The sequence below is a fragment of the Fringilla coelebs genome, assembly GCF_963513975.1.
Source record: "Fringilla coelebs genome assembly, chromosome: 14".
Taxonomy (NCBI): domain Eukaryota; kingdom Metazoa; phylum Chordata; class Aves; order Passeriformes; family Fringillidae; genus Fringilla; species Fringilla coelebs.
Window position 1 is genome coordinate 18,133,914 of NC_140040.1, and position 144,179 is coordinate 18,278,092.

A 144,179-nucleotide genomic window follows, 5' to 3' on the forward strand; every position below is an offset into this window, starting at 1 on the left:
GACTGATGGGAGAAGTAAGGCAGTTTTGCAAGTGTTCTTTGACCTCTTTGAAAAATGTCTTTTCATTAGCTTGTGCTTGGCTCATGTGCAGAATTTTGTCTTTGTGCAGGTGTGTTCATTCTTATATTTTAAATGTCTATTTGCCCATCTTGGCAAACTGTGCTTGCATTTTTTAAGATGGTGAAGCCATTACACTTCAGTTTATTTTCAGCTTTCTGATCTACTTTTGTTCCAACAGGGAAGTAGTCTGAAGTCCAGTGTACACAACTCATGCAGCATATAGTTTCTATACAGTCTCTATGGAGTGCACCACTGCCATATGCCAACTCACTGGCAGTGATGGTGTGCACAGAAAGAGAACCAGCAGTAGGTAATTTGGTTGCCCACCTCCAGTGAGATGAAGAAAGTTTCTCTTCCCCATGGGCCTGCATCTCAGCTGTGGAAACTTGTCCAAGTATGTCCAGCAATTTAAAGAAGTGTCCCATGCCCTGCCAGTACAGACCAGTCCCTGGTACAGGCAGCAAGCACTGCCCTGCTCGAGAGAGAGGGGTGTCTCAGTTTAGAGACAAATTTTAGGCAAAATTAAGAATAAAATTAGATGAAATTTTCTTAAATTTTAGGAGAAAACGCCCTAGAATGAGCGTTTCTTCTAAAGAGCAGGGCTCCAATAATCCCTTTTTGCCAACAAGAGGAATGAATACCCATGGATGAAAGCGAGAAAAAAGTAAAACCGTTTATTAACAAAGCAAGATACCCACAAATCACAGTGAAAAAAATAAATTATTAAACCTTACAGTCCCCCCCCACCTTGCTGCGTGGCGGGGAGGCAAAGATGGCGGCTGCCCCTTGTGTGAGGGGACGGGGGGAGCGGGAGCTCCCGGAGCCGCTCGGGCAGAGCGGATGGAACTGTCCTGCTGTTTGTCTGTCCCTCGCAGCAGGCAGAGCTGACTGCTGGGCTTTACTGTGCTTCCTCCTGCTGGGTCAGCTGCTCTGAGATTGAGGGCGACCCTCCATCGGCTCCCCGCATGGGCCGAAAGGAAAAGCAAGGCAAGCTGAAACAGTTCAAGGGGAAAAACAAGCCCAAAACAAAAAAAAAAAAGCCTCTGAGAGGATTCCCAGTACAGCCTACAGGCTGGGGAAGGAAAGGAAAAAAACTTCGTGCTTCAAGCTAGCAAAAAATCTAACCCGAGCAAAGGAAGGATGCAGTGTCCCGGCCCGCGCCGCCGGAGCGCACGGAGTGAGCGGGTTCGCGCAGAGCCGGCCCGGGGCTCTCGGGCTCCGCTCCCGTACCCCGGTTCATCCTAAAGGTACAGCACAGCTCCCCTGGCACCCCGGGCCAGGACTGGCTGGATGTTCAGAGGAGTCCCTTCCACACATCCTGGCCCTGATCCCCTGTGCAGTAAGTGGATGGCTCTGATCACACCTTGAATAGGAAAGCCCAATTGCCCAGGGATCTTGAAGGTTACCAGGAACTGGCCTGAAGGTGAAAATTTCAGGTCACCATCATCACAGGAGGAGAAGGTGACGTGCTGAGGAGGCCCCACCATGTAATCAGCTCCCAGAAAAGGAAAAGCCATGTGCTCTCTGCACTGCTGTGCCACAGAGATTACTGAAAATGGAAAGCTGCTGCAGGGAGTCCTACACAGTGAGTCACAAAAGCTCCTGAGGGACGAGGTGGATCAAGGCAGGTTGCAGAGCTGGAAGCCTCCAGCTGGCCGTGGATATCACTGAAAGAGAGAAATGGCCAGCACTACCTCTACACTGGCTCGTGGGTGGTGGCAAATGCCCGGTGGGGGTGGCTGGACTGGTGGGAGAAGAGCAGTTGGCAGCACAGAGGGGAAACCCATCAGGGCTGCTGAGCTGGGGCAGAACATCAGTGCCTGGGTAGAGACCATGGCTGTCACAGTCCTTCCTGCAGGGCTGCCAAAGGGCATCACAACAGCAGGCGGGTGGATGGGGCTGCCAGATTCAAGGGGCTCAGGTGGATCTGGACTGGCAAGGCTGAGTTATTTCTGGCTTGGTGGGCCCATGACACCTCAGGTCATCAGGGAAAAGATGCAACATCCAGATGGGTTTGTGATGGAGGGGTGGCTTTAACCACAGACTCCATCTCCCAGGTTATCCATGACTGAAACTGCACTGCAGCCGAGCAGGGCCAAAGGGGTAAAGCCTGTGTGGTGTAATGGACAATAGGGGAAATATAAATAAGGGGAGGCCTGGCAAATTGGTGACATCGTGCTCCTGCCAGACCCACCAAGGCAAGCACTACTTGCTGACAGTGGTGGGAACAACCACTGGATGGCTGGAGATGAATCCTTTGCCTCACACCACTGCCTGAGGCACAGTCGTGGAAAACAAGTCCTGTGGAGACATGGCACCCCAGAAAGAGCTGAGTCAGGCAGTGGGACTCATTTCTGAAATGGACTCAAGGACACCTTGGCCAGAGAGCCCAGCACTGGGTGGGTGTTTCATACTCCCTGTCACAGACCTGCCTCTGGGAAAGTCAAACGCTGCAGTGGACTGTTCAAAACCACACTGAAAGCAGTGGGTGGTAGGACCTTTGGGCATTGGGATCCACATTTAGCAGAGGCCACCTTGGTAGTTTTCACTAGGGCTCTGCCAATGGAGCTGTCCCTCCTCAGTCAGAAGCTCCAGGTACCTTAGCAGGGGATAAAGTCCCCATGATGCATGTGAGAAATGTGTCAGGGAAGGCAATATGGATTTGTCCTGCCTCAGGCAAAGGCAAACCCATGAGTGGGACTGATTCTGCTCAAGGACCTTGTGCACTTGGTGGGTGATGAAGAGGGATTTGATTTTTGGGTGAGAACAGTTTGTAATGTTGAATTGTATAATATTGGTTGAATGACACTGTCACTGTTTGCCATTGCTACCATGACAGTGAGTATGGATTGCTCAGATACCACTTGTGAGCTCCTGGTACAGCTTGTGACCACTGGAGAGCACGTATCCCTCTCTTCCTCCCTCTCTCTTTCCCCCCACATCCATGTGCATATAAGTGTTTAACTGCACACACACACACAGTTGGAAGGTGTAGCATCTGGGCATGATGTAGGTGCTGCAGAAAATGTCCTGGTTCCAGTCAGCATGGCTTAACTTCTGCAGCAGCCAGGAGGGGCATGGCCAGGACCCTGGGGTTATCCAGTACCACCTCACACCACCTGCAGTGGTGTTGTGTCTCTCTGGTTTTCAGGAGTGTGTGGTTGGGTGGCAGGGTTCCACATGGTGACTGCATGTCATTAGTTCATTGTTTTGAACGTGCTCTTATTGGTGTTCTTGTCACTGTTCATTTTCTCATTTCATTGCTCTTCCTAGTAAATAGACCTTATCTCAACTCATGATTTTTCTGTGCCTGCAATTCTCTCTGTCCCACTACATAGGGAGGGAGAAGTGAGGGAGTGGCATGTGGTCTGGGGTGTTTCATGGGGAACACTGAATCATTCCTAAACATGACATAGGGCCTCCTACAGGTAGCATTCCATTTCAATCCACAAATGAGTTTAAATTTAGTATATTTTGAAGGCATTTATTAATGGCTGTGGTCTCTCTGCAGTCTCTGTGCATCTCTTTCATTATGATAAAGGTCAAGAGGTGCAGACAGGCTTGTGGAACCTGCAGCACAACTCTTGCATGTTCAAGGCTTTCTTCTCATCCTGGAGATGTGAGATTGCACAGGTTGCATACAGGTGGGAGGGTTGTGGGAAGCTCTGTTTCACATCCTGTAAGGCATGCATGCATGTTTCCATGCATTCAGCAAGAAAGCCAACAGCTTCTCTCTTTTACATCATTTGAAAGATGACACCAGGGGGAAGCATCTGTGGTGTTTTTGCAACAGGACTTCTTTCTTTCAGAAAACTGTAGTTAAGCTATGATTAAGGTTTAAATATATAAGGTTATTTTTAATATTATTTGGAGAGGTAGTCAAGCAGTGACCTCACTTGACGTTGATGGCACAACTCCCACTGACTGTGCCATAGTGAGGTTTTCATTCAATACAAAGGCAATAAACAATCTGATTCATAATGAAGGGAGGAAAAAATGAATCAGTTCAGGCTGTGTGGGCAGATTCTTTCCTGTGCTGTTAACTGTGCAATGCAATCATAACAACAAGGTCTGTCCTTATCTCCTGTAGTATTTATGGTTATTCTTTACTTACAAATGACTAAACACAATAGCCCTTATAATTAGCTGTTTGTTGTCTATGGAAACTGTTGAATGATGGCTTTTTCTGAAAAAACCCTTGTTAATACTTTAACATGAGAAATATTTTGAAATTTTTAAAAATAATGTAAGGGTTGACCAAGTGTTGTTTGTAGACTTTTTTAAAACAATGTGTATGTATACTATATAGTATGTATATATATTAGTATGTATGCTATATCCATCAGAAATCTTTTTTTCCAGTGGTAAAATAATAGTTTAAAATATTGTAAGAGTTATAACTATCATAAGAGCAAATAATATGACCATTTATACATATTATTTTATTTGACATGTCTTGCTGAATAAACATGCTAGAGGGTCATAGCTCAGAAATAATTTATTATAGTGTCCCTAATTACTATGAGTATGGCTTAATATTTGAAAAAATTACTGATATAAACTATTCCATTAACTCTGCATGTTTATTTCTGATTAATTATACTATATATAGTGCTTCTCTATTAAAATAAATACTTACTCTCAGTAACAAAAATTGTCAAACAATATGCTAACTCAGGTCTGTTTGGCCAGCCCTGAGTGGCTATTTTTTCAGTACTAGACTTACATTCTTTTTAATTAACATTTTAATTTGCATGTCATTTTCAGGCAGAACAGAATCACTTTTTTTTTTCTTCTTATGGGTTATGCTCTTTTATTATGTGCTTCTCAAGGTAATTTGAGTTATCTTTATGTAATAAATATGTATTGATGCACACTATCTTAACTGATCAGGGTACCAATATCCTATTATTTTCCTACCCTTAAAGCAAACCAAACCCAATCCTTATTCCGTATTATCTATACTGGCTGAGTTTTAAAGTTTGCATATTGAATAAAAAAAACCCTCAAGACATTTACTTCTCAACTCTAACCAGCTGAAAAGATATGCAGGTCTCTGCCTGCAGTTCTTTGACTACTGTCTTTGAAAGCTAAAGCATGGGGTGAACAGTTAATTTGGGACACCTGGTCAAAAGGAATAAACTGCCTTGGTTGCCATGGCCAGAACCTGCTGCCCTTCTAAGAACTGGGTGAACTTCATGTGCTCTTTAATATTGATTCCCATGATGTCAGTTTTGATTTCTTCTGGCATTCTCTCTGGCTGTGGTCTGTGGGAACAAACCCAGAAGATTAAGGGAGAATTAATGAATTAGTAGTTGGAAACACAAATTTGGAATTCTTAGAGGCCAAGGCTGTTATGAGAGAGCACATCTCTCAAAAAAGGTGCTAAAACCTAAGGCATCACTTGGACACATAACACTGTAGTTTAGTATTGTGGTCCAAATTCAGTGTCACATGACTGTAAGAGAAGGATTTAGTCACTTCTTTTGATGCTATCTTGTTGAATCTCTGACTTAATAGTTTCCAAATGTTTTCACATAAACTGATTATGCAGCTGCTGCTGGTTTCTGTGTTTCAGCAGCTCTAAATGTGGGGCCCTTAGGAGAGCATAAAAATAGATTTGGGGCTGCCTTGGCACTATTGGTTTTAGGCCTGCCTGGCAGTGATCACAGCTAATGCAGCTGCAGAGCTCTTGGTTGGTCCTGTACAATTTGAAATTGATTCACATATTTGCTCTGCATCTGCTCTTCCCTCTGAAGAACTTCAGGAAGAATATTAGTAATGACCATGGCAGTGAAAATTGCCCATAAGGAAGAGGAGCATACATTACACAGTAAATACAAATATTTCTGAAACAGTTACATTGTGGGAATATTAAGATGGTGAATGCTTGCACATCAAGATTTACATATCACTGATGGGGTTTGTGTTAACTTTTTGTGCCCTTGAGAGGCTTTGCAGAAATCTGAGCCCTTCTGTGCTGGGATGCATCAAGTAAATTACCAGCAAAAGCAGTGAGATTGGTGCCAAGCTAAATGTGGGCACTGCAATGAATATTTGTGTTTCCAACTGGGATTAATGTACTTTTAGTAGATGTATAGACATAGGATGAAATATTTAAAATTGCTTGACATTAATTGACAGTTAAATATTTGCTAGTGTAGCTTGCTTTTGAGACGTAGGAAGCCCTTATGATTTTTCCTTTTGTGTCACTTTAATCAATGGACACTGCTTTGCCATTAAGTTCAGCAAATGTAGGATTGAGTACAAATTAACTCATCACTATACACCAGTTCTTTACAGTAGGGGAGGCAAGAAGAGTTGAATTTGTGATTGCTGCACCTCTGGTCATAGAAGAGGATCAATGCCATGTTGGCTAATGAAATAATGGTATTAAATATTATCTCTTTGAATCACTATCTTTGTTCAAGCTAGTACAATGCCATTTTTATGGACATAACTGCTACTATTTTTTTGTAGTTAGAGCAGAAGAGCATGGAATAAGTAAGATTAAAAAACAGCAATTATTGTAATTACTGTCATTTATGAAAGCTGGCAAATTACTATAGTAAAGGAATAGTTTAAAAGGAGTAGGTTTTCCTAAGTTACATGACAATTATATGTGAGCTGCCATACTTTTGGTAGTCAGCAAAACAAATGCATACACATATTTTTGTTCATTTGTTCCAAGAGGGTTTGTGAATAATGATAGATTCATAAAAGCTAATTACAGTTAACTCCCAAAACAACTGGTTGTGTGAGACAGTAACTGAAAAATCTATAAACATCTCAAAAGTCAGTAAGTGAGTCTGACAATGTGAATACAAATTTAAATATAAATGAATACTTGGGTATTTTATTCAAACAGGTTTTAAAACTGGTTTAATCTTTATAGCACCTCCCCTGATATGGGCAGAACGATCACTATGGGAAGAAGTGCCCTAATGAAGGGTATTTGAACACTGATCACTGTGGATGTGTACACCAATCTGGGGATCATGGGATCTTCTGTGCTCTGTATACTGTGTAACCCTGGAGTCCTCTCAAATCTCTACAAGATCAAAGAACTTTTCTCTTAGCTACTTTTAATTTAGAATTTGTGACCCCAGTGGTTCTATCAGCTTGATTGCTTCTTGTTTAAAAGAATTCATAAATGTGCAATATATAAAGCAACATGTGGAGCAACATATCTATAAAGTGATTTTATTATTGTTGCCTCCTGCAGGATTCTCCCCTATGCCCTCTGAAATATGATTGGTTCTGGGATTTCCCAGAGCGAGAACTCTGTACAGAAATTATTTATTTAGTAAAGTTGTAGTTACCTTCACTTAATTCTGATTTTAAGTAGGTACCCTTTTGCAACATTCCTGTTCATCTGCCACTACAGGCACTCATGGATACTATCCTAAGTGGTTTCACTGCCGATTTCTTTGATTTTATTTCCTAATTTTTATTAAAATAATATTTTTCATTGATTTAATTGGCTGCCCTCTCTGGCACCTTGATCTTCAGCTGAGGGAATAGCTGGAATGTTTGACAGCCACGTGGATATTGGGGAGGAGATGCCCTCTTGGGGACCTCTGCATGCAGCTATGCCACTGCTGCCCTGGGGGATAAATGAATGAATGCCAGCTCAGGGGAGCACCCTGTCAGAGGCTGATGTGTATGAAAAGGGATCTCAGATGACTCAACCTTCACTAACATGGAAGTGCAAGAGCAGAAATTTTCTTGATACCGTCTTCCAGTTTTTGACAAATATCTCACTGCCTCAGGCATCGTGTTCACAGATGATGTATCCTAACAATAGGTATGGTTAAAGCTTTGTGAAAAGAAGCACCAGTCCTCTCTTGGAACAATTTTGATCATCTAAATCACTGATTATCCTTATACTCACTGTCTTTTTTTTTTTCCTTCTCTCTAGTCATACTTACAGCCCATGTGTGTATGAATCCATAGGGCTGCCAGTCTTGTTCACTCATTGTTCAGTTCTTGAAATGATTTTCCCTTCTTGTTCTTCAACCCATTTATCACAGGCTCTCCTTTTACTTTCATGCTTTGGTTGGACAACCTACAACTAGGATCCACAGCTCTGCTGCACAGACTGTGTCATACTTAGAGGATATATTGGATTACAGGGTTTTCTGTATGCACAAGAAAATCTGACTTTTCATGGTTTTAAACTCCATTGAATGTTGAAGCAGCTTTGATTATTCTACAAATCTCTGAGAGTAGTTTTGTTCCATGGTTTATGATTATCCCTTTTTTTTTCCTCCTCTCTGTAATGTGATCAGAATTATCATGCTGATTTGTGAAAACATTACTGGGTTTTATATTCATCAGATTTCACTTGCACGCTTCGGATAGATTTTACTTTTTAGAAATTTTGTACAATGTGCAATAATAAAAACAGCCTAAGCAGCATGGAACAGAGATGGAAACATTACACCTTCAGGGCAGGTGTAATTTCCTATCCCCAGCTGCAAGCCCACCATCCTTGATGACATGCTATCAGTTTTTTACCACTCTAGCTGTTACTGTCAATAGCTGGCAGGATCACTGAGGATCCAGAAAGACAGTGTTTGTTGATCCAGTGGACAAACCAAAGAGAGCAGAGCATTTTGTGTCATGGAAATCCACCTCATGACTTAGTGTGATGGACTTGACACGTTCTGTGTCCTCTTCCTGGTAGGTGTTGGCTCAGCCTGGGTAAAGATCAGATATCCACACTTTAGCACAGGTTGGCATTTCTTCTTTCCTAGTGCTTTAAACTTATTTTATCTTTTAGTGAAATTAGCTAAACAGATGATTGTCCTGATACACTAATACATTGTCTTTCCTTTTATTTCCTATTTATTTCCTTATATTTCCATTTATATCCTTTTTCACTCTCTCTGTGGACCAGTTTCACTGAGGCACAGTTTAAATTCTTGCTGTGTTATCAGCCTACTGATTTTAAGAAAAGCTTTAGGAAATAAGATGTAATTTGCTTTTTTATGAACACCAAAACCACTGTGCTATGAATATGTATTGAGAACATCGAGAAGAAAATTTAGAATTGTCAGTAATAATTACTCTAGTTGATTCCAAGGAAACTTTCATACTGTAAAATCATTAGGACTTTTAAAACTATGTGGGATATTGCAGTGAATAAGAAGTGCAACCCTTCATGCAGAATGGGTGTAAGAGAAATTTATACTCCAAAATATACCACTGGAACTTGAAAAATATAATTATAGTAGACAAATGAGAGAAACAAAGCTGTACATAAGTCTTAGTGACAACCCCTGAGACAGGTGAAACACAAATTGCATTTTCTAGGCCCAAATAAAACCTTTAAGGAAGCATCTGGGCCAAATTTTAATGAAGACTAGCCAGAGACACTAAATTTTAGTTATTGGTAACACAAGTAGTAGGAAATAAAAAAAGAAAAAGTATTTAATTGTCGATGAAACAGGAGAAGCCTGGTTATCCTTACCCTCTACTGTGCTTTTCCTGTTGAACTGGTAATTTGGTGCAAGTAAAATGGCAGTCTAAAATAAGTATACTGTGTAGTCTGGAATTGCTGCAGTGTTTGTAGTCTGGTTCAGAACTGTTTTGCTGTGATTGTTAACCCAGAGCTGCTTGGTGAAATGGCAGAGCACCAGCTCTGAGTTACTTGCTGCACCTCTCCTCAGACAGCAGCCTGCTGAACAGTGTGCCCTGGCTAACTTGTCAGTCTTTGCACAAGTTTCCCAGCTGTAAGAATGGATGGAAGACAGGTCTACAAATTATTGGTGTTCCCAGCTAATGGGTAACATTACACCAGAGAGCATTTTCTGGGCTGGTAGGGGGAACACTACAGGGTGGTGTGACAGGGAGCTGCTCTGCAGCTTCTGCATCTGCACTGCAGTAGTTTACAACCCTTCTCCACAGTACTAAATCCAGTCACTGAACTGATCTGAAGTGTCTGTTCAGTCCTCATTATATGTTTTGCTTTTCTGTGCATGCTCCATTTTAGATAAGCCCGATTGTATGTAACACTTTAATTAATTTCTAATTTTTTTTCCTTTCTTTTTAACAGAATTGGAGGCTGGGAGCACATTGCTGAGCAACCTCAGGTGGCTATTTTCATCTGCTCTGATAACAATATTTATTCTGAGCAAAGATATTTGTTCTCTCCCTAGGAGATAGCTTTAATGTGCATTCATTCTGTGAGTTAGAGGAGCTTTCATGCTTCTAATTCCAATCTGTTTGATCTCCTACTTAAATTCTAAAATAAGTCTAGAAACTCATACAGCTAGTATATGTTGGCTAAGAATGTATTGATAGCTTTCCTTCTGTAGAAAAGAAGTAAAGTAATAAAGGCAACCTCAAGCCCCACTGAGCCTGTTATTTCTGTGAATTTTTGCAGGTGAAGGGGAATCTGAAAACACGTTAATTCACCTAAAATGTGATTCAGCCTTATTTTGGTACTGTTCTTCTGTAATTTACAAGCAGAAGACACTTACTTCTTGAGTTACTTTAGCCCTCATTTACCAAACATTTTGTATGTCAAGGAAAATAGTAAATCCTTTAAGACTCCAGCTATCAAAGAGAGTAATATAACCAAAGCACAAAATGATTTATCATAAACTAAACTAAATCATCCAAACTAATCTTATCAGTAGATATGAAGGAACTGGCAGAAGAGAGAAATGAGTTTAGCATCTTAGTAGATGTGGGGTCTCACTATTGTCTTGCAGTGCTTTCCTACTGAGTAGATAATAAGCCCCAGCATCACCACAGTTTAAATCAATCCAGATCCAGTTATTAAAAGACAAAGTCAGCAGGGAGGTGGGAGATGTGGTGTGATGTTGAAATAGCCTTTCAGTGTGGCATCACAAGTGAAATGCATGTGTAGGAACTCCCTGTCCTTGTGAAAACTGCAGAATGCTGTGCAGGGCACTGGGCAGGAGCTCAGAAGATTCCAGGGCACAGAGCTGAGAGTGCTGCAGGGAATGAATGTGGTGTGCTGGCCTATGATGGATGGCAGCCTCCTGAAACAGCTGGCACAATTCCTGACATAAGGCAGCAACTTACTTTAAAAACCCAATCACACTGAAAATATTTAAAGCAACAAAGGAGAGAGAAATAAAACATTGCTGGTTGTGGCCTGGCTTTTTCTTTCAGGTGTCTGGAATGACTTGTTGTCCAGTGAAGCTTATTGATAAAGTGCAGCGTAAAAAATGTGTTAAGGAACCCTGATAAACTTCCTCTAATTATTTCTGTAAGTATTTGAAATGCAGACAATTCTAATCCTCCTCTGTAATTATGCTGCATGTTTCAAAAATCTGATCTTAGTAACACAATTAAACACAAATGAGACATAATTTACTTAATGGAGAGGTTGTGTGGACCTTCAGTTTTTTTAAGAGAGCTAAGTTACAAGTATAAAAAAACCCTAATATGCAATTAATGCTGCCCTGATAGTCGTTACAAAGACAACTGAACCCTTTCAAGAGAGAATAATTTTATTTTGTTTTTCAAGCAATTACCCTAATGTAATTGCTGCTCATAATCTGGTCTGCTTGATAGAAGCTCAGAATTTCACAGAATGTTCAGAGTGTCATAGAAGAATATCACAGCTTTGCACTCTCTTTGGAAAAATGCCTATACATTGATGATGTTTTTACACTATTTCTCCATCAAACAATTTGTATTTGCCTTCCTGTGATACCAAATTGCTCATATTTATTCCCATCACATTTCATAAAATGAATGTGAATTATAACAGGGCTTTTTCAGCTCTATACAGAATTCATGAATAACAAATTCTTAGAGAAGAGGAAGGAAAATAGATCACTGTGAAGTTTAGTAATGATCTATAATGGATCAAGACAGAAATAAAGTGTTAAAGTTGGTGCAGCAAAGTACCCTTGAGAATTTCCTTCTCTTTTGGGGAGAGTGTTGTTGTCACTAAATGTAAACCTTATTAAATGCAGCTAGAGAGTGTTGTGCAGTGATGCAATAAACCCAGAGATGAACAGTGTGAGGCTGAGACAAATAATGTCTCACCACACCTAATGTTTTCTACCCAACTTTTCTTTAATGCCAGCTGTCAAAAGAGAATAGTGGTGATTATTATGGGATCACAATCTTGCTGATCTGCACAAATCTGTACATGCATTGAAAATGATGCTGAAAAGGAGATAAATGCATATAAATTACTTGTGGAACTGGTAAAATTATAGTCTTAGTTTAAAGAAATATCAACCAAATTAATCCATAGATAGAGCTGCTTGTAAAAGAAGCATAAGTTTTTACTAGTTACAAAAACTAGATGCAGGGGGAACTGATGTGAATAAAGTAATAAAATGACATGTAATCAGAATAAGACAGGTATTACACACATGGATAGGCTAAGGTTCCAAGTTATTTTCATGTTTTTGTACTAATATTGATGGAATCCATAATCTTTGTATTATTCTATATGTTCATTTTTCTACTGCATATTTTAAAAAATTGTAGTATCTTTTGATTACACTCAGTAAACCTTTATCAAAACTTTATTTTGGTGGTGTTATATGAGTTTTTTGTGATCCAGTTCTGTCAAAAGCATTAAAATGATGCTCCAGCATACATAATGTATAACATCTACTCCTAGAGCCATCTCTGTATCATGTTTTGAAATGGGATATGAAGGCTTGACACGTGGCTTGAGCAATGATTCATTTTGGCACAATTCTTTTAAAGGGATTTTAACTTAATCTGCAAATCACCCTGAAGTAGAGCACCTAGGATGGGTTCTGCTGGTTGTGTTTTCAAGGTGGATGTTGTGATGTGATAATTAATTCCCCATGGCCAGCAAACGCTGGAGCATACACATATGTACCTTCATATATAAGTTGTCTAAAATATACATATATTTATGTGAACACTAAAGTGTGTGACTGAAAATCAGATCTCAAAATTTCAAATTAGTCCTATGTGAACATCAAAGTATAACTCTAAACTGAGTGGATTTTATCTTAACAAGTTAGTGGCACGGACACAATCTGTTAAAAAAGGAGTTTGCATCCATCATTTTGCTTTCAATCCTATATAGTGTACTGTTTTGGTAAGATGCAAGGGTGTTATTTAATGGAAATGAGAGATATAATTTACTCATAATTATCACAAAAAGGGTTAATGCAGAATGTAGAAGTGACTGTATATGTTTTTCAAATTACAATAATAGAATCACCAAGGAAAAATTCTTTTATGAAACATTCCATTATTGCTTTTACAGACCCATAATTTGAGGATTACTGCTCAAAAACCCAGATGAAATGATTTTACAATCATGGGTCCATTAAAGGTTTAAGAATTGTCTGGTTAGATTACAAAGAATTTAGTTGTGAAAAAAATGTTTGATTTATTATGCTATTTAAAATTGCACAGACACATGTGAAATAGGCTGTATCTGCAGAACAGACAGATACTGCTGTGCTGAGTGTGGGGCCTTCTCACCTACAGGTAAACTTTGTTTGTACTGACCCACTTATTATTTGTGCATCTTTAGCCCAGTAGAAGTATTTATTATGACATCCTTTTCTTTCCTTCCAGGTACACCCGACATGATACTGTTGATCCTCAGGCCAATCATCCATTAGGCATTCATTAAGAGCCAGAGTGATAGGCAAATGCAAATTACAATTATAACAATTCCAACAAAGGAGTTGATAAGGAAAAGGTAAGGCACAGGTCTGTAGCTCAGCAAGAGTAAGGATCTCAACTCGATGCACTACTATAGCCACACTTTATATTGCTGAAATAAAAAGGCCTAAAGCACTGGTACTGGTTCTCAGTGTGATGTGAGCATCTGCAAATGGGAAAACAAGGAAAAGCTCAGCAAACATGTGAGGTACATACAGCTGGTTCACTGTAGCTGTTAGGACAACCTGGGCAGGGTTACCTGTCCCCTTGCACTGTTTTGCAATTCTCCTCATGAAGTTCCCAGTTAACTTCTGGCGTCTTGCTGCTTGCAAACACATTAAGCTTTGTCCATTTCCAGTGGGAGAGGATGGGTTTACGTCGTTTATAGTAATCCGAGTCGGCTGCCTGTGCTGTGGATACGTTACCTGTGTGATGACAGATGACTTGTTTCACGGTCGGCAGGGCCTGGAAGGGTTCGGGCCTGGGTCCCAGCGGTCGGTACGGCTGAAGGCACAGTGAGTTCCGAGGGCAGCCGGGCTCCTGGGGAGGCTTTTCTCCATGCGCCCATCACCGATCACAGCGTTCACTCTTGGGAGCTGCAGCGGGGCCAATTCAGCGTAGCTCCGGGGGAAACTGCCGGGAAAAGGCATCCGGCTGACCCGCTGGGCCGAGGCGGCTCCCGGCTGGGGGCCGGCGGCACTGGGCGCGGCCTCCCGGCATGGGCCCGCGGCTCCGCGCTCCCGCCCGGCACAGGGCCGGCCCCGCGGGGCGCAGCGCTGGGCCCGGCCCGGCCCGGCCCGGCCCGTGGGCTGCCTGCACCATGGCCGCGGGCGCAGGGGCGCGGCGGCAGCGGGGAGAGCCGTGCCTGACAGGAAGCGCGGCGGCCGGCGCTGCGCGGGCGGGCTCGGCCTTCGCCGTCCCTTCCGCCCCCGGCCGCTGGCGGCGGCCCCTCAGGTGTGCGCGGAGCGGAGCGGGGCGGCGCTGCGCTCCCCTCGCTGTCTGGCCCGGCCGCCGCAGCCGCTCGGCGGGCCTGTCACGTGGGGCAGCGGCGGCGGCGGCGCTGCGGTCTGTTCTCTGCCACCTGCCCCGGAGCGGCAGCGCGGGCCGGCCATGGGGCCGCCGCCGCGCCGGGCGCCCGCTCCACTCCCGGCTCCCCGGCGGGCGGGGGCACCGCGGGCCGGCGGCGCCGCCGACGACTCCTGCGGCTCGGCGTAGCGGCTCGGCGGGTGCGGAGCCGCCGCGGTTCCCTCCGCGCTGAAGGGCAGGCGACAGCGACCCGCCATGGAGAAGGCAGCGGCCGCGGAGCTCCGTCAGGGCGCGCTGGCGCCGCTCACTGCCATCTGCCTGGGTGAGTGCGGCCCGGCCGCTCCCTGGCGGCGGGGCACGTCCGGGCACGGCGGGGACCGGCTCTGGGGACTGCTGGGCCCCCTCCTTCCCTGCGGGAAGTGACCGCGGGCGGGGGGCGCGGGATGGGACGAGGCTGCACCGCACCGAATCGTGCCGGCGGAGCCCCCTCCCGTCACCCCGCTTCCGAACGGGCCGAGGGCCGGCGCGGCCACGGCTCGCTCAGGCACCGCTCGGGCTGCCATGCCCGGCCGCTGCCCGCCGGTGTGGGGCCGCGTAGAGCCCATCGCCTTGCCCTTGGCTCTGGAAGCGCTGCCATAACCTCGCACAGCCCTGAAAAAAAAAAAAAAAGTTTAGGGGGCATCAGCGGTTCTTCCGTGGGCCGTGAGCTTGTGCGGAGTGCGGTGCGGGCAGGGACTGCCCGGACCTTCTCTTGAGTGGCAGCGGGAAGAAACATTTCCTCTCCCTCCGTGTCTCTGCCATATTCTGCTCTCTTCCCTCCCTTCTGCTTGAAGCCGTTGCTTTCCGCTCTGCTTCTCAGCAGGTGTTAATTTATGGCAACGTGATGAAGCGTATTACTGCTTTCCAGTCTGTCAGCCCGTTCAGTCAGGGGATGGTTTTTGTTCGGCAGAAGCGTTGGCGCCTGGCTGTGACTAGAAGGAGCGAGCGACAGGCCCGCGTGTTTAACAGGAACACGTGAAGTTAGGAGCTGCTGGAGCTGACTGCTCCGCTCTGCCAGAGGATCCTGGTGGGGCAGCGCAGTCCGGAGCAGCGGAGCAGTGCTGGGGCTGCGCTGAGCCCTCCAGACGCTTACTTGGTAAACTGTCCCAGCTCCTTAATCCAGAATGCTTTCACCCACATCTCTTTGCTGATGAAGTGGATTAGAGTTAAATTTTAATAATCCCGAGTGACAGTTACTATTCGTTATGCAGACAATCAGAAAGGGATATCTTGTGGCCAGACTGCTTGTTCTGTAAAACAGTCTGCTTGTTTTTGTAAAAGTGCTTCCTTAACATCTGTGCTTACCTAGAAAAATGTAGGAAGTTGAAGTTTAAAGGTTGCTGTGGTTGTTTCAACTGTATCTATTTTAATTAATGGAAGTACAATGTAAAAAGCTAGCTAAACTATGAAACAGTTTGAACATCCAGGTCATACAACTCTTCTTTTTTGCCGAGTCTTAACAGGATTTCAGAGGTGTGCACAGTATGAGGATTATGTCTGCTGCACTGCTTATTTAAAGTTATAGAAAGATACATATAGACATATTTTCCCTGTATCAATGAATTTCTTATTGTTTTTTGGGGGGTGTTTTGGGTTACTTAAAATTTTGTTTAGGTTTTTTTTTTTTTTTGTGGCCCAGTCCGACCTTTGTTAAACCTGTTATTAGTTGACATAAATAGCATGGTTATTGTTAAAATGACTAATGAGATAATAAAAGGTTATGTAAACTCCAAAGCTGAAGTGAGAACACTTCTAGTGTTTAGGTGGGTGTTGTCAGGCTGAAAGTTTAGTAGATTTCTGCTTTCTATGACTTCTAGAATTTCACTGTCTGGCTCTTCTTTTCAGCTGGAATGTTTTATTCCTATTCCTTGCACAACTGACAGTAGTGGAAGTTGAGAAACATGAGAGGTGGGAAGCTTGTAAGGTATTTTGCTTCAGTGAACCCATAAGAACTTAATGCTGCTCCCTTAACTATTTTTGTGTTTTACTTCCTGCTTGTCTGTCCTTTCCTTTCATCCTTGTTTTTGGTTCTTGCTTCTTGCCCTTCTTTCCTTGTTTTCCCATGGCCTGTGTGTGGGTGTTTGGTGTCTGTATCAATGCACTGCCACTGACCATTGCTGTGTGACCTCATCTGTAAACTGCTGCTCCAAAGGCTGGAATTGGGTTTGTTTCAACTGTTCTTTTGTGAAGTCATTTTGTTTATCATTCTTGAGAAATTCTGGAGGACATAGAAAGTTACCAAATAAGAAGGAATCAGTGAAACTGATGTCTCTCCTTCTGGCGGTGAGGAAAGCCTGGTAGCCGTCATTTGGTTTGGAGGTGCCAAGATGTAAATTTCCCTTTTGATCCAAATAGTCACTCTCCAAGCTGAAAACTTCACCCTGAGAATTATTTAGCAATCCAGATGAATGGCACAGTAAGTTTCCTGCATGGAGTTCAAGCCTACTGAACCACTTCAGGGATTTTTTTCTGGCTTTCCCATAACTGCTCAACAGTTCAGAAAAAAGGCATCTAGGAAGCTTTCTAATACTCTCACCTGTTTTTATTTTGGCAAGAGACAAGAAGATCAGCAGGGAATGCTGTTTTTTCTTATGGGCCTCTGCCAGTTTCAAGAGCTGGGTGCTCGTTTAACAGTGCTCTTGTGGTTTGATTTGATGGTCTTGAGTAGCAAAATGGGTATTGGAAACTGTAAGCTTATTCAGTTGCTTGGGAAAATATCTGGTGTGAGACTTAGATTTTATTTTAAAGAGCTATTTTTGCTGACTTCTTGGTATAAAAGGGTTTGAAAATGAGAGTGAAGAACTTGCAACTGCAGCCAATAAAAGTTTTCTTCAGAGATAAATGAGTATTTTTGGGGATTCTCTTTCTTAGGTATCTGCCAGCTGTGGTGTGCAAGGCTGGCCATATGTATTTGTGGTAGTAAGCTAGGGCTCTCTGTTTAACAGTCCTCAGTAATGCAGCTCTGAGTTGGATAATTCCACTCTATTATGCCCCTTGATTTTATCCTGCTTATTTCCATTTAAAGGGAAATCCCCTTTTAAGCCATGGGAGGAAACCTTTGCTCCAGAGCTTGTTCCTCTTATGGCTGTTGGGAGCATTCAGGTAGGAAACATGAAGAAAGATTTACAATGGTAGTACAGACCCAGACTCTTCCATACATTGTGTCTTCAAATACTGCTTTCAGTTGTTATGCAGAGTATGTTCATGTACTTTCTTTGGAGCAAAACCAAGTATTTTACTTCTCATGAATATAAATTTGTGACATAATCATGGATTAATTTCATCTCAGTCTTTAGGACTATATTACTATGGTTACAGAAATAGTGGCACTTCAGTACTGGATGAGGAAATGTGGTGTTGCTGTTACTGGTGTGATCTTGAGTTTGTCACTAACGGATGTGCTGTTTGCCAGAGTTAGCAGGGTTGTGTTGTTTCCTGGTACAGGATAGTGTTTTTGCTCCTAGGTACTCTTACTCACCTAACAGAGCAGACTAGCACTGTGAAAGAAGAAATAATTACATGGCACGTTGTTATTGTCATATAACAAATATTACAGATGTTAGCTAATTATGTAATAAAACCAGTGTTGTTAGGGTCCCTTGAACATCATAATAATGCTTATTAACACAAGTCTATGGCTCAGGTGTGATTCTCCTCAAGCTGTAGCATTTCATACACTGCCATTTAGTTGCCCTCCTTGTTTTTTGTTTTGTGTGCTCCAAAAAGCCCAGTCCCAAGACTGTTTAGAAGGAGGGGGAGGTCACTGCCCTTGTCCCTGAGGTAGAGCCCTGAAGTCTGTGATGAGTGACCCCAGGAGCAGTATTTCTCTCCTTTTTGCAGGGTCTGGCCTCAGCCTGAGGTCTGTAGCATTCCTCCCAAAAGGAGAAAATCCAAACTCTGGATAGCCAGATAAAAGCCACGGAGGGACAGCTGTAGGCACCTGGGCTGCTGCAGTGTGGTGACTGAAAAATATGACTGGGCCTGAATTGGGAAGCTGAGGGATTGTTTTTTATTTCCACCCCTTTAGTACTTTTTGTACCTCTTGTGCTGTTTAAGTTATAACAGAAGGTAGTGAGGGCAAGGGTCATTGTTTTGGGATGTGTTTAGACAGTGTAAAAGACAATGGGGGCCCACACTGAGCCATAAATAGTGTTAATTGTCAGCTGCTTCCTAAGTGACTGTTGTGAGCAGGGACGGTTTCTCTTCCTCTCTTCTCCTATTGTTGTTTTTTAAATGATGTTTTAAACTAAATTCTTGCCAAGAGATTGCCTATTAAAAGATTTAAGACTTAACACATGCAAAATAAAGCTGAGTGAGTGCTTGGGCTGGGGTATTGTAAATTAAGTTTTTGGTAATGTGTTAAACCTTTCTAATTTTTTTTTAAGCATTTGTCATTTTACTAATAGGCTATCTTTGTAGATTACAGATTACTGCTGACATTACTGAGAGCAGTCAGTGGGACACGCTGTAATTTTTAAAGAACGTGTGGGGAAATTAATAGGGAACTACATGTTAATGCTGACTTCTGGAGCAACAATGACACAGGACAAATTTTCTTTGGCAATAACTACTCTTTCCAGATCACTTTAATGGTATACACTGTGAGAGGAGACTTGAGAAAGTGAAGAGTCTTTGGAACTTAATTTGCAAGTCAGATATGTATTGCAAGTACTGCCTCATCCTGTTTTGATTGTATTAGTGGACCTTGTTGAAAACTTCATTGCTTTTGCTTAGTCGAGGCAATCATGTTAGCTTTAGCAGCTGATTTTCAAGGTGACATTTACCTGGGGGGAGGAAACTTTGCTTTATTTAGAGAAGCATTTAAGGATAATAATCGTGTTTTAGTGTGATTGTTCTTCTGTGTTCCGCAATTAAAATTAATCCTATGGAAGATAATTTAAAATAGATTGGCAGTTGTTTCTTTTGGTAGCATGTTTCAGAGATACTAAACTTCCATTGCGTATTGACTTGTTTTAGCTACAGTGAAGGGTAATAGTTGATTACACGACTTGCCTGTGCAGATAAGCAAAGTTCTTGTTGGGAATCTGCAATGCATTTGTGCTAACACCCCGGCAAACACCTAGGAATGGTTAACTATTGACTGCCACCCTGTACTGCTAGAATTTGTCTGAACATTATTTTTCTGTCTTTACACAGTGAATCTCTTCCTGACTGGGAAAATAGAAAGTGCTGTTACCTCATTAGGTAAGACGTACTTCTTACCTCTATTTACTGTTTATTTGAGCTGTTACTGTTTCTTCCCCATGCAGAGAGATGTTCTAATGAAAGAGTGACTTTTTAAATGACATTTGCTTAAGACAGACTAACGATGACATCTTAGGAAGTTTAGGACTTTTAAGTCTTCCTGGGCTTTGTCGCAGTGTCCCAAAGGGTGAGGGGTCACTGTCCCCAAGGCCAGGGTGGCTGTCCCACTGTCCCCAAGGCTGGGGTGGCTGTCCTCAAGGGCAGGGTGGCTGTCCTGCTGTCCCTGTGCTGGGGCTGTCCTGTGTGTGCCCAGTGGGGACAAGGCCAAGGTGCCGTGCGGAGGCTGCGCCGCCATTCCGGTCACTCCTGGCCCTGGCCCTGTGTTCTGGTCACTCCTGTCCCTATCCCTGTGTTCTGGTCACTCCTGTCCCTATGCCTGTGTTCTGGTCACTCCTGTCCCTATGCCTGTGTTCTGGTCACTCCTGGCCCTGTGTTCTGGTCACTCCTGTCCCTATCCCTGTGTTCTGGTCACTCCTGTCCCTATGCCTGTGTTCTGGTCACTCCTGGCCCTGTGTTCCAGTCACTCCTGGCCCTGGCCCTGTGTTCTGGTCACTCCTGGCCCTGTCCCTGTGCTCTGGTTACTCCTGGCCCTGTCCCTCTGTTCTGGTCACTCCTGTCCCTGTCCCTGTGCTCTGGTTACTCCTGGCCCTGTCCCTCTGTTCTGGTCACTCCTGTCCCTGTCCCTGTGCTCTGGTTACTCCTGGCCCTGTCCCTCTGTTCTGGTCACTCCTGTCCCTGGCCCTGTGTTCTGGTCACTCCTGGCCCTGTGCTCCAGTCACTCCTGTCCCTGGCCCTGTGTTCTGGTCACTCCTGGCCCTGTGTTCCAGTCACTCCTGGCCCTGTCCCTGTGTTCTGGTCACTCCTGTCCCTGTCCCTCTGTTCTGGTCACTCCTGGCCCTGTCTTCTGGTCGCTCCTCGCCCTGTCCCTGTCAGGCTCTGAGCGCTTTGGCCATCGCCCTCTGTCACAGGCTGTTGTCATTGGTGGTGTCACTGTCACTGATGGTTTTCTCATCTGGTTGCTGTTAAATTGTAAATTGTTCCAGTAACAGTAAATTGTTATCTCAGCCCCTAATCTGCATTTCATCTCTCTCACCTGAGGGTTGAGGGATGGGAGTGGCTGCGTGGGGTTTATTTTCCAGTTGGGCTTAAACCACAACAGGATTATAGACTGCATCATTGTCAGTGATAGATAAAAATTGTGAGCTTGAGGCTAAGGTCGTAGTGCTGGGTATTTTTAGAGGAAAACTCTGTGTTTAGGAAGTGTGCCTCAGAGCACCAAGTCAGGGAGAGTGGCTCATTCCTGAAGAAGCTAAAACAAGAATATTAAAAATGTCTCATGAATGTCAGTGTGGAAATCTAACCAGAATCACAGCACTTAGTGTAATTTCCTTCTCTCTAGCAGTGCTGTGACTTACTGACATTATGAGAATATTGCAGTCAGGGTCTTCTTAGTGATAGCAACCTTCTGGTGACTGTCAATCCACCATCATATGTGTAGATGTACTTTATTCCCAAAGAGGCTGCAACTTATATTAAAACTGAAAATGGCAAATAAGGGAGATGGAAGGAAAGGATATTGGAAAACAGAAAAATAATTCTAGGACAGTAGATTGAACAGTGTGGGAACTTGAGTGTTCAAGTCAAAGTTGGGGTTTGAGAGAAGGTTTAAATCAGGAGAAGATAGAAATTTTATGATTAGATAACCTGTTTAAGTTAAGCTTAGAGGAAGTGTGGATAAACCATGCAGGACGTGCTGTTTGCAAGACAGTATTTTCCATTCTTTCACTGGAAAAAGTACAGAGTGTCATTTATGTCCTAGTATGTTCTGCCTGGATGGTTCTTTAGCTTTTGATGGAGTTTGGCATCTGTTTGGTGTATGATGCATGAGTTTACAGAATGTAAATTAAGTAATTACACAGTTGCTTACTTAGACTGGTGATACTGCCCCAGCCTAAAATACATAGAGTTTCTTCCAGTTGGCTCTGCTGCTTTTTAACACTTTTTTTTCCCCACTAGAAATAGAGTTGTAACATCCGGCTTTTATTCCGAAAGTATGCTGAAAACCTCAGAGTATTGTAGCCTTCATGGTTTTTTTGTCCTCATCCAGTTCTGAGTTACCTTGTCTCCTGATGGTGTAACTGGAGCTTGGGATGAAAATGCTCATCAAAGGTCATTGCAACAGAGGGATCCATCCACGTGTAGCTTCTCTTACCTGTGCTCACACAAGGCCAGGCGGGCCTGTCAATCGAGCAGCATGAGCTCAGGTTTTGTCACATCTGTAGGTGGAACCCTTGGACTCTGCCTTCACTGCCTCTGATCAGGGGCAGAAGCAGCCAGCTGGAGACTGGGCAAAGCAAAGGGGAGCTTGAAGTCTTCTTTTTCCACAGGCATAAGGGATCTGCATTAAAGCATGTGTGCAAGCCCTCCTTGAGGGAGCATTGTGAGAACTTGGGGAGAGTTTCCTGCTGACACTGAGAGAGCTACTTGAGGAAATGTGTATTGCCAAGCATTTGGGTTTGAGAGGACATTCCTTGTAGCAAGTGCAAAATAACTTTTATCCTGGAGCAGATGGTTGGGATGTGCTCCTTGTGACTGGTGCAGAAGAATGTGAAGCTGCAGGATTTATTTTTGTCTGGGATTGTCTGAAAATGTATTCCAGCACAGCATAGTACCCTCAGTTCTGTCCTTTGGTGAAGCTTAATGTATGTTTTATTGCAGTTACTCTTGTAAAAATAAGAGTAATATTATTAATGTAAAGGTTTTGGAAATGTCATTCCATGTATTTGTGGCATACTTAACTGGCAGAGGGAATCTACTGCTGTTTACAGTAGAAGAAATCCATTTGATTGTTACAGAAAACCTCATTAAGATTTATGCCCTCTTGACAGAAGCTCTCTGAGCTCAAATCTCTTCTGGTATCTCTTTAAAGTTTGGGGTTTCCTTTTTCTTTGCTTTTTTAGTTTTTGTTGTTGTTGTTGTTTAGGGCTTTTTTTAACTGTGGAAGATTCATTATTGTCTGTTTTCATAATTTATCTTTTCTTTAAAAGCACCATCTTAGTAAGATTTTTGGTGTGTTAATTGAACAATCCAGGAGTTGGTATTTTTATGTTTCTTCAGTAATGCTAAATGTGGGAAATTTAAGCAGTTTGGAGTTTTTAGTGAATTGGGATTTCACTTTTCTTCTAGGTTTGTGCAGAAAGGCTGTGGAAAGACACTGAATTGTTGAAAAAGTGTTATCACTATTCTTTTGTGTTGTAACTGATGATAAGGTCTTCAGAATCCAGGACTGTGCCTTTCTATTTAGGAACTTCCCTTTCCTTTAGATGTTTTGGCAATTTGAACAGGCTTTTGTTTGTTTTCCTTAAGGAATCACAGTGTCATGCTGAAACCCTAAGTACTTATTAACACAGTACTTAGGCATGTGTGTGATTTTGCAGACTTCATGGCCAGGAGCTGAGGAGGGAATTGGGACCCTTTTATTAATAATGAAGCCCCAACAGTATAAAATTCTGCCCTTGTGTGGTTTTACCGTTTTGTTGTCAGCACTGAAGGCTTTAGTAAAGGTATTTCTTTCAAGATTTATGTGTGTAGAAAAAGAGCTGCTGAAAGCTGTGCTGGGTACTTCACCTTTTCTTCCTTGCAGCAGTCAGTGCACCAGGAGTGGAGGGGCAGACGACTGCTTTAAGGAGGAGGTCGATTGATGTTTGCAAAGCCTGTAGTAATGAGTGTTGGTGGGAAAAGAGGCATCAGAAACAGGAGGCAATTAAGTGAGGTTCAGGTAAACACTACAGTCAGTAGTTTTGGGAGGTGTGTATGTGTGTGTCCCCAGTTTGCTCCAACAGGTTTAGGGGACTGTGGACATATAGTTGAAACAGTGTAATTAAGTTTTGGCAATACTGTCTTGGTGTCATTCGTAATGACAGTAATCATGTGTGCCCAAAAATCGTTCCTGTATCTCGGAGGTTCTCTGGCCAGGAGTGGTGTCTGTGAGTGTGGTGTGAGCGAGTTTGTGTCTGTGAGTGTGGTGTGTGTGAGTTTGTGTGTCTGTGAGTGATGTGTGTGTGTCTGTGAGTGGTGTGTGTGAGTTTGTGTCCCTGTGAGTGGTGTGTGTTGAGTTTGTGCCTGTGAGTGGTGTGTGTGTGCCTGTGAGTGGTGTGTGTTGAGTTTGTGCCTGTGAGTGGTGTGTGTGTATCTGTGAGTAGTGTCTGTGAGTTTGTGTATCTGTGAGTGGTGTGTGCGCGTTTGCTTTGGCGTGTGTCGTTCAAAAGCTGCCCGAGCGGCCTGGGAGATAAGGGAAGCTGCAGGGACGCCGTTTCTAGCCGCAGGCTCGGTGTCATCTCCTCCGGCCGTTCGAGAGGAAGCAGCAGCGATCAGCCATTTCCAGCGCTAGTGTCGGTCTGTCCCCACCCCGCGGTTTCGGGAGCCGCGGACCCCGGGAGAAAAGGGCGCTGCCGCCCGCTGCGGTTCCAGCCGCTCCCAGCCCCGAGCGTCCTGCCAGCCGCCCTCTGACTGCCCTGCCTCTAGCGAGACAAGTGCTCTCCGTGAGCTTGCAGCCCCCTGAACTCGCAGAACTTCGGGCAGGGCTCCAGCGACAGGAGATAAGCCAAGTGAGAGATAGCCGAACGGAGGGGGCGGTGGAGAAGAGATTGACACATTTCCCCTTTGTCCTTTGACCCGCATGCCCGAAATCCAGGGCACCACCCTGGGGGCTGTGCCTGCAATTTTTGTTTGGGGTCTTTTCTTGTTTTGGGGAGTCCACAGGCTTGAGCAGTTTTGTATTTAGTCGTTATTTGCTGTTGTTTCTTGTCATCGTTGGATTATGAGCTGTGAGAAGCAACGACATTGACTCGGAAACTCAGGAGGCATGAAGTGAAACTTTATTAGGAACTTCAGATACTTACAGACAGGATCGTTCACCCAAAACCTGACTGGTTCTCAAACAACACCCCTCACACAGTTGGTTTAATTAGGAACAGCACCTTCTTGTCCATAAACATCATGTACAACATTCCACATGTTCACAAACACCAAATGTACAGACTTGAGATAAGAATTGTTTTAATTCTTTTATTTGAGCTTCCCACAACTTCCCCAGTACAATGCCTGGGAAAGTTGTCTGTTTCTCTCTCTCTGACTAAACTGTTGCATCCACAGTCTCTGACTGTTGCTATTCTGCTTTTTAGTAAAGGGTTATTTTTTCACTTAATCTACTTATATTCATTACTTACTTGCGCCCCTGAGGGAGATAGCTAGACCCAGAGGCTTCTCCTTTAAATTGTCTTAAACCAAAACAGATATTCAGATTTGTGGTCCATTCAAATCAGGACCCTTTGCAAGAGCCAAGCAATTGTCCTTTTGATTTTGAGTAGGACAAGTCTGAAAAGCTTGATATGAGTCAGAGGGGATAAGGCCGTGGTAAAGTATTGGCAACAATAGCCATTGTCAGATGAACTGCCAGAAATGGCATGTAATGTCAGTGCAGCCCTTTCCTCGCTATGTCCTTAGATTTGCAGAGCTACAGTTCTTCTGTTGAAAGGAAGAATCTGTTTATTTTATCGCTTGTGTTTTTCTTGCCTCACATTTATATCAGATGTGCAATGTTAGTAAGAAAAAGCGTTTCTCACTGAAGACCTGAACTGTGATGTTACAGCAGATCCTCTACGTTAGGAACAACGTTATTCCAAAAAGAAAATATGCAGTGATATTACTTCAAAAAAGCTGGGATACTTAAGTAACTATTGCTCAGAGTCTTTGTAATTACTTCCTAAAACTGAGAAACAAGGGAGAATAATAGCTCCCCTAACTACCCTGATGGATGTGTGAATGGAAGTGCTCATGCAGAGCCGTCAGCCTATCAGTGGGACTTCCTCAGAATGGAAACAAAATAAGTTTTGTGTCATTTTAACTGTTTTATTGCAAGTACTATGAGTAATGGATATTAATCCAGAACATAATATGGTACAAGGGCAACAGAAATATTTGCTGTTACTAGAAGCTTCTCAATAGTGCTGTCTGCTTATATTTTTTCTTTCACTTTGTGGATTCGTTTCCTTCCCTTTTTGAAGTGTTATTAACCTGGCAGTTGGGAGATGCAGCCTTTCCAGCTCCTTTATGTGTTTGCTAGCTCTTGGTGCTCTTCTGCTACTGTGATATGTTGATGCAGTAATAAGTATGCAGAGGAACACAATTATAGACCTAAAGAAACTGAGAACTGCAGTTGAAAAGTCCTGTGGATCTTACATTTGCTTTTATGTTTCAGTAATTGCAACTGCATCTCAGTATTTGCCAGCATCTGGCATGGAGCTGCTCTGGTTTTAGAAATGTGATAACAAAAATCTTGTTCTTGTTTTTGTAACTTCATTACTGCAAAATATTTGTTTGGAAATACATGTTTTCATGTATTTATGTATTCTGCATGTTTTTGTGGCCTTTGAAACTAGTAGGAGTTATATACTTGTATTTCAGTGGAATGCTCTACCTGGAGAGTAAAAATAATAGCATTTTTATGTTTTGCCTCAGGTAAGTTACTCAGCTGATGCTTTTTGTATTCCTGTGGCTCCCACTTCAAAAGTGCTTAGTGTGAACACACAGAATAGTGCCAGGCCTAGGTTTCCTGGTGGGGATGTGCTGCAGCCCAGCCCCAAGCAGGAGCTCTGCAGGCAGCCCTGGCACCTGACCTGACTGCAGCCAAGCAGCTTTGTTGGTACTCCTTCCTTCCCTCCCTCCAGTGCAGCTAAATCTGATCCCAGCTGGGAATTGAAAGTGGTGTATTTGTGTGGCTGGATTTCAAGCAATACTGTAAATCTCTCATTTATAATGCAGTGTATTTGGATGTGTATATATTTGAGGTGACAAGGTATAGGCAACCTTTTTTTCCCCTTTCCTACATTTTTCAGCTACAAGAATGTAAGCTTCTTTCAAAAACTGAAATATTCAGCTGCAGTCCACAAGTCATGCTCTAGATAGTAATTTGTTTTAAAAATAGTTTAAATAGTATTTTTGGAGAATGTTCTGAATAGCTGTTGCATTGCTGAGAATTTTCCCTCTTGTAGTCTGCTTGGAGTATGTTTTCTTATCAGAACAGCTTTTCAACTTGTCCTCAGAACATTTAATTTTCATTTTTGAATTGCTTAATTAAAAATTATAAGTATTTGATACAGCCTGCTGTTTTCCATAGGAAGAACTAAATGTGCTTTGAAAATGCTGAGCTTTATTTGGCCTTGTTTGCTCCTTTCCCTGTCTTGAAATTTTTTCCCATCTATGTGGGTTCAGAAGGAATTTAGAGTACTTTAGTAATGTTCAGTGAAAACATTTAACATTGGACTGCAGTTTACTTTTCTGTGGGAGGGGTAGGGGTGTGGTGGGTGGTGGTATTTTTTTAACCCTTACAAACTCTTTATGTGGTTAAGAGAATAAACAGCATGTCCAGGAACATGTCACAACAAAATGAGCTGCTAGTTACTTTGCAGTTAATATGAATGTTCTTCACTTGCTGGGTGACCTACCTGGGCTTTGGGAAGCTGGTAAGAAGGATTTCTGTCTTACATCCTCTTGGCACAGCCATGCAGTCATATTGATTGTAGCCTGTGGTAGATTCATACAAGATTATTGATTGGTCCTGCATTGAAATGCAGGTTGTGCTTACCTACACTTGGTGTGAGTGTCTTAATTAAAAAACAGGGCAGGAAAAAAAGCAGTAAGAGGATAAAACTTTTGACTCTCATATGTCTGCAGTCTCCAGAAACTGATGAAAGCTCTTGAAGCTGATATGAATTGTTGATTAGGCAAAACATTAACAATATTATTTTTCTCCCTTTATTAACAGCTGCTTGCAGCGGAGAGCTGGAACAGCACACAGAGAGACGGGGAGTCATCTACAGTCCTTCCTGGCCATCCAACTATCCTCCAGCCATAAACTGCAGCTGGTACATCCAAGGAGATCATGGAGATATGATAACAATTAGGTATGCTTGGATATTTGTGGAGGTAAAGGATTGCTTTGCTGAAACAAAACAAAATGTGAGTTTACCTGATACACCAATGTGAGGCTGTCTTCAGAACCCCTAGATGATCAAAGACAGCTGAAATTGGTTACACTGGAACATGGGTCCAGGTTGGGCACCTCTCTCTATTTAAAAATGCTTCACTGTGTTTCTGTAGGCTGCTTCTGACATCTGTGATTACAGAAGTCACTTGTGGTCTTTTAATGTATTTATCTTCACAATGCCTGTGTGAGATTTCATATACCCCTGACATTTGAGGGAGTGGGAAACAGCAGTATATTTACTCACATTATAAAGTCCCCTTTCCCTTCATTGCATATAAATAGGAGTAGGTGAAGGCTATAAAACCTGCAACAGCTTCAGTGGGCATGTAAAAATCTTAGAGGAAAAAATAGCATTTTCACCAGTCTTGAAATGGTGCTATGCTTAATAGGCAGTTGAAGATAATTGTTGCTTATTGTTACTTGTTTACCAAAAGACACATGCTTTTCTGCTTAATATTTATTTCCAACAAATCAAATAATAGTTAGCATTTGTGGTACAATTTCAGCTCAATTCTAGAAAAATGCTATTCAATAAAGACTAAAATGTACTGCAAATGATTTGTTAAAAATGTTTAGGGTATAATATGAGCATACTGTGAATGTGCCTAATTTCTCTGGGCTTGTGGTGGGATCCATCATGAGCCAACAATTTCTTACTTAAAAATTAAAACTTAGGAAAAGTTTTTTTGGGGAGTTTTAGCACTGTTACATTTGACACCATCTGCTCATTCTTTGCTCAGCTGCTTAAAAGGGTTGCAAAACCTCTTCAACTGCAGATGCTCAGAAATTGAAAACAAATCTGCCACAGATGCAATAATAGGAAGGCTCCACCATCCATAGTTCAAAATAGGAACTACTCACCAAAAGTAATGAAGTAAATACCTGCCAGCATTTGAAATTCATAAATAGAAACATTCTTTTAAATCCCATTACGTTTCATTGGATGTGGGGAATTTGTTTCAAAGCAGAGATTGTTGGAAGCTGAGAAAGCACACGAATGAGACACGGGACTTGACTGGAGAATAATGCTGCACTTCAGGCTATGAAAACATCCCAGTCCAGTTAGAGTTAGGACTCTCTTCTGCAAGTGTGAGTGTAACAGAGGCTAGAGAAACAACATATGAGGTGTGGCAGCTGGTAATAATGTGTGTACAATTTACATGTATGCACAGCAATATGACTTGCAAGATTTCTGAATGAGTTTGTTTTCTCTCACTGAGTGCACAGCCATATCCTGCCCTCCTCTGCACATGCAAACAATAGGAACTACATGTTTACATCCCAGGGACTAGTGTTGTGGTGGTGTTTGTGACTATAAATGTGCTTGGAATGACTCACTCCAGTGTATGAAATGCAAAATGTTACAGCATCTGAGGATTCCTTTACATCCTGCAGTGGCAAGGATGTAAAGGAAGGAGCTGACTTGCCTGGGCTAGGAGGTTTCCAATGCAAACATGTTTTCTGCTTTCCAGTTGGATATGCTTCTTATTCTAACAATGTATTGGTAAGGGCATAGGAGTAGCTTTTTAAATTTTCCTAGGAAAATCAAACACACTTCTTGTGCTAACATCTGCATTTTGAAAGGTTTCAAAAAAGCCCATCTCCTTTGTGTTGTGTTACACAGTATGCACTTCCTTTGATCTTGAATTCTCGTTGACAGCAAGACAGCAGTGTTATGTAAGAGATATATATAATGAGATACAGCAGGAGTCATTAAGGGATAAAATTGCAATAGAAAGTATTTTTTATTTCTAAACTGTTTTCACTATTTTTTATAAACTATTTTATTTCACTATTTTTGCAATTTCACTATTTTTGCAAATTGCAATAGAAAGTATTTTTTATTTCTAAACTGTTTTCACTATTTTTTTATAAACTATTTTATTTCACTATTTTTTATAAACCTATTTTTTCAGTAGCTTTCAGTAGAACAGTGACCAGATCTACATGTGTATTTAAGATGCTGGCTTCTGTGGCCATCTCCTTTAGAAGCTATGTCTTAATGTCTGTCTTTCATGTGTATATTGATTTTCTTCAAATTTCTTCATATCCTCACATTTCCATGCCTGTGGTTTTGCTTTATAGTTTAATTTTTATAAATCCTTGAGGGAGCTTTCCCATGAACAGGAAGTATATATTCTTTGTGCTTATATCACTCTGTATGCATATTTCAGTACTTTCTTTCAGGTTTGTGTGTCTGATGGAATGGTTCTGTTGAGACTGTGAACAAGCCTGTAGCCACTGTTTTCCAGGACCATGTTATGTCTCTTTAAATTCAGGTGATCAGTTGCTAGCTATTGTTTTGGAAACTGCTTGATTTTTCCACCCATTTTCTCTATTTTTATGCTTATTTTCCCAGAGAAGCCATGTAAAATCATATAAAGGTGTCATATGCAGTAACTGCCTCTGTACCATCGTTTGCAGGCTTTATAGGTTTATGTTTCCTCATATCTATGAAAAAAAAAAATTATTTAGCAGTTGCTGTTACTTGATGGTTGTAATTAACCCTGGTGTGGGTAGAGTATAAATTTATTATTTTATTACTGGAATTTAGGGGACTACAAGTAAAAGAATGTTCAGAATTCAAGATAAGAGTATTGAAAAGCAATCTACTTAGTGACCCACTCAAGCTGTCTCTTATTAATTGAGGTGAGGGGATCACCTTCATTGGCTTTCACTTCATTGGCTTTGAAAAAGAAATTGTCAGATACCATTTGAGTTTCAATTTCTGCATAAAATTGAGGTCTGTTCATGTATTCTTGCTGGTCTGTAATTGTGTGAAGTGTTAAAGGGACTGCTTCACAGTCTGTTTACCAAATTCATAGTGTTTCAGAACTTGACATTAATTGGAGAAAACCTCACAGTAGCCATTTACTTGCTCAGCCTTTGAAGAAATAGCCCCTCCTAGGCAGTGTCTCTTGTCTAAGGTTATGCAGTTAGCTGCTGCTTGGGAGCTGGGAGTAGAATAGAGCTTTCCTGACTTCAGGTCCTCGTGCTTCAGTGGTTAAGCAGAAGTTTTTAATGAGCCAATTAAGTCATCAGTTGTTCACAGTCTACACTTTCTGTGAGAAGTTGGCAAATAGAAGTAACTTTTCTTGCTTAATTGGTTGGTTGATTTTATTTTGGGACTGTGCTTTACTGACCTATCCATAATATTTATTCTCCAATTTTAAAATATGTTTAGAGGGCCAAATTGAACATTTACTTTTTTATTTATTTACTAATTGCTTTCATTCAGATTTTGCATCCCATGTTTGTCCTTTCCCAGTTACTAAGACAGCTTTCTTTTTCTTTAATCTGTAGTCCCTCGTGCCTAAATTACTGAAAGGGTTGTGGAGAATTCCCTACATTATTTATAGAAGTACTTTTTTTTCCTTAGCTGCTACTCTTCCTTTCAGTGCAGATGGCAAAAAACTAAGCTCTGCTAAGCATTAGTTTTGCAGGAAGCACATTTTTCTCATATATATATATAGATTATTAATGTGTGTTTATGGTAGTCTGGTTTAATGAAGTACTTTCCAGCAATGTAAAAGTAGATAATAGGAAGATACCATGGTAGGCTGTTACTTCATGTGAGTTCATAGGCAAAAGCTGATTGATGTATATGACTAATACTGTAATTTCTTGTAAACTCCTGGAGGTCTGCTCACTGTTGAAGGTAACTTCTATTTCAGTATCATACCACTGGAAAAAGAATCAGATGAGTTTACTGATTTCTGCAGAATTTAGTAAAAACAAGACTTAGTGCTGCATTTCTCAGTTCACATTGAGTTGTTCTGATCCTCAAAATCTGAATACTTTCAGTGTTTAATTGGCTATTGTTGTACTTCTCTATAAAAATGTGGAAGAGACATTGCAAGAGCAAGACAATAGCATCTTTCAAGAGAAACAAAACCTGCAAATTTTGGTCCAATAATTTTGACCTTGTACACCAGTCTCCTTCTACATTCTTGTTTTGTTATTGTTTTGGTGATCCACAGGTAGCAGTGAGAAAGCCTTAAGGGCCAGGCCATTTTAAAGGATGTTCTGTGATGGGTGTTGTATTTTGTTTACATTGTAGTTCTGGTGCTGGAATTACCAATGTTTCACTGCTTTTCCTCTCCCTGCCCTGGGAACTAGGGCTGTGTGCTCTGCTTGTGGAGAGGAAATAAAGCCTGAAGGCCAAGCAGGTTCTCTTCCCTTTGTCACCAGGTGCCAAGATGCCAAGGCAGGGAGCATTGCTCTGGAAGTGAAGCTGTGGGGTGGAGGGGGTGTCTGGAGCAGGGGTGTCAGGTGGGTAAGGCTGTAGTTGAGGGCTGGAATTTAACACCCTGTGCCCTGCACCTTGCATGGTAGGATGGACCCCTGGATCCCTGTCCAGTCCTGCAGAACTGTCAGGGGGCTTTGCTGGAGAGGATTAGTGACTGAGCAGAACTGTCTTGGCTTTTCCTCTCAAATCCTGTGCTTCCCTGCCCAGGATGGTTAAAAATACTGTGGCACTGGCCGGTGCTGCATGAGATACAGATGATGTTACACATGAGTACTCTCTGTTTCAGTATGGCTCCTGCTTCTTGTTTTGCTCACAAAAAATGTAGTTTTTTGATTCAAAAGGTCTGAGACTTCCCTCAAGATCAGTAATTACAGACCTGAGTACTTTTCCAAAGACTCTACAGTGTCTGTGTAGTCCTACAAGCAGTGCAAGCACAAGTTTTTGCCTGCATTTCAAATGTATACCAATACTCATTCAACCCTTTTGGTAGAAAAATTTGCATTCCAGTTTGAGAAAGCTCAGCTGAATAAATAAATGTTCTGTAGGTAGCAGGATTAAGTTATTCTTCAGAGGACTAAACAGATGTGATTAGAGATGATGAAAGAAGTAAAGCAGTGGAGGCTGAGTGCTGGATTCAGGAGTCTTGGCTAAAATAAGTCAGTTGGCTACTTAATGTCAGAGTAGAATGGCAGAAGCCTCTAACACAAAACCTTGTCACAAATGCATTATGAAGCCAAATTTTATATACTTACAATTGCAAACATATCTATTCATATTGTTTTCATATTTCTTTAGAAGGTAGTGTTTTTTGTGGTGAGGGCTTGTTCAAGTATATAATGCTTTTGGTCTTGTAAAATCACCATCAATGTAAATGAGGAAAAATATGCTTCTAGTAGGGGCAATAACTTAAAAGGCTGCTGAAATAGTGACAATTCCTTAATCAAAGGAAAGTTTGTTGAAAATACATCTGTTGATTAGTTTGCATAAGGGAGAACATAATTGCTTTGACTTTGCTTTGTCTCTTAGCAGAAGAAATTTTATAACTGCTGTGGTATCTATTACACACAAAACTTCACATTAGAGCTAGAACATACACAGAGAAATTGTGTTTGAACCTTCTGAGCACTTGGGATTAAGATGTTTGTTTTTGTAAAAGAGTTTGTTCTTATGAACATTCTGTATTACCCTTTTTGAACACCAAGGCATTTTTTCCAGTAGCTGGTGTATCTCTGAGAGTCATGAATCTGTTCAACACAGTGTTTCCTTAGAAGTCCATTCTGCCTCATCACCCTTGTACTCTGTGGCTGAAGTTTGGATTTGTCAATGAAGAAACGTGGGATTCTGCTCTGAATCTGAGATCCACAAGTGATGCTGAGGAAAATCAGTTATCCTCTGTATTTCTGGGGTTCTGCATTGGAAGCTGGAACTAAAGGTTGTTCCTTTCCACAACCAAAAAAAAGCTGTTTATTAGCAATGTGCAATACTAGACTTCCAAGGTGCAAGTAAAAGATATTAATTGCACACAAATGCAGGCTCTTGAGAGGTATTGCTGTCATCTGCAAAGGAGTTTGTAAACAAGGTATGTGCATGTAGCTGACTTTTCTGTACTCTTCCTTTGTATCAATCTTGAAAGTGTTAATTTTTTCTTTTTCTAGAAAGAAGTGCTTTTTAAAGTAAGTTATAGACAGCTTATTGTATAGGCAAATTCTCCCCTTGGGTTGTGCAATCTGTGTTGTGTAACCTTGCTATGGCTGAATTATTTACTTGATAGACAAAAGTAGCTCTTTTCAGCAGAGCAAGGAAAATGAGTGGCTGTGGGACCCAGCTGGAGTGCTGGGAGCTGGGTGAGATAGGAGAACAATTTGTTTGGATCTCTAAGGTTCATCATGGTACATCTAAAATAACTACAAAAGTAAAGCAACAAAAGATGCAGTAATTGAACTTGTTTGTAACATAAAAAAAAAAAATTTTAGTCATTCTTCCCCCCCCCCCTCCCCCCCCCTTCCCAGTTTTGAGTTTCCATTTCTTGATTTAGTGACTGTTCCCTTTTCTTAAAAACTTCTGTTGTTGGGCAGATGGGTATTTCTAACACTTAGTCAAAAAGTTTTCATTAAAAATTCCTATGAGCAATCCTCCAAGTCGATGATAGAAACCTTCCAGGATGTGTGGTGCCAAAATGAGTTGCAGAGAGCAAAACTGCTGTGGCAGCTCTCACATCTCACATAACAAACAAACTTGATGTGAGTACCTATAGCTTCCCTGATGCTATGGATAATTCCTTTTCATGATGCAGTGGCTGTTCACTTCTTGGTCATTAAAAATGTTTTATGCAGAACACCTGTAACAGAAATACTCTAATTTATCTTTGAATGGCTGAGTACTTAAATCTTTTTATTTTGGCTGCACAGTCATCTAAAACTTCCTTGCAAAATATGCTGGGTTCAGAAGCTTGATTGGGATTGCTTGTAGCAAAGAACTAAGTGCTGTGGGAATATTTCTTCACAGCTGGGAAGACACACAGAGGTTGGTGGGAGAAAGAGAAGAGGAAGGACATTTCTGGGTGGAATGTCCTTGCACATATGTTATTTGTCATCTCTTAATTTCCATTTTAACTTATCACATTCAGTGTTCTCTTACTTCTCATGCTCTTGCTGATAACATTTTTTCTTGAGAGTTTATTAAGCCAATGTGTTTGGCAGGACCTAGAGGTGTGGGTAGGCTGAGTCTCCTGCCTGATGAATTAGCTGGTTTATATAGTTGCTGTTCTTTCCCTTTCAGCTTCAAAGGTCAAGATCTGGCAGGCATTGACAGCCTTTTGTAAATACACATTGATATAAAAAAATTCTTTCCATTATCTTTTTCAAAGAATTCATCTTTGATGTTTGTGAAAAATCATTTAGGGAAGGAGTTCTGTATTTTGCAACAGCTTTTCTGCCTTTCTGAAAATTCTGTCTAGATATTTGCATGGAGTATGCACAGACTTCTACCAAGTTAATTTGGTGTAGCTGAATTACAGAAAAAAGGACCAAAATTCATTCCTAAGTGTTCTGAACAGTGTGCCCTTTCCTAATGAGTATGCTTTTCTGTGCAGTCTGCAATCTGCTATTGTCATTGCAGATTGCTGAATAGAAATGCAATCTGTTTCATCAGAGAACAAATACCACATATGGTTCCTGAGCCACAGGTAGGGATTATTATCCAGTTGTGTTCAGTGTTCTACAAACAGTCAGGGCTCCTCTTTGCACCAGATCAGCTGCTATTGAATAATCACTTGGGTTGTGTCAGTGGAAGGGCTAGAAATTTGACTCTGTTATAGTCTTGTTTGTTCTGCATTTGCATTCCCAGAAAGGGAATATTTTAATCTTGGAATTAAAAGATGATGGTGTTAGATTTTAGGTTCCCTTTCCACCCCTATTCTCTTCTTGGTCTCTCCTTGCCTATCCATAGCTCAGAGTGTGGATTTGTCTCTCATACTTAGCCCTTTAGGATTCTTTGTACTGCTTCCTATTGTTCTTTTTCCAAGACAGTAGTCAACCCTGTCATCCCTAGTTTCATAGCTTTTACAGTTGGAAATGACTGCTGAAATTAATCTACTTTCTGTATAATGTATTCTGGAATTTTGCTTTTCCTCATATCTGTATTTTATGAAGCAGTTTTGTTTAAGGACTGACTAAAAGAGGACTCATTCTTTCAGCTTTTGGAGCTACTTTGGTGTGATGTTGATGCTTATGAGATGGGTGCTTTTCCAAATTAGGGGATGTGCTTTGTTTCTGTATACTCAAGGTGGTATATAGAAGGTAGATGTTTCATTATCTTTGAATTGATACCTTTATGTCAGCACTGCTTGATGCAGAAAGTCAGCCATTAGATTCTGTTCTTTCTGTTAGGTTTTGTTCCAGATACGTGTCCTCTTTCTAACTTGTGCTTTCTTTTCTTCTGAACAGTTTTAAGAACTTTGATTTGGAAGACTCTCAGAAGTGTGCAGTAGACTGGTTGATGATTGGCCCATCTTCCAAGAGGGAGGAGTACAAAGTGTGTGGATCTTCCATACCTCCATCTTTCATCTCTGCAAGGGATCATGTGTGGATATTTTTTCACTCAGATGCATCAAGCTCAGGACAGGCTCAGGGATTTCGCCTTTCTTATATTAGAGGTAAAATCTTGTGGATTTGTTGGCATCACTTCATACTCTCTCTGGCAAAACTTGGAAGACAGGAGTACTTTTTTTTGACAAGCATCTTGGGCTGTTGGTGGTAACACTGATATTATTTGCATGTGGCTTTTTAACTGTGTTGCTGAAGTGTGCTGGCCTGACTAATTAGCTAGTGACATGCATGGTAGTAGATGTGAAAAGTGATATCAGATAGTTCCAAAAGTTTTGATACTGATTTTTTTTTCTCCTTATCCTCTTCCACAGGAAAGATAGGTCAGTCTGTGTGCCAGTCAGATGAATTCCACTGTGCAAATGGGAAGTGTATTCCCAGTACCTGGAAGTGTAATTCCATGGATGAGTGTGGTGATAACTCAGATGAGAAGAATTGCACTGTCCCTCCAACAGACCCTCCATCCAGCATCTGTCCCTCAGGAATGTTCCAGTGCAGCACAGGGCACTCCACCAAATGCTTGCTGAACGAGCTGAGGTGTAATTCAGTTAAAGACTGTGGGGATGGATCTGATGAAGATAATTGTCCTGATCTTTCCTGTGGCAAAAGGCTGGGTAATTTTTATGGATCTTTTGCTTCCCCAGACTTATTCCGTGCTGACCACAGCAGGTCGGACCTTCGTTGCACGTGGTATGTGGACACGCAGGACAATCGGCACGTTCTGCTGCAGCTCGACCTGCAGTTAGGCTACAATGACTATGTAAAGGTGTATGATGGCATTGGAGAGAGAGGTGATAAATTAATGCAAACATTTTCACACCACAACAACAGGCACTCTGTGAGTGTGGAGTCATCCAAGGGCCAGCTCACTGTCTCGTACCATGCCCGCTCCAAGAGCACTGGCCATGGATTCAATGCAACGTATCAGGTGAAAGGCTACTGCCTGCCTTGGGAGCACCCTTGTGGAAGTGATGAGGAGTGTTTCACAGATAAGCAGCATTGTGATGGCTGGTGGCATTGTCCAAATGGCAAGGATGAGGAGAACTGTCCTGCTTGCCAGAAGAATGAATACCCATGTGAAGGAAACAGTGGGCTTTGCTACTCGATACTTGACCGCTGTAATAACCAGAAGAACTGTCCAGATGGCTCAGATGAAAAAAACTGCTTTACTTGCCAGCCAGGAAATTTCCATTGTGGGACAAATCTGTGCATCTTTGAGACCTGGCGCTGTGATGGCCAAGAAGACTGCCAGGATGGAAGTGATGAACGTAACTGCCTGGTGATTGTCCCCAGGAAGGTCATCACAGCTGCTCTCATTGGCAGTCTGGTGTGTGGCTTGCTGCTAGTGATAGCACTGGGTTGTGCATTTAAATTATATTCTCTGAGGACCAGGGAGTACAGGTAAGTGTTTTGCTTTGTTGATGTTTTTATAGCTGTGGTGTTTTTTTCTGTTTTGTTAAAAGGAAAAGAGAGTTGATTGTTAACTAGAGAATTTGCAAAATACTGTGAAATCATATCCAAGGACCTGATGACAACTAAACAATAGTCACTGCATTAGGCTTAGAGAAGATTTCTGGGAGTAGTGAGTGGAAATAGCAGCTCTTCTGTGGTCTGTGAGAAGTATGTGGTTTTTGTGCAGTATGGCAGAATCTGTTTGTAACCTAATCTGCCTTTTCCTTCTCATCCCCTTGCAACAAACCCCTTGCCCCTCCCAAAAACTAGATGCTGAACTGCTACAGTGAAGTCTTCACTGAATCTGAATTGAACAACCCTTCATCCCTCCCCAAATACTCCAGTTCTCAGTTCTCCTTAAAGTGATGTCCTGCTGTGGTGGGGCCTATTCTCAGTGGGAGTTGTCCATGGTATAAGCTGTGCCCCTTTCCTCTGGTTCTGAATGCCTCATTTCAGGTGTAATGTTTGTTTCTTTGCCTGTGAGAAGTGGGGTTCTTCCTTGTAGGAGTCATAAGGGACTTTCTGGTTCCCATTTCCTCATGTGCACCAGCTCTGTGCTATGCTGCCGGCATTGTGTTTTAAACAGTGTGCTTTACATTCTCTCCTGATCAAATCTGCATGATGAGGGACCTGCAAAAGAGCTGCTGTGCTAAGGTGGGAACTTCAGTGCCTCTGTTCAGGCAGGACTGGCAAACCTCTCTGCAACTGCAAGCTGCCCTGTTCTGTGATTGTTTCCAGTTCTTAATGTCTTTTCCAAAAATAACCTTTGGGCCGTTGTTGAACAAGTTACTGCTGTTACTGGCACAACAATTACTGGCCAGTCGAAAAACTTCAGTTGGTACAGTGTCCAACCTGAGACTGCTGAGTTGGACAGTTTGCTGGTTTGATTTATTCATGTTTATACCCTGTACTCTCAGTCCTTTTGTTTATTTTTGCATCCTGATAAGATTTTCATGGAGCTTAGTGGAAGGTCTGTGGTTTTACTCCTAGCATGAGCCCTTTGGCTGTGCTTTTATATAGCAGATATTTTTGCCCCTGACTAAGGAGAGGAATGATGAGGAGGACTCCACCTTATCAGAAGGCTAATTAATTACTTTATTGTACTATATTATTCTATACTATATTACATTACATCTAAACTGAACCTGCCAAGCACCCAACTCAGCTCCACTGCACAGCACCCGTGACTGTCAGTGACAGTCCCCACACACACACACCTGGATCCAACTGGTCAGTGAATCAAAACACTCACACCAGAATCCAATTATCAATTCCTTTCAGGTGAGCAATCTTCCACAGTGCATTCCACTTGTGAACAACACAGGAGCAGTAAATGAGATAAGAATTGTTTTTTCTTTCTCTGAGGTTCAGAGAATGTGAAACCCAGGAAATATTCTTGGGAAGAATTGTGCCTTGCTTTTCTCTGTGAAGAGAAACGTGGCAACACTTTTCTACATTAGTGTCAGGGAGGCAGGACAAGCTGTTCCTTGTGTTCCATGTCTCTGTGTGCTTCTGTTCCCAGAGCCTTCGAGACTCAGATGACGCGGCTGGAGGCAGAGTTTGTTCGGAGGGAAGCTCCACCTTCCTACGGGCAGCTGATTGCACAGGGACTCATCCCCCCAGTGGAAGACTTCCCTGTCTACAACGCATCACAAGTATGCAGACACGTGCCAATAAATATTTCAGCAGCCAAACTGCTATAAATTAAATACAATCAATCTGGAACTGTATTTCAGTGGCTAATTATGGGGAAGTAATATAAAAATGTGTATGTGTTACATGGAGCTGAAGAGCCACAGTTCCTGCTGTGGGTAGTTTTGAACACATTTAATGTATTTGTATTAAGCACTTTTGCTGTATATCAAGACAGAATGAATAGAGACAGAGAGAAGGGTCACAAAGCAAATAGAAGAAAAAGGCTTTTCAAGCTGAAACTGTAAATACACCTGAAATGATAAGAAATAAAGTCTCCAGCAGGATTTTGGGAAAATTCTTAATTTTCCAAAATGATTGTTTCTCATTTACAGGTAAATTACACTGGCAAGCCACTAAGTCATTCCATTTTATTGCTAAGTACTCAGAAAACTACTTGATGGTGTCAGAAGTATCCATCTGAGATACAGTTCCTAATGTGATAAAACGCTTGTAATTTGTTACTCCAGTGGAAAATTAGCTTTCTGGGCAGAGGAGCAGAGCTGAAACCCAAAGAGGAAACACTGTCAGGGACAGAAGTTGTGGCTGCCCTTCCCTGGCAGTGTTCAAGGGTTGGATGGGGCATTGACCAACCTGGTCCAGTGGGAGGTGTTCACAGCAGGGAATTTGGAATTAGATGATCTTTAAAGGTCCCTTGCAATCTAAACCATTCTATGAATCCATGAGAGTCTTTTGGTACAGGCAGAGCTGTCTTTGGTTATAGCATGCAGGGAATGATTGGCATCTGACTCCATTGATTCAGAAGGCTGAACAATTGCTTTATTAACCGGTATTATATTGCATTAATACTATATTATATTAAAGAGATACTATCCTACAAAGAATACTAAAGAAAAACCTGTGACTGTCTCAAGACAGCCAGAGCACAGCTTCAAGTGATTGGTTATGGGTAATTAATATAAACAACCATCACCAGAATCCACTTACCAAATCCCTTCAGGTAAACAATCTCCCTAACACATTCCACATGTGCAAAAACAACAGGAGCAGCAAGTAGACATAAGAATTGTTTTTTCTTCTTCTCTCTGAGCTTCTCCAGGAAAAAACCTGGGAGAGAGAATGATCTCTCTCTGTGGAGAGAAGGTGAATGCCACATTTGGTGTTCTCAAATAGTTTGTTAGGTAATAGGCATTTAAGAGGCAAGCGCAGGGATCGAGTCTGAGTATTGTGGCAAAGTGGGAGAAGGTTCATGGGGAGGAGAGGGTTTAACATCTTTGGAGGAGTGTGTGTGCAATGCTGGTTGCTCCCTGTGTGTTGCAGGCCTCCGTGCTGCAGAACATCCGCACGGCCATGCGCAGGCAGATGCGGCGCCACTCCTCGCGGCGGAGCTCGTCCCGGCGGCGCCTGGGCAGGCTCTGGAGCAGGCTCTTCCACAGGCCTCGGGTGAGAGGACAGATCCCCCTGCTGACGCCTGCCCGCACCTCGCAGACCACCCTGGGTGACGGCATCATCAGCAGCGCTGATGGGGCTGCTCGGAGCCCTCCCCCTTCCCCTGCAGGACCCAGCTCAGAGGCCAGCGGCCACGCCAGGGGCCCACAAGAAGCTGGATGTAGCAGCCTGCAGCCAGAGACTGAAACTACAGAGCCATCGCCTTCCAACATCTTCCAGCCCAATATTTGCACAGCAGCACATGCAGAGCCTGAGGCTGGACACACCAATAAATCTTTAAGTGCTGACTCTGACAGAGAGCTTAAGCAGCCCAGTAAAGCAGATACAGGAAAGGCTTTCAGAGATCCTTTATCTGAAAGTGTTACAGAAACGATCCATGGAGGGTCAGTATCCAGGAGGACTGTCCCAGAGGACAGTAGTTTAAGTGGAAGTCATCCACTGAGTGAAGATCCATGTAGATTACCCTTAAAAAAGTGGGAGTCTGGTTATCCAGACAGCCCTGTGAATGTTCATATCCAAGTGAATGGACAAAACCAATGTTGCCCTAACTCATACCAGGAGGAGCCTTTGGGTGTTCATGCAGCTTGTTGCCATTCTGTGGAAGTGCCAATGTTACAGTCATCTACTTCCCTCTCTGAAAACAATACCAGTGATGATGAATCTTTACTTGTTTGCTAATAAAAATTTTTGTTTTGCCCATGTAAATTTTGTAGCTTCATTGTTTTTGTGGCAGGGCAGTTTGATGGTAGGTGGTATGTCTGTGCTCACTAAAAATGAGTGTGCTTTAATGCCACAGAGAGTGCAGTACAAGGCTAAATGGGACATGTTTATGTCACTGTTGCTATTCCTGAAACTGCAGTGGGGCAGAAGTAGGCCAGTATGTGATGTTAGGGGCTGGGAGAACAGGAATGTGTCACTGCACTTTGGAGGCATCTCCATCCTCTGGTATTTCTTTTGTACTTTACTCACTCTGCATTCAGTGTTTCTTTGCCTTTCAGTGTTCTTACTGAACTGGAGAACTCTGTTGGAAACTGGGGGAGACCCCAGTCATTGTAACTCTGAGTACTAAGCTACAAATAACATTGTCTTTCTAGGCACAATAATTCAATTAAAACTTAATATTTTTAATTAAACATGCTTAGGAGGAATTAAAATCCCTTATAGCTTCTTCTTTCATAGAAACTGCTCTGTTCTTTTGCTCCCTTCAGGAATGTTTTGATGGCCATCTGTACCTTCAAGCATCCACTAAATTCAGATTTTCTGTGTGGAACACCCAGAATGAAACCATGTGTTTCTGCTCCTAAGGCTTTGTAAGGAGAGTGTAGCAGTGTTCAGTATAAGTGGGGAGTGCATTGAGTTTTAGTTGCAGCAATATTTCTTTCTTGCATTGTCATGTGTTGCATTTTCTTCATGTTGATGTTGGGAGTGTTGCAGAATTGTTTCCTCCTTCTCTACCCTTTGTCCTCTCCTCCCTTGTGTTTCCAGGGACTCTCTGAGTATGCTGACACAACTTTGAGTGCCTGAAGGACCCTGAGACTTTACAACTCCTTGGGCTGCACTGGAAACCACTGAGCACTTGGTCAGGATCAGACTTCTGGTTTATTTTGAAATAAAATCTGTCTCACATGTTTGGTTGTAAATCTGCTACCTAAGTGCAGATATCTAAGCCAGCCATTATCTATCTTTTATTTTTACAGAACATTATTTTGCTTTTTTATTTTTGTTTTTTTTTTTCTTTGAAGAACTGAAACACATCAGAGCCATTTTTAAAGCTGTGTCAATTGTACACACTTAAATGTAAACTGGTGCCTTTTTGTTTTTTAGAGTGTTACTAAAAGTAAGCAAGTTATTTACCTGTAAGAAGGTGGCATTGATTAATGAGGAGTCCCTGCAGAATGACAGAACTCTGCTGGGTGATGGCTTGGTCCTGTTCTGGTGGCCAGACTGTCCCTGCTCTGACAAGGGCTCTGCTTCAGTTCTTCCCTGACACTATGACACACAAAAATGCTTTCTAAAGGAGGTTGATGCTGCTGCTCTGTAAATATCCAAGTGCTCCAAAACCTGCTTGTTGTTGTAGGAATTCAAGTTGTGCAGAGTTATTAACTGAACCTGTGAAATTTGGTATCTGTGGGCCTGAGTTCTGCTGCTCACAGGACTTTCCTGGCTGTAGAGGCAAACAGACTTCTGCAGTGAACAATTGACATCTAAGTGTCAAGATTATTTCCTTTAATGGGCAATATTTTGCCCTGGGTCTTTCACTAGGACTTTCTCTGGGGAGTGCCTTGAAAAAAAAACAAGGAATAGGACTTTGGCCTACTAAAATGGAATACAGAAGAATTAAATAGAAGTGATTTCTTTTTTCCTCTGCTATTGCAAATTGGTTTCATACTGTGCATTCCAGAATTAGAAGATTCAAATTCTTAAGGGCATTAATTCCAGGAAGGGCTTGTGGCAAAATGCATAACAAGAGTTGTAGTTACATCAAATAAATACTGCTCAATATTTTTTTCCAGGTTCTTCTGTGATCAGAACTCATTTCATCAAAGAAAATGTAGTTTTGAAAGAGATCTTGCTTTCCTAGCATTTGTAAACATTTTGGGTACATTCCACTTTTGCAAGGCCATGTACTGTAGTCATTGCACTGCCAGAGGAGTTGTTTCCATCAAAGGCTACAGGTTTTAGTATCTTTTTTTTTTTTTTTTTTTTGTCTAAAGGTAATTTTAAATCCATAGCCTTGTATGTGTAAGGTTAAATACAGCTAGGAGAAAGATTAAAGGTTTATACTGTGTAGATATGAAGGACCTTAGAAATACATGTATATTTATTTCTGTTACAGAAAAATATTTCTATAATGAAATAATGCTGATCATGCCATACCTTAAACCAGCACCATCATAAGGCTCATAAAATTGAAACATGTACTTCAGAGTGCTGCTGCACAGCTAAGATGTGTAACTTCACATTATTTCTTAGGTGTATCATACATATTTTGTGTATTGATTCATTTGGTAACTCAGTGAAAATTTTACTGAGAAGGTTTTACTTTTAGAAACTTTAAAGAAGTCCAGGTTAATGAAAATTTGATGTTGAACCATACAGAAGTATTCACAGCCCTCGTTACTGGACTGCATACAGCTTTGCAAAAGGAGAAGTGCAAGCCTGGTGCAAGCACTGAGTGCTGTGTGCTGCAGGGCAGTTTTCTCTCCTAGCTCATCCCCTGCAAGGGGAAGAGCCACAAATTCAGTATTAATTTTACAGGGAAATCTCTCTGTTTGCACTGTGAGCACAGAGAGGTGCAGTGCAGTGCCCTGGGGTGTCATTACCTGGGTAAATCACAAAGTCTGCCTTCGTGTGTGTCTCCCCTTCTGCCACATCTTCTAACTGCTAGACAGGGAATCAACCATCCTTGAAGGCACCTCAGTTCTCATATAAACTGCCTCCCTGTATTCAAAACTTCCTAAAATTAGGGAAAAAAAAAAAAAAGTGGAAATACAACGCTTTAAAGACTTTACAACCTTAAGTTAATCAGCTAGTAAACTTGGTAACATTTTTGTTACTTTAGCAATGGTTTTTTGAATTCTTTAAAGATTTTTGTAGCCAGGAAACAAAGTGTTTAAGTTGTTTAGTTGGTTTTGGTTTTTTAAGATACAATATTCCCCTGTCCAAGCAAGCAAAAAAAAAAAGCCACAAACAACCCTTCTACAAAAAACCCTTTCCAAAAAACCCCTCTGAATAGAGAAGAACAGCTACTGGTTTTAAAAGAATGCAAGCTCATAGGCAGCATAAAGGGGAAAAGTGATTCCCTTAATATTTCCTGTACTGCTGTTAAAGCAGGGAATATTTCTGTTAGAAATTCTGGTACCTTCCTGCTTGTCTATTACTCTGCAACATCCCTTAAGCATATTTGTTCTCTCTTTCTGTTCTCTGCTTTTTGCCTTTTGCCTTTTTTTTTGTTGTTGTTTTTGTTTTTAATTTGGATTGTATATATTAATTTAGTTACAACATTTTACCATAGTGTGTGAGCAGGCATATGGTTCAGGTGTGGCATCATGTTTTTCAGTGTCTGCTGCTGCTTCCTGGACTACTGAGCAAGATACTAAGCCAGAAAGATGCTGGGCATCATTGTGCTTTGCCTTGCTTTGGATCTCTTAATTTTTAATAAAATTTGACATGCCCAGAGCCTGTGGGTTCCTGACTGTCACTCTCCACACCTAAGGATTCCTAAACTCTGCTCCCACGGTCTTAGCTTGACCCATGACTCCATGTGTGGACATGAATTTGGTGGGGGAGGGTGTATTTTGGTTTGGTTTTGTACCTCTGGGTGTTTTTTTATCATCTGCTTTATCTGGTAGCTGAAGCTGGTCAAAGGGAGATCACTTTTGAAATAGTACCTGTGAAATCTTGGTTCTAGGAAATTCACTGTTGTATACAGCTGCCTTGGATGTGTATGTATGCATATATCCCTACTAAAAAAAAAAAAAAAAAGAAGTCCTGAAGTGTACAACTGAGTGGTTAAAAAATAATTTCTGAACTGCAGCCTCTCCCTTTTCTGAGGCCAATGCTTGTTTTGCTGATGCTTTTCCTTCCCTGTATCTTTGAGCCACTGCTGGCTCTGTCCTGCTCTTTTTCAGGAGAAGGTGAAGGCTGAGTTATTTTGTGTTAACTGTGTTCCTCAGACTTGGAAATCTTTATCTGTATTGAAGGGAATTGGACAGACTTTGTGATGATCCTGGATTATGAAGGATGGAAGGACCCAGGTTGGTGCAGAGGGATGCCACCTTCCAGCCTGGCCTGTGCTAGGTTTTGTTTTGCCATGAAATGTTCATTCAGCTACAGTGGCAGAAGCATTAATGTTTCAAACCATCCCATCATACCCTGAAGTGAGGCTGAAATGAGATTAAGCCATGGTGAGGTGGAAATAGAGTTGTAAATGATACTGGAGTGTTTTGACAGCCTGTGCAGTACAACAGATATGTCTTACAACAAACCAAGGGGCACACTTGAGAAGCCTGAAGGGAATTGGGTACTTTTTAATCAGACCTTTCTCTGAGAGAAAAAACTGCTTTTGCATTTTCAAGACTTTTGGACTTGGCTGGAAGTTGAGTTTTAATCTCCTGGGTAAGTGCCAAGATTTCAAATCTGGTACAAATAGCTGTCTGAACCTGAGCCTTGCAGGCAGCACACCTTGTGTCCTGTTCTTTGTCAGTCTGTCACCCTAGCAGACAGCTCAGTGAGCTGTTCTCCCCTCCTCAGGTGCTGGCTCTTGTGTTCTTGGCTGCAGGGATTGAATGGTTACCAAGGCTGAGGTGAGTGGTGGAAGGTTTAATTTTATTCCCTTTTATACTATGTGTTCCCTGCTTTATGATGTCCTCTGGATCTCCCTCCCTCCCTTCTATCCCCATGTTTTAATGTAGGACTTTAAGACAAATTTGGTTTTGGCCTCTCACCATCTTTTCACTCACTTTCTAATCCTTCTTCTTGGATTTTCCATTTCCCAAGTGCAGAATTTTCTCATTGAAGATAGACCCCTGGTGAGAGGTGTCAAGGACCAAGGACAGGAGGTTTAAAAACCAGAGTTTGGTTTGCCTGTACTCACAGCTGGAGGTGGAGACAGGACACAACTCTCTGAACTCGAAAGTTTCAGGAAAAGACAAATTCTAAGCAAAGTTTCTGATTTGGTTCTTGGTACAAAGGGGCTGGAAACCAAATGATTTTTTCCCAAGGTTTAACAGCAAGTGAAACGTGAGAAATACCTTGACAAGGGTCTCCAAATACGAAGCGTGGGACAGCGTGTCTGGTGGGGGCTGGTTGGCTGTTCGTTGTTGTCTTTCCTTTGAAGGTGAGTTATTTTGTTTAACTCAGCTCTCAGCACGTTTCTCTCATGGCATTAGCTGGTTTGGAGCTGGGCTGTGGCTCTGTCCTGGGTGCCCAGCCCACCCCAGGCAAAGGTGACCTTCCCTGGGGCCACCAGCTCCTGTCCTGGGGCTGGCAGCTGCACCAGGGCGTGTGGCTGTCCGGGCTGGCTGTCTGTCTGTCTGTGCCCAGACACGTGGGATGGTTCTGTTTGAGATCAGGCTCCAAAGGACGAGGCTGGACTCTCTGACTTTTGGTCTTCAAGGTTGTTCATTATTTCTTATCTACAAAGTTTTCTCTCTGCCCAGCTGGGATCTGACCAGCAAGGCAGCCAAAGGCACTCTGACCGCCCACGGGGCAGTCGTGTCTTTTTATAGTAAAACCTACGTAAATCATATTTACCTTTAACCCCCAATACCTTTCACCCTTGTTGGCAAGTGTACCTTCACCAAGAACCTATCCACAAGTGCCTGCATCACACAGAAAATGGATGACAAGAAGAAGAAAGAACCACAAGATAGGCCCTGATTCCTCCATCTTGTTTCCATAACCCCCTGTACCAAAACCTTAAAACCTGTGTTTTACCCTGTAATTATACTATCTCTACACCATTTAAACCCCAGTGATTCTCATATCCTCATACACAGGTGGCACATCCCTAGAGGGATCAAAGTCAAGCCACCAAGCGCTTTTGGCAACATTCCAGAACCTCTGAGCCCCCCAAGGGTTCTCTGGGTAGCTCTGGACATCCAGAGCGATGTGCTGAGTTCCCACATGTGGCTGATGAAATCTGCTCTGCATGGTTTTGGATACATGTTTTGGAAAGGTGCTCCCCAGTCTAATGTGTTATTAAATACACAGGGACTCAGGTGTCCCCAGGTGGAGGAAGGCTCTGAACTGGAACTGAGCTCTGAGCCCAATCCCCTTGTGAGCCTGTTCCATGTTCCTCCTGGGTCCCTCCCAACTCAGAATATTCTGTGAGTCTCATCCCTTGATCCTTCTGAGATCAAACTCTTCTGGTTTCTGTACTAATGGGAATGCAAGACAACAAATTCCTTTATCAAGTTTTTGAAAATGCTTGAGGGTGGCCAAGCCAGCAGAAGCTCTGCCTCATTCTCCCTGTGCTTCCCAACAGTGCCCACTCAGCTCCTGGAATTTTATCTTCTCCACTTCTGTCTTGCAAAGCATGTAGCACAGTGATGATGTATCTGTTGCCACTTTTTTCACTCCTGTGATAAATCAGGTAAGAATAATCCAATCCATTTTTTACTGACTTTGCCTCAGGCTGACTTACAGCTGATACTCCCCAGAGTATTTTTCTGCATTACACCCCCTGGTATTTTATGTTCTATAAATATAATAGCACATAATATATAGGCTTACCTAGTATGGTATTGCTATTCAAGCTTTATTTGAACTCCCTCCTGTTGGAAGCACAGGTTCTGTGTCAGGTATCACAGCACTCTCAACCTGCTGACAGTGCCAGCTGTTTCCAGGCTGTTTGTTCAGTGGGCTCTAAAATACTAGCAATTATCTCTCCTTTGGGGCAAGTTGCTTTGTCTTTAGGAAAAATCTCTTCTATGGATTGAGTGTGCTGCTAAATTTCATTTAGCATATGAATTTAAATTTCTAATTCTGTACATTGGCTTCTGTGGTTAGAAATTCTGCACATGAGGCATTAACCTTTGCAAAGCCTTCAATGTATGTGATGCTGGGAGCACAGATGAAGCTGTTCCTAAAAATTGTGGAACACTTTTTGGGGATTGGCATGTAATTCAAAGATGAGGTCTAGTAAATCATCCTCTTCTAAATTAAGCTTTCTGATTTAAGGCCAAATGTTGTTACTTTTAAAGCATGTCAGTATAACCAGGGAAAACTTGAGCCAAACTCAATTAACAATTATGAGGAATTTGTTCTTTAATTCTGCTTTTGATTTCTTTATATAACAGCCAAGAAAAGCCTTGGTAGCTGTTGCAGCATTACTACTATCAGTATTATTATTAATTTTCTCATTACCATGCAGACTTGTCTCAAGAGCTGCAAAGTTTCCTTGCTGGCTGATTTCCATACCTTAACTGTTTAAACAAACAAAAATAAACCCATGCCAAAACGTAGCAGTTCTGAAAGCAATCAGTATTTCTGATGCTGTAACACATTTAGTTTTCCCACTAGCTAGAAAAGGTTTTGAAAGAATTAATCTGTAGGAAATTATACTTCAGAAAGTGGATTTTGAGCTATGGAAAAGGAGATTTAATCATGAGAGCCTCTGACATTAGTTAAAGGTTCAGGTGCTGCTTAGCCACAGGGAGGTCTGCTCTGAACTTTTTTTAAAAGCAAGCTGAATATTTATGATTTCCATTAACAAACTATATATTCATGCTATTATTTAAAATGTGGAATCTTTCTTTACATGTGTGCATATATATACACAAAAACCCACACCTTCTTTTCTAGCTAAATATGCATTTTAATCTCTTACAGTTAACAGTTTTATACAAAGAGAAGAATGTAAGCTGTTTCTTTTTAGTGTCTACCATCTGAAAGATGGAGATGAATAGAATTTTAATATATAGATATTATGATTATTATTATTATACTACAAAAGTATTTCTGAATAATTAACCAAGATAATGAATCCATAATTTTTGTGCCAGGGCCACGGAAAGATACTTTTAAAATTATTACATTCAGATGGTTGTTACCAAGGCTACTGAATGTGATAGGTTTTGTTTTCAAATACTGTGAAAGAACAGTAGCTCAGAGCTGTTCTCACATTTTGCATTTTTAGAAGATTCCTTGGTGTGAAAGTGGCCATACTGCTACAGCAGCAAATCTCTATATATTAATAAAGTGCATGAATTTTTTTTTCCCCTAGTGTATGGCACAAATAAAATATGCAAAACACTTTCTGAGGAGCATCTGATGTGTGAGTGGTACGTGGTTGAGCCCAGCTGGAAAGGGGAGTTGGTCTCTGCAGCAAGGTGACACCACCTGACACCTGCCAAGAGACAGGAGGAGCAGCAGGGTCCTCTCCTGGGTTTGTCTTGAGCTCCATGCTGAGCCTGCTGCAAACCTCTGCCCTGTCCGTCCTCCCCAGCTGGCACCTGGGCCAGGCTGGAGCTCCTGGGTGCTGCAGGAGCCCTGTCCCATCAGGGATCTGCAGGAACACCCTCCAGCCCTGCAGCAGGGCTTCCAAACTGAGACACCTGGGATTACATCACTGCAAAACTGAGACACTTGGGATTTACATCACTGCAAAACTGAGACACTTGGGATTTCCATCTCTGCAAAACTGAGACACTTGGGATTACATCACTGCAAAACTGAGACACCTGGGATCTGCATCACTGCAAAACTGAGACACTTGGGATTACATCACTGCAAAACTGAGACACTTGGGATTACATCACTGCAAAACTGAGACACTTGGGATTACATCACTGCAAAGCTGAGACACTTGGGATTTGCATCACTGCAAAACTGAGACACCTGGGATCACATCACTGCAAAACTGAGACACCTGGGATCTGCATCACTGCAAAACTGAGACACTTGGGATTTACATCACTGCAAAACTGAGACACCTGGGATTTACATCACTGCAAAACTGAGACACCTGGGATCTGCATCACTGCAAAACTGAGACACTTGGGATTTACATCACTGCAAAACTGAGACACCTGGGATCTGCATCACTGCAAAACTGAGACACCTGGGATCTGCATCACTGCAAAACTGAGACACCTGGGATCTACATCCCTGCAAAATGAGACACCTGGGATTACATCACTGCAAAACTGAGACACTTGGGATCTACATCATTGCAAAACTGAGACACTTGGGATTTGCATCACTGCAAAACTGAGACACCTGGGATCTGCATCACTGCAAAACTGAGACACCTGGGATTTCCATCACTGCAAAACTGAGACAATTGGGATCTACATCCCTGCAAAATGAGACACTTGGGATTACATCACTGCAAAACTGAGACACTTGGGATTTACATCACTGCAAAACTGAGACACTTGGGATTACATCACTGCAAAACTGAGACGATTGGGATTTACATCACTGCAAAACTGAGACACTTGGGATCTACATCATTGCAAAACTGAGACACTTGGGATTACATCACTAAACTGAGACACTTGGGATTTGCATCACTGCAAAACTGAGACACTTGGGATCTGCATCACTGCAAAATAAGACACTTGGGATTTCCATCTCTGCACAACTGAGACACTTGGGATTACATCACTGCAAAACTGAGACACTTGGGATTTACATCACTGCAAAACTGAGCTGAGATTTACATCACTGCAAAACTGAGACACTTGGGATTACATCACTGCAAAACTGAGACACTTGGGATTACATCACTGCAAAACTGAGACACTTGGGATTTGCATCACTACAAAACTGAGACACTTGGGATTTGCATCACTATAAAACTGAGACACTTGGGATTACATCACTGCAAAACTGAGACACTTGGGATTTGCATCACTACAAAACTGAGACACTTGGGATTTGCATCACTATAAAACTGAGACACTTGGGATTACATCACTGCAAAACTGAGACACTTGGGATTTGCATCACTACAAAACTGAGACACTTGGGATTTGCATCACTGCAAAACTGAGACACTTGGGATTTAGATCTCTTCAAAACTGAGCTACCTGAGATTTAGATCACTGCAAAACTGAGACAGTTGAGATTTACATCACTGCAAAAAAGGAGATACCTGAGATTTTGATCTCTACAAAATGGAGACACTTAAGATTTAGATCACTGCAAAACTTGAGATTCAGATCTCTACAAAGCTGACATACCTGAGATTCACCACTCTGTACCTTTTTCTGTGTCACAGAATGATGCTGGAGGGTGCAGGGGTGTTGGTGCTGTCTGTGCTCAGTGCTGCTCTGTGGAGCTGGGCTGGGGGTGCTGTGCTCCTCCAGGTGTGGGGGGTCCTGATCCTTTGGCTTGTACCCTCCTGGGCACTCACCCCATCCAGGGACAGCAAGAGGTTTCTTTGCTTTCTCTTGATTTCTGTACTTAGATTTTGTGTTGGGAACTGCCCTAGTTTTGAAATGCCTAAATTTGTGTGTCTCTGGTGGACCCTCATGGTGACTAAAATCAGTATTCCAGAGCTGTGTCTGTGCTGCTTTCCCCTGCTGAGCAAGAACGCTGCCAGAAAAAAAAAAAAAAAAAAACCACCAACCAGCTCCTTATTTTACATTTTATTTCTTTTCTTTTCTTTTTTTTAAAAATTTTTTTATTATTTTTTTTCTTAGAGAATAGCTAAAAGCTACAGAGGCCATAAAGGATGTAGCTCATTTTATGGGCTTCACTATTGGTGCTCTAAAACAAATTTTTTTTTCCAGAAAAACTTTTTTTTTTTCAAAAATCAGCATGTAAACAAGAAGCCACTTCAGCCTCAAAGGCCACGCTGGTGTGATTTCCTCACTGCTGTGTCACTCACCAGCCTCCAGGAGTGGGAGGAGGAGGAGTGGGAGCGCTCCTCCTCTGCACTTCCACACTGAGGGTACACCACAAAACACAGCTTCTGCCCCCAGCACGTCAGGGACTCTGCAGGGAGCAAATCACCAGGGTTACTGGGGCTGGGGTCTGCTGGACAAAAACGGGATGGGAGCTGGAGCACTGCCCCGGGGACGGAGCTGCACTGCCCCGCTGGCCCAGCTCCGTCTGCAGAGTGCTCCTGGAGCAGGGGCAAATGAAGGGGGGACAGCTCCAGGGACACCTTTAGGGACACCTCTAGGGTCACCTTCCCCAGCCCCTCACAGAGCTGCCAGTGCTGCCCATGGCAGGCTGATGGGATGGGGATGGGGAGGGGATGGGGATGGGATAGGATGGGGATGGGGATGGGATTGGGATAGGATGGGGATGGGGGATGGGGGACGGGGAATGGGGATGGGGGATGGGGAATGGGGACTGGATGGGCATGGGGATGGGGAATGGGGAATGGGGATGGGATTGGCATAGGGATGGGGATGGGGATAGGGATGGGGAATGGGGATGGGGAATGGGGATGGGCATGGGGATGGAATGGGGAATGGGAATGGGGGATGGGGGATGGGGAATGGGGGATGGGGATGGGAATGGAATGGGAATGGGGATGGAATGGGGATGGGGAATGGGGAATGGAGATGGGACGGGGATGGGGAATGGGGATGGGATGGGCGTGGGGACAGAATGGGGATGGAGATGGGGAATGGAGATGGGAATGGGGGATGGGGAATGGGGAATGGGAATGGGATGGGATGGGCATGGGGATGAGGAATGGAGATGGGGGATGGTGGATGGGGAATGGGGATGGGGGATGGGGAATGGGGATGGGGAATGGGGATGGGGAATGGGGATGGGGAATGGGGATGGGATGGGCATGGGGACGGAATGGGGATGGGGAATGGGGATGGGATAGGATGGGGTGGATTGGGATGGGATGGGGATGGGGAATGGGGAATGGAGATGGGACGGGGATGGGGAATGGGGATGGGATGGGCGTGGGGACAGAATGGGGATGGAGATGGGGAATGGAGATGGGAATGGGGGATGGGGAATGGGGAATGGGAATGGGATGGGATGGGCATGGGGATGAGGAATGGAGATGGGGGATGGTGGATGGGGAATGGGGATGGGGGATGGGGAATGGGGATGGGGAATGGGGATGGGGAATGGGGATGGGATGGGCATGGGGACGGAATGGGGATGGGGAATGGGGATGGGATAGGATGGGGTGGATTGGGATGGGATGGGGACGGGATAGGGATGGGATTGGCATAGGGATGGGATGAGATGGGATGGGGATGGGATGGGGACGGGATTGGCATAGGGATGGGATGGATGGGGATGGCATGGCATGGCTGCCAGCCCTCCTGGCACTGTGTCAGCCCAGCTGCAGTGACCACTGGCTGTGGGGAGCTGCTGGCAGTGCAGCCAAGTGCAGCTGACAGAAACCCTGCAGTGAGAGCAGAGGGCTGCAGTGTGCTTGTTTGGAAGTCCTCACCTTGGAGCAAAGTGATCAAAAACCAAGCACAAGAAAAACAGAGAAGATTATTTGCAGTTTCAATTTGATATGAGGGGTAATGTAAGTCTTTGTAAGAAACATTTGAGGATGAGATAGCTCATCATGGCTTGGTGCACAGTGGGAGGAGGGAGGGCAAAGGTCCTACAAACTCCTCAGTCCCTTGCTGACTGCCCAGTTAGCCTCTGTGTGTATAAAGTGACACCCTGTGTATTTCCTGGGGCAGGCTGCTGTGAGCAAGCTGAGTGCATGGGCACAGAGGCATGAGAGGAGTGTGCAAAATACCTGCCCAAGGCAGAGCAGTGCCTGGCCACTCTGTGCCCAGGGGCTGCCGTGGCTGAGAGGGGTGGCCAGCCTCCCCTGGCAGTTCCCTGGCTGGTTTGGTGCCAGCAGGGAGGGCAGGGAGGCACACAGTGCTGGCTTACCTATTAGCCTATTTACACACTTTGGTTTGTTTCTCCAGTAGACTCCAAGGAAGAACACTGGCACTCCAGTCAGAATGATGATGAGCCCAACCCCGCAGACCACGGGCTCAGAGTACAGGCTGAAGACCAGCAGGAATGCCCAGAAGGCCAGGTAGGTGATGGGGATGAGGAGGTTCACCTGCCAGGAGAGAGCAGAGCAGAGCAGCAGGGGCTGGGTGGATGTGGGGGCTGCAGGCAGGGCAGGCTCCAGCCCCCCCAGGCTGTGCCCCCTTCCCTCCACCACTGTTCCCCTGTCTGCCCATCCCAACAAGCTCACGGGAGATCTGCCTGTCAGTCCTTCTGGGACATGGTCTGGGAGGTGTTCCCACCCCACCCATTGTGACCAAGAGGTTGAGCTTTGACAGTGTCACCTTGATAGGTCTGAAGATTTTGGGTTTCTTCCAGCGTAGAACGATCAGGCCAATGATGGTCACTCCATAGCAGAGGTAGTTGATGAAGGACACGTAGTTGATGAGTGTGTAGGTGTCTCCAACCAGCATGATGATGAGTGTGGCCAAACACTGCAACGAGAGGAGCACAGCCTTCTTCAGCCATTACTAGGGAAAGTAGCTTAAAGACAGCAAAACCAAGCAGAAATCCCATTAAAGCATTAAAAATCCCTTTGTTTGTGGCACCTGCTGGGCATCTTCCTGGGGCTCTGTTCCTTATCCCAGGGCTGGGGCTAAATGGGTATTTGGGGTGATTTGGGGCATGCTGAAGCCAGAGGCTGGAGGAGCTGTTTAAAAACACAGGAGTCTCTGCTGCCCATGGCTGGACAGGCTGGCAAAGCTCCCACTCCACCTTTTCTGTGAAGTGTTTTGAGAGCTGTTGAACCTTGTGGTGAGGACTGCAGGTGAAAGGGTTTCTCAGACCTCACATGCTGTGTTTCAGGTGCTGTGTTGTTGCAGGTGCTCTGTGTATTATAAGGAATTAGAGGTTTGCCCTTTCTCCTGCTGGCTCGTGTCACAGCTGATCAGCATCATGAGCCTTATGAGCATTGCTGCTGTTTGGACACTGGCAGATGGAGGGTGGACATTTCCATGCTTTTGCTTGCTTTTTTGAACTCTCTGTCTGCCTAATGCTGATAGGGAATTGATTTTCACCTTTTTTGCTGTTGTATTCTCTCTACATGCTGTACACATATAATTCTAGTGCTGTAGCCTATTCTACTATTCACAGCTAGCTTTTTACCCACTCTATTAGACAGAAAGATAATTTCCCCTGTGGCTCTAAGCTGGGGGTCCAAGTTTAGATTTTCTGGGAAGCCAAGGTTGAAACCAGCTCTCTGAGACACATTTTCATTAACCAAGTTTGGTTCCTGTCTAATTGAGGGGGGGGGGGGGATTGAAAGTGTTGAACTGAGGGGGAATTACCTCATCATTTATGCCTCTAATTGGGTTTTCTTGTCAGTTATGCTAATTTGTTAAACATATAGAAATTGTCTGCACTTTGTTACATGTACATCTTCGTTTCTGTGCACCTAAGGATCCTTGTGAAGGGAACTCCTTGTCAGCACCTGTGGCCAGCTTGTGATTTTTAGGAGCAGCAAAAAGGCATCAACACTGTAAACCCAGGAGAGCCCCCACCCACTCTGGTACCCCAGGGGCTGAGCACTCACCTGCACAAAACACCAGCCCAGAGAACACTGAGGGAAACTAAATACCCAAATCCCTCCAGAGAGTGCTCAAGATTTGGTTTGTGTTGATCCAGCCTCCCTTTGTGCTTCTGTCCCTTTTTTCTTAATTTCAATAGTCCATTCCTCCCAGGAGGGAAGGTTTCTGGAATTTGTCACCACCACAGCCAAACACCCTCTTGGTCCCTCTGCTCCCCCTTTCAAAGCCTTGCAGGCTTGGCAGGGGGATTTCAGCACCTTGAACTGTCTGAGCACAAAATGGATTTAAAATTGGGCAGCATCTCAGAGCCCTGCTGTGTGTCACACGTGTCACAGAGCTCCCTGCTGCCACCGAGGGCTTTGCAGGGATGTCACTGGCAGGGGCACAGTGCCACTGGGCTGTCAGATCCCCCCACGGGGTGGGTGCCAGCCCCTGTGCCTGGAGAGGGGTGTGGGGGGTGGAATGGAAGGGAATAAAGGTGGTGCAGAAAGAGCCTCTGACCCTCAGCTGGTTTATTTTCAAGGACCAAGGAGAACAGAGGATCCCATCCCTTGGTGGCTGCCCAGGGCAGTTCACCCCAAACCTTCAATGGGCAATACACAAGATGTTTGTGAAGGGGCACTAAGCCTCAGGAATGCCATAAAACCTCAACAAAATACATATTTTGTCATAAAAGTGGAATGAGTTTTTATGGTGGAAAAAAAAAGAGCTTATTTGGTGAATTTTTGTATGAGTGTATTGTGCCAGAACTGCTGTTGGAGCCAGGAGATGTGTAGGCATGCATCTGGGGTCAAACCCTTGTGGTTTCCATATCAGTGGCAAATCTGCAGCTGGCAGCCCTTGATCAGCCAAGATTTCAAGCAAATGCCCTCTGGGAATTCCTTTCCTTGGGCCCTGTGGCCATGGATGGCAGCAGCACAAATCATTTTCCTCTTTATCCTCTTCAATGCCCCTGTAAAACCCTTCACACACTGCAGTTGCACTATCAATAAAAGCATCCAAAGCTCTTTGTTTTGAATAATAATTCCCTGAGTCATCAGCACCGTGGAAATTTCTGCTGTCTAAGAAGTGAGGGGAGCTTTTTTGCCATGGAGCACAGCAGGAGCACAGCTGCCCCTGGGTGTCTGGGCTTGGCAGGTCACCCCTTGTCTGCCTGGTGTGCCTTTCTGCAGATTCCCTGCTCTGATCATCACCCCTACTTAATTTTTAGCCTGTGGAAAGAAATCCCTGTACCCCCAGAGAACTGCCTGGCTCCCCCTCACAAGGTGTTTGGGTTGCTGAAAGTAATTTTTGGAATTTTTGTCCTTTCCCTGGGACACCTCTGCCTTTGGGGGCAGCACCTCAAGCAGCCCTGCTGGGGGGGTCAGTGACCAAGGAGGTTCCCAAATTCTGCTGGGAAGCAGGAAACAGGTCTAAGGAGCTTGTCTTTCCTTAAATGAAGTGTCTGTGTTTCAACAGCCAGTCCCTGTTACAGGATGAGAATTAATGACTTAGACTGCACTGGGAGGAGGAAGAGGAATTATTCCTGAGGCTGAAGGCTGCTTCTCTCTCAGCTGGCACCTGCCTGCTGCCATTCAGGGTGACCCCCTGCTCCTCCCCTGGGGTACAGCCACCTCTGGAGGGATTTCCCAGCTCACCTCTCCGTGGTTCAGGGTCTGTGAGGGATGGTAACTTACACAGATGAGGAGGGCAGGGATGGGTGTGCAGTTCTTGACGTGGATCATGGCCAGCAAGCTGGGCAGGTGGCCTTCCCGAGCACCAGAGAAACACAGCCTGGAAACAAGAGAGGTCATGATGAGCCCACTGGGGGTGCCACAGCCTCTCAGCCCCTAGCCACACCTGCCAGCCCCTCTTGTCCCAACACCTGCTTTGGTTCTCTCACTGGAAGAAGCTGTGGCTGCAGCTGCAGAGGCAGCTGGAGGCTGGGGAAAGGGATTTAAGGTGAGCCCTGCAGTGTGCAAGGCCTTTAACAGCGAATGTCACCTGCTCTGAGATGCCAAAACACCTCCAAGGGCCGTCTGCTGGCCAGCATTGTCTTTTACCCAGTGGGGGCTGATGGCTCTGAAGGTTGTGTGGGTATTTACAGTGCCAAAAGGGGTTTGGATAAGGTTTAACACGCCTCAGCTTTTCACTTTTAAGTGTATAGCCTGTTACATATGCACTCTGCTTTGTTGCATTTCATTGTGCCCATGGAAGGGTTGGGATAAATAATTTTCCCAAGTTATTTCTCAAAAAAACTTTGTAATTTCTAAATTAAATTCAGACAGGTGGGTTATTATAAACAGACTTTATTGATTACAATCTTACAGACTTTACAGGTTCTGGCCCAGCTCTCAGCAGTATGCATGCAAAGCATCTTGCTTGAAAGGTGATTTTCCAGCATTAAAATGCCTGTAGCTGGGTACAGCACCAGGCCCCAAAACTCCTCCTTGAGCAAAGCACAGTTCAGCTGTGAGCTACTGGAACTTTATTGACAGAAAATTACTTTGGTTCCGTGCTAAAGCTCTCACTGTGAATTATCCCACACCTGCAAACACTTTCAATAACTCATGAGGATTAATTTGCAAGAAACGTCGCGATTCAATATTACATTTGCTGATTTGAAACAGAATAATTCATAACTGATTGTATCCGACACACCCAGCAACAAACTCACGCTCTACAACATCCAAAAAGTCTAGCTAGCATTTCTCTAGCAAATGCAATTCAAACAGCCCCTCCCCAAATGAGATAACGTTGATAAAATTGTACTCCATCTAACCTTGATGAGGTAAAAAGGTATCCATTTATTCCTCCAAATGTAGATAGGGCCACTGAGACTGGCATAACCCAGGAAAAATAGCCCAGTAACTTTTCACCAAATGTCTAAAGCAACAGAAGGCAGAGAAACTGAAACACACTGCAAAGCACAGCACTGAAATCAAAGTGTGTCTGGACATGCAGGGAGTGGTTTTACTTACTACAGCCACAGCGTTGGAGGCCAAGAGCTCCTGGGGAGACATGGCAGTGAAATAAGCAATGTTGGTGAAGGTGTACACGAATGTCACCAGGGGGATGGAAATGAAAATGGCACGAGGCAGGTTCCTGATGGGAGAGTGGGGAGGGCAGGTGAGAAACCCAGAGAGCACAGCCAGCCCAGACAGCAGGGAGGGGTCAGGCAGCTGGGGGGCCTGGTAGGTCTGGGGGGATGCAGAGCATCCCAGCTCCCTGCCCCACTGCAGAGCATCCCCTGCCCCACTGCAGAGCTTCCCCAGCTCCCTGCCCCACTGCAGAGCATCCCCCTGCCCCACTGCAGAGCATCTCCTGCTCCCTGCCCCATTGCAGAGCATCCCCCTGCCCCACTGCAGAGCATCCCCCTGCCCCACTGCAGAGCCTCCCCCTGCCCCACTGCAGAGCATCCCCCTGCCCCACTGCAGAGCCTCCCCCTGCCCCACTGCAGAGCCTCCCCCTGCCCCACTGCAGAGCCTCCCCCTGCCCCACTGCAGAGCATCCCCAGCTTCCTGCCACACTGCAGGGCATCCCCTGCCCCACTGCAGAGCCTCCCCCTGCCCCACTGCAGCGCTTCCCCAGCTCCCTGCCCCACTGCAGGGCATCCCCTGCCCCATTGCAGAGCATCCCCAGCTCCCTGCCCCATTGCAGAGCATCCCCCTGCCCCACTGCAGAGCATCCCCTGCTCCCTGCCCCACTGCAGAACCTTCCCCAGCTCCCTGCCCCACTGCAGAACTTCCCCAGCTCCCTGCCCCATTGCAGAGCATCCTCCTGTCCCATTGCAGAGCATCCGCAGCTCCCTGCCCCACTGCAGAGCATCCCCTGCTCCCTGCCCCACTGCAGAGCATCCCCTGCTCCCTGTCCCATTGCAGAGCCTCCCCCTGCCCCACTGCAGAGCATCCCCCTGCCCCACTGCAGAGCCTCTCCCTGCCCCACTGCAGAGCATCTCCTGCTCCCTGCCCCACTGCAGAACCTTCACCAGCTCCCTGCCCCACTGCAGAGCCTCCCCTGCTCTCTGCCCCACTGCAGAGCATCCCCAGCTCCCTGCCCCACTGCAGAGCATCCCCCTGCCCCACTGCAGAGCATCCCCAGCTCCCTGCCCCACTGCAGAGCTTCCCCAGCTCCCTGCCACACTGCAGAGCATCCCCAGCTCCCTGCCCCACTGCAGAGCATCCCCATCTCCCTGCCCCACTGCAGAGCATCCCCTGCCCCACTGCAGAGCATCCCCCAGCTCCCTGCCCCACTGCAGAGCATCCCCCTGCCCCACTCCAGAGCATCCTCCTGCTCCCTGCCCCACTGCAGAACCTTCCCCTGCTCCCTGCCCCACTGCAGAGCTCTCCCAGCTCCCTGCCCCATTGCAGAGCATCCCCCTGCCCCACTGCAGAGAAGGCTGGAATGAAATGCTGTGTCTGCAGGGAGCTCCCTTGGGGCTCTCCATGGGGACTGGGTCAGACTGGTGCTGAAAAATGAAACATCCCTTTCCCAAAGGCTCTGGGGACAGGCCCTGAGGTGCAATAAAATGTCTTGCTTTGCTTTGCCTTCACCTGCTCTGGAGAGGAAGGGGTGCCGTGGTTCAGCTGCTGCCCTGGCCATTGTGCACCCTACACCTGCTCTGGTTTTACAACTCACAGCAGTGCAGATGTACTTGATCTCCAACCCTGAGACCTTCCTAGAGGGGCACACCTGAGCTGCTCTGGATCTAACAGAATGCATTTTTCTCTCTGTGTCAGATTTGGAAAAAAAGGTTTTAGAAAGTGTGTTTAACCTTGTGAATTTGAATAGATTTAATAAAAGGAGGAAGTGGTTTTGGTTATCCAATTTTTTTTTAATACTTTAATTTCTCCACTAAGGCTGCAAAAATAATTTTAAAAAAAAGGCCATTTACTCCATTCTCTCTTTATTTCTCAACTAAGGCCATATTTACCTTATTAAGTAATAGTACAATACCTTATTTAAAATAATTATTCAGCTTTGAAATCGTGGTGGTCCATTAAAATATTGTTGTTTAATAAGGAAACACACTACCACATTTTCTTTACTCCTGCCACACACTCTGCCACTCACTGGTGTGCAGAGATGCTCATAAGGCTGTTGTGGCTTTAGGTCATTCCCATCCAAGCTGTAGCAGCTTACATTTCTTGTTGTTTAATTGCTGTGTGCACTGGATGCCCAGAAGTAACTAATGCTCTTGACATTTGCCATTCCACTTTATTAACTCAAAAAACGTTGAAACATTTGAGCTTTGCTCAGCTGAAATTCCCTTTCTCTCCAGCCTTCTCAGGCTGCTTGTGCTGAATCCTTTCCAACCCTTCCCCAGGCCAGGGTCAGCAGTGAGCCAGGGTCAGCAGCCTTGGCAGAGCGTGCCACTTCCACTGCACAGCTGATCCTCCCTTCCTGCTGTCTGTGGGAGAGCTTTGGGTGAAAAAGCAAAGCAACTTCCAGGATAATTCCACTCTTTTATGACAAAGGAGATTTCTTCCTGTGGATACTTGTGTGGCACCTCATCCCTGGGTAATTTCCTGCTGTGGAAGATGGAATGTGATTGAGCAGTGACATGAAGATCCTGCCTTGTCTGGGCTGCCTTGATTCAGTTCACACCTAATTCTACACAAACCCCTCTCTCCTTTGGAAATACCAGTCCCACAGACATGGAGTGACCCTGCAGCCTCCCATGAAATGCTCCCAGCCAGCTCCAAGGTCTCAGCACTCCAGACAGAGCACCTTGAAGGGTTCACTTGCCTGCGGGGATCCACCAGCTCCTCTGTCACATAGTTCAAGAAGTTCCAGCCGCTGAATGCAAAGGACCCTTGGAGGAAAGCCAGGGCCAAATGCCCCACAGATGGAGTCATCCAAAATCTGAATGCATTGCTGGGTGTCAGCTCTTTGTAGTTTCCTGCACAGAGAGTGCAAGGCAGATGTTAGGCCATGCCTGCCAACCTCACACACTTTAATTATTGAGATTTTGCTTTTTATTCTTGATTAGAACTGAGCCTTCATGCTGTCCATGGGCTGACACAGGTGCTGCAGGGCTTGCTGCAGGACAGTGATCTGGGCAGGCAGCTCCTGCAGCCTGGGGGTGGATCCTTGGCAGGGCAAATTCCTGCCTGCCCTTAATGCCATTCTCTTTGGTGGTATTTAGTAGGTATCCTTGAAAAGAAAATGTCTAGGGGCCTGAAAGTCTTGTCAAGACTGTAGGACTAGCACCACTGAGAAAACAAGTTTTCTGCTCTCTGTAAATGTCACATTTCTTCTTATTTTATATGACTCATCACATACATGGTGAAAATGTTATAAGTCTTTTGTAGTTTTGGCTTTCCAGTAACTGGTGAATCAGTGAGGCATTTTTCACCTATGTTTAATCTTATAAAAGTGACTTTTTGTAGGAAATTGGATAGTGCCTGAAATGAAGCAGATATCTTCCTGCCCTAGGCAAAGCATTGCTCACTCATTTCACGTCCAGAGCACTTCAAATTCAAGGAATGCACAACAGATTAAAAATGTTAAGTAACTATTCCAAAACGTTGCGAGCTGCTCTCCTTTATTCTATCAAATCCTACAATGTGGGCTGGAAAGGGACTTTTTCCAAGAGGATACAGCTGATTTCTCCCTTGTGTCATTCTTCCCCCAGCTGTGTCACTGTGCAATCCCAGGGCTTGGCAAAACCCAGCACACCTTCAGGTCGGTTTGTAAGGAGGAAACATTGCAGTAAGTGGGGAAAATCAAGTCTACCAACAGTACCATAGCAATGTTAGTGTCCCACAGAGTACCTTTAAAGATCTGGATGAAGCCCACGACAATGATGAGGGTCAGGGCTAAGAGTTTTCCTGCTGTAAAAATGTCCTGGATGCGCGTGGCCCATCGCACGCTGGAGCTGTTCACCCACGTCAGGAGCACTGCAGAGCAAAGGGCTGAGCTCAGGGGAGTGAAATTGGGTTTATTTGAGAACACACAGCCAAAATAGTGAAAACACACTCATGTTCTATTGAAACAGGCGGGGAGAAACGATGCATCTGACTCCATCTTATCAGAAGGCTAATTAATTGCTTTATTATACTAGATTATATTAAATTACATCTAAACTGAGTCTGCTAAGGACACAACTGCACAGCATCTCGTGACTGTCAGCCAACAGTCCTGACACACACACACAGAGCTGGCTCTGACAGGCCAAGGAACCAAAACCCCATCACTCTGGGTAAACAATCTCCATCTTGCATTCTACTTTGGCACTACACAGGCACAGCAAATGAGATGAGAATTGTTTTTCCTTTCTCTGAGGTTCAGGGAATGTGAAACCCAGCGATGTTCTTGGGAAGAATAGTGCCTTGCTCTTCCCTGTGAAGGGTGGCAATGTTCCTGCAGGGAGCTCTGGCAAGGAGGGTGAGGAGGAGCATCCCTGGCAGCCCCTGCTCTCCCCAGCCCAGTGCCTGAGCAGTGCCCAGTGTGTTTGGGTTTTGAGTTTTTTGGATGGTTCTTGAGAGATTAAAAGTCTTTTTGCTTAGCCCTGCGCTTGAAGAAGAAGTTGGGATTTTTTGGTTTTGGTTTTTAAGGTTGTTTATTTTTTTTATCTAATGCATTTTTTTTTGGATTTGTGGAGGTTTGTTTAGCAGGTTGGGTTGAGGCACCTCAAGGTGGTGTTATCTTTTTATACTAAAAACTATGAGTGCTTTATTAACAATAATTTTTAAATACTTATTACTTATGTAAGACAGTTTGTCTTTATTTTAAACTAACTTAGAAGTGTCACTATCACAGCAGAAGATAGAGGACAAGAAGAAGAAGAAAGACAGGACATGCTTAGATTCTTCTATTTTGCTTCTTGAACCCCCATTCTAAACACTTTAAAATTCTACTTTTTCACTTTGTGACAAATTCACTATCATTTTATTCAAACTTTTGTGGCTTGTAACTCTTTGCACAAAATTGATGATTGTTTCCAGGTGTCTGTGACTCCGTGCCAAGATCTCTGAGCTCTCTGCCAGGGTCTGGAATCACCCAGGGCAGCCAGAGGAACACCCTGGGTTCTGACAGGTGTGCAGGGATCATTGCCTCCTCACAGGAGCAGGGAAATCTCTGGTCCTGCAGCTCAGCTTTGCTCCTCTGCTGCAGGGCTGGCTGTCCTCTGCCTCTGCACACTCAGTGTGGTCAGAGGGGCAGGAGGGCTCACAGGGGGCTGGGGACCTGTGCCAGTGCCCCTGGCTCTGCAGCCCTGCCCCATCCCACGGGCTCACTGCACCCACGGGGTTTGGGTGCCTTTGTGCCTCCCTGCACTTGCTGCAGGCAGGGGCAAAGGGGCAGAATATCCCCCAGCAGCCCCAGTGCCTGTCCTGGGAGCTCCCCACTGGCCTTTGGAGCTGGGGCCCTGACCCCAGCCCGGCTGGAGTGAGATCTGTGTGTGTGAAAGAAGCAAATACTTACAGAGACACACCATGGAGAGGATCCTGGAGGCGTTGTAGGGGGGAATGCAGTTGGGGAAGACAGGCTGCAGGACATAGTTGGAGAAGGTCAGTGCAATGACAGCCAGACTAGTTGGGTACATGATGAGCACTGCACTCCACAGCAGCAGGAACCTGGAGAGACAAGGAAAAGCACAAGAGAGCAGGGCTGGGGCTGTGCTGGAGGGGTCACACACAGCCAGCTGTGCCAGGGGTTGGGGCTGAGCTCCTCCATCCTGTCACACACACCAGTGGGACCCTCCCCAGCCCAGGTCCCAAAACCCCTCTGAAGGGTTTTGACATGTCACCCAGGTCCCAAAACCCCTCTGAAGGGTTTTGACATGTCACCCAGGTCCCAAAACCCCTCTGAAGGGTTTTGGCTGCAGCTGCACTTTTGGGACTGCTACCAGCTCCCTGCTAGTCACTGGCCCAGTTGGGAAGGGCTGCTCCTGGGGAGATGATGTGGGAGATGGCACAGCATGGCACACCTGGAAACACTTTGTTCTTCAGCTGGAAAGTGGCAGAATTACTGCCCTGGGGGCTGAGCTTACAGCAGTGGAGATGGAGATAAGGATGATGGAGATGGAGATGGAAATAGATGGAGATGGGGATGATGGAGATGATGGAGATGGAGATAGATGGAAATGGAGATAGATGGAGATGATGGACATGGAGATGATGGAGGTGGAGATAGATGGAGGTGATGGAGATGATGGGAGATGATGGAGATGGAGATGGAGATGATGGAGATGAAGATGATGGAGATGGAGATGATGGAGATGATGGAGATGGAGATGGAGATGATGGAGATGAAGATGATGGAGATGGAGATGATGGAGATGGAGATGAAGATAGATGGAGATGATGGAGATGGAGATGGAGATGGAGATGGAGATGGAGATGATGGAGATGAAGATGATGGAGATGGAGATGATGGAGATGGAGATGAAGATAGATGGAGATGATGGAGATGGAGATGGAGATAGATGGAGATGGAGATGGAACTCCTCCCCAGAGCCTTTCACAGTTACTCAGTAGCTGGGATCACAAAAATAAGAGAAGTTAAATCTTCTCTTGTTGCTGACTGAGAAGTGATCAGATCTTTATAACAAGTTTGAGACAGCTGAATGTAAAGAAAAAGGAAGATGTAAGTGCTTGGGTGGTTTTGGTTTGGTTGGGTTTGGTTGGTTTTGGTTGGGCTGGTTTGTTTGGGTTTTATTTTTCTCAACAGTGGAATTTGCATGAGAAATCTGAGCTCCTGCATGTGCTGGTGGTGAAGGAGCTGGTGAAATAACCTCAGTGCCTGTATTCCAGCTGCTGGCTGGTGAAATAACCTCTGTGCCTGTATTCCAGCTGCTGGCTGGTGGAATAACCTCTGTGCCTGTATTCCAGCTGCTGGCTGGTGAAATAACCTCTGTGTCTGTATTCCAGCTGCTGGCTGGTGGAATAACCTCTGTGCCTGTATTCCAGCTGCTGGCTGGATGGGCTCTGCTGTGTTTGCCTGATCCAAAGTTCCCTGCAGTCCATGGCCCACAGTCCCATCAGTGTGGATATGGATGAGATCCTGTCTGCTCAGAGCCCAGCCCCTGTCCTGGAAACAGCCCAGAGTGAGTGGTGCTATCTGCTACTCCTGGGCAGGTGTGGCAGTCATGAGGAGTGCCACCCATCCCTGGACCAAGACTGAATTTTTTTGCAGGTACCTCTGCATGCTAACTCCCTCACCTGTGGGAAGAAATAAACAACATGGTTTCAGCTGGGTTCTAAATAGTCCAGTGGACTTGGTTTTCAAATATCTATTTGGGATGTGTCTGTACTCCCACAAGGATCTCAAATTAGATAGGTTATGGATTCAAGCAGCCTGTGAAAATATAAAATTCCAGTGTACCCTACTTGTGCATTAGCAAAAGAAAGCAGTTTGGAACAGGTGCCATAGTACACCTCACCTCAGTACAGCTCAGGGAAAACTGAACTGGTTTAAGCTGGAGCCAGTTTGAATCCTACTAATGCCATCCTACATTGCTGAATGACTTACTGCCTTTGGAAAAATTCACAATTCTGCAATAACAAAAAAGAAACATGGAAGCATATTTGAAGCACGTTACACTTGCAGTTTGGTGTCACTTATCAAAGCTTTGGCTGCAAACCCTGCACTGACTGATTTTGGTGAGGATGCACATGCAGTCAGCAGGCTCTGCTGGTGCAGAGCTGTGGTAGCTGCAGCATCACTGCTGAGCACTCAGAAGGAGTGGCATTGATCAGAAACTCACTGGAGGATTTGTTCTTCTGCAAGGATACCTATTAAGGCCTTGATTTGTCATTTGGGGTGATGTTCTTTTGACTCAGACTTGCAGGCAAGCTGTGCTCAGGGGGCTCCTGCAGCACAGGCTGTGGCCATTCCCTGCAGCTTGTGCTCACACACAAATGCCATCCAAAACCACAAGGATTCCTGAAGAGACAGGAAAGCAGGAGTGTTTCTCTGGTACCAGACCAGAGCCTGGTGATGCTGGAGCCCCTTCCTCACCTCTTCCTCCTCCCCTGGCCAGAGGAGCTGGGCAGGGTGGGCAGCCACAGCTCAGGAGATGGCCCTGTCCTGCCTCTGTTATTGCATTCAGCTCCTCACAGCACACCTAGCAGTGGGGCTTTTGCAATAAACAGCTCTGCATGCAACTATCAGCACTGCAGACACAGGAGTGGGGCACAGAGGGCTCCAGGGGCTGTCACAATCAAATGGTATTTCTTTGTGCCTTGTATCTGTGCAGGAAAACCTGCATAGATATGTGAAAAATAATAAATGGGAGGATTTGGGGAGACAGGGACAAGACAGGAGTGGAGTTGTGGGTGGGTACAGCACATGCTCTTACAACAAACACCTTTTTATGAACAGACTAAAACATCCAGCTGGTCACTGGGAAAGTCAGAGCAGGGAAAGGCAGGGGCACTACAGCTTTGTGTGCTGGGCTGGGTGTGCTCAGCTGCAGAAGGATTAAATAAAAGAGAGCAGCAGTGGTTTTAGTGCCAGGGAGGCACAGGGCTGGATGGACATCCCCAGGTGGGGAGCTGGGGGTGCTGGAGCCCCCAGAGCTGCAGCCTTTAGGGGCTGGCTCAGCAAAGGGCAGCAGGGCACAACCCAGCTCGGCTTTCCTGGAAAAGATGAGCCAAGTCCCCCTTTTTACACCAAACCCTGCCTGATGGCTTTTGCCTAGTGCAACCCTTGGTCATGACAGTGGGACTGTTTTCTCCTTGAGAGAGGGCTAACATCTCTGCACAGGTAGGATGGGAGCACCACTCCCCTTCAGGTGGCAGGCTGTGCTTTTTGGATCTTGTTTGTGCCTTACAAGCCTGGACATCAAGTGTGTGCTGCCCAAGGAGGTGAGGCTGCCCCCAGGTACACACTGATCAATCAGCTGCTGTGGGGTTTGTTACACAGCTTGGTGGTTGCAGGGCCCAGGCAAGCTCTCTGAATGTGGCACAGGGAGCTGAGGAAATATTTAAATTAATTTTAGTTACATTAAATTTAATTTTAGTTGTACTTGATTTCTAAGTAGTTTCATTTTTCTCCCCTAGAAAGCACAATTCCTTTGGTTTTGTGGACCTCTCATGTTGCTGGCCTCCTTCTCAGTGATGTTCCAGGGTTGGGATTTGTGCCAGTCTGTGGGGCTCTGTGCTCCCAGTCCCCTGTCCCTGCTGGCAGACACTGCAGGCAGGGGGAAGCTGCTGCCTGCTGCTGCAGGGCCCTGGAGCAGCAGGAGCTCTGCTGTGCTCCTGCCCATGAGAGAGCACACCTGAGTGCAGCTGAGATCTGGGCAGCCCAGGCTGTGGGTGCCTCCCTCTGCTCTGTGATGTCGGTGCAATTTCTGTGCAAAGCAGGACAGCAGTCAGAGGAGATCCCACCAGCTGGGGGACACAGGCTTCACCCACCAGCAGAAGGCTGGAGCCTGGCAAGCATCAGAACTGGCCCTGGGGAGCAGGCATGTCTGCAGGGCTGGCTGTGTGCCCTGAGCTGGGGCAGCAGAGCTCAGCCTCTGGGACAGGGGGACACGCTGCCTCTCCTGCCTCTTCTGTTTGTCCTCGCTCAGCAGCCAGCTCAGCTGTTACAAGCTCATTTTCCATCTCACATGGGAAGGAATACTCTGGTTTGGTGGGGTTTTTTTCCTTACCCTTTCCCTAGTTTTCTGTACTGGTGCTTATTTTTCTTGACTAAACCACCAGCTTGTGCTCTGGCCTCTCTACTCACAATGAGTAGAACATTCTGGTGCTTCTCTAGTCACCTGTGAGTACAGGCTGACACTTAACTTATTGTGTTGAATCCATCAAAAAGTGCACACTCAAATAAAAAAGATAACCTCCTCTCACTTGTCCCTTCCTCACGTGGCCACACCACTCCATCAGTATTATTTTCAAAGAGAAATCCTTCCCTGAGTTAGCATTCCCCCCTCTCTGTATTTACTTGGTGTTTTATTTGTGGTGAGCAGCTCCAGCCTGGCCTGGGATGGGTAAAACTCTTCCACACAAGCACTGATGATGATGGCTGGCACACAGGATCATCCTCCTCTGGCAAAGACTTTGGGGCAGTGAGGGAAGGGAAAGGATCTGTCACCTTCCCTTGGGAAGCAGCACTGGGAGGTCTCTGTGGGGCCAGTTTGGTGTTTCTAACACAGAGCAGAAAGATTGATTTTGCTGAATCATTTTTATTGACAAATGTCATCTCTTCCAAGTCAGATGGCTTTCCCACAGCAAACACACAACAGGAGTGTGCTTTCACATCAGTTTATAGAGAAAGGGTGTGGTGGTGTTCACAGGGGTCTCAGGATGAGGGAAGAGATGAGAATCTGACTCCGTGTTTAGAAAGCTGATGTATTATTTTATTATAAATATAATATAATATAATATAATATAATATAATATAATATAATATAATATAATATAATATAATATAATATAATATAATATAATATAATATAATATAATATAATATAATATAATATAATATAATATAATATAATATAATATAATATAATATAATATATATTATAATTATATCATATAAATATACAAATTATATATAATTATATATTATATATATTATATATAAATTATATAATATATAAAATATAATACATATAATATAATATAATATAATATAATATAATATAATATAATATAATATAATATAATATAATATAATATAATAATATATTATCTATATTATAATTATATTATATAATTATATATATATAATATATAAATTATATAGAATGATATATAATATATACTATATAAATATTATATTATTTTATATTATATTATATTATATTATATTATATTATATTATATTATATTAATTATATTATATTATTATATAATATAATAATAATAGAAATTATAATAATAACAATTATAAATATTTTATATTATTATTATATTATATTATATTATATTATATTATATTATATTATATTATATTATATTATATTATATTATATTATATTATATTATATTATATTATATTATATTATATTATATTATATTATATTATATTATATTATATTATATTATATTATATTATATTATATTATATTATATTATATTATATTATATTATATTATATTATATTATATTGAAAGGATTTCATAAGAAGGCTTGCAAAGCAGGAGAATGGAATGGAATGATAACAGAATCTTGTGTCTGACCAGAGAGAGATACAGCTGGGCCATTAATTAGATTGGCCATTAATTGGAAACAACCACATGAGACCCATCCCAGACCCACCTGTTTCATCCCACAGCAGCAAACAATCACTGCTCACATTTTGTTCCTGAGGCTTCTCAGCTTCTCAGGATGAAAAAGGATTTTTCATAGGGATCCTAAGGCAAGGATTTTTCCCAAGACAGGTCTGTGACCATGGGGTACTCACCCAGCCAAGCCCCCAAAGATCTCCGTGACGTAGGAGTAGTCCCCTCCCGACTTGGGGATGGTGACGCCCAGCTCGGCGTAGCACAGCGAGCCCAGCGCGGCCACGCCGCCGCCCAGCACCCAGATGATGAGAGCCAGTCCCACCGAGCCGGCGTGCTCCAGCACCCCTTTGGGGGAAATAAAGATCCCAGAGCCTATGATGTTACCTGCAGGGGACAACACGCCAGCAGTCAGGTAACAGGAAGCAAACACTTGGCTTTTATTTGTTTAAAAGAAGGGAAACCAGCCCAGAGCTCAAACAAAATCATGGCCCCGCCACCCCTGTGCCCCCCTTTCAGGTTTTGTATGACTGCACTGCTTCTGATTAGGCCCTGGCAGAAGTGGTGCCATCCATCAGCAGTCAAAGATGGGAAATGTGTGCTCAGCTCTGCTGAAGTCTCAGCTGAGGATCCGTGAGTTTTCGGGCATCAACTCCCTCAGCCTGCTGAGTGCCTGCTCTCACCTGCCATGGCCAAGTGCATTTCTGCAAGGAGTTAGAAGTGCTTTTGTAATGAAGACTTTCCATCCCCTCCTAGGAGGAATTTGAACAAGTTAAGGCAAATTTCCAGGGAGTTTGGGAGGTCAGAAAGAAGAGAGTAGCATTGTATATAACAATGGGCCCAAAAGGTGTGCTTGCCACCAAGAATGGATTTTGTTCTGTTGTTTTGGGCTGGGGCAGCCTCCCCTTCAGTGCTGGGGCACTCTGGGGCACCAGAGCGTGAGGAAAACATGAGGGCACTGGAGAGGGCCCAGAGGAGGCTGTGAGGGTGGGGAAGGCTCTGTGGGGGAAGCCTTGTGAGTCTTTGGTACTGCCGTGTGCCACAGTTTAACAGTTGTACCCAAGCATACGGAGAAAGATCTGAGTGATGAAAGCCCCCTAAAGATGATCTGCTACCTGCCAGCACACACACCTGAGCACCTGCATTTTCCACACTGCACTGCTGGGAGGAGCTGGTGGTGCTCTGGGGAGCATGCTGAAGTTCAGACACAGTGCTTATGGTGTTTTTTACCAAGATAGACCTGTAGGTTTCCATTGCCTCTTTGAGATGGAATCATATTCCCTTCTGGCCACTCCAGTACTAAACAAACACACAAAGACAGAATAACCCCTGAATGGGTCCAGTGGCTCCTTTCCTGCCATCTCCTCCTACCCTTGCTCACCTTAGCTCAGGTTTGCTGCTGTTTTTGGCAGCAAAGAGCAGATGCACATGCTCAGCCTTCAGCAGGCTCTCAGTTTGCACCCTTTGTCCCTGGGGTCAAAGGATGCAATCCAAACACAGCCTGGCATCCCTCAGACTGGTAATGGACAAGAAATCCAAGGTTCCAGGGTGTCTGCAGAGCTCTTGGTGCTGCCCTTGGTGCTGGCCAGGGGCTGAGCTGGGCTGTCCGTGGGGATGGACAGACGTGCAGGGGGTGGGAAGGGGGGGGAATGCAGAGACAGGAGTCAGCAGCACCAGGGGAAGCAGCGTGGTCTGGCCATGCTGTGAGGAGCCCAGGGAACACCTGGGTGAGGTGGTGGCAGTGATGTGGCACAGTGCAGGCTTGTGGGGATCCCAGTTTTGGTTCCTCTGGGTCTGGGTTGAAGGCACTTGAGGCAGCAGTTCATGTTCAGACTCAGGTGTTTATTATTCCTTACCAGTAAAACAGTCTCACTGCTGTGAGTTTGGCAGCTTTTCATTAGAAGGCACAAAATGGCCACAATCTCTTGTCCCAAGGGCTTTTAAGACTAAACTGTCCAATGAAGAACTGACACCTGGATTATTTTCCCTTTTAACCCAATAACTGATCCCACAGAGCCCCCAATGGGGACTTTTCTGCCCAGTTACAAAATGCCACCCAAACCCATGGAGAAGGAGGAAGGAGCAGCATGAAGGAGAAACCCAGGACAGCACCCTGTGCCCTCCATCCTGCTTCCATCCACAGCACACTAAAAATCCCAAACCCTCAATTTCTCACCCAGTGACACACCCACACTGCTCTCTATAATCTATTGCTCACTTTTGTGGATTCCAGTCTCTCTTGAAGTCTGGGAAACTTTCTGCATGAGTGAGGGTCAGAGTCAGTGCTGCCCTGGGGGTCAGGGCACCCCAGAGCAGGCAGAGAAATATTCCCTGTGTGCCCTGGGTTTGCACACAGGCTAAATAAAGATGATGTGGGTTTTGAATGCTTGCACCCAGCACTGTCAGAGCTCTCTGTGTTTCATGTTTCTGTCCCTGGGAAGGGGCATGGCTCATCCTGCAGCCTGGGTGCTGGGCACTGAGGGGCACTGGGGCTCTTTCCCAAATCCACATGGCTGCAGGGAAGTCTGTGCCTCAGAACGATTGCCTCCTGTTGTGGTAAGACTGCCAAAGCAGCCCTCCTTGTCTGCAACTCTGTCTGAGCTGGAAAAAGCCAGAACTTCCTTTGTTTTAAGGAGAATACTTTCTGGGTGCAACTATCTGCAGGAGCAGGACAGGGACCAGACAGATTTCTGGATAGTTCTTTCATACAAACATTCTACTATTTTTTTTTTTTTTGTAAATTAAGTAGCGAATCATATTTTAAAAAAATTTAATATCCTTCATGTTTGAATAAAGAATAAGGCAAAGTTACCTTCCAAAGTCATTATGGATTTTGTATTACTTTGCACTCACAACACTTGCAAAAGTCGTATCAGTAGGAGTGGAAGTGCTACACCCTTCTGATAACAAAATGCTCTTATGAAAATCTGCCATGAATGTGGTAAATGTGCCCAAAAAGTACCTTGGTGTAGGACATGTTTAAAAATAGGTATGGTGGAGATACTGAAATGCTCCAGAAATTAAGATGTCAGAAACTGCCTGATGAGAAGCAGTTTTCAGGAGGTCTTGGTCAGCAGGAACTGGAGGAAGTTTGGTGAGAAGCTTTAGGGGTGAGAGAATGCAATATGCACTCTTTCCCATACACAGCCTGGTATTTTGTCATCTCTTGTTTCTTGGTGTTTGTTGCCTTTTTTCCTCCTTTTCTCAATAATATGGAATCATTGGTATAAAAATACCATGACAACCTCAGCTTTTGTTTAAAAATTACGTTACCAACCCTTATGAGTCAGAAGGCAAGCAAGATATCCTGAAATATATATATATCCCTTCTGAGATCTTATCCAGTGTCATGATTATTTTCTTTTTTTGGGACAATGTTGAGAGCAGTTTCCACATCCTGGAAAAATAGGAAATGGGGGAGGTGAATACAAAAGAAAGGAAAAAATGTCTGTGTCTTTTTATCTCTCCAGCCAAGTAACACATCCAGCAGTGCTGGTAGTAAAATTGGTAGAATGTTTGCATGGAAGAACCGTCCAGAAATCTGTCTAGTCCTTGTCCTGCTCCTTCAGATAGTTGCACCCAGAAAGTATTCTCCCCAAACAAAGGAAGTTCTGGCTGTTTCCTGCTCGGACAGGGCTGCAGATGGGGAGCCCAGCCTGTCCTCTGTGAGCTGCATGCTCAGCCCAAGCAGCCAAACCAGGTGAGCCCAAACCAGGTGAGCCCAAACCAGGTGAGCCCAAACCAGCTGCCCCAAGGTGGCTCAGCAGTGGGTCCAGCCTCTCCCATCAGCCATGCTCCATCTCTGACTCCGTGGAAGTGGGTCCCAAACCAGGTTTTCTGGGAAGAGAATGCCAACCCCCCCCATCCTTTCAAATCTCCAGTTGTTTATCTGATTGTGTTTAGGATCTTTTGTGACCTGGCCTTGGAATGGGTTTCCCACAGCAGTCACACACCTGCAGTGTGCAGTTTTGCTCTGAGGTCAGCACCTCCTGTGGAGCTAAACCATTTGGGAGCTGTGGTAATGATGTGAAAATTAGGACATTTGGCTTATTGAAAAAATCCAGTGTTTTCATTTTGCCTTTGGCTTTTGAACGATGAGAGTGCATTTGGGGTCAGGTATGGGGTTTTGATGTCTTTTAATGTGAGAATTCAAACTCATTTCTTAAACAAAAGCTGAATTCTCACCAAAACACTTCAAGAACTGTACTTTGAAGGAAAATAGTATCCCTGTGCTTGTGAAAAAATAAAGGAACTTGGCAATACTTGGTATATTCACTTAGTATGCAAAATCCTTAGGGCATCGTTTATTTATCTGCAGCACACAATAAACACAGACTATGAAAACAGTGGATCTTGCAGCTTGTTGAAAGTATCCACCAGTTCTGTAAAAATGGATTTATTATATGTAGAGCACATATTTGGTCTTGCTTGGATAAAACCAAGCAATTTCCTGTATAGCTAGCAAAGAAAAATATCACTCATGCCATTTTATTGCATGCCCATTTCTTTAAAGATCTGCTGTACATCTGAAATTCTGGATGGATCAGTAATTTGTCTAAGCAGCTCTTTCCCCTTCAAAGTGAAGTATTGAGAATGAAATTCTGTGCCTTTGTATTTCTTTGTGGCCAGAGTGAGGTAAATTTATGCTTAGTTGGGATTCTAGCATGAGCTGGCTCACGAGTGTGAATCCTGCCAGACTCCTGCAGGAGTCACTCCTGTTTCACTGTTGGCTGTCCTCAGGGGACACAGGGGGATGGCACTGCACACTCAGGGCGGTGACACAGCCCCAGTGCAGGTGCTGAGGGTGCCCAAAGGCAGGCAGGGCCACGAGCTGTGCTGGCAGACACAGCGCCCGCCTGTCCTGCTGCATCACAGCAACCCATCTCCACTGCATCACAGGAGGAACCAGCTCAATCCCAGCAGTGAGCATCATCAAAGACTGCATCCCCAGGGGCAGAGGGGGGGTTTTTTGAGGGTCTGAGTGTGTCTGGGTGTGTTTACTGTGCAGGGCAATTCTGGCACCCGTCACTCGGCGCCAACGCGCGCGAGCTGTAGGAAATGGGATTGTTTTTCTTTTAAGGTAAATGTTGTGACCAGCCTGATTTCAGCTACAACTCTCTCTTGATATGCTGGTATACTGTATCCTCAACAGGCGGTTTTCACTGAGAATAAAAGAATAATCACAAAGTTCTCCCATCCTCTCAGGACTCCCAGGTGGTCATTGCCCAACAGGATGACAATCTGTGTCACTGCTTAAAAAAGTTCTCTTATCAACAAATGCTGAAGCTTTGCATCCTGCCCAGGAATTATAAATAAATATATCTTTTTTCAGTAGAAAATATTGTAAAGAATTGAGAATCCTGTTTGGCAACAGCAACAAAGAAGCCTAATCAAAAGGAATTTGCAAACTTTGCAAACTGTTTCAATCCAAATTAAATATGAGGGGGATTATGTCAATAATGGTGACGATGTAACTCATCATGGATATTTATTTATGTATGTATTTAGCAGAAATCTGCTAAATGAAGCAGCTTCTGGTGCAGCTAATTGCCAGTTAATTGGCTCCCAGGAGTTAAACACTCCCAGCTGAGGACATTAGTGACCAGGGCTGGCTGCCACTGCCCCTTTGTGAACTCAGGGCATGACACAGATACAAAGCCAGTCAAAAAGTGAAACGAGCAGCTCATCATTTTGGTGCAAACTGGAAATTTTGTGGCAGCACAGGCAGTCCCAATGGCTCTGTTTATTCACAGAAAATAAACTTGCTGCTCTCTGCCCTGGCTGAGCTGGAGCTCTGGCTCAGCCACGTGCCAGGAGAGGAGGCTGCCATGCAGCACACAAGTGCACATCCAATGCAAGGATTGAAGTGTCCCCTCCTCCCCCACTGAAATACAAATGAAATTCTGAATCAAGACCACAGGTCTAAAACACTGCTAGGCTGTAGGGACTCAATGGAATTAAAACCATCAAACACTTCAAGTGCATTTTCTTATCCTCTAGTCAAACATGAATTTAGGTTATGTGGCAGTTAAGGTATTTGATACAATTTCCTGGAGTTTTTTGCTTTTAAATAGCATTCAGAAAACTCTTAATGAAAAACAGATAAAGAATAAAAGGATCTATAAAGCTTGGAATTAAAATAATTGCCATTTAATTTCATATGCAAGTAAAAAAATGGAACTTCTGTACCAGTGGAAAATGAATTATGGCTGCTCTGCTAATGTGCTTGCTAAAAAAAACCCCTCAAAAAGGGCTGTAAAAATAACAGGGATAATTTAATGTCTACAGGGATTAGTATTTAACAAAATTAAACTTAAAACCTGACTTCAAATATTTATGTTAAAATTCCTAGCAAGCCAGAACATGACCAGCCATTATAAACTGCTGTTCCAGCATTCCAACTGGATTTTACTGTGCTAAGAATTTATAATCTGATTAAACCACACACAACTTTAAAGATTTTAAAAATCAGCCTGCTTCAAATACTGACAGAAGTGTTTTCCTTAACTTCTGATAGATGTATAAAGAAAATAATTTACCTTCTCAGCACTAATTTGCAGGTGTAGTCCAGAATTTTCTAACAATGAAGTTGTGGATAGGACAGGGTTAAGGAAAGTAACTATTTCAGGCATAGCTTCACATTGATACCTGATGCAGCCTTACAAGGTGTGCAACAGTCTGTTCCAGTGATTAGGGTTAGATCTTGCTATTGCATGAGGTACTGTGGAGAGCTGTAAATAATTTAAATTTCTATATATTAAAAAGCAATATCTGCTCAGCAGAGCACAGCTGTGCCCTGCCCAGCTGCACAAAGGACAGGGGAAAAGCAGACTTGCCCATCTGGTGGGAAATGGGCTGGAAATATCTGTTACCTGGAGAACCTGTGGCAAGGAGGGAATATCATTCTTATCCTGAATTTTAGTGAATGTTACTGTGGGTGCCAAATTTTTGGGTTGCTGTTCTCAGCAGTCTGCAGGATGATGGCATGTATCCTTCCCCAGAGAGAGAGCAACCTCTGCCTTCTCATCTGTTATTGTAAGAAAAGGTAGGACTTATTAAATTGCAAAGACCACTGATAAACAGAACTAGCAAGTGGATGCACCTTGTGCATGGCAGCTGCATTGTTGTGATTTTGGGAGTGTGCCAGGCAGCTGTGCTGCAATTAGGGGAAAAAAATCACAATCTAGAGAAGAGCAATCAAGGTAAATTTGTGCTGACCTCAGTCTTCACAGGATCTTTAATATATGTGGGGCCATTTGAATGGTTTTTTAAAAGTAGTAAGCCACACATTTGGCTCTGGCTTAAGGTATGTAAACTGCTTAATGATGATGGTTTGTTTGGATTCCCTTTCCACTGGTGGAAAGCAGCCTCAAAGGAATGCAGTACTCTAATCCTGCAAGATGCATTTATGGCACTGCAGGGCTTTGCCATTCAGCTGGAGCCTGCTGCTTGCCACAGGAGACTGACCATTAGTAATCCAACCTCTGCCCAAGTACCCAGCAGCTTAAACCTACAAAAACGTGGTGGACCTTTTTGTAAAATTAGTGGTAATTTGTCAATTACTTTTCTTCAACAGGAGCAAGAGAAACTTCATCAAGAAAGCTTTTCAGCCTCTGTTTTGGTTACATGCTATTCACAAAACACAACAGCATTTAAAGGAGGTTCCTCTGGCCTGTGTTGACTGCTTGTAGGAAGGGCACATCTGTACCATAAAGACCTCACTAAAGGAGATAACAATGTGGGGACATTCTCATTAGTACTTGAGTCAAATGTAGATGCTCCAATAACCAAAACCAGCACTGGAACCTCTGATCCAGTTCTCTGGCTGGCAAGCATCATGCTCTCCTGAGTATGTATGTGGGCATACACTAGGTAGGATGGAAGAATTTACAAATCCTTTTGTCCTTTGGTCCAAAATTGCAGGGCCTACAACTGAGAAGGAAACCTGGTTGTCCCTATCAGTCAGTGCCAGTCCTGACCTGCTGGACATTCAGGTGCTGTGTGCAGAGCACAGATCTGCACTAAGGCAGATAAATGGCCAGGAGGTGCTGGGGATCAGGCCTCTCAGGAGCACGAGAAATAATAAAGATGACAGATGTCTGCTAGTACATGGTTTTATTCAGTTTTATTTGATTAACACTGTTACAGTGTGTTTATTTCAAAGAAGAAGTTAAAGCCTCTATGATAGGATTTTGTTGTTGCCCTAAACTGAAACTCCTTTTATTCTGCTAATCCTTTCACAGGCTGCAGGCTCTGTCTCCTCTTTTCAGGCACACAGTCCACTGCTTTATTTCCTGCTCCTCTGTTCTGACTCTTGTACTTGGTCTGACTTCTCTACTTCCTTAACTTCTGACTTGCTCTCCTCTTCTCTTGCCAGTGTTGGGGTATGTGGGCTGCATTTCATTACCACGGAGAGGAAACCTCAGCCTCCCTTGCCCTTCCCTGTAGCTGCAATGATAAGGCAGAAACATCAGGAAAAGCCTTCTCCTGGGGACTGGGTGACTTTTTCAATGGGATATCCTCACTGGGAGCTCCCACACACTGCTGCACTCAGAGCAGCCTGTGCAGCACTGCAGCTGTGCCAGGAGGGGATTACAACCTGCTGAGCTCCATATTGCACCTTCCTCTTTTGCCTTATCCCTTGGCATCAGGGGCCTTGAGCAGGGTTTATTGCAGGGCAGTGCTGCCAGGTAAGGATGAGGGATGCCCACAGACAGCTGCAGAGCAGTAGTTTTTGGTGGTTCCCACTGCATCCCCCTGGGTCTGTGGGGAACAGAGGCTCAAATTCCCCCCTGCCTGTGGGACATGAAGGAGCTACCATGACCCTGGCAGCAAAGGAGAGAGGCTTCAACCCTCCTGCTGATTTCCAAAGAGAAACTGAGTGCCAAGCCTACCTTGGTGTGTGAGAGGGGTGGGGAGGGTCCCTGTGACACTGCCTGGATTGCCCTGGTGCAGCACTGCCCACGGACTGCCCTGCACACGCTGCAGATTTGTGGTGCTTTGGCCCTTGGTGTCTGTCCAACATCTGCTTTCTGTGCTCTCTGGATCTCAAAATCCTGACTGGGAATTGTACCTGCAAATGGCAGAAATGTGTTGTTAAATGATGTAGAATGTTAAATGATGTTAAATGATGTGTTCTCTGATGTAGAAATGGGCAATGTGTAGAGCTCTGCCCTGCAAGCACGCTGGAGGACATGGGGGGTCTTCTCTAGGACACTGTGAGACTGATAAATTCTGATAAATTCTGATTTTAAGGGAAGCTCCTGAGAGTGGAGATTGCTCCTTCTGTGGTGGCTTAGGGGGCAGATGTCAGCCCATTCAGCTGATTTAATGTTTGTCCCTCAGCTGAGAAATCCCACAAGTGACAGCTGCATCTCTGGGAATGCTCCCACAGGGCCCTCTACACCTGGAATCATTTTTGGTATTTACCAAGAAGAAAAGCAGTACCAAAATGCTGCTGTAAAGCTCCCCAACTCAGCTGTGAAAACAGCCAAAGAGTTCAGCTGTGCTGGGGAGTGCTGTGGCTCAGACAAGGACAATATGACAGCTACAGCTCTTCAGCCCTACTCAAGCCAATGGTAAAGACCCCTGCACCATCTTTGAAGCCTAATTTGTTTTATGGAAAATGCTGGATTTTTGTCCTTTTTTCTCCCCCTAACTCTAGTCTTTTTGCTCATTGTGACTGATCACAGTGAACAGATTATTCAGCCTGGAAAATCCACAGCAGCTGCTGCCCAGTGGGAAAGCCTCTTGCTGTCCATTCCTGAAAGCTGTCAGTCCCCAGGATGTGTCACTGGCCATATCAGAAAGATTAAATAAAACATCAGGATGCAATTTGGAGAGTTACACAGCACACAGAAGGATTTTTTTTTTTTTTTTTAGACTAGTCTAGGCTCTAGAGGAAGAAAGCAGCCTGGAAGTTGGCACATCTCTCTGACCCCCCCATTGCTCCCTGCTTACCTCTGAAGCTTTCTGCTGTGAAAAATGTTCCTCCCTGCAAATTAAAAACTTTGTTTGCACCTACTGGGGTCCTTGCAACCCTCAGCTATGGCTGCCAAAAGCCCATGTGTGCTCTGCACCAGCCAAGGGACACTGTGGGGATTTATGGGGCAGCATGACAGGAATGAGCAGGTCTGGAGAAAAAACACAGCTAGAACTTGATTGCTCAACTGCAAATAAAGCAAAACCCAATTCCCACTCTTCCCTCTGATTTTCTCTCAAATTACTGGGTTTTATGCCTTCTGTCCTGATCCCACAAAGAGGAGCCCTGCAGAAGTGTCCTCAGACCCAGGCTGGTTGGAGGATTTTTGACTGTGCAATCACAGCTCCTGCAAACTTGGGATCCATCAAGAGCATCTCTAAACCAGGCATCACTTAATCCTTGATTTCTGAAGGGGTATAATGGGAACTTCAGGATGCTAAACTTTTAAGGTAAAGCTTATTCTTCAATATTACCCTGAATATTAAAAGGCTAAAATGTTCAAAGTGCCTTCCTGAATTGCAGTTCCTGGCAATGCATATTTAAAACAAAGCTGTATGAAAATGGCAGTAACAAATCATCCAAATACATCAACTGCTGTGTTATAGCTCATGTTATTGAGAAGAAAGATTGATTCAGAGTCTCCTGTAAGGTCCACTGCCATTGCCTAGGATCTTACACAGCCTTATTTTGGATGCAGATATAAACAAGACATGAATTTCTTAGCAAAGCTTGGGGCTGTTGCAGGTTTCACACCTCCTTACACGGAAATCATTCAATCTCCTGAGTTTTCATTCTTCTGGCTGTAAATCTGTGTTAGTTTTACCTCTTAGCACAGTAATCTCAGCATTCAAATCTCTAAGTGGCTTTATCTCTGTTTTATCAAGGAGTACAAAGATAGGCTATGGTCAATGAACTGAGGTGGAATTTAAAAGTAAAAAAAAAGAAAAAAAAAGGTATTTATGTTCCTGGGGTGTGCACAGCTATTGCACAATGATACCTCACTTAAAGCTTGCACCTAACTCAAAATGCACTTTGGTAAACAGCTCAGCCTGAGTTTAAATGAGATTTACAAACTGAGTATTATCAGCCCAGTATTCACTTTGACAGACACCACTTATGATGCTGTGTTGCTGTCCTCATGCATTTAGAACCAGTGCTGACTTGTATCTTGACTTTATTTTTAAATATATAATTTATTTTAAAGAATCTGTTAAGACAATTTTACTGCAGAGAACTAGAAACTCCTGGATTTCCAAGAGAAATGGCAGCTTTTCTTGCAATTCTTAAATATTTTTGATCTGGGAATTTAAGGACCTGTTGCAATATGATCAGGAGTTAGCAACATTGCTATAAAATATTCTTATGCATGTATGAATCTTGTATTTGCAAATATGACAACTACCTTTTAAAATTAAGTATCTCCAGAATTATGAGACTTCATGTTGCTCACTGATGTCTTTATGCAACAGGTTTATCTAAGCAGTTGACCAGCTGTATAAAAAAATTAATCAAAAGAATGTCACTCCTGCCCTCTGAACAGAAAAACTTGCTCAGTCTGAGTACACAGAAACTTGGAATTAAATTAGCTAATCCTGCAAAACAGATGTTAACACAGATTTGAACAGCCCTGCCATCACAGTGTATGGGACCCTGGTTATAATCCACATTTTCTGTTCCAGTTTTGCAAGAGACTGGAGATCTGTCTTGTTTTCTTCTTTCCTGCCTTCCTAGAGTATCAGACTTAGGGTTAAAGCATATTCTTTATAAATGTCACTTTATAGAAGTTTTCTCCTTGGTTTTTGGTTTTTCAGTTCTAGTGTTTCTGAGCAGCTCAGCCAAGAGTTCCTCAGACTATTTCACAGGGCTTCAAAAGGAAACAAAGGCACTTCAATAGACGGCATATCCACAGACCTCTCTTCAGGGAGGCTCTGTCAGATGGGGGCTAAAAGTGAATTTGCTCCTTTTGTCCTTTGTGTGCCCCTTTCCCTGTCTGAAACACAGAGGACAATCCCCACCTGCTGCAAAGGGCAGCCAGGATGCTGCTCCTGTCCCCTGGCTAGGTTTGGTCAGTGACAAGTGTGCTCATATTTGGATTTGGGGTAAAATCAGGGAATGGGACTGGCCCCTGTAAGTTCAATTAATGAGATGACACTTGTTGGCCTTGCTCTGTGCTGTGCAAGTTGAACACAGCAAGGTTCACTCTCTGACTGCCAACCTCACTCAGGTATGTGGGCAATAAAGGATTAGTGAGTTTTGGATCTAGCTGCTTGCAGGTAATTTAAAGCATGTGAGACAATGAAGTCCTCCACTCCTGTAGCCTTCAGCAGGATTTGAGGGACTTGGGACCAGTTAAGAAAAGGGTCTTTAATTTTCTGTCAGGAGCACAAGCATGTGAAGGAGAGCTATTCCTTCTGCATGCACTTGTAATATGTACAGGATTGGGCACCTTTTGTAAAGTCTGCTTAAATCTTGCTGTGTTGCTAGGGAACTGGCCCTGTCCACAACCAAAAAACATGGAGACATTGTGTCCTACTGGTTTCTGGCAGAGTTTACCATAAGAAATGGCTTAATTGCAACAAGATCTACTAGCAGGAGTACAAAAAATGTGATTTGTCAGCTTTTTTTGGTCAGCTTTTTTAAAAATTACAAATATTTTAATTCTATCACACACATGGAAATCCCTTTCAAGCTGAAGGCTAGGCATGTGAGGACAGCACCAGAATCAAACACTTCTTTCCTTTATTCTTTAAAATACTGATCCAGCTATTTTTAAATTTACTTGAGTCAAAGTACAGTGTTTGCAAGCTTAACAAGCTTGGATACTCTCTGCTCTTTTGTACTAACCAAGGCTATTACTATTTTCAAGACTCTTATAAAAAGAATTCATTATGTATGTTTCCAAAATGTATGGTTTTTCAAGTTTTCAGACTGCATTTAAAAGTATCAGAAAAAAGAAACCTGTATTTATGGAGACCTAGAATGACATTTCTGATACAGTTTCTTATCCCTTTCAGGACATCAGAACTGTCTGAGTTGTTTTAAATTAGTGATAAAACAAGGCTTGAAACCCCAGATACCAAAGAATAAGTCTGCTATCAAAACAGGACAAAATCTGGGCAGAGAAAAAAATAAGCCATGGGGAAATCAAAATGAAAAATAGTCTGAGGTACCTCCCTTAAAACCAACAAGTAAATCCTGTCCTATTAAGCTCTCAGGAGAGCTGCTAAAGAATTTTGAAATAATCCAGACAAGGAACTCAACCCCACATTTTCATTCTTGTCAGTCCTTTTCTTGCAACTCCCTAAGAAAAAATGATCCCTTGTGTGTTTTGTAGAAAAGGATGAATTTTTATGATATAAAAGCACACACTTTAGAGCTGTAAGTCCTCATTCCTTGGCAGTCATTATCTTCAGGTTTATGGAGAAACACACATTGATTGGGCAGGGAGGCAAGAAACTCTTCTGGATTCATCATCCTTCTTCGTGGGGCCTGACTAGGAGCAATCTCACAGCACAATAGCATCAAAAACCTGGAATATATGGCACCTGTTAATAGCTTTTTCTCCTCCTCTCAGGATAGTTACACAATTTAACAGCAAAAAGATGGAAGACACTGAAGAACTGGGAGACTAGCCAAGCAAGGATATTTTTTCTTGTCCCACCTGTAGCTTATAATGTCATATAAGTGTACACAAGTGCAATGGCCTTTTCACAAAACTGCTCGTGTTACAGAGAAGGTGTTTCAATATTCAGACCTCAGCTTTTGTCTGGATGCATCTCTGTAAGAGAGCAACTTTTTACACTGCCTGCTCATCCCTGGATTTTCTAAGCCAGAGTTAATGCACAATGATCAACGTTCCTGTGTGTTGAGCAGTGCTACATGTGAATTAGAAATTTTGTGGTGGGCAGCCTTGTGACATTCATTGCCACAGTTCACATTAATATTGTGGATTTTGGCTCTCTGACACAGTGTATTCAACAGAGTGAGTTTCTTCCTTAACTTGATTTCTCCTGGTATTTGTAGATGTAAATAAGGCCCTTACATTGTTCAAACATAATTTTTTGTCGTACACTATTTTAAGATGTTTAGCCTGATCTAGATTAAGCAGCTTCATATAACTGATGAAAGAGCTATTGTTTTTCACAGCAGAAAAACTGCCACTCATCCAGATCACTGACCTATTTCCTGGAGTTAGAGGTAACCTTTCTGAAGTTTTACTGATTTTAAATGGTATGTTTAACACTATTGATATTTTGGTCCCAAATCTGAAGTGTGATTGCACCATATTTAAGGATCAGATAAAAAAGAATTCAACTTGATTTTCAGATGCAAGAAGATTTTAGTTTTCTGTAAGTTTTGGTACTATTTTAAAGAAAGTGTAAAATGAATCAGAGCAATTCAGCTCCAGGGGTTATTCCATTACTCAATGATAAAGAAATTCCTCAGGCTTAAACATCACCAGTATAGCCCTCACCACCTTCCTTGCTCTGAGATCCAGTGGAATTTGTCTCTATTGCCTGAAAGAGATGATGAACCATGTGTAGAAGCAAGAATTGAAACAGCTCACCCTAACACTGCACTGGTTTGTACACTACCCTGCAATCAGAACACCAGCATCTGCAAGTTCCTGAAGATGGGAACAGTCTGTAGACAATTACTCTGCAAATCTTGCTTTTCACTCCTGACTTGCAAAGGCCAGTGCCAGAAGAAAACATTAGGAAAACAAACTAATACTGCATAAAGAGATTTTGTGGAGGTTGACATGAATAAATGTATTTACCACTGCACATCTCTTTCCTCTGCAGGACAACATGAATATGCAGGGCTTGCATATTCTCTATGCTCTGTCACTATACAGAGAGGGCTGCAAGCACTTTAAAAGGAATTAGGGTGTTGAGATGCTCAGTCAATGTTGGATTGCTGGCTCCCTGCTCCTTGCCATGGAACATCTGCTAAAGAACTCTTTGGGAGAATTCTGGGTTTTAAGGACCAGCAGAATAACACAACACTGTTAGGATGTTTTATATTTGGGGCACTTCAGTACTGACAAATTCCTTCTCATTTTATCATGCTGCAATCAAGATGACAAAAAAGTGTGGCAGCTAGTAGAAACTCCCCCCACAGTACAACAAAAAACAGGGTCTCAAAAGGAAAAGTTTGGCACATGAAAAGCTGCAAACAAAAAAAAGCTAAACCTCCACCAAACCATTTCTGCTTGTTGTGAGCCTGCCAAAGCAGAGCAGACTTTCTCAACAGAAAAGGCTACATTATGCTAGAAGGAAATGAGCTGCAAGGCACAGGAAAAGGGAACACGAGTGGAGATTTATGGCACTGCTGAAAGCAGGCACTGTACTGCCAGATCAGGAGTGAGACACTTACCAAAGGATGCTACCTTTGTTAGTTCATCTGTCAAGGAAGGAGTTTCTGTTGTATCTGAGCTCCTGGCATTCACTGCAGAGCTCACTGCTCCAGCCTTGTGATCAGAGTCACTGTGTCTCAATCTGAATTTTCTACTTTTTTTAGAAGGTAAGAAAGTAAAAACCCCCCAAAACCAGCAAAACTCACCCAAACTAAATCCATTCAAACCAAAACCATCAGTCAATGAATACTTGATAGCTAATGACTTAGAAATAGAATTGTGTGGCAATCGTTGCAGAAAAATACAAATTCAGCTTTTTTTTCCCCTCTTTATATTGTACATGTGGGACTTCACATGCTGAATTCTCCTTGATATATACTACAGCAGAAAGGCACATCTGTGGACAAATAAAACCCTTTTCTTTCTCCAGAAATATTCAGTAAAAAAAAAAATAAAGTTAAGCCTTTTAGGGCTCTTTCCCCCCTGCCTCTCCTCTGCCAGCAATTTCTAATTACAACTCCTTTTTAGACTTCCTCTGTAAGTCAGTTTAGTCTCACAGGTAAGCTGCTAGCCCACAGAAGCTGCAGAATCCCCTGAATTTTTACCAACCTTAATTTCAACTTTGCCATGTTTTTTACTTTCAAGTGAAACTGCAGCTTGTTTTCAGCTCCCTAAACTCAAGTGAAAGGCTACCCCAAACAATTCTGATGGAGAACTGTATGTTGGGACAGTCCTGAAGAACGTGGGAATATGGTAAAATATCATGCCATAAATGTAACTTGCATTTTGGATGGGCATCTGCTGGGCCAAGGGAAATTTAGGCTGGATATCAGGAAAAGGTTTTTCACAGAAATGGTGATAAAGTTCTGGAATAGCTGCCTGGGGAGGTGGTGGAGTCTCCAACCCTGGGGGTGTTTAACAAAGCCTGGATGTGGCACTGGGGGCCAGGGTTGAGGTGTTGGGTTGTACTCCTGATCTTGAAGTTCTCTTCCAACCCAGTGATTCTGTGATCTCCAGCTTTCTTTTTTTCCAACTGCAGGATCCAATCTTTCTCAGTAGTATGATCCTTTTTTCCTATTAGGTACCATACCAAATTATGGATACTTATCAGCTTAAATGCACATATGGAATGTGTACATGTAATTTTCAGTAGTTTTGAATCTGAGCCTAAGCCTCTGAGCTATATGGAAAAATCATTCACAAGCCCCTCAAAAGTGTCTTTGTGGTTTCTCACTAGTAAGGAATATGTGCCATTTATCTCAAACAAAGATTGACTGCTGGCTTTACTAAACCATAATTTGCATTTATGAGAGGACAAGACACTGAATTACAGTTCTCTACAGTCCAGAGCTCGATCCTGAACTATTGCCCTGAAAACAAAAAACAGTTGTGCATTTGTAAATACTCTGTGTGTTCCATCACTAAGTGCCATGTGGAACTAAATGCTCAAAATATTAGTTAGCAAGTTGTGTAAGATAAGGAAGGCTCACTCCTTCCTAAAGTGTTTAGAAACAGGTTTTTTTTGAGAGAGAGAAACACTGAAGTGTAATCTGTATTACTCTCACAAGTCACCAAACAAAAGTGTGTCCTGAAACTTCAGTTAGCTATAAAAGTGAAATGCTCTCTCACAGATCCAGAGAGGGAGAAAACTCTTGCTGCAACAACACTGTTTTCTGTGACTCCAGGCAGGAACACAGAAATCAGGAAAAATCATGCAGTAATGTGTGTGGTGCTTCTCTGTTTTGTTTTTCATACATCTTTCTTTCTGCTGCAGTAACTTGGGTACTCCTCCAGTGAAGTCCATTGGGTCTGACTAGTAATTATCTCCTAATGATTTGAAATGTTACTTGATTAACAGATGGATCTGATTCAATGACCCAGTCCACTTAAGCAATGGTGGAACCTGAAACATGACCAGGGAGGATATAGCAAGCACTGTGCATTAATATAATTTCCACTTGAAAAAGAGGAATATGAAGTCTATTTCCAGTTCCAGGTGTTCTCTCTCCCCAGTGTTAAGCTAGCAGCTTGCCGAGTCCTATTTCTGCCTAGATCTCTGCCAACAAAGACTATCTGTGGGATTTTAAGGGATGTCAGAATGGCAGGAGGCACAGCAGTAAGGAGACAGCTAATTGACACACAGGAAGGTTAGCAAATGATTTTTGTTACTGACAAGGAGGAAAAAACACATTGGAGTGCTGCACTTGGAAGTGATATTTATGCAAATAAAAACTTCCATCTACATGCATATGCAATTATTTGTATGTAAGTATGATGACAGGCAGATGTAATGACAACCAAGGCAAGTCAGTTGTTCTCTTGATGGATTACCATGGTGTGGGCAGTAAGTTGCACTACATGCTAGGACAAGTCTGCCTGAGGAAGCATCTCTGATGGAAGGAGGCTTTTCAGCTTGTGGGCATTCTGCTGAGACCAACACTGGGTGGCTGACTGAGGTCAGCTAGGATGGAAGTAAAGCCTGTGCTGTCATCTGGGCAATTGGACAGATAAATTCCAGAAAGTTACTTTCAGAACTAGCAAAAATTGAACATACTGCTCACTGGTCAGCTGAACATAGTTTTGGTATTATCACTGGACCTGAATCAGGAGCCAGTTTATAAGGGATCTTACATCAAATTTGTGTGTGAGCAAAGTACCACAAGCATTTTTTAAGCAACGCCAAGTCAGCTGATGCAGATAACTTGCCTGCCTGTGCTCAGCAAAATAAGGAGATGTATTTAGTTTTAGCTGAAATATTGTAGTTGAATTTGTAAGTAGGTCTCATATAACCTGATATTAAATCATTCATGAGTATACAACAGGTTTCATCATAATGCTAATACGGCCCTATGGCTACTTTCATGCAGTTTTACAACCACATAAATAAAGGTTTTAAGAGATGTTTAAGTGTTTGTTTTATATAATGTTACTTGATCTGTATTAAGCAGTCAAACAACCCTTTTTGCATGTTATACATACAATTTGTGTATACAGTTAAATGTACATTTCTAGTATATGAACGGTGAATTTTGTTGTTCAACCAGGCTGCTTTAAGACATTAATCAGCCTGCACTTTCCAGTTCTTGTACTTTCCTAAAGAACAAAGGAATGTGGTAGAAATTTCATCAAGTCATGGAAATTTTACTTAGCTTTTTATCTACACAGGCAAGACTCCAAGGAAGGAAGGCACTGTACACCTAAGATGCCTGTGCTCAAAGAAAATACACATGCAAAAATCTTAATTACATATACAGTCCTATGAAAGCATGTGCACGAAATAACTGTTCAATTAAATACAGCATTGATTTCTGTGTCTGCTAAATAAAATCTGGTGTGGATTTCAAACAATGATATACTATCTATATGTTATTATCTAGGACACAATAACACATGTATGCCACTAGTTTTTAACCTGTATCACTTCATTTAAGTACTGGTAAGCTTGATTTGCAGTGCATGTGAGTGCACCAGATTATTTGTTTTCACTGTACATAACCATGTTTGAGACAGAGCAGTTTGGGTGCTTCCACAGCCTGTCTCAGGCGCTTTCCAAAAGTGCTCTTTCTGTGACAGAGATGAATTGCCAGAAAGATTTGTTACTACTACTAAACACTGTTCAGTTTTACAGTCATTAACTACCAGTCTCTATTTAGTTAAAAGGTGTTTTATTTAGTACCTGTATTTACATCAGGATACTCAGAAGAGCTGTCTTCTGCCTCAGTGTGAAATGAACTTTGGAAATAGCCTTCTTCTCTAATCAGGCTTGTTTGTAAACAAGTTAAAAAATATAAATGAAGTAATGAAAGCTAGACCTACGTTGTACAAATGCTAGGCTGCTGGAAGAGATCAGGAGGCTGTGGATATAGGAAAGACATACTCCTAATTGATGTAGTTTATCAGGGTTTTTTTCTGCATAGTTTTTTGTTAGATGAACTGGTATTTCTTACAACAAAACCTTTCAAACCTCTCTAAAAGGAGGATAAAGACTTGAAAGGATGAGTTTTGTGAGTGCATTAAGACAGCATAGCAATTTACTGTGTTGATAAATACCTCGGTTGTGAAAGTAGTAAGAAAATTGCCCTACAATTCAAAACACGTCAAGAAGATTGAAAAGGAAGACCTGTTTTCCAGAGAATTAGCACAGGGCATGGGAGCTTCAGGGACAACTGGCAGGGTCCAGGCTGTCTGTGCCCTCCCTGCTCCCTGAACCAGGATGTGCCCTGTACCACAGGGCAGGCTGAGCCCTCCTGAGCTCTAACAGCCATGGATGTTTAACCCGATGTACCCTGAGAGGTTGGTTTTATTCCCTTGGTTGCAACTCTGATGGAGTACTACTAAGAGACTGCAAATTCTACAGACTGTGTCCTGCCATTAGTGGAATACTATCAAGTACAGTGTAATGGTGACAAAGGTGCTCCCACCCCCAAGCCTTCTCTTTCACCCCATGTCACTGCCTGCTGGTGCTCCCCAGCACTGACTGACTCCCCAGCTCTGCAGCTCATACAATACCTTATTTCAAACACGCAGAGTTAGTGTACAGAAGGCACCCACAAACTTATTAATCATGTATTTATAAATTCATATTTACAGCATTTTTCAAATACTGCCTCGTGTTTCCTCTTCCTAATTACTAGAAGTTTATAATTCTCCATATCCATCCTGCAGCTGATTAGAATTGTAGAACAGTCAGCTAAACCAGAACATTTAGTGTAATTCTGGCAGATCACAGCATCAAACTTCTATTTGATAATATAAAAATATGCTTATACATTTTCTGTACGTGCAAGAACATTTAAAGAAAAATAAGAAAGCATAAGCCTTATGTCCATACAGAGCAAGAAGAGTTTTTTTCAAAAGTGATTTCTGGTTTTCTTGGTGTTCTCAGTATGACTTTGCTGTGGGATGCATCAGGATCTGATGTCTAAACCCTTGAAATGGGTTTTCCTTCTCCATTCAAAACCAGGAAATGCAATATGATGGCTGACATAAAAGTCCTGGTCTGTCCTTTGGTGTGTTCCACAGGCTCTGACACACAGACTGTATCTGTTTTTTCCATGCTATTAAATCACTTGGAAATAAATCTTCCACCTCTGTTAAATTCTATCAAACAGCAAATTTGTGAGTTAACCGGTTGCCTAATATCAACTTGGATCAACTCTTCATTTTTTTTATAAAGGAGTCTTAAATAAGATTAATTTAGTTAACTCCAGTAATGGCTTGCAAGCCTATCTGATGTAACTCACAGTGTCCTCTGATTTGAGGCTGTCATGTTTTATGCAGTGAAACCTACAAAGCCAGACAATTCCTAGTACATACCACTTTGTTACAGAACACTTTGATGCGTGATGTAATTTCATGCATCTGCACACAAACAAATCAAACTAAAAATAGGATCCTCTGGTTGTGTTTCAAATGTCTTCTATGAAAATATGGGGAAATTGGCAGAAGAATTTTCAGGCTTTATGTGGCAAAGCAGATGACCTTCTCTAACACTTAGACCACTTGAGAGTACTACAGTTTATCAAAAATGTCAGTGCTTTTCTTTGCTCAAATGTCCCTGATTAGATGAGAGGGTATTTCACAAGATTTATTTTGGCTAGGCATGACATATATGAATTCTGCTTGCAGGATATTGCAAATAAGGTTGATGGAAGATTGACTGGGAGAGAAGGGTAGCAGTCTCAAGGTACCATTCTGTCATACCTAATAAACGACAAAGATGCCATAAATCTTCCCTATGGCAATAGCAACTCGGGGAATACCTAACCCTGGAAGTGCCTTACCTACAGCAATATTCTGCACTCAAAACCTCACTCTAACACAAGGTCATCTGAGCTCCACTGAGATCTAGGACCGAGATTTTTCCCCTTAATTATGTTGAGGGATTCAAAATAAAGGTATCTTTGGATATGTAGAACACATCTCCCAAACAACTGCAGATACAGATTTCAGTGTTTCACTGTGGGAATGGACTGAAATATTTTCCTTTCATTCAACAGTCTTGTTCACAATGATCCTGTTCAATGGCATTGATTTTTCTTTTTTTTTTTTTTTGCAAGACCACATCCACCTACATTGGGAATAGAGGCATACATGATTAAGAGCATAAAATTGCAGCAGGGCATTATGATCACCTAGGCAGTGAAGTCCTCTTCCTCAAGCTTGGTGGCATCAATCACAGAGACACATGAGGGTGTCCCAGCCAGTTCTGCCACTGAGCAGTGAATTCCCAGCGTGCCCGCTGTTTCCTCCCTGAGCTGCCGTGCACCTTGACACAGCTGTCACTGCGAGCCTTGTCCCCAGGTCCTGCTGACAGAACGGCTGGATATTCCTGCGGGGTTTTGAGGCTGACTGCGTTAGTACAGGCTGCTTTTATTCACCTGGGCGAATCTTCCTGCCCCACGCTTGTCCCCATCCCCAGCAGTGATGGAGCACACGGAGGGACAGAGCTGAGCACACTCTGCCCCGATTTCCGAGTTTTGATCTGTTAGGGGAGCAGCAGCTCAGCCCCGCTGCTACCGCGGTGCCAGCGATGGCTGCTGCGGGACGGCACCGCTGCCAGCTGCGGGACGGCACCGCTGCCAGCCCAGGCTGCTGCGGGACGGCACCGCTGCCAGCTGCGGGACGGCACCGCTGCCAGCTGCGGGACGGCACCGCTGCCAGCTGCGGGACGGCACCGCTGCCAGCTGCGGGATGGCACCGCTGCCAGCTGCGGGACGGCACCGCTGCCAGCTGCAGGACAGCACCGCTGCCAGCTGCAGGACAGCACCGCTGCCGCCACCGCGGCTCCGGGACACCCCGGCAGCGCCTTCCGAGAGCCCCCGCTGTCACCTGCACTTTGCGGAGCCCCGATCTCAGAGAGATAAACGAATCAATCTGGTTTAGCCTGATAAGTGAGCGCTGCAGAAGCCTCAGCAGCTCACCCGGCATCAGGAAAGACTTGCGGAAACCTCACGATTTGGCGTTCAGCTGAACGACTCGGCAGAGGGGGCTCACTCCGGCTGGCACCTCAGCACGGACCGTGTCCTAGCCCCTCGCCGGCAGCTCGCCGCGGGCCGAGCCGCACGGTGCCGCGGCGCGCTGTCCCGTCGCCGGTGCCGCACACCTGCCCGCGGAGCCTGCATCGCCACGCCGCCGCCTGTCCCCGCGCCGGCCGGTCCCGAGCCCCCGCCGCAGCGGCAGCACAGCCGATGGCAGGGCTGTCAGCGGCGCGGCGCGGCGGCCCGCGGTGCCCTTACCGATGATGATGGCACAGGCGCTCACCAGCCCGATCTCCTTCTTCAGCGCCACCCGCTCGGGGCCGCCGGGCAAGCGCTGCTCCCCGCCGGCCATCGCTGCCCGCGCTGCTCTGCCCCGCGGCCCCGCGCGCATGCGCCGCCCCGCGGGCCGGGGCCGGGGGGGCCGCGCCGGACGGGGCCGGGGGGGTCGCGGGACCCCTGAGGGCTGCGGGCACCCGGGGCGCCGCCGCCCTCCGCACCTGCGGGTGCGTCCCCGAGGGGCCGCGGGCACAGCAGAGCCGGCGCTGTGCGCCGAGGGCTCAACGCCGAGCGCTGCGCTCGGACATTCGGCGTGTCGGGCAGCGGGTCCTGCCCGGCGCCACGAGCCAGCCTGGCGCGGTGCCCCGGCCCCCTGGCAGAGCCGCGCCGGCTCCGGGGCGACCGCCTCCTCTTGGGCTCTGTTAGTTGAGGTAGTGCGATAACGTCCAGAACAAACGTTTTATTGCTTGTCATCGATACCTCCAGAGTTAAAACCGAGACGGCAATGCCCAAGATTGGCTGGTTTCCGTACTTTTTACTCTGGTTTCCCCGCTCTTTCTTCCCACGTTGTTTGACACTTCTGAAGGGACCCTGCACCGGCTCCTTCGCACCCGCGGGGCTGAGGGGCTGCCGGGGCTCTGTCCGGGGCTCTGTCCCCCACAGCCCCGCGGGGCAGAGGGGCTGCCATGTCTCCCTCCTGTGTCCCCCACAGCCCCGAAGGGCTGCCATGGCTCCCTCCTGTGCCCCCCACAGCCCCGAAGGGCTGCCATGGCTCCCTCCTGTGCCCCCCACAGCCCTAAGGGGCTGCCATGGCTCCCTCCTGTGCCCCCCACAGCCCTAAGGGGCTGCCATGGCTCCCTCCTGTGCCCCCCACAGCCCCGAGGGGCTGCCATGGCTCCTTCCTGTGTCCCCCACAGCCCCGCGGAGCAGAGGGGCTGCCATGGCTCCCTCCTGTGTCCCCCACAGCCCCGAAGGGCTGCCATGGCTCCCTCCTGTGCCCCCCACAGCCCCGAAGGGCTGCCATGGCTCCCTCCTGTGCCCCCCACAGCCCTAAGGGGCTGCCATGGCTCCCTCCTGTGCCCCCCACAGCCCCGAAGGGCTGCCATGGCTCCCTCCTGTGTCCCCCACAGCCCTAAGGGGCTGCCATGGCTCCCTCCTGTGCCCCCCACAGCCCCGAGGGGCTGCCATGGCTCCTTCCTGTGTCCCCCACAGCCCCGCGGAGCAGAGGGGCTGCCATGGCTCCCTCCTGTGTCCCCCACAGCCCTAAGGGGCTGCCATGGCTCCTTCCTGTGTCCCCCCACAGCCCCGCGGAGCTCGCCGGGCCGGCAGCGGCTGCTGACGAGCTACAGCTGGGGGTATCTGCCAGGGAGCGTAAGGAAAGAAAGGAAGTTTTCTTTCCTCACACAGGGGATGGAGCTTAATGTTGGGATCTGCGTTCGGCAAATCTTTTGCTCTGTGAACAAACTGCCTTCACAAGAATATCAGTGAATGAAGTCTGCTTTCAGGATATCGAAAAGCTAAATGGTAGCTTGGGAACCTGGGCTCTTCCCTCAAGTTCTAACAGCCGAGGGAATGCCCAGTTCGTAACTTGTTTCTAAGATGAACACCTTCCTGAGGCCATTTCTGTGTTTAGAGAAGACCCCCGTGTAGGTGACCTATTCTGAAAGTTAACAACCTGTGCACTTTCAAAAATTTCCGAAGAAGATTTTGTGGTAACTGACAATGTGCATCAGTGGGGCAAATAGCGAGGCAGTGGAAACTGGTTGTGGTGGGGTGGGACAGGGAATGTCTGGTTTTTCACCTCAGTGGAGGAAGTTGGGAGGTTCCTGTGGTGACACCAATCTGATTTTCTTTGTCTTCACAATGAAAAGTATGACCTGACAACTGGTAAGCCTTTTGAGAAAATCTGTGGATTATTCTTAGAAAGCTAATGATTGTAAGTGATTTTACTTTATACTGCTGCTTTATTCTGCTGCTTTTATAGAAAGGCTTACTGATTTTCAGAGGCTGAGGCTTGTTTCCTAAGTTGATCTACTGCTCTGTTTTTGAATGAACTGCCTCACTAACCACTTCTAAAATGTCCTTTTATTGAATGACTATGTGATTTTTATAAGAAAGTTTACAAGAAGAGTTACTTTTTGGACTATATAAACAGTACTACAGTTCTCCTTTTAAAGACTAGGAAATATATACAAAGACTGGAAACAAAGTTTCAGGTATTCAAAAGTAACCTGATGTATTAGGCGTTTCTTCTAGCTGCCCTAATTGATTTCTTCATAGCCTTGTTTTGTAGCAACTCGTGTGTATTCAGGTAGGCACCTCTGAAAGTCTCTACATGTTAGCCTTATACAGGCATTATAATGTATTTTGGGAAAGTTTTCTATGATAGTCTATTTCTTTTGTAAAAGCTAAAAAAAAGTTAGTTTGAACATCATTTTAAAAAGTACAAAAATCAAGAAATATGTGAATGAATGATGTTTCTAACTGTACTGGGTTTCAAGAACCTAATGAAATTTAGACTTAATTAACCTTTACAAAAAACCCCACACAATCTGTTAAATGAATGACACTTAGAAGAATAACTGCACTTGTTTTCTTTTGCTGTGGTAAAAGTGTTGGTTTGCTCTGAAATATGTGTATTATCTTTGTGGTATTGTAAGGAAGATAGAAATCCCAGTCAGCCCTCTCCTACTGATTAGTGAGCAACAGAGCCTGCTGGTATGGGATGATGGAAATGAATACTAGAATTCAATTAACTCTAATAATCTTCAAATCAACTGATCAGTAGCTGTAGGATTTAAATAAAAATATTCTGGCTAGTTTAGAGGGTTTTGCCAGGGAAACTGCTAGTGTGTGTACTCTGCCTGCTGATAGGAATATTTTGTTCTGTAATTGTTCTTCCTTACTGAAAGCCGAGAGGAACAACTAAGTGACTGTACTGATTTAACAGGTAATAATAAGGAAAAACCTAACAGAGACGCACCAGAAATCTCTCCTTAGGAGAGGAAGTCAACAAACCATTAAAGCTGTGAAAAGCAGAGGAACCTTAAAGCATCTTGTCTTGCCATCCAGTTTCACCTCGGGTGCCTTTTGAACAAGGCTAAAAGAGCTGGCACTGGAGAACCATGGGGTGAAATCTCAGCTTCATCCCAGTGACACCTCTTGCAGCAAAAACATTAATGAGCTGCCACATCTCACTGTAGCTTAGATGGCAGGATATTGTCTATTGCACCTTACAGTTTCAGCACCAGATCCTGGTTTGTGAGTTTGATCCCTGAGGGCAGCATTGTGCCCTTGCCTTTGTGTGGGGCTGCTCCCAGGAGGAATAGGCAGTCTTTGTGGCTGGGCAGGGTGTGCTTCCAGGAGCTTCTGACATAGCAGATCCAACACTCAGCTGCCTGCCCAAGCAGGGACCTCAAAAATGCCCATTTGAGGGGACTTTGCCCTGAGAGCTGAAATTAAATCTATACCCTTGCCTTTTCTCAAGAAGCTTAGCATTAATTTCATAGGTACTCCTTCATGGCATCTCTGCCAGCATACCCTTCCTAATGCAGGTCAGAACCCTGTGGGCAGTTTAGCCTGGTTGTTTGGTGGGCACGTGGGGTTCTGGGTGCAGCTGTGTGGGTGATGAAGGAGGATGGTGGCTGTGCAGCAGCAGCACAATCCCTTCCTCCCACATGAGACTGACTTCATGCCCTGTGGATTAAAGGGCGAGGGGGTGCAGCCAAGAAATCTGTGTTAGTAACTTAATTTAGGATTGTAGTCCTGGACCAGTGTAGAGAACTTAATTGTTCTCATTTGTCCTGGGACAAATTCTTTCCATAAATCCATATAAAGAACACTGATTTACTGATTCTTTTCCCAGGGTATGCACAATAATTTAATTTCCTTTTCAAAGTTCTAAGTGTTTTACTACTGGTGAAGGATTAAGCAGGTGGCTGTTTACGACACAAGTTTTCAATATGCCCACATCCATAGCAGAACACTGGAGTGTAAAACAGCAGTGAGCCAGAAACCTGTTGGAAAAGACAGCAGTGACAAAGGTTGCCCACATTAACTGCCAAAAAACGCTCTTTCTTTATTTTCTTCCTATTTTTTTTTTCAGGCTGAGTGCCTGCCTGCTACACTGTGGTTTTTGCATGAGGGTGAAGAAAGGACTTTTCTCTGTTTGTGGTAGTGTTGGCTTATTTAGGTTGTGTAGTTTGTCCTATTGTTAATATAGTTTCAAAATGAGCAAGTCAGAGGGCATGTAGGTTCTAATTAGTAGTTATCTGAGGCAACTCTTGGAGCACAAAACTCATTTAAATTGTTTTGGATTTGAACATACTGTATCTACTTGAGTGACAAAACGTTAGAAAGCAAAAAAGCCAAAGTTCTTTGTCGGAAGGCAATTGCTGCATAGCAACTGCATAGAGAGGATGCAGTGAAGCTTGCATGTATTCTCCTTTGTTGCTATTTTTGTCCTTATTTTCTTCATGTTCTGAAATGTACAGAAATTCTTGAAGTTGTTGGAATGAGTTATTTCATTCATTGCTACTTATGCTCTAAAAAAAAAGAAAAGCAAATAATGCAATTTGAGTTTTGTATTTTGGGAAGAAAAAAGGAAATTTAATATGCTATTTGTGAAGGGATGCTGTGACTGAGTTTTCAAATGAATATGATCTTTGATATATGGAAAGGAAGCAAGGTTAAAGAAATATAAAGATTCTCCATGATAGTAGATATTTTCCTAGTCTCACTCCATTTTTATATCTATCTACACAAATTTCTGTTTTCCTAAAATATAACCAACCTTACAAAACTGAAACTTACAAGAGTTACTAAAACATAATTCAACTTTGAACTTAATGAGGTCCATGAAACAGTTACTTGGAAGAATAACCTGTTTGTTGTATATTGTTCAACAAAACAGTGGGCTGGCTATTTTAGCAAAAGGAAATTTGGAGAATAATGGGATTGTAAAGCGTTTCTTAATTGCAAATAAACTTGTGAATGAGGTTTTACATGTTGTGTCTGTGGAAGGCTCATACAGAATGTGGGAGACTGATCTTAGCTGTCCTTTGGATGTGCCCTGCACAAGTGCGTGTTAGAGGGGTTGGTTAGGATGTGCCACCCCTGCAGCTGATGGCTGATTTGGGCCTTTGGGCTCCCACTGCAGTGGGATTGCTGTTACTCCGTGTTTCATCACACTTCTGTAGCAGGACAGAAACTTGTAGAGCATTAGGATTAAGCAAGAACACAAACAGGAGAAGGCCACCCATTACTGGAAAGTGACATCAGGGGAGGGAGTCATAGGAAGCCTTTCCACTTTAATAGGATGAATCACAATAGGTAACTCTAAATCAAGCCCAGGTGCAGGTGGATCAGTTACTTGTTGAAAGCATCCTACCCTCCATCACCTTCCCCTATTGTGTTCAGTCTCTAAGACAAAGATGGAAAGCAGTGACCTTTGTATTTCTGGTACTGTTTTCTATTGTACATCTGTTTTCAGAAAGCTGGAGAAGAAGAAGGCACACGAGTATGTGACTCCTGTGTGACTCCCCAGTAGCCACACAAGAAGAGTATGAGACTCTTGTGTGACTCCCAGTACCTGCACAAGAAAATGGGGATATATGTTCGAAAAGGAAAGGCAGAATCTTTTTCTCTAATTCAGTAAAATAGGAAAATGTCCAGAGTAGCTTTTATTGGGGGTAGCTACTCTTGTCTCTAATAAGGGCAACAGGAGAGAGATTCCCTCAACTGTGGAACTGTTCTGGCATTATGTTAAAGAGGCTCATGGAATCACAGACTGTTGAGTTGGGAGGGACTCCAAAGGATCATTGAAGTCCAACTCCTGGCCTTGAACAGAACACCTCCAAGAATCCCACCACATGCCTGAGAGCATTGCCCAAATGCTTGGACTCCAGCAGCAATGGTGTATATCTTCTGAATTCTGCTGTGTACTGCATTTGTTGGGCATTGGGAAGAGGCACAGGTAGGGCTGACTGTTTGCACTGACTGATGCAATGGTTCCATGACCCTCTGCAGGATCTGGGAACTTTAATTCTGTAATTTAGGAATCTCAGGACATTCTATAGGCAGTGTCACTGTGGTTTGTGCTCCTCTAGCAGGAGTTTTGGTCTTATGCACACCAGGGGCTTGCCTAGTGTTGATAACTCTGTAGCTTCTATAAAGGATAGTATTTTGACAATGTGCAGAAAATTCAGGGCCAGCTGCTTCACATCCTTTGAACAGCACACTTTTATCTGTAGATTCTGGGATTCTGGTGACTGGAGTGTTCGCTGTCTTTTAGATAGATAATTCATCAGGTATGAACTGCTAGATACTTAGTTACCATTAGATACATAGATATCTGGGCAAAAACTCTATTTCTAAATTTCCATCTACACTAAATGGGTCATTTAATGTTCAAATTCTATCATTCTATGCTCCCTTCAAAGACATTTCATGACAACTCATAAGTAGATGAATGTAAGTAAATGATGTGTAGAGTTATTTGTGGGTGGTTGATGAATGAGGTTTCTGGAGGCAGAGTTATTGAAAGAAACTAGATTGAATTAAGCATTGGTTCATTTGGTGTGTTATGAGAGTATCTTGAAATGCAGGGTGAAAGGGAATGAAAGGATGATCAATTTCAGAATAAGCACTTGTTTTATGCATCTTTTTAAAGCTCTCTGACAACACTGTAGTATTTCAATGTTTCACCACTATAAAAAGCAAAAAGATTGTCTTAAATCACTAATCTAAATTGTGCCTGTTGACTCAGGCATTTAGCTTGAGGTTCACTGGAACTTTTCATATCTTTTACAGAAGGAAGAGAATATTCAGGTCCTTTCCTCTTCATTGCTACCTACCCTGTCCTTCCGATTCTGCATATGTATGCTAGATCCTTTCTTTCTTCTTGCACCACTTTTTCAGCTAAACATCAGCATCCTAACTTTACACCATTTCACCAGTCAGCTGAGATTGTCCTGAATTTTATCCCTCACTTCTGCATTTGGTGAACCCATGAATTTTTAGTCTCTGTTTTGTCAAAGTGAATTATACTGGTCCCTGGATAGATCCCAGGAGAATCATTCAGAAATTTCTTTCTGGCTTGCCAGTGCATTTTGAATAATTAAATTAAGAGGGGCAGGGTGTTTTTTTTTTTTTTATTTTATTTTTTATTTTTTTTGAAACTAGTTACACAGGTAACATCACAATTAAAACTTGGCTCTAATTTCATATCTTCTAGCTTATGAACATAACACATTTGGCAGAGTTAAAAGCTCGAGTTTAAAGGAAACTAGTTCATCTCTACCACTTCCTGTTTATCTACTGAAAGTTCTCCATCAGACACGAAAACCACGACTCACATAATGCCCTCTCTGCGAACTCTTGTCACAGAAGTGCACTAGATGGCACTCTGGATCTGTGTTTTACACTGAATGTGATCTCAATTGCCTCCTCTGATGATTCTTATAAGTGCTTTTTGAAGTTTGGCATCTAAGTTTAAAATTAAAATTACTGTAGCAGTAAAAGTCTTGTGTAAGTGGGTATGGGTTCATGCTGTCATTAACTTGTCCCCACTCCCCCCCTTCAGCATCTATTTCTAAAGCATAATTTTATGTATGCTACTGAGGGAGTAATCCAGCTCAGTGAGGGCAGCTGGCACATGTTCCAGTGTTGGCTGTGCACTTGTGTATCCATGTTTGATGCAGGAAGCAAAATAGGAGGAGCAGGGGAGGGGGATCATTCTGCCATGTGTTCTCCCAGTCTGAGTATGGCTCAGATATAATTTGAATGAAGGCATGAAGGTTAATGAGACCAGCCATTACTACCATGATCCATAGGTCTATAGAAAAGGTATAGTCTGTGCTAAAGACTTTAAGTAACATTAATTTTGCTAATGGCAATAGCTCTGGAATTGTGTTTCTGATTGTAGTTAATGGTTGAGTCTGATTAAGTTGCCTGAAACCATACCTACTGGTTCATTTTGCTAGCATCATGTAACCACAGCTTGGATCTATGGAGTCTGCTGGGTGCCCTGTAGGCTCCTACAATGGTTTGGGAAGTGGAGTCTGGACTCTGCTTTCTGTGGGGCCCAAAGCATGGCTGTGTGGCTGTGCTGTAGGCCTGTAATCAAGGTGCTGGGGCAGGGCAGCTTTCTGTATGTAGGGGGCAACTCAGCTGCCAGAGGAAATCTCCAGACTGCTACTTCAATGATTTTTACCACTGAGACATGATGGGGTACACTGCTGTCTCCTGCCTTTTTGAATACTGTCTCCTGATAGCTGATTTTGTTAAGGCAAAGTTAGTGGTGCTTAACTTACCGTCTTGGCTTTGCCTTCAAAGGGCAATGCTTAGGATGCCAAGTTAACTTCATTCATCTAGGATTTTAGAGCTCACTCTCAACTCTTCCTGACCTGTGAACACTCCTGAGTGTTCCAGGACAAAATAAAACAAGTTAGCTGAGCCACCTGACAGTGGTTTGAATGAACTTGTTTGATTTTGCCCTAGAACTGACTAGAAGTGCTTACACAGCCAGTTACTGGGACTCAGCTGTAAGATGTTAACAGCACAGAAACAGAAAGGAGCAGCTTTTTAAAAGGCCTGTGAACTGTGTGCCCTGGGTGAGAGGCTTTGTATAGCCTGTTCATTTTCCCTGGGAGAGATAAGGTCTGCTTCTATGGTGTGTTCCACCTGAGGAGTTCAATAAAAAGCTCTCGTGTCTCAGCTGTACCTTTCCTGCAAAGGTGTGCTCCTTACCTGTGCAGCACAGATGGTGTTCCTGTACCCAAGGTGTCCAGTGGAGTCACACAATGTGCTTTACAGGGCTGCCTGTGGTGGAGGCTCCAATGTAGAGCCTTATTTTGCTGTGTACTTCAGAGAATGGAGAAGGCAGTTTGGCACACTAGGTTTTCTAACAGCCTCTGAAATACAGAAACACTTTTTGTTCCCACTTCTGTTAATAAGCTGGTGTATCTATTGGATCATGGAATAGTGAGAAAGTTATAACACTTTTTATCTGTACAGCATTATAATTTTTGAGAAGAATAACAAAGTTAGAACATGTATCAGCTCTTCACTTAATGTGAATATTGGTGAATAGTAGATTCCCCTGTTGTCCAGGAGCAAATCTGTCTGCAAGGTGAAGAGTTGTCTTACAGACAGAAATCTATATTTGGTTTAAGTGATGTAAGAACCTAATAATAAGAGAAACGCTCCAAGAAATGCTTTTTCCAAAAATGCTTCGTCATTATGTCTGCTTATCATCACCGCTGTTGAACACCTGAAAACTGTGTGTGGTATGGACTGTGGGTAGCTTGCTTTGAGGCTCATGAAAAGGAAGACAAAACTGATGCAAAATGTGGAGGGGAAAGCGAGGGGCAGAATCCCTGACCTTTGCCTTTCCACCCCCTCCATTGCCTGAGGCCTCCGGGAGCCGACGCCGCCCGCCCGAGGAGAAGCCCCCGGTGCTGCAGCCCTGGCCCGAAGTGACGAGCGAGCTGTGGAACCCCGCTCCTGCTCCTGCGGTGAGAGCAGCCCGAGGCTCGCTGCAGCGATCTGGCACCGCTCCTGCATCTCGGAGCACGGGCCGCCCGCTCCAGCCAAACGGCTCCAGAGATCGGAGACGGCAGATAAGACGCTTCAAACAGCAGGGGAAAAAAAAAAAAGAGAAAAACTGCTCTGCTCCCCCCATCCCTTCTCAGCAGCACCAAAGGTAGTACAGTGCAGTGGTGTATCCTATGCTTTTTAAAGTAACCTTGACTTTTCCTAAACTTTTCTCTACTTTTCTCATTCTTTTTCTTTGCTTCCCTTACTATTAAATAAAAATATATTAATTTTTTGGCATCAACATTTAATCTCGTTTGGTTTTAATCTAGTTTATGGGAATATTTGGAACCTTCAAAGTTCTTTCTGGTTTATACATAGAGACTTAGCTTTCTTTGTTCCTCTGGGTTTAAATCAGATCGTAACAAGTGCATTGTACTTAGAGTTCACACATGTCCCCTCCAGTACTTACTTATTAAATGAGTTCACAGAAACTACACAGTAAACCTGCTGGAATAATTTTTATGAAATAATTTTCTCTGGTAAAGAGGGAAAACAGAGCTGCAAGGAAGTTAAAACCTGGGCTTGGCTTCCCCACTAATGACAAAGTCAGGCCCCAAAATTTGCTGAGACAGAGATGACAGGCTCTCGCAAGTACATTGGGTCATCCACCTACCCCTCCTTTCTGATTGCTGCAGGGTACAGGTGCACTCAGACAAAAAGGACTGGGGTTGCTTTTGAGCTTTTTTGTTGCTAACACATAAAGCAAAGCAGGAGTGAGATGTAGATAATGTGATACACCTGTCCTGTTCAAGTGCACTAGACCACCACCACCAGACCTTTTTTCCCTCCCACTGCTTGAAGGATATGGACTGCAAGAGTGCTGCAGCACTGCTGGTTTTCTGTCAGTTCTGGGTGGCCATTTTTACATGTCAGTCTTGAGTGTGAGTGCTTCCCAGTAGGAATGATTTGTGTTTAAGGAAAAGCTGCACGGGAGCAGGGATGCTGTGTGTAGGTTGGATTGCCTGTGAGCCCATTCACTCACATCTGCTATGTGCACCAGCCCACAAAACATGAATGAAGCTCAGATACTGGTGCATAATGTGATCTAGGTTCTTACCTCTCTGGAGTTGGTTGCCTACCTCTAAACCAGATGTTTCCATCCTGTTGCAATCTGCCTGGAGAGTTGTGTGTATTACATTATCCTTTAGTGTTATCAGTGGTGGACCTTTTCAAGAAGAGGAGGCACAGGACACCTTTTCTTTGTGTTAGGCTTTGACAGCATCATTGTAGGGGTAGGGGATTTGCTGTGGAGTTCATAATCACAAACATTTTTGATGATAGCATCAGATTTTTCTCCTTCTTTCCCTTTTCCTTTGGAAGAGGTTAGGCTCTTTGGGTGATGTCTGATGAAATTCAGGAGGTGGGTAGGTGCAATGAGATTTTTTGGCTGCACCTCTCTGTAGAGTTACTGAGAGTGCAGAGGGCCCTCAGTCCAAATAGGGAGCAGCCTGAACAAATGCAAGTGGAATCAGAAGACTCTCCAAGGCAGGACATTTCTTCTTTCTGGAGTAACTCACCAATAGATAGGAAGATTATGCTGGAAGCAGCTGGGCTATTCTCTGTGTGTGCGTGCATTTGGCTGTGATCACATCAGTCTCATGGTAATATGCAGTTTCTGCTGGGTGTTGGTACATCAGGAAATGGAAGAGGAGTTTGTAAACTATGAAAGGTTGTGTCCCTAACAGAAAGGAGGACCAGAATCTGGAGATGTTCCTTTACTGGTAATCTCACTGATCTGTCTGCCAGTATTCTGTATGTTAACAGAGCAAAGACTGCTGCTTTTTCACTGTCATTTCAGTGGCTTCTTTCTGGCTTTCTTCAGTATTCTGCCTTTAGTACTCCTTTCTTGATACCCTGCATATGTGCTAACATGCCTCCTGACCATCTTCACACTCCTTTCAAACTAGAAAGATATGGACAGACAGGCATGCCCATAGCACAACTGCAAATTCCCATTTTCTTGGAAAATCTTGCTCAAAAGTATTCAAGAGGAGCTAGTCCTAAAGTACCGAGGTGCAGGAATCTGGCACTACATGATGCATAGTGTTGGAAATATTGGTAATTTAGACCTTGTATTACCTGTGGAACTGTAGGACAACAGACTGTTCAGGAAGTGCTGTTAATGAAATGTGCCTAAGTGCTTTGCTGAACTGGAACTGTGGTCCATACTGTGGCACATGGAATCTTTTCAGCTGGAAAGTCTCAAATTGTTGAGTCAAGTCCTGTAGTGTTTTAGGAATAGCTCAGGAAGCTGCTGACAACTCAGACAAAAAGGTGTTTTTCTACTTGGGCTGTTGGCCATTCAAAGTGAGCTCACACCAGATCTTTGGGGCTTTGGGGAAGCCAGTGACAAGTCAAAGAATCTTGTTTAAATTGATTGTAGCTGAATGCTGCACTTGCTTCTGAGGCTTGATCTATTCCTTTAATTTACCAACAACATCTGCTTCTTTCCACAGACAATTCCTAAGATGACCTCTTGAAGGAAAGGGAGCAAGCATAATTTTCTGCTGTGCTGGTGATTCTCAGTGGAGCAGTCACAGGTGTGTGCAGAAGGCCAGAGCCAAGATGAACACCTGCATGCTTCACCTGCTTCTCTTTGGTTACCCAGCAGTGGTTGCTGATGGCACCATGTGGTGCAGGATTACAGGCGGCTTAGCTCCTAAAATCTAACGGGCATGGTGAAACACTTTGCAAGGTCTAAGAACCATGCATCTGGGTGTTCTTTCTGCTATCTGATGTTAAGTGCTACCAATACTTAACAACATCTAAAAGTTAGTGCTTTAATTTCTGCTAGTCACATGATTTTCTGTCTTCATGTACATATCTCCTGTCTGCTCCTCCCAGTGTACCCACCATGCCTTATGTGCATTTTATCTTACATGGACAAAGTATAAGTGGACCTGGCTAGTAGTTTTGTTTGACTAGAGGCTTCCTGTAAATGGCAACCAGAGGGCCTAGCCCACCCCTGTGGCACAAGCTTTTAAAGTCCCATTATTGCTCTGAATCACACCTTCATCTCCACACCCTGAGTCATATATTAAAATAAAACTGTGGGAAATAATAAAACCCAGTTATATGAATGCATTTTTTATTATAAGAGTTCTTCTTTTTTTTTTTTTATTACTGCTTTGAGGCTAACTCATCATCTTTTGTTATGTTCATTACAAAAGGGTTTGCTCTAGTCCCTATTAACTTGAAGGGAAAGGAACAGAGTGCACAGACAGAACAGTTCCTTGCTGGCATCCATTCCCTTGTCCTCAGTATTCCTCAGTCTTTACCACAACTGCTGTACAAGAGCCTTCTGGAGCAGGCTGGGTTACAGGGAGGATTGACAAGGCAAGTTTGCAGAAGACAACTCAGAAGAGGGGGGCAGATCAAGTTCTCTTTAAGTCCCATATCTAGCTTCTGGCCTCTTTTTCCAGGTACTCCTGATACAGCTACTGTCCTTTTTCAAGCAAATAAACAATTTTCAGCTTTGCCCTAGCAAAGTGAGAAGTTTTACTCAGTCACAAAGAGGTAGAAGATGAAATTGAAGGGGGGGGAAGAAAAAAAAAGTAAAAATTAAAGTATTTGTATCTTGACTGAAGCTTGAGAAATTCCTTTTCATCTCCAATTTTAGATTGTACTTGTTGATCACACCAGTACCAGGACTCCTTGCTCAAAATACAGCACATAATCTGTGCCATTTTCTCTCACCCTAGGATGGAGTTGAATGTACAGAAACTGAGTCCTGACCCAGTGCTCCACTGGAGCCTGGCATCATACCAGTAAAATTCCTTTGTGCACTTCTGGCTACAGTTCCCGACTTCCCCCCCCCGCCCCCTTCATCCCCTGCTGCTTTTTTCTATTTTTCTTTTTCTTTTCTTCTTCTTCTTCATCTCTGCTTTCTCTGATAATAGCACAAGCTTTAGCCTATGCTCTAGGAATAGTCTGATATTCAAGATTTGCCTCTGTTGCAGGCAGATCTTTCTGCCATTCCTGTCACAGGTTTATCCAGGTCACCTTAATTTCATTTGGCTTTTCAAAGAACAGGTGCTTCAGAAACTGAAGGTCTGATGCAGCAGGTGAGTCAGGAGGTTCCTATTTGCTCTATGGGGAGAGGATGCTAAAATCTTCATTACAGATTTGCCGTAGCTTTTTTCCTGAATTTTCTCATAGAGGCACTACTCAAAAAGATATTTTTATGACGTAGGTTTCTGTTACTCTAAAATTCTGCTGCCATCAAGCTTTCCATTCATAGAACACCCAGCAATTCTCTGGTGGTGAGGACTTGTGGTGGTGGATGACTTCCAGTAGATTTTTTGTTTACCTACTTTTGTCTGTTTTTGAACATGGATTAAATAATGCTCCATCATCAGAAAAGCATTAAATGTTTCCTGATGGACCATCCACAAATCATTTAAATAGCATTCTTCTGTTATACCTAATCTCTTTTTAACCATATATAATTCTCTGCTTAATAAACCATTCAGGATCTTAAGCTATGGCAGATCTACTTGATCTCCAAGGAGTGCATGTATTTTAAAATTATTTTACTCATAGACTCATTAAATCATGAGATATCTTCTGCTTCACAGCTAAGAAACAAATAAAAGTTCCTGCCAGGTAATTAAAAAACCCAACAGACCAAGGAACTGGCTCTTGAAAGATGCATTAGATCAGCAGGATACCCCCATGTTGACCAAATTCCTGGAAACTGAGAGTCATCTGAAAATAATGTACACAATGGTTTAAATCTCTGGACACAGTTGTGAAATCCCTGCAGGTATTTTATTCCCTGTTTCTCAGTAATTCAGGTTAGTTTTCTATGGCTAATGTCTGGAGAACTCCCATGGAAACAAAAACTAATGATAGAAATAGAGCTGAGGGAAACACACTACACAGACTTCATAAAAACTCCTAATCCATGAGATCTAGCATATTCTATGGAGGATATTGACTGATGGATTTGCTCACTGTACAAACATAAGGCTTTCACTTACTGGTCTTCTGAACCTGTTCATCCAAGTTCCAATGCCCATCTCTTTTGGTCTTGAGTTATTGTGGGATATATTATGGAACTGAAATACTGGCTGCTTCATTCTTTCTGTTTCTGTGGTTTGTCAGAGCTTCTGCTTTGCTGAAAAGAAGTGAATTAAGGGAAGTAAATAATAGAATCTGGGTGTTTATCCACAGGGAAGCTGTTCATGGTCCTTTTCTTTGTGTGAGTAATTGGTCTGGTCCTGGACACTCAGTATCTAACATTTTGCATACAGTGAATGGGTGAATGACTTATATCTGTGACAGTGGGGCCTGTGGGAAGAGAGACTAACTGGGAAATTCAGTCCTTATAAATCTATAGAAATAGCTAAGAGGTGTAATGTACTGTAATACTGCCACATTAACACACACCAGGCTGTCTTTTTATTGTTTTGATATGCAGCAACAGCTTTATAGCTGTTGCAAAAGGTGTTATAAAGCTTTGTTTCAACATGGAGGATATTCCAAATCCAAATTTTGTTTCATTTTTATGTGGTTTCAGAAAACTAATATTAACTAGAATACATTTGCATTTACCCTGCTTGTCACAATTACAAGGCAGGTGCAGAAATAATGAAAATCTGTTTCATTTAATAGCAAAGATTCAGCAATGTTTGTGCTATCCAGCTGTCTATTTTTTCCCTTGTAAGTGAATTGAGAACCAGAGCTTGTGATACACAATCACTGTCTTCAATTGCCTGGTCTTTCTTTGCCTCTCTTTCCCCATGTCTCCACAGAGTATCTCAGGAGAGCCTCGTGTGTAAGGCAACTAACACTGAGAGTCAAACATGCAAAGAGTGTCAGGGCCCAAACAGATGGAAGCAAGGTAGCCAAATGTGTGTTGTGAGGTGGCAAACACCAGTGCTGTTTTATTCCTGAGACAGCACCTCCAAGAGGCATTGGATGGTCAGTGGTAGCTATGCTCACTCTCCCCATTTAGTTCACCCTTCTTCCCCTGCAGACAAGGTCAGGACTGTTCCCTACACCCCCAGGCTGTTCTCCCTCCTTCTCCATCCTTTTCAGTTGAAAAGGCTCTCTTCTTGTCTTTGTGACTTACATTCATTATTCTCTTCATAATTTCCATCCTCTTCCTAACAAGGAGGTGAGGAGGAGGTGGTGAAGCTCAGAGGCAACTGACACCTGATAAATCAGGTTGCCTGTGAAGAGATACACAGTGTTTCCCCTCCTGAAGTCCACAGTGGGACAACTTGCAGGGTCTTTCTTCTGTTATTCCGCCATCCTGTTGCAGAGCAACAAGCATTTTTTTCAACAGTTCCCAGGGAAAAGGCAGCACAGAACACAGCAGAGAAGCTCTGTGGTGTGATAGACTCTCATTTGAACCTGTTGCTCATCTGCATGATGCCTAGGCTAGGGGGAAAAACAGTCCTAAAAGGAGGCCAAGAGCAGAACAGTTTCCACCCTAATAATGACTTATTTTACTGTTTGCTCCCTGAAAAGTGAAACAGCTTGGAGTGCTAAACTTCCCTCATTGTGGTCCCCTGAGAAAATATCCGGACCTCTCCTCTTGTGGGGTTTTTTTTGGTGGCCTGTGTATTCTGCTGTGTTCATAACCATGGATTTCTGTCCTGTGACCCAGTAAGCCTGAGTAGAGCAGTGTACAATGACTACCTGGAAGTTTTGGTGCTTTTTTGCTACCTACAAGTGAAGTTGCCTGGCTTAGGCTGACTTCTTGCCTGCCTCCATGCTAGCACCTGTCTGCCATCCTCAGCATATCACAGGTAATGTCAGTTAAGGGGCTGGGACTTCAATCCTTTCCTGAATTTTCAGTTGCTTGGTTCACATCCACAGAGGGGATTTAGTTCATTTTAGTCTGTATAGCAGAACTGATAAAGAGCTCATGCTCTTTCTGAAGCTGTCAAGAGAGGACAGCTAGAACAAATGTTTCCACTTGGAATTATTGCTGTGCATTCTGGAAATACCATATACATATCATTCCTTAGTGGTTTAGGCCTGTGTCTGTCCAGCTGATTCTGGCTAATCCTGCCCTGGGGCTCAGACCTGCAAAGCAGTGAACAGTCAGGTTATTGTGGAGAACTTGAACTCCTTAATACAGAGGTTAGGAAAATAAAGGTTTCAGCAGACAGTTGACCTAACATAATGCATGTATTTCCTGTCTTCATGTACTCTGTTTAGTGTCAAACATACTTCAGGTGTTTAAAATAATAGTAAGTTTCCCTTTCAGGTAAAAAATGCCTTCTGAGGATGAAGTTTTCTTATGGCTGGGGTTATATGAGAACTAAATAAATTCAATGTCCAAAGCAAATCATGCTCAGGGTTTTACTTCCAAAGATGGCAAACACTTACATGCATTAGCCTGTGCTTCACAGGGTTAGAGAAACAGAGCTGAGGAGGTTTGGATCTGCATTTGGTTGTTAAAGGGAATTGTTTTAATGGCAGTAATGTAGTCCAGGAACTTTGTCCAATTTTTGTTTATTCTCTTTCTGGTCACTGGAAATCTCAGGTCACTTTCTCAGCATTAAAATGGGGATCATATGTCATTATTTTTTTTGTAAAATTTGATATCCCTGTTGAGGTGATTCTAGAAAGATTGCTAAAAATGAGCAAACCACCTTGGAAATGATGGCCTGCAGGTGATGCAGGCTGCTAGGATGTCCATAATGCCTATTTTGTGCAAATCTTCTGTAGAGTTTTTTACGTTAGAAATATGAAAATACTTCTGAGATTGACTGAGAAAACAATATAATCTCATATCTTTTAACCGACTCTGCTTTATGTTGTACATATTGCTGATCATTTTTCTTTTTCATTATACCAACAGACAGTTAGCTCTAGCTGAAAGGTATCAGCAAAACACTATTGATGAGGAGAAGAAGGATGAGTACTGAACACAGATTTTAAGTGGTAAGTATTAGAAATTAGTCCTAAATTCTTTTACAGTGTAGGTAGTCCTAGTTAATATCCACATTTCAATTTTAGTGGTAATAACAATTAGATCACCCTGATTATCTTGTGTGATCATGCACAAATAGGCATATTTTGCCAGAACTCTGGAACTGTTATGGCAGGAACCAGAAGAGATGGGCTGAATTTAAGTCTGTATGCTGGGTTCTGCTCCTCACTATGTCTCTCTACATCTCTTCCTGGGCTGGTAAGAGAAGGGCTGGCCTATTCCTCTCTTCTGGCAAGAGAGACATTGCCCACATTCTTTTCCCTCTACTCAGAAGTGAGCTAGGGTCAGTACTTTGCTATGTGAGACAGCTTGCATTCTTTTCCTGCACTCTTCCATGGTTGTCTTTCAAACAAACAAAAAACCCAACCAACCTGAAACAAAAACCCAACCCTTCCCCCTACAAAACCCCACATTTGCCTAAAGGAGGCCTATTTCTGGTTTTGTGGTGTATGAAACTGTGATTTCCCTGTTGATAAGGCAGTTGAATAAAGTCTACCTACTTTCCATTAGGGTAATACAGTATTTATTTCTTCATGGGTAACCCAGAGTTGTAGTGGGATTTCATCTGCTTTTGCACCAGAATCAGCCTTTCTCCTGTGTTTTCCATGGAGAGGGGATAATAGGGGAAAGGCATATTTGAGATTAGTATTTTCTATCTTTTTTTTTTTTTTTACTCTGAATCCCATACACAGTATGTATGCCCACAGTAGTCAGAAAATCTGTTTTCCTTAATGGCAAATGCAGATAAAGCTTGCTTATGGGAGAGCTATTTTAACTTCCTTAGCACTGGTGGGATTGCAGAGGAGAATACAGAACTGTGGTGCCTTAATTTTTCAAAGTTCTAGTGTTAGAAGGGTTGCAAAAGTTCTCGTCACAACTTGCTTGGATTCACTTTCACTTTTGGGATTCCTCAGTTATTGTGGATCACATGTACTAAATGAGGGGATTTGGGTTTGTTCTTTCCTTGTCAGCAGCACCTCTGAGGGAAAGTTCAGCACTTAAAAATGCTAGAAGTAATTCCAAGGAAGAATTGAAGGATGAATGTAAACATGAATGTCAATAATTTTGAAGTTTAACACCCCTGATGTGATTTCAGATCTGAAACTGTTTTGAGACCAATGAATGCCACTAAAGGGCCTGATTGGGTAAATGGAGAGTAATGCCATGAGATGCTGGCAAACCAGGTGTTAAACTCAATAAGATGTGTTTGGAGGATTGGGGCCCCAAATGTGATTCTCTGGTTTCATCTGGAGCTGTGGGTGAGTAGGTGTATGCTGTATGACAGCAAGGTTGCTGTAGTAATTATTCATTAGCTTTAAATAACAGGGTAATTATGAAGTTAAAATTCATATACCCCAACACACCCATTTTTCCTAGCCTTTCAATTTCTGAAGAATGCCTACAGCCGTCTCCTTTGTGTTGTAAAACAGGGCACTAGCCCTAGTTGTACATGGTTGTTTCTTTGATTTTTGCATGCTCCTTGCAACAAGAATGTTAACTGGGGTGAAAAGGTAACATGAATCAGGGAGGCCAGCACCAGAAGAAAATAAAGACTCATTTTCTCCTATGCCTCCAAGGACAAAGAAGATCACTCTGGCACTCATAAACACATGTATTCTCCCCACAGGATGGGTTTCTCCATGAAATTCTCAAATTATCTGGTTTTCTTTAAAGTTCTGTTCACTTCTATTCTAGGGCAAAAAACAACCAGCAGAGCAGAGATGAAAAGGACAAGTGGCAATATTTTGGAATGACAGGATCCATTCTGGTGTTCTATATGCTAGGTATTTAACCATCATCTGCTTTTGGGTGACAAGGTGACCAGTGAATTTATGTTACACAGGTGAACAGGCAGAGTTGGAATGTTTCTGAATAAAAGTTCAGATCCAGGAGCCGCTTTATCTCACATAGATTGAACCTAATTCAGTGTTTCAGAATCTGGGAATGAAGTCTGCAAAAATGACTCTGTCTTTATATGTGTAAGTGGGGACCATTGCCTCTGATGTGCTGTGGCTGGTTCTGCATGGCAGCTCTGATTTACTCACTCAGTAAATTTACTCACTCAGTAAATCAGGGCTGCTGCAGGACGTGGGGCAGGGTGCCTGGGCTCTGATGTGATGTGCAGCCTGTAGTGACAGCAGAGGAAGGGCTCTCTGCACAGCTGTGCATGACCATGATGTGGGGCAGGGTGCCTGGGCTGTGATGTGCAGCCTGTAGTGACAGCAGAGGAAGGGCTCTCTGCACAGCTGTGCATGACCATGGTCTAAGGCAGCCCCTGCTGCAGTGCCTGTGCTGGAACCCCAAACCCTGCTCTGCACATCGGGGCCCTCACCCTGTGAAAGGGGAGGGTGGCTCAGCAAGGGCAGGGTGCTCAGCACTGCTCTCCTGCCTGGCTTGCCAGGGACACACTGTCACTGTCACTGTCACTGCTGGTTTTTACTGAAGTCCTTCAGTCTGCTGTTCTTGACAATTTAATGCTGCAACCACAGGCTTCTCTGTTTCTTTTGCATCATATTGTGACTGCCCAGTGGAATGTAATGGAACTTATGCCTGTAAAGGTATTTCTGGTTCAGGCCCTCACACAGACTGGGGTACATGTGACATGTCTTACATTGCAGATGACTTTTCAGTGCACTGAATTGATGGGATAGAAGGGATCAGCAACAGTACCAGATTTGTTTCTTTTCAGATGTGTCTTCTTTAAGGTCCAGTCTGGTAAGTCTGCTCCAGGATCTGACAATGAGCTTTCTGAATGAGATCAACCAGATGGTTCTGTGTTTGCAATCCCAGGTTTGTCTTAAATGTGAAACTAAGCTTAATGCCTAGTGCTCTTGCAAATTTTTTTCAATTTTTGCAATTGCTCTTGCAATTTTTTTCTTGCCACCTGATCATATTTGCAAGTTGGTATCAGTAAAGTTCTAATAAATTCTAAATGTGTCATCTGATGAGTTAGGCAAGAGCTTATGATCTTGTGTGGAAATTGCATATAACATTTTTCTGTTCTAGTGGAGAGGATGTGAGCAAAGATGACATTCTAAAAAGACCTGTGTGGACCATGGTGTGTTCTGAACCCAGAGCTGAAATAGTTCCAGTCTGGTGCCTTTTCTAAGTTGAAACACTGCCAAGAGTGGAGAGTTGGACAGACTTGTGATAAGGGAAGAAATAAATTGAAACTTGAACTTTCTGAAGAAAACTATGTTGCTATGCTGGGAAGTATGGAGAGCAGATCTGTGAGACTAACCATTTGAAAACAAAGTGGTAATAATATTTGTTAGCTAGTTCTTGGAATCTAGTGGAGGCTTTTCAACAGTGAGTGCTTTGTTGCTGCAGTGTCTGGGTGCTCTAACCCTGCACTAGGGTTCATGTCATTTATTCAGAGATATTCTATTAAGTTGCAAAATCTGGTTTTAAGTAAAGCTGATAAAGAAACAAGATGTTGGATATCTTAATGGGCAACAAATTGTTTGCATGTTTAAAAAAACTCCAAACCAAATCCACTTCTGCTAATTCAACTCCAGCAAAAAGTCTTTTTGTGTTGTCACCAAATTAAAAAATAACAGTAAGAGTCTAGGCCTGTAAAGAACAGGAGAGCTCCTATCCAAGAAGCCTGGACAGGGCAATTCTTTTTTCAAATCCTGAGCATTTTGTTAGTGGAGCTTTATCTTTGCCTGCTTCTGTTTTTTGTCCTCAAAGCAGACTGTCCTCTTGCTTTTTGTCCTCAAAGCAGACTGTTATTTTTAAACACCTTGGTGGCTTGGAAAAAAAACCTTGTAAGGCTTTCAGTCTCTCTATCCACCTGCTCCACTGCCCCCCTGCAGAAATGAGACACTCTTGGCCATGCAGTGTGTAGGTGTGTGGAGGGCTGGACAACAACTCAGTGTTTGATACTGCAAGAGTATTTGGGACCTCATTGAACTCAGGCTAGTGTAGCTGTAAGAAATACACTAAATAAACAGTGTTTTACACAATAGGGAAGTGGAAACTGGTACAAAAGCAATTGGTAACAGATGATCTGTGGTTGTTTGCAAAATGTTAAGAGTTAAAATAGAAGGTGGTTGTGGTTTAACCCCAGCCAGCAACCAAGGCCATTTGCTCACTCCTACCAGTGGGATCTGAGAGAGGATTGGAACAGTAGGAGCTGGAAAACTTGTGGGTTGAGGTAAAAACAGCAAAACAAGGAATTAATTGACAGATTTCCATGGGCAGGCAGCTGTTCAGCCATCTCCAGGTGAGCAGGGCCACATCCTGCATAACAGTGACTTGGGAAGACAAACTCCTTTGACACTGTTGAGTAAGGGATGGGATGAATTACTCCAGTCATCAGAAGGTGAAATAGAATTCCTTTGTTAAGAAAAAGTCTGACTTTTATAGTCTGACTCACTAAGCTGATACCTGATTGTTCTCAAAGTGAAAACCTCTCACACTGTTGGTGACCTGTGAATAGCACACTCTTGGGAACCATATCTATAAACAATGGTTACAGAAAGAGATAATAATTGTTTGAATTCTTCCCTCTAAGTTTCCCACAGCTTCTACACAGCTTCCCAGGATTTTCCTGGGAGAACCATGTCTCTCTGTGTTCAGAGGATATGTAATTACTACATTCCATCACTCCAAACATCCCCCTTTCCTCCTTTTACCCCCACTTTATACACTGAGCATGATGTCAGATGGTCTGGAGTATCCCTTTGGTCAGTTTGGGTCAGCTGTCCCAGCTGTGTCTCCTCCTGTGCACCTGAAATGTCCTTCCCAGTGTGGCAGTACAGAAATCAGAAAAGGCTTTGCTCTGTGCAAGCCCTGCTCAATAACAAAAACGTCTGCTGTTGTCAACACTGTGTTCAGCACACACCTGAAACACAGCCCCATACCACTGTGGAGAAAATTAACCTACCCCAGCCCAAACCAGCACACAGGTCAAAACCTCCTAGATGTTTTCTTGCACAATATTGTAAGTTGCACACATATGATTATATAAATATATACCTTGCTCTCTTATGTGTATTCCTTGGGCCTCACACTGTATTGTTTCATAAATAGAATCTGTAAATGCCTATTGTAGTGAGCTTTTGGTTATTTTTATTTCATAACACTATCATGGCTTTTTTTTGTTGTGTTTTGTTTGTTCATTTGTTTTTCATTTGAAAGCATCTGAAAGCCAAGCAGGTGTTTATAGGAAGCATATTTACCTGTATTGCTGGATTACTTAGCCAATGATCCTGATCCTATTACACATTTTGCACCCTAGCACCACATTGACATTAAATCAGCTTGAGAGTCATGTAAATATTTCAAGCACACATTTTGAGTCCTAAAGACTAAGGCATATTTGCAAAGCAAATCTTGAAAATTTGAATGCCTAGCTTTGGATGATGATGCCCATGATGGACAATCAGGAACACAATCTTCTTCACAGGAACTATTGGTGCTTAGTAACTCTGAGAGTTTAGATGTCTTGGGCAGGATACCATGAAGGAACAATTCTGTGGATCTTGGCCTCACCCTGATGAAATTTACCCGGGATTCTTACAGACTGTTGACCAGACATGAACAGGAACTTTTCTCTTTGCCTTTCAGTGCTCTGTGCTAACCATAGAGTCATTCTCCTCCTGTTGCTCCAATTAAATGATTGACATGCCAGTCCATTGCTTCAGAGGTTAATGGCTACATGGAAAGTAATAAAGCAGGGCCTTGTGGCAAAACAGAAGCTTATCACACAATTTCCTTTCTGATCCTCTGAGTTTTGGCACTGAAAAGAAAAAGAAACATTGGTCAGTGAAAGTAGGATATTTCAAATGGAATTAATCCAATTTTTGTGCTTCTTTTTCCTTGTCTCTCCATTAAAAAAAACCAAACTAAGCCAAACTAAAAACCAGTGTGTGGAAGTTTCAATTATTTTGTAGATTGAAGTGAATAAAAATTGGATTATAGACTCTGAGAAACTGAAGATTGTAAAAGTAGAACTCTCATAAAATGAGTGTCTGCTTATTAAATGGGATTAGCTCTGTCATGCAAGTGTTCAGGTATAGCAAGCACAAGCAGCAAACAAGCAATTTTCTCACCTTTGTAGAATGGTATCCTATCCTACTCCTCATGGTGTCCTGTACCATCATAACACTACAATTTCAGTTAAAAACTCTACACATAGAAAATAAATACATCCCCACCCCCCTCTCCCATGATGTAAAGACTCGACAAAATTGCAAAATAGATTTTAAACAGGAAGTGCTGCTGGCAGAGTAAAAGAAAGAGGAAGGTTTTATTGCTAAATTAGGAAGTAGAAGTTCGTCTGAGAGACGTTTTCCTCAGGAAAAGATTGGTAGATGTGAGGCAAGGTGATCTGCTACTGCAATACAGCAGCTCTCATCTCTCACCTCCCCCATCCCAGCACAGAGCTCTTCCAGGGCCACAGTTTTGCTCTGTACCTCATGTACCTGGAACCCAAACAACAGCAGCACACAGTGAAGTCCTGTATGATGGTCTGGGGGTGCTGTAGCAGCAAGGTATTTGATATTAGTGACCACCTCTGGGTGCAGTACTTTGCCACCTGTTTTTTTGTGCATTAGTTTGCCTGTTCATTCCAGAATGCATGCTAAGGTTTTTCTGTTGGTGATTCCAGCTATTCAGTTTAATGGATTACAGTTTGCTCCTAAGCCACACAAAATACCCGGCCTTCAACACAAAAAATAATTAAGAAAAGAGAAAAAACCAAACATCCTTACTCTTGTGGGTTACATGGACAAGGTGCAGGAGTTCAGACACCAAACACTGGTCATGCCATTGTGAAAAAGGAGCCTCAGCAAGAAATTGTTTAATTCCTCTTTGCACTCAGAGGGATGCAACAAAACACAAGGTCAATGGTCACGTATTATAACAACAGGTGTTTCAACCAGATATGAGAATTAGTTTTTTTTTTTCACTAGGGTGGTGGTCCAACACTAGAACAGGCTACTCCAAGAGATGGCAGTCACTGCTCTTGGGCTGTTCAAAAGCTAAGCCTTGACCAGCCTGCTGTAGCTAGATTTGTGCTGAGCAAGGGTGTTGGACCAGGGCCCTCCAAAAGTCCCTTCCAGCCCCAGCTGTTCTGTGATCTGTATCTCACTCTGTGTATCTTAGTGCCAGAAATGACTTATTATGGACCAGATTTTTAAATACTGTGGCACATAAATAACAGATGGTTTTCAACACATCAAAATACATAATTTTTCTATGAAAAAAGGCAAATTCAGCAGACACACTTTAAAGTAGACTTAAGATTGTGTTATGTGTTTCAGTAATTTTAAGCATAATTATTTCTCCTGTCTATTGTCATTTCCTTGATCTTGTCCTTTTATGGGTGGTTCCAATCAGATTTGTAATTTTCTAGCCTGCTTTCCTTCCTATAGAAAGACCAGTAGTGTTAAACTGCATGTAAGTGCTGTCAGCTTCAGTTGTTTGGCCAGTGGGAATTATGTAGGATATAGGACCATGAAAATTGAATTTTCTTTGGAAGTTAGTAATAGTTTTCTCCCCATTTCCCAAATTATGTATGATATTCTTAATGAAAATCAATGACATTTTGAATTACATTGATGAAACTAAGCATCCAGGATTGTTGGTTCTTGCAGATGAAATCTCTTCCTTGATGAACTTCAAATAATTGCATTAATTATTAAGTTTGCTGATATTTTTCAAACAATAGATTTGAGGGATATTTAACAAGGTTCACTAGTTGAAAAAAGTACTTTCTTCTACCTTATAGTTTAAATAACTATAAGCTAAGAAAAAAAAAGACAAAAAAAGTCTTCTCTTTTGCAGCTGTTACATCTCTTGTAACGTGAAATGTTATTCTTATGCTTTAGGAAGTGTTTATCTTTAGTCTAAGAAATTATCTGATTGGCACCTTCTTTCTTTTTCATCTCCCACTATCTTCTCTCTCGTCTGGATTCTTCAGTTTCTCTCTTTCTTTCCTGAGAACTGAATAATTATTAAAAGCAAAAAATCTGATTAAAATACAGTTCGTTAAATATGTGTGTTTTAACATGTGTTTCTAATGCAAAGCACTACTTGTGATGGCTGCTGCTATTATGTGTATTTTGAAATTTTTCTAGATTTGGAAAATGCATCTTGTGTGGACAGACAAAACCTCTTTCCCTTCCAGAGGTAATTTCTATCCTTACAGTGCTTGATTCAACATGCTTAGACTATATATGAGATTAAAAACCAGGGAATGGAGAAGCATATATAGAGCCCGAAGAAAATAGTCAGTTATTAAAACAATTTAGCTCGTCATTAAATCTCAAATTTTGGAATATAAATAGGTTGCTCTTCCCTTTGCCTCATCTGTCATTTTACTGTAGCAGAAAATCTGGTGCTGGACAGAAGAGTAAAGGTAGCTCAGCAGTTAAAATAGAACTTGAAGCCAGGATCTTGATTTTTGTTCTGACTCCACCAATGACAAACTGTATCATCCTGTGCAACTTACCAAACCTCTGAGTCTCACCTACCACTCTGCAAATGTCATATAACTACACAGGATGCTGCGAGGTTTAATTAGAATTAATTTTAGTCTTTCAAGTGCCTTGTGTTTCTCAGATGAAACGTGCTATTCAAGTGTGAAGGATAATTATTATGTTGCGTCTGTGTTTTTCTGATACATTATTACTATTTTATTAACCATGTTTTGAAAAAAAAAGAAGCAAAACCACTGTACTTACTGCTTTTCAGTTTGGTTTGTATGGTATAAAGTTAGTCCCTATGAGCACAGTAAATAATTAAACTAATATTGGCACTGAGATGTGAGGTTGTTTCATTTGAGAACGTTAACAACTATTAGCAGATTGTCACAAAATGTCTGGCTGGATGCTTTGAGCACTTTAAATCATTCACTTAGGTGTAGGATGGTCATATTGCCTCTAAAAGTAGTGAGTGAGCCCAGCAGCAGCAGGCTGGAGAGTCTCAGCTGAGAGCTTCCTTGCAGCTGGTCAGGCTTGGCCCAGCCAGCCCTGTGGAGCAATCCTTCAGAAAATTGTCCTGGCAATCCGTGCCTGGTGCCACCTTAACCTTTGCCAGTCTTGTGGGGAGCTGAGCACACCTTATGCAACAGGCCACTCCTGTTTCTCTTTTTTATTTTCTCAATTGTAGCAGTGAAGTGCAGGGAAAGCTGAGACACCAGAGGGTGACAGGAAGCACGTGGAAGCTCTCACTGTCTTGGTGGATATGAGATAACTGAGCTGTTTCCAGGTGTAATCGTGGCTACATGAGAAATAAGAATACTGACTGAAGCAGCAGCTCCACATCCAAAGGACATAATAATTCAGAAAGTCTTGAGTTATTAACTGTTCTTATACTTTAACATGGATTTGAGCATGTGATTGGGCTTTTCCTGTAGCTGAGAGTTCAGGAGCCTGAAGTAGAAAGGCAGCATTAACAAATAAGGTCAGATCATTTGGGGATAATGAACTTCTTTCAATAAGGTTATTGTTTTATCAGCAGGTCACATTTGTTTTGTCCTCACTTGCCATGCACTATAAAGTATGACTTTAACACACAGGACTTCTGTGTTAATTGCAATCAGATAAATGTGTCTGAAGAGACAGTCTTTGCCTTGCCCATGGACACACTCACTGGAAAACTGGTGCCATTCTATTCCAAAGTAGGGTAGAGCAAAAAATCCAAAGGAAATGAATAGGTTTAGGCTATTCTTACACTTTCTAAATCTAGCAAGCAGATGCTACAATACCACCTAAGCAAAGTGCAGACCCAACTCATGCACTGAAGCTGCATTTTTATTCTGCTTTAATAAAGCCACGATAAAGCAAAGCCCTTCAGAGTGGCAGCCTCACTGGTGCCATCGTCCCCACTGTCTTAAGTACAAAGTAGCATTTGATAATCCTGACAGATGTAGAGTCAAATGTGAGCTTTGTCAAGTCTACGCAAAAGTTCTTTACCAGCATAAACCAGGCAGTAACTTCAAGATTCCAAACTTACAGAAAATGTGTATCTTGAATACTAATCCAGCCCTGATTAAGGTACATTCACAGAAAATGTGTATCTTGAATACTAATCCAGCCCTGATTAAGGTACATTCACATGGGAACTCCAGGCTGACAGCTAAAAGCCACATCTAGTTGGCTTTTCTTTTGCAAATAGGCATCTTGTCTTTGGCTTATCTGGCAACTTGTGTAGCTGTAGGATAGGATGCTAAATGAAAAGCATATGAGTTTTGTGGGGCTTGTTAGATAAAAAATGTCATTTGACATTGGTGTTATCAGGAGTGTTGTGGAACTGGAACATTCTCAGAGCAGGGATTAGGTGCAGGCACATTTGATGACTCCAGCACTTCCTTTTTCTCCCCTCCTGTGTGTGTCACATGTGGGATGTGAGACCTGAAGTCATGTAACAAACCAAGTGCTGGTTGTGCTCTGGTGCCTGAGGAACACTTAGGTGCCTGGGATCTGATGGTCTGGCATCACACTGAGCAGTTTGCTGTCTGGCACATCTCTGCTGCCCTTTGAGGAATAACAGGTCACATGAACCTAGCTGAGCCCTTAACAAAGACACTACCAGGTCTGTGAAGACACTGACAGACTGAAAGGAACTGCAGATGGGCAATATGTGTTCCAAATGTTTATTATTTAAAGTCAGTTACTGGGAAATATATAAAATGGAAGGGTCAGAGTAAGACATTGTGCCTGGTTGCTTTGCCTTTTAGATTGTAGGAGATCAAAAGGAGACAAGGAGGAATATGTCATATTGCAGGTAATTAAGGATTCATCAGGAAATAAGGAACACTTGGTCCTTCTCATAGCTTTGAGGACAAAAGGTGAAGGGTAGCTGGTATAATATCTTCCATATGTGGCATGCTAATTGGAAGAATAGAAATGAGGTATTTGGAAAGCTGAATCTAAGCTCTTATAAATGGAAATTGCTTTTGCTTAATGAGTTTGCTGGTAGGCTCAGTGCTTTACACTTGGAAAATAAAAAAATATTTTTGATTATATGTTTGTAAATTAGTGTTAGCCTACTTGTTGAGTTAGTCTTAAGGATTTAATAACTCATAAGTGAAAAATTGGGTTTTTTCTTTCCCTATAAGTACTTGAGATTTAATGATGATTCCCAAGCATTGCAGTATCTTCTTAGCAGTGCCTTAATCTAGGCTTTGGATATTTTAGTTTAAGTCTTTCCAGAGTTTTGAAAACCTCACATTAGGAATGGCATGCAGGAATAGCTTGTTTCTCAGACCTCAGAAAAGTGTGAGGCTTGTTCAGATTAGGTAGAGCTTGTCTCTGAGAACAGAAGGGCATCACCACTGCTTTGTTTTGACAGACACCCCCTGACCCAGAAAAAAATAGGTCTCTGTCCAGGTGAGTGGAGCCAGTGGAAACACCTTCTGGGTGGTTATGTCGTGCCAATATAGAAGTTGTTCTGGGATGGAGAGGGCAGGACTTCCCTGTACAAGGCTGTAAAGGAAAAAGGAAAGTCGGGAGTTGCACACAGTTCCCACTAGATGGCAAATAAACCCCACTGGATAAAACACCAAAGCTTTCCAGCCTGCTCCCAAGTGCTGAAAGCTGGGCTTCGGAGCAAGGCTTGGGATATCTGTGTTTTCCTTGGACTGGAACATGCAATAATTTCCATATGGCAAAGGGAATACTGTTAAAGCTGAACAGCGTTCTGGATTGCACGTTTGGAGTCATACATGTTTTTGTTTAGTGGAGGGTGTATTGGTTTCTGTGTTGTAGAACTCCCCACCTCCTTGGGGGGTAGAGCACTGGAGTCAGCAGCAAGCAGGAGAGCTCTTGGCCAGCTGGAAATTGGCTGCCAGGAAGCCAGAAGAGCCCTAATTAGGCAGGCAAGCAGAGCCTGATCCAAAGCCTGCTGAAGTTAATGGGAGTATCTTGGGTTGGTGCATTTTTTCCTATTTCCAGGTAAACCACCCAAATGAGTCTCTCCTCTTGGCAGTCTGCTTCATACACATTACATCATCTACTGCAATTGTTGGTACACTAGGAATAAATGCATGTCTGTACTATTTGCAATGAAGATACAGCATTCATGTGCTCTGTATGAGTAACTTACAGGAATACTTGTGAGGTAATTGCATTGTTTTTCTATTTTTTGTCCTAATTAGAATTTGCAACAATATAACTTTCTCTTTAACATCTGTGCTGGAGAGTATAATTTCTTTTGAATGAACCTTTTATCCTATCGTCTCAATATATTACAGCTAAAGTTCTAATTAAATGTAGAGTATCAAAAGTTGTGCTGCCCTAACATGTACCCAGGGACCTTAATAACAGCTGGTTCTGGACTTCTAAAATGTCATAGTTAGCAAAATTCAGACAAAAGCTACTATAGTCTTGCTTCTCTGTTTAAAATTGCTCCAGTACTGGCAATACTCATCTCAGAGATAACTAATATAAAATACTGGAAATTACTCTGTAGTCTATAATCAGGGAAAAAAAGATCCCTATAGATTCAGTGGGAATTCTGCCTGGGTAAACCCACAGGTATTGTGTGCATTGTGAGATTGCGTGCAAGGAAAGATCATCCCTATAAACTAACTTTATGGCCTATTTAAAAAAAAAAATCTAAATAAAGATTAATGGAAACAGTTTCTCTGATTACACCACTGCTTTATGCTTATTTGAGCAACTTTAAATAGATAAGAAAATATGAGTTTCAATCTGTGCCTGGTGCCCCAGAGTAATTGAAACTCCCCTTTGTTGCAGAAGTGCTGGCTACAACCACTGTAAAACTGCAAAATGTCTGCCAGTTATTCTTGCAGAATTCTGGCTCTTTCTGTCAAAGTTTTTTCACCCCATTCACACAATTTTAGCGTAAATTTTTGCTTGTTTTGAAAGATATACCTAATCTTTTCATCACAGAAGCACAGCATATGAAAAAATGAAAGATAGCAGTGTCAGGTTTTCACATTGGTCAGTCCCAGCTGGATTCAGGTAGCTTTGTGCTAGGTTCTGTACAGAACTGATTTGTGATTGCAAAAGGACACGAGTTTCCTAACCGCTGACAATGGCTGCTGCACATCACACACACAGAAAGGTTTTCATGTGTTTTAGTCTCGTTGAGTTGATGTTGCATCCTTGAAAGGCTCAGGTTTCTTCTACAAGTATGGATGGGTGGTGAAGCTGTCTTTGCCCTTAAAGACAGATGGGTTTGTCTGTCCCCATCTCCTCTCAGCCAATTCTAGATACTCTTCAGGTGGGCAGTTTCTCATTCTAGGCTGGGACTCCCTCCTTATCCTTCGGGTGAAATTCAGCCGTGCCATCTTTTCAGCAGAGTGGGCAGAATGGAGGAATGGATCAGTTTGCAAAGGATCATGGCCAGCTCAGTTTGGAAGGGAAATGCAGGGTTTGGTGTTCATGTGGGTGCTTAGAGAGATGGGAGAAGCTGTTGGTTGGTGTCCTTTGTCTGCAGCTTTTAGCCTTGGAGGGTAGATCAGGCAGGAGTGCGGATCCTAGGCAGTGGTGGCTCAATGCCCTGAGTGGTACCAAGGCTGCACAAGCTAGTTTGGACATGGAACACAGTGTAAGAACCTTCAGGAAGAGTGCAGGGCACTGAATCTTTAGCTGGGGATATGTAGGCAAGCGGTTCACTGGGCCTAAATGAGGCAGGAGCTGTGAAATCATTGTTTAAACAACCTTCCCAAGGATAGTTGCTTTCTTTCTAAAGATTCAACTCTTTCTAAAAATTAGGTAGAAATAATATGGTTTTAAAAGCGATTTTAGCCACTTTTGTATATAATAATCCAGCAGTTTAGTGAGGAAGCCAATATTCAGACCTCCTTAGGAAGGAGAGACTTCAGCCATCATTCTTCTCCTGGGAGAGCTGTGCTGATGCCTCTGAGGAATACAACTTAGTGTGGGAGAGTGAGTGCAAGGTGAGGTCCTTGGCCACATGGCTAGGGAGGAGGGCTCCTGGTGGCTTCTCATTCTTTTCTGGTCCAGTGAATCCTGAATTCCCTCTTCCACACAAGCACTTCAACAGAGGATGCATTTTGAAAGAATGGCATCTTCTGATTGCTGTCATGCTTGAGAACATCTGCCAAGTCAAGAGACTTTGATGGGCAGGCAGGGAATTCCTGCATCCTGATTCATGTTAGCAGTTGTGTACATGCTGAGCAGAAGTCAAGGAACAAGATAATATTGTAAAAATTAAGGGTTCCTCTGGAATTAGGGCATATCACAGAATTACAGAGTATGCTGAGTTGTCAGGGGTCTACAAGGACCATCAAGTCCAATTCCTGGCCCTGCAGGGGACCATCCCATGAGTCACAGCAGGTGCCCAAGAGTGTTTTCTAAATGCTCCTTGAGCTCTGTCAGGCTTGGTGCTGTGACCACTGACCTGCAGCCTGTTCCAGGGCCCAAACACCCCCTGGGGGAAGAATGTTAATCTGATATACAACCTAACACTCCCCTGACTCTGCTGCAGGCTCTTCCCCTGCTCCTGTCACTGGGCAGCAGAGAGGAGAGATCAGTGTCTACACCTCCTCTTCTCCTCAGGAACAAGTTGTAGGTTACCATGAGCTCTCCTCCTCTCCAGCTGAGCACACCAAGTGCTCTCAGCCACTCTTCATAAGTCTTCCCCCCAAGGCCCTCCTCCATCTTTTCATTCTCTCTAATAGTTTGATCTTTTTTTTTATGTTGCAGTGGCCAAAACTACACACAATGTTCAAGCTGAGGCTGCCCAAGCCTTGTGCAAGTTAATCCTTAGATCCCTACATATCTTTGGAAACTAAAGTGGTATCTTATTTGGAATGCTTGTATCCACTGCTTTAATTTACTTCAGCTCCTCTAGAATACACAAAATAACCTTATACTTGGTTATTGCAAAGCCTTGAGTGACAGGTTCTTGGTAGAGTTGCACAATGACAAAAAGGATGTATGAAAAAATACAAGATGGGATGACAGTATGGTCCCTGAACACTGACTGTCAGAAACTGAGAGAAGCATGGGTCCAATTACTGTACCATTGTTCCACTGGTGCTTAAGGATAAATTTTGTAGGGATTCTTGTAGTGTCTGAACTAATTTGAGCCTGTACAGGACTGAAATATGCAGTATAAGTTAGTGCAAGACTTCTTTGCCCTGAATGAGGTGCTATGACAGATCCTACAAATAAAACATGGAAGCTTTCATTTTGTTGGCAAAGGAAAACATGAGCAGAGCAAAGGCCTTGGAGAATGGTGTGATAACCATTGGAGGATCCTGGGTCAGAGAGGACTGATGTGCTGATTCGTGCTCTGACACTTGGAATGATTGCGCTCCTTGTTGGGAATCACTTCATTGTATCTGAAGAACTGAGGTGGAAAAAGGCTAGGAATTCATTCTGGCTCTTCATTAGACTTCATGTCTCCTGGCTGTGTTCTGCATTTCAGTATCTTCCTGCTGCCAGATGAGATTTGAAGGAACCCTGTGGTGATGCTCCCTGCCAGCAGTGAGCAGATCCCAGATTGCTTGTGGGCCTCCTGCCCATCTCCTCAAAACCACAGGTGACCTTCAGCTTCCCTTTTTTAGTAATTCAGGCAGGTTAATGGTTACTACTGGAGGTCACTGAAAAGGTGGAGAGATGCCCAGAGAATGGAAGGAATACATTCCCAGTAAGTCATGGAACAGGGTTCCATGCACTGGGTTTCAGTACAAGCACTTCTGGAGTTGCTACTTGTTTGCTGTCTTTTCCCTTGTCTGTGAAATAAAGCTAGAAGTTTTGCCCCTGCTTTGAGGCACAACATTTGTGGATGAAAAGCTAAGCAAATCTTACAAATTGCTGTTCATACTGTGGGACCATCTCCTTTCAGATATAAGCTCTGAAAATACATCCAAAAAATTCTTCACTGTTTAGGTGAATTCGTTTCAGATGCAGGGAAGTTATAACAATATTATAGTGCTGCAGTGCTTCAGTTTCTCCATCATTGTATGAAGAGAGGACTTAATTTTGAAAATTGCCAGAGGTTGCCAGACAGCAGAAACAAATGAAAACATTATTACAAATAATGGAGGTAACATTATTAAAAGTAATGGGCAATATGATGGTACAACCAGTACTTATGTATTTATCCTGAGCTGTGTTGCTTTTTTGCTGAGGGATGGGAAGGGTGTAATGGCTCAGCAGCCAGTTTGAAAGGTACTTTTCTGAGAGTTTTGTCTGTTAGGGGAAGCAAAGGCCACATCTAACACTCAGTGTGTGAGAGGATGAGTTCCAAGCTGGTCTTCTGTATTGCTGTGTGCAGTTTCAATGGCTATCTGCTATGGTTCTGCTAGGAAAGGCTTCCAACTGTTCAAATTATGTATATAGCATGAAGGTATGTTTTAGTAAGTACATCTTCTGTATATTATCCTCAATGATATGCATTGCTTGTGCTTGACAGTCAGCTGTTAGCTCTCTTTGCTGACATGGGTTATCCCATTTGAGATGTTTAGGTTTTTTCATGGTGTAGTTTGTTAGCTTTAAAGTCTTTTATTCTCAAGTTACCTTAAGGAAAGCCTTAAGGCAGCAAGTAAATACATCCCACATTATATGAATTCTGTGATGTATGCTCCAAATCCCCACTGGGAGTATGTCAGGAGGAAAGAGATCAGCTGTGGGTGCTTGTACATTAGCATTCAGACATAGAAACTCGTGTCTCCTTCCTGTCAACTTTGTTGTCTTGCAGTTACAAGTTTTCTGGTTGGTATCCTGGAGCAGATAAGGGGCTAAGTATGACAAAGAGAGCAGGTAAGTATGACAAAGAGAGCAGGTAAGTGTGACAAAGGGAGCAGGTAAGTATGACAAAGAGAGCAGTTCTTTCTCGTGTCACATCAGTCCTGTGACTGCCAAGGAGGTTCCATCTGAGTGCTCTTTATCTTCCTCTGTCCATGATCACTTCCAACAGAGCATAGAGCTATTGAAGTTCCAGTTGAGGACCAGTGTGAGACAAAGATCCTTTGAGAACCACACTACTGAACCCTACACCCTGTGAATCTCAATCTCTGCTGCTGGTTTTCCTTTGATGCAGTGAAAAGAATCCACACCAACTCAGTCTGACTTGTCTTCAACTAAGTTTCCTAGGGCAGCTGCAATTCAGTATTACTTTTTGGCATTCTTCACCTTCAACTTGAAAAGAGTGTCTCAGTGTTTAGATTTTTTCCTTTGTTTTTATTTTTACGCTTTTAATTCTTGCTTAGATTGAAAGGTGATAATAACTAAGTGTCGTTAAGGCAATTTCCACAGATTTAAACAGTCATTTTCCTTTCATGGCAAAACTCTGGAAGTTCAGTTTAACAATAGAGGGAAGAAACACATTAAAAATTCAGTAGTTTAATAGTAGCTGCAATAAATAAATTAAAGCAGACATACCTCTGGATTCCTTGTGCAAATATTGTGTGACAGAACTGGGTACAGTACCTGTGTTTGTGTACTTGTCTATGCAAGTACCTTTATGGTACCTGTCCCTGCAGGTAATCTTATCCATATGTGGTATTTGCATATGCCAATTTGTTCTTTGCACAGAAAGCATTCTTCACTGTCTGGAAGATTTGTACATTATGCTCTTATTTTGAAAGTTTTCATTGGAGATTGTAGAAGAGTAAAAGATAAAGAATTGCTCCAGGAATTAATATTCAGAAAATGCATTAAGACACAGACAAAACTTGAATTTCTGAGATGTGTTAAGAGGAAAGAAAATCTCAGCAGAGAAGTCCTGAAGTCAAGAAGTACGTGTATTCCAGAGGATAACGCTGGTCTGCTGTGGGAGACACACGTGCAGCCAGCTGGAGAATGAAACTGCAGCCAGAGCCAGCAGTGTGAGGACAGGGGACAGATCTCAGCTAGCTGAGCTGTCCTGTTCCAACATGTTCAGCATGTCTGCACCTCCTGCAGTAACACAGCCCTTACCTTTGCTGGCTTCCTTCTCCCTTTGTACAACACCCTCCAGGCCGGTCCCGGACAGACGCACAGCCAGCCTGAGCAGGACTGTCAGCTGCACAGAGGGTCAGTGAGAAGGGCTGGATCCTAAAGAGCAAACAACAGCAGTTGTTCTGTGCAGAGGATGACCCAAATCTGTTTCATTACTTCTGTGCTCATGAGATTTATCTGCCTTAGTGATAAAATCCCAAAAGGGAGGATGACAAAAATCTGGTGACCGGTGTGCTTGCAGAGGTGATGTGGAGATCTGCTTGTATAGCACATGTATTGATCATGACTGATTTCAGTGGTACCTGCAATGGTTAATGTCACCCTTTGGCAGTGGTGTGATTTTAAATCCCACACATAAGGTCCACTTAGAGAGTTTCAGTGAGACTTTTGCAGTGTGTGAGATCTGCCAAGAGTTTTTGTGCTGGAGGAGTTCGGGTTGACAGGATTAGCCCTAACACGTTAAGTGCTGTTTATGGTATTATTATTGCTTTGTGAATTCATTTCCCATAGAGACAGACTGGAGATGAAATGCTCAGATTCAAACTTCCTCTCTGCTCTGGGGTGTCAGCTCCATGGCTTAGATTTGCACCCATGTCACTCTGGTTATTAACAGCAATAGTCAGCATTGTGATTGTAGACTAGAAACTGTATGAGGAATGCAAACAATTTTCATGAGAAGGCTAAGAAGATAGTATTTTCAAGAATAAAAGGAACATAATCACCCTTCATAGGTAAGATATGTTATTTACACTATGGGGATTCATGTCAGTACATTTTAAGTAAGTTGCTTGGCTGAACTTGTTATCTAGCTGCCAAGAACGGAAGTGAGAGAGAAGAGCCAGATAGAATTATTGGACTCTACACTCCAAACTTACATCATGTAAACATTTATAACATGACTTTTATTTTCAGCATTGACCATTCTGGTGAGGGTCTCTTTGTTGCTTTATTGCTGGCAGACTGCTCTTGAAGGCACCTTTTGGCTTATTTGGGATGATGCAGCTAGCCAACAGACCTGGAGCTGCATGGCATTTGCAACATGTACAACAAAAACTTCTAGTCATCCCTTTCTCTCTCCAGATTCCCAGGCACAGCCAGCTGCTGGGGTTTAAGCACTTCCTTATGCCCCTGCTGCTAATGCTCCCTTCCAGTGATCAATGGTCCCACCCTACTTTCTCAGCACATTGTGGTGAAATCAATAACCATGCATGAGAGAGTGAGAAAGAGGTTGACATTTCCATTTCTCTCGTTCTCACAGTCACCAAAAAAAATATAAAAAATTGGAATACATTATTTTTCTTTGAAGAATAGAAACAGATAACAGTTTGCAGGTATACCTGGCAACATTTACCTTGGCACAGGAAACAGTCTTCTATTGCAGTCCAGCCTTCCTGCTGGTATCAATAGTGCTTTTCTTTTTCATGGTATCAAGTTATGCAGTTCCCAAATCCCTACAGTTCATGTTAAGAATGAAATGCATAATTCAACAAGTTGCCTGCTTCTTTGAGATGAGTCTTGTCTGTAAAACAACACAGAGCAGAATAGTGGGGAAGAGGAGAATAACTCAGGACTTTTTCCTTCGTGCAAATTTCAGATTTCTGATGATGCTACAAGTATCTGACCCAGTGCAATTATGTGGGTAAACTCCATAAGTTTTTCTTAGCATTTTATTGCAGTTCATCAGTTTGTACTATTTAGGCTGTAACCACAGCTCAGTTTATACAGGAGTTTTGTTTGTTGTTGTTGTTTTCAGAGCCCCTTAGTGCTCCTCACTGACCCTTTTATGAGCTATAACTTTTGCTCACACTCCATAAGTCAGGGAGTCTTTAGTAAAAGAGCCTATCAAGAAAAAAAATCTGGGATGCTTTCCAGGGAAACGTATGTATAATAGAGAATTCTGGCAGTTTTTCATCTGGCGCTAATTTATTACTTCAAGCTGGCTTGCTCTTTAGACTATAATAAACATTATTTTACATCTAACAAATCACTTTTAATATCCCTGACCTTGACAATGGGTATCTAGTATGGGTTTAAAAGAAAAAAATTGTAGCTAGAAAAGCAGTGTGTCACAAACTGATGTAATCATGGTTCTTTGTTAAGTTTCAGAGTTTCTGGTGAAATGAAATATATGTGGAATAATAGGTTGTTTTAATAGAAACATCTACTATCTCCTGTGCCACATATGCTAAGCTTTGGAGAGTACAGTCTTTATGTTTAGTCTAAAAGAATCTGAATTGTGTAGTCATGGAAGGAAACACTGAATTCATTGAAGTAAAGGCAGCATTTTGCTGAAGTCAGGATGCTGCTGTTTGTGTACCCTTAAGAATTCAAAGGACTACTGTACCAACACACTCAAATGTGTTTAGATGGAAGTTGCATTCATTCATAAGTTTCTTAATATCTCAAAGCTAAAAGTATTGATCTTACTTTTATTAAAAATCATCTGTGAACTCCCAAATGAGAACGGTGTCAAAAAGTTTTCTGTGTCTTTGGGACCTGCCCTCCTCTTTTAAGACAAGTGGTAGCTGGGGAATTGCTTCCCTGGATGGGAGAAATAATGAGAAGCTGAAATATATCTTGATTAAAGAGCAGGAAAAGACTGCTTGCTTCATGTTCCCAGCAACAGTTTGAATTGTCAACTCTTTCCTCTTTCTTAGCAGTAAGTGTACCCCTCAAATTCCTCAGATGTATTGAAACATGATACTGGTCATTAGGCAAAGGTTTTTCATCTTTTTCCAGTTTACATCATCTTCCTTTCATAGCTCTAGACCAATTAGGGCAACACAGGTAGATGTTTTGCATAATTCATAAGCATTTGCTGCACATGTATAGACACACATGCAGAGTCAGACACAAAGTGTGTCAGTTTATGTTGCTGTTGGGATTGTCTTAATCACTTAATTGATAAAATAAAGCTGTAAGCCCTACCTTATTATGACCATTCAAGATGTAAAGAAATTACTTCTTATTTGTGTAATACTATTAGTAAACCTGCTCCCAGAAATGCTAACCCACTGTTTTTCTTAATAGCCTGCAACTGGCTTCAAGGCTCACTGAAATTAACTTTATTAGTTCTACTCATGTTGTTATTATGCAGACACCTGTTCGATGATAGCTCTTGTACTTTTCTCTTTCACACCCTTTTTTTCCCCCCCTTTTCTTTCTTTCTTCCCTTCTTCAGCCTAAAAGGTGAAACTTGGCTCTGCTGTGCACACTTTTCATTTCAAAAGTAAGGATTGCTGGTTGTCTGTCTGTCCTGCACAGCTGGTATTTTTCTAGGGCATGAAGATGGACAGTGGTTCCCAAAATAAGGGGTAAATGTTTAAAGGGAGAACAGTAGGGAGCCCTTTTGGTGTTGTTAATGTCTCAGTGATTAGACTCGTTTGGTATTGCTTCTCCTTAGCCTTTCCTTCCACCAAGTTAAATGTGTGCTAAATGTGTGGATTTAAATTATCTTTGCAAAGATGGTTTGATTCAAAACCTGAAAAGCATAAGTTGTCCTTCCCTTATTATTCTAGAGGTTAAATGGAGCTTTCTAGTGTAAATTTAAAGTTTTCTGGATATGCTATGATGAGATTTTAAGACCAGAAAAAATAAGCTGTGACAGTTGGTAAAAGCTTTCCAGCTATTAATTGTTTTCTGCTTAACTTGTGTAACTGAGGGAAACTAGCTGGCTTTTTCAAACTGTTCTCATAGGGGCCCAAAAGTTTTGGGGCCCAAATTCAGCAGCTCTGTAGTCAGGATGTGTGCAGCAGTATGAGCACACTCAAAGAATTTAAAGAGCAATCTATTATGATTTTTAAAAGGGGATGTTGGATAAATCCTGTCTATTTTATTCAAGCACACACCCCTCTGAAGCCAGAAGATTGATTGTATGAGCAGAAAATGATTGAATGTATACAAAATGTCATGTAAAGTTACAATGCTAAATAGAGGAATTAGAATAACTCCAAAATATGCAGACCTCCAGACTTTTTGGGCAGCCCAAGTCTGGTCATTGCAGCAAAGAAATTAGCTTTCATCTCAGCTGTTGAGCTAAAGTTAGTCAAATGCTTGTAGTATGTGAATGCACTGGGAAAAAAAAAACCAACCCAGCAGCTTTTAAAAGAAACAGTTTAGCTAAAAATGTGCCAGATGTTCAGACTAAAATACCAGTTATCCAATTTTCTTGTGAAAAGTTAATTTTCTCTTACATTTAAACCATGCTGTGTTATGTGAGGTTATACTGGAGTAAAACAGGAAGGAGTGGAGAATGCCATATTGTCAGCAATACAATGGAATAGCTTATATTTGAATGGAGAAACACATCTTCAGATTTGTGCCAGGAAGATTTGCACATTTTATGTTTCGTTGGGAAAGTCAACCAGATTTCACAAGCTGTGCTATTGAAGAACGAATTAGCATTGGCTGGGGCCAGTGCCATAATATTATTCCTCAAAGTACAGCTCATGTATTAATTAACATTTGCAAGGCACTTTGAGGTGCTGGATGAAAGGCACACAGAGTACAAAGTTGTTGCTGTGATTAATTAGTTATCACACTGGACATGTGAAGGGCTACGTTCAAGTGTTGCAAACTATTATTTATTAATTGTTGCTTTTGCCAGTGGCCATCTTTGTTCTGTCCTTTAAGAACTGTGTTTCTGCCCTTATTATGCACATTCTTTGGGCTGGGAGGGAATGCTCTGACCTGCATGGCAAAGGGCAAGGCTTTCATCAAGCAGTACCTGCAGGAAAGCAGTATCCTCTAGTTACGTGCTAAGATATCTGACCTTGGTGTAAAGACTTTAATACCACATCCCTAATGACTTGGTTAATCACTCAGCACTATTAAAAATGCATGGCATGGATTCTGCCTGTCTAAAACACATGCTGTCTTAGCATCCTATTATTTGTTTGTCTCTAGTGCTTACTGTAATATCCAGTGCAAATACAGGAACCAAATTTCCCAATTTTTCAACTGGTCATCAAGACCAAAATAATCTACTTTGTGCATGGAGATTGGATCTCATTGTTAACAGGGTGCATCTTGAATAAAATACAGCCCATTCCTATGGCCTTTGATTTCTCACACTAGAAAACACCTCAGTAACCCAGTTCAGCAAGTTTTCTCAGTTTTTCAGGAAACTAGATTAGGGAAAGAAAAGCCCAGTCCATGGTCCCACTAGGCTGATACATTTTATATTTTTGTAAAGAACTTTGGGAGAAACCAAATCCAGACTGTGGCTTGGTGTTTTCAGGACTATGAAGCAAATAGTTTTCTTGTGGTGTTGAGTACCTAGCAGACTGTGGTAGCAACAGGTATAAAAAAATTACATATCATTGTTTTTGTCTTAAGCAACTTATTATTAATGTATTGGGTCATTTGACTCCTACATTTATTTAGACTTAAAACAACTTTAACAGTATTATTTTTATTAAAAGGGGATCCATAAGCTAGATTTCTATAAGAATAGCCATCTCATTGCCTTTGACTGTGCCAGCTGCTGACAGTTGACAGAAAAGGCAGGGTTTTCATTTTCTTCTGTTGATAAATTAGACTGGAGTTTTTTACATGGCATTAATATTTCCTAACAGCTGAAAGAACCTCTTCTGATCAATTTTGGCAGTACAGTTGTCTCTTTGAATTTGACATTGTGTTATTGCTCCTTAATAATTCCACGGGTCAGATCTAATCTTTGTTGTTACAGTTGATGAACTCCTAGCTCAGATGAACTCCCAATCTCTTGCAGTTCTTTGGTTATTAACCTGGTACCACATGGCTGGACCTCTTATGGGTTCCAGACACAGGATTTTGAGAGTACCTCTTCTGTGACTTAAGAAAGTAAAATGGAAAGATATACCAGTTCTCAAAGAAGACTCATCTGAGACATGAATACCATGTCACTTGTTATGCTCCATGTTTCTAGAAATGACCAGAATACATTTTATTGCCTCACATGTGCTAGGCAATAAATACACTACGCTGAATTTTAAAAAAAAGTTTATTTGTCTTGTTTGCAAATTTCTGTGGCCTCTTCTGAACAGACTGATCTTCATAGTTGAAAGCTACTTACTGACCTACAAGTCTTGGACAAGCTGTGTGCCTTGTGTGTATAGATCAGTAAGGAAGATGCACAAAGAGCACAGAATAATGATAGGGAGTATCATTAGGGAGACCATGAGAGAGAGGGGAGGAGTAAAAAGATTTTTACTGGCATCTATTTGAGTCATGATCCCATACTAACTGGTAATTAACATGTGAGAGAAGAGAAGAGAAGAGAAGAGAAGAGAAGAGAAGAGAAGAGAAGAGAAGAGAAGAGAAGAGAAGAGAAGAGAAGAGAAGAGAAGAGAAGAGAAGAGAAGAGAAGAGAAGAGAAGAGAAGAGAAGAGAAGAGAAGAGAAGAGAAGAGAAGAGAAGAGAAGAGAAGAGAAGAGAGAAAACAAAGCAATGCTAAAAGATTAAACAATGGTGTAACTCATTAATTGCAATTGATGAATTTGATCATGCCTACAAACACCTTTAATTCCTTAAAAGTTGTTGCACAGACAGATGGAAAAGCTCAACCTGTGGAAATGGAGAAAATTCTTGGATTGCCTCACCCTTGCATATATCTTCAAAAGCTATTTCTAATCTTGCACAGGCTGTTAATGTGGAGATAGTAGCAGTTATGAAACCTGGGCTGGATTCCAGATATGTGGTATCCAAGTGTAGAATGAAAAGGAAATCAATAGTCACTCTTCAAGGGAAGCTATGCCAGAATTGTCCTGTATGGTCTGTATTAATCAAAGCCATAACAGCTTTTTTTCATTAGTGGAGCATTAACAAGTAAACAACACTCCTGTTTTGTTATTTAGTTACTCTAACCTTTTTCAACAGCTAGGCCTAGTGATAAGTTTGGATTTTCTCTGTTTATAGAAAATTGGTACATCAGCAGATTGAGTACAACTCAATATTTATGGAGTGCTGGCTTTCTGGAAATGGAGGAAACTGTTATTGCTAGAAGAGTTCATTAAAATGTAAACAAGAGTGAGGAGACAGAATGACAATAATTATTTAGATATTTATGTATAATTTTTTTTTGCTATTGTCTGATTATGCTACAATGTCATGGCTATGACATGAAAGTGGGAGTTGTTTTGGGCAGTTTTCTGCTGACTGCCTGAAAGGCAGCAGAGTGCAACATCTCTGATTCACTGATGCATCAGGATACAGATGTGCTTCAGCAGGACCTGTCTTCTGATTATGAGATGTCCCTGTATTAAAATTAGAACAATTCTATTATTGTGGTATCTGTTGTGGTATTTTAAAGAAGTTATTGCAATGGAGAGACTGAAGAATACATTTTGTAAATGACTGGGTGAGTTCCTATCAAGTTGAGCACTTAAAAGTTAATTTGATTTAATTGACTAACAGCTGATGTTTTCTGAATACCAAATAGATATGTATATTTCAGCTGTTGCACAAGCCTAAGAATACATTTATTAGAAGATGACAAAATACTTGGCCCATTGCAGTAAAAAAAAAAAAAAGGAACAAAACTTGTTTTACAATTTGTCATCTGGGGAAGTGGAAGAGAACTTATTCATAAGTAAAGAGTGAGACACACACATATAGTTTTTAGAGTTCCTTAAGTCTTTGTGAGGAAGGATTTGAATGAGCAAAAGATGGCAGAACAGCAGGGATAAGAGAGAGCAGGAAAATAAAACTATTCTTAGCATAAAGGGGGCAGTGTGGAAGTGACATGGCAAAGACTGGGAAAGGTGTGCAACTAATTTAGTTTAAAGTTTCTGTGTTCTTGAACCAAATTGAGGCATGAAATGAGATGTCTGTCATTGGAAAATATTTTTAGGAAATCTCCATACTGCATTCTTCCAAGTAAGACAAATGCAGAAGTTTCAGCTTTCTCAGTGTTAGAGCTCCTGTCTGCTCCTCTAAGAATTGGCCTGCAGTGCTTCCCCTCTGTGCCAGGGCTTGTCTTGGTGCAAGTGGGCTTTTATCCTGACCTGCAGAGTGATTCCTGTGACAGGCAGCTCTTGCCTCAGGATCCGAGAGCTTTCACTGGATTTCTTTGTATACAGCTTTCAAGGTGCCCATGGATGAAAAATACCATGCAAGTGCAAAAGATTAATAATTAAGATTGGGATAGTGTGTAGTGATTTTGCATAATGCTGTGTAGCACAGGAATCCCTCTGACTCATCCATCCATCCATCCATCCATCCATCTATCCATCCATCCATCCATCCATCATCCATCCATCCATCCATCCATCCATCCATCCATCCATCATCCATCCATCCATCCATCCATCCATCCATCCATCCATCCATCATCCATCCATCCATCATCCATCCATCCATCCATCCATCCATCCATCCATCCATCCATCCAACCATCCATCCATCCATCATCCATCCATCCATCCATCCATCCATCCATCCATCCATCCATCCATCCAACCATCCATCATCCATCCATCATCCATCCATCCATCCATCCATCCATCCATCCATCCATCCATCCATCCATCCACCTACATACCTTTTCAAATTAAAGGTTAGTTATACAATTCATAAGCAAAACTGTGCAACTATCACAGCATAGGCAATCCTATTAACATGCAGAATTCACTGAATTTTGTTTTAATTTAAATTTTAGGAATCATAATGACTTTTGGCTTATTTAAGCTCTCCTGAAAACTCAGCACAAAGGTCACGTTTCCTAAGTGGTCACCATGAAAAGAACATGAACACAGGGTACTGCAGAGGGCTCAAAGCAATCCTCAGCTGCGTGGCTGTTACTGATCACACCAACAATGTGCTGTTAAACCACCCTGGGATATGTTTCAAGAGAAGACATTTAAACATATCAAGGATAAATAACTAGAAAAATACCCATTTTCTGCTGGTGGTGTAGAAGAACCAAGCAGTTATTTAAAGCAATAGGTATTATAGTCTATATTTGCTATATTCAGAAATAGAGCTGTTTTTAAGTTGCACACAGAAGCTTCACAGTATTAAAGATGTAAAGATCCACACTCTGACACAGCTGGCCCTCTTGGGCTGCTCATGTGCATGAGGCTGAGTGGGGTTGGATCCTCAGCATGTTCATCTGTCCCTCAGCTGAAGTGTTCTTGATTATTAGATAGAGAACCTTACTTTGGCACTGAGAGTCACAACTGGCTCCACAGAATGTGAGTGCATCTCAGGTGAACTAAAGTGCATAAAAAAGTTACTCAACAGAACTCCTCTAAGTCAGTGCAGCTCAAGACTGAACTGTGTTTAGAAATATTGATGGTGTCTTAACCACATTAGAAACTGAAAAATGTAAAGAAGATCCTAAAGTTACCAACTGAAGTGTTTTCTGAGTGATATTTCACTGCAAAGTCTCTGAATGGTTTTGCTATTACAGTTTCTTGGGCTGAATGATTTTGAACTTGTGCATGGATGAAGACTGAGATGAGTGAATGAAATCATGATTGCATCTGCCTAGTGAGTTTGGTTTTATTTTCTCTGAGAGAAACTGAGGGAATGATTGAGCAGTGCTGAAGAACCTGCTTAACCTAAGGGCATGCTCACAGCTTGAGCAGTCCTTGTGCTGATATCTTCAGATCTGGTTAGGGATCAAAGCAAACCCTGGTGACCCCAGCACATTCAGAGGGAAATGAGGGAGGGACAAGAGAATGTTGCCAAAAGAGAAAATCTGAATTCTGGCAGTTCTGAGCCTTAATGTAGGTGGAAGATGGTAGATAAAAAGCAGGTGTGGTAGAAATCAAGTGAATCCTCCTACTCCCATAACAGAGTAGGGGAAATCACAAGTCATGGACTCTGTATGCCTGTGGTGCCAGAAAGAAGAGGGTGGGGTCAGCTCTTCCTCTTTGTATCTGATTTTTCCCTTTTTTCAGCTTTCTTGCCTTTGATTTTGGCTTCTCTTTGCTGATAACCAAATTCTCCAGGAACTTCCAGTATCTCACAGCTGAAAGAACCACTGTTTCTGTTCCCATCTCTTTTTTGGATCTGTACAATAAATCAATTTTTGGTTTGTTCACCAAGCTAGACAATAAAGATTATAATGATGGTAATAATAACAAAAAAAATCCTGGAAATATTAAATTACAGTTTTTCTTTACCAACATGAATTGTTGCCATTTTTCAGGTGATATTCTCCTTTTGGTCCAAACATTTCATGCAAGCATTTTTTATCCAGTGACCCCATAGTTAAGTAAGTTGCTCTGGGTTACAGAAGTTTCTTTACCAACTCTGCCTAATGGGAAACAGCATCTCTAAGAGAGCATGCAGCTGCCTCACTGGGATGGAGTCTGGGCTCCTTTGACCGTCCTCAGCCTATCCTTTTGTTGCTCTGTCACTTTGCAGAAATTCTTAAATACCTCCTATTCAGCAACTTCCACATCCATCTTGTCAGCAACCAGGTAATGGAGTCATTTTCTCCTTACTCCCTCATCTTTCACACATGCTGAATGAATGTATTTCTTACAGAGTGAGACAGCACTGTGTGAGAGGCTGCTGCATCCCTCCCTCCCTCCCTGCTAAATACACCCCAAATGCTCCAGGGCAAGGCACTTCCAGAAATGTTGGTTCAGATATCATCAGCCAGAAAAGGCAACAGATCCCACACAACCAGAGTGAGCATGCTGACAGCCAAATTTTTGGTGATAGGGGATTGACACTACCACTTCCTCAGGCAGTTTTGTGGATCTGCTCCCCTGTGCCCCTGTTAATTCTCTCCAGATGAAAGCAGCTGACCACTCAACAGTTTCAGAATGACTAAAGCAGCATTTCCCAGTCACCCTCCTCCCCTCTACTGCTGAGCCTGCTCCTTGGTGCATCTTGTGTCTTTATCATGGCTCTCAATTCTTTCTTCCTCCTCTGTATATTCCCTTTCCCTGGCTGCATTCTTCCCCACTGATGGGCTCTTACACCCCTTCTTTCCAATGTGACTCTTTGCTTTGAAGTTCCCACTTCCATGGCCCGAGTCACTGAGACACACAGCTCTCTGTGGTTGTGTCATTATACCTGAGAGACCCCCAAATGAATGACCTTAGTGATAGGAAACATGCTCTGTAGGCCACTTGGTTAAATTCAGCTGGGAAGAGCATTTTCCTGTCAAGACTGCACTGTTCTGCATTTAGCTAGCCTCCTGTCTGCCTGGCTCTGTGATGATGGTGCATTAATTGTGCTCTCAGTGGCTCTTTGGTGCTCTGCTTAGACGTGGAATCTGTGGGGAGGACACAGCTTGACATGGAATTCCTTCCCTTGTCTTCTCCAGAGAGGTTCTTGGGGAATGCAGTCACACAATTTCAGTGTACTGGTAAGAACAAGTCAAAGATACCACAGGGTTATCCCATCAAACTCTAAACTTTCACATTGCCCAGACCTATCTCTGCTTCAGGTCTTTTACAGCATTGTCTGAACTCAAGCTGTCTCAAGCTGCACCAAGAGAAATTGAGGTTGGATATTAGGAAAACATTTTTCATGGAGAGAGTGATGAAGTTCTGGAATGTTCTGCCCAGGGAAGTGGTGGAGTCCCCATCCCTAGGTGTGTTTGACAAAGCCTGGATGTGGCACTGGGTGCCAGGGCTTGGCTGAGATGTTGGGGCTGGGTTGGGCTCCTGATCTTGAAGGTCTCTTCTACCCAGTGATTCTGTGAATTCTGTGAACATCCACAGTGTGTGCAGGGCATCTTGTGATGATGCAGTGAATGAAGAATGAACACAGAGGACCTAAGCAGCTTTAAAAGAAATGCTCTCTCTTCTGCCCACTCATTCCCTCCACACACACTGAGAAACACAGAGCTCAGCAGCCACTCTGCATTTCACTGTGCTCAGGGGCTGCACTCATGCACCAGGAGGTGTTTACACACCTCAATACAAAGTTGGCATCAAAATGATAAGAGAATTTCCAATCACTTTCTGGATTATCCATAAAGTTGGTTCTAAATTTGGGCTTAGGAGATCAAGGGTAAAACATCTATTTTGAGCTCACAGTTACTCTGTGGTTTTGGATAAAAAACCAAACCAGCAAAGGATCTATTTGAAAATATTCTCCTTTAATCTGTGTCAGCAGTAAGGGATGAATACCAAATAGTACAAAGCAAGAAGAGCCATTATCTTGCTATAAATGTATAAATTATAGTGATACCCTCCCATCCACAGCATATATTGAGGATGTTTATAGTGAGCAAGCAGAGCTCAGGTCTGCTGGACTTTCTCTATTAATTTCATTAATTAGCTCCTGTAGGCTGAAATTATTTTTCTTTTGTATTTGAACAGAACAAGAACTATAGGATAGATATTATAATATGTGCTGTAAGAATGAAGGAGTCAAATTAAAAATTTGTTTCACCTTCTGTGCTTTCTAGGTACCCTAACCACCAATCTATTTAAAATGAGATTACCAAGCCTGAGGTGAGAATTTTACCAAATAATACAGACTTCCTTTATTCCCTTGGTGTTAAGTGTCCAGAGCTTCTCAGTCTTACATATTTGAATGTTTTAGTTTTAGTGGCCAACAGAACACAATTTGATTTAACAGGCTTTACACAGCCTCACTTCTATATGGCATTGAGTCTTAAATTCATAAGTGAGCACCATTTTTATGGGAAGCACTTGGGATACACTTTTTTTCTGGCCTGTCCACTTTTCACATACCTCCTGTATAAATTGTGGATTTGCCTTATATGAGTTTTAAAAAGGATAGACTAAAATACAAGAACAAAACTCTCAGAGGGAGCTTTAGACTTCATTTGGTATTCCCCTTATTTGTTGCACAACTAAAATAATGACATGAAATTATTTAGCAGTCTGTGATTACTTCAAACAATGGAGGGAGATTGTTTATCTGCTTTTTTCCACAATGAAATGTGAATTCTATGCAGTTGACTACTCTGATGTTAATAGCCATAAAATCACTTCTCTCTTAGTTTATTCAAGGAAAATCTTTCTGCTTTAAAATTTCAGCTTTTTCCCCCCCCAGTTTTGAAGTAATATATATATTTAATGCATTTATAGCCAGTTAACAGTTTTTAATTCAACAGGAACAAAACCAACAGAAGTAATTTGCATGGTAGTTAGTGATTGCTGCTGTGTCTGAAGATTCTGCCTCAGTTTCTCTCCTCATGTCCCTCTTCCCTGTGCCCTGTCCCTGTCAGAGGCCAGAAGCAGATGCTGGGGGAAGAGAGAAAATGCAGACAAGCCCAGGTGCTACCCCACAGATCCCTCCTGCCTCCACTGTTTGCTCTTTCCACCATTCTCCCCTTGGGGCCCTCCCCTGCAGAATTGATGCTGCTCTATCCCTCTCCTCCCTATCTTCTATAACTGGACAATTTTAGTGACCCCAAATGAGACAGCTGGGATTCTATGAGCCTGGTCTGGTTAGCACTCATGAATTTACTCCTGGGATGTTTCCAGTGCCCTGGTATAATCTGATGACCATTAGGAGGAGCATTTGTTGCTTGGACTGACTTGCCAGGCATGGTAAAGAAGCAAATCCTAGCTGGATGGTCTGAATGCTCATCTCTCTTTTGTTTAAAGTATTTAGCCAACTCAATTCTACCACTGAAGAAAACTGAAAATGCACCAATTCCTTGTCATCCAATGAAGATTAATGCATTTGCTTGTCATAAGGCAAAAAAACTTCAAGCAGGGTGTTACTGTAAGCTGGTGCTGGTAGCAGACCACATGAGAAACTTCTTCCTCTATAATTTTGATCTCTTTCTCTATGTTAGTTCCACTTATCAGTGAAGGAGGATGGAGGGATTTTCAGTTTCAGTAGGTGCACTGCCTTGCAGCAGTGCCCAGTGTGTGTGATCCTCCAGAGCTGCCCCAGGCTGAGCAGAGCTCCTGCTCACAGTCCTGTGGTCACACTCAGGCTTGGGGCTCCTGCTCTGGGTCTGAGTGTCAGTGCACACAGAGCTGAGGCACACCTGAGACCCAGGATCTGCTCAGAGCCCTGTAACTCACAGATAGCATCTCCAGGTCACTGCAATGGAATTTGCAAGGCAAGGAGCAAAGGGTGGCTCAGTCTCATCTTGTACTGAGGATGTGCTGCCAAGGGAGGAATGGAAGACAAGCCTTGCTCTTTGAGCCCAGAGATTATGTCCTGGCTAACTGCATTTAATCAGAGTTCAGCATTGCTCAGAGTGGAAAAAGCCCCTTTGTGCCAGGGAGATGGTATCATATCTCCTGGTGCATATCTAATCCTACTGCTGGGTCCCTTGGTTTTTGTTTCACATTTCTAATGAAATCAAAGCATATGCTGGGCCCATCCAGGGAGTGGCTTATTTTGTGTAGCTGAAGAACAATCACAAGACAATTTTCTAAAAACAATAGGAGATGAAAGAGGAAGTTTAAACCACTTGCCAGTTGAGAAAACACAATTGTGCTGATTCACATTTGTACAGAATGATAGGGGGTTTTTTTTCCCCCCAGTTGTTCTCAGATTGCCAAGATTGTATTAATATGGGAGTGCAATAGGACACTCCCAGATGTAAGACCAGTAATAAAACACAAATTCTCTAACTATAATTATCTCTTCAAATTTCATCTTAGGTTTCAGTTTTTAGCTTCCCTTCCTGCCATTATACAAATACTCTGGTGTTATTCAATGATGCTTGGGCAGAAATACCACATTTACTGGCACACCACAAATTCTGAATGGTATCTACACTATCAACAAGAGTGTAGATACCATTCATAGTTGAGAAATTCACCCTGTGCAGGATGTGAATGTTCTACTGCAATCACCTGTTAGCTAGGTAAATTGAAAACTGCAGCTGTGAACAAAAAGAGGGACATTTTGGCCTTTGTAAGTTAGCTCTTGAGTCCTTTTAAAAAGCAACTGCTGGCCAACCCTTGCCCTTTTAACCTAAGGAGATATGTCACAAAAAGAGAGTTCAAGATGTAATGAAAGTAGCACTTTCTGTATGAGATAGACCCTCCATAAAAGAGGAACTTCAGGCATTTTTCCCATCCAATTTCATGATACTGAATAAGAGGGGAAAAGATTTCAAATACATGACTTATATAAAGCAACTGAGACAATGTTTAAGCTTTTAAGCTTGGCTCTGCTTAGGATTCAATGTGTTTGGAGGGAAAAGCAGTCACCTACATGGTGATCTGCCTTTGTTGAAGTAAAAAGTGAAACTCCTGTTCACTCTGCAGGGCACTGCTGTTTAGTTTGACTGAAGCTCTTTCTCAGCTCCTGGCATTCCTAAGAAATGCAGCACTGAGAAACAATAAAGAGCAAAATGCAGAGTGTGTCCTGTTTGCCAGAAATGGCCAGGCTGACTGCAGTCCTGGGGAGCAGCTGAGTTACTCCAGCCATGGTGATGGTCTCCATGCAGGACAAATATCCTTAAATATCCTTGAATATCCTCTGGATAAGTGAGGGAGTCTCCTTCTGTGCAGACCTTCTCTTGTTTTGTACAGATATTTGTCACTGTATTATTTTCTGAAAAATCCTCTTTGCCCAGGATTTCTCTCCTGGGAAGCTGAGAAGCCTCAAAGAAAGAGGAAAACAATAATTATCTCATTTGCTTCTCCTGTGTTTTGCTGCTTTGGAATGTGTTTGGAGATTGTTTATCCAACAGGTGATTGTTTGATTGGCTTCATGTGAATTGTTTTAACTTAATGACCAATCCCAGTCAGGCTGTGTCAGGACTGTGGAAGGAGTCACAAGATTCATTATCATCTTGTTAAGCCTTCTGTAAGTATCCTTTCTCTATTCTTTAGCATAGTTTAGTATTCTTTAATATAATATAATATCACAAAATAATAAATTAGACTTCTAAGGACATGGAGTCAGACTCATCTTCCCTCCCCATGGTGGGGGACCCCGAAAATGCCACAGACACTCTCTTGTTTTGTACAGACACTCTCTTGGTCAGCTCCCATCTCTTGCACATTCATTTCACTCCCTTCCCTAGGGGACAGAACATAAACTCAGGATAATGGCTGTGAATTTGCCCAGGTCTCACAGAGTCTAGGATTGATACCATAGTGCAGTTTATTGAGT

The 144,179-nt window shown here is 43.1% G+C and overlaps 2 protein-coding genes across 5 annotated transcripts; one reads left to right on the forward strand and one right to left on the reverse strand.

The window, feature by feature from the left end:
- Positions 1-14,652: 14,652 nt before the first annotated feature.
- On the forward strand, positions 14,653-41,701 carry LRP3 (LDL receptor related protein 3). 4 transcript variants are annotated; one of them, XM_084215322.1, is made up of 9 exons: positions 15,012-15,061; positions 15,689-15,874; positions 16,624-16,686; positions 19,936-19,983; positions 27,869-28,007; positions 36,284-36,492; positions 36,757-37,843; positions 39,417-39,549; positions 40,868-41,701. In XM_084215322.1, the coding sequence occupies exons 3-9, from the start codon at positions 16,680-16,682 to the stop codon at positions 41,672-41,674; spliced, it is 2,430 nt and encodes an 809-aa protein (XP_084071448.1). In that variant the 5' UTR covers positions 15,012-15,061; positions 15,689-15,874; positions 16,624-16,679; the 3' UTR covers positions 41,675-41,701. The 4 variants fall into 4 exon arrangements, with proteins under 4 accessions (XP_084071447.1, XP_084071446.1, XP_084071449.1 ...); XM_084215321.1 differs by lacking the exon at positions 15,689-15,874 and having other exon boundaries at positions 14,653-15,061; XM_084215323.1 differs by lacking the exon at positions 15,689-15,874 and having other exon boundaries at positions 14,655-15,061; positions 16,624-16,702.
- A 10,591-nt stretch (positions 41,702-52,292) lies between these two features.
- SLC7A10 (solute carrier family 7 member 10) lies at positions 52,293-92,836 on the reverse strand (the record flags this gene model as incomplete). The annotated part of the gene is made up of 11 exons (XM_084215254.1): positions 92,712-92,836; positions 70,315-70,519; positions 64,384-64,535; positions 62,733-62,858; positions 61,705-61,858; positions 58,938-59,061; positions 58,739-58,842; positions 57,654-57,750; positions 54,736-54,885; positions 54,326-54,503; positions 52,293-52,444 (listed from the first exon to the last, which is right to left on the reverse strand). The coding sequence occupies exons 1-11, from the start codon at positions 92,803-92,805 to the stop codon at positions 52,293-52,295; spliced, it is 1,536 nt and encodes a 511-aa protein (XP_084071380.1). The 5' UTR covers positions 92,806-92,836.
- Between the last annotated feature and the right edge of the window lie 51,343 nt (positions 92,837-144,179).

Coding starts and splice junctions, on each gene's coding strand:
- LRP3 (XM_084215320.1), top strand. CDS start 14,995: ATGGAGAAGGCAGCGGCCGCGGAGCTCCGTCAGGGCGCGCTGGCGCCG. Junction 15,062..19,935: donor GCTCACTGCCATCTGCCTGG/GTGAGTGCGGCC, acceptor GTCTTTACACAG/TGAATCTCTTCCTGACTGGG. Junction 19,984..27,868: donor AAGTGCTGTTACCTCATTAG/GTAAGACGTACT, acceptor CTTTATTAACAG/CTGCTTGCAGCGGAGAGCTG.